The sequence below is a fragment of the Oncorhynchus keta genome, chromosome 11 (genome assembly GCF_023373465.1).
Source record: "Oncorhynchus keta strain PuntledgeMale-10-30-2019 chromosome 11, Oket_V2, whole genome shotgun sequence".
Lineage (NCBI taxonomy): Eukaryota > Metazoa > Chordata > Actinopteri > Salmoniformes > Salmonidae > Oncorhynchus > Oncorhynchus keta.
In genome coordinates this window covers 36,429,143-36,543,579 of record NC_068431.1, presented here as the reverse complement: position 1 = coordinate 36,543,579, position 114,437 = coordinate 36,429,143, and the positions used below count along the sequence as shown (strand labels likewise).

Sequence of the window (114,437 nt, the reverse complement as noted above, 5' to 3'; positions counted from 1 at the left end):
AGAGAGTACGGTTTGGGTTATGGATGGAGAGAGAGAGAGTACGGTTTGGGTTATGGATGGAGAGAGAGAGAGAGTACGGTTTGGGTTATGGATGGAGAGAGAGAGAGAGTATGGTTTGGGTTATGGATGGAGAGAGAGAGAGTACGGTTTGGGTTATGGATGGAGAGAGAGAGAGAGTATGGTTTGGATTATGGATGGAGAGTGAGAGTACGGTTTGGTTATGGATGGAGAGAGAGAGTACGGTTTGGGTTATGGATGGAGAGAGAGAGTACGGTTTGGGTTATGGATGGAGAGAGAGAGAGTACGGTTTGGGTTATGGATGGAGAGAGAGAGAGAGTACGGTTTGGGTTATGGATGGAGAGAGAGAGAGAGAGTATGATTTTGGTTATGGATGGAGAGAGAGAGAGTATGGTTTGGGTTATGGACGGAGAGAGAGAGAGTGTGGTTTGGGTTATGGATTGAGAGAGAGAGTACGGTTTGGGTTATGGATTAAGAGAGAGAGAGTATGGTTTGGGTTATGGATGGAGAGAGAGAGAGTACGGTTTGGGTTATGGACGGAGAGAGAGAGAGTATGGTTTGGGTTATGGATGGAGAGAGAGAGTACGGTTTGGGTTATGGATGGAGAGAGAGAGAGAGAGTACGGTTTGGGTTATGGACGGAGAGAGAGAGAGAGTATGGTTTTGGTTATGGATGGAGAGAGAGAGAGAGAGAGTACAGTTTGGGTTATGGATGGAGAGAGAGTACGGTTTGGGTTATGGATGGAGAGAGAGAGAGTACGGTTTGGGTTATGGATGGAGAGAGAGAGTACGGTTTGGGTTATGGATGGAGAGAGAGAGAGAGTACGGTTTGGGTTATGGATGGAGAGAGAGAGAGAGTATGGTTTGGGTTATGGATGGAGAGAGAGAGAGTACGGTTTGGGTTATGGATGGAGAGAGAGAGAGAGTATGGTTTGGATTATGGATGGAGAGTGAGAGTACGGTTTGGTTATGGATGGAGAGAGAGAGAGAGAGTACGGTTTGGGTTATGGATGGAGAGAGAGAGAGAGTACGGTTTGGGTTATGGATGGAGAGAGAGAGAGTATGGTTTGGGTTATGGATGGAGAGAGAGAGAGAGTACGGTTTGGGTTATGGATGGAGAGAGAGAGAGTACAGTTTGGGTTATGGATGGAGAGAGAGAGAGAGTATGGTTTTGGTTATGGATGGAGAGAGAGAGTATGGTTTGGGTTATGGACGGAGAGAGAGAGAGTGTGGTTTGGGTTATGGATGGAGAGAGAGAGAGTACGGTTTGGGTTATGGATGGAGAGAGAGAGTATGGTTTGGGTTATGGATGGAGAGAGAGTACGGTTTGGGTTATGGCTGGAGAGAGAGAGAGTACGGTATGGTTACGGATGAAGAGCGAGAGAGGGTATGGTTTGGGTTATGGATTGAGAGAGAGAGTACGGTTTGGTCATGGATTAAGAGAGAGAGAGAGTATGGTTTGGGTTATGGATGGAGAGAGAGAGTACGGTTTTGGTTATGGATGGAGAGAGAGAGAGTACGGTTTGGGTTATGGACGGAGAGAGAGAGAGAGTATGGTTTGGGTTATGGATGGAGAGAGAGAGTACGGTTTGGGTTATGGATAGAGAGAGAGAGTACAGTTTGGGTTATGGACGGAGAGAGAGAGAGAGTACGGTTTGGGTTATGGATGGAGAGAGAGAGAGTACGGTTTGGGTTATGGACGGAGAGAGAGAGAGTATGGTTTGGGTTATGGATGGAGAGAGAGAGTACGGTTTGGGTTATGGATGGAGAGAGAGTGAGAGAGTACAGTTTGGGTTATGGATGGAGAGAGAGAGAGTACGGTTTAGGTTATGGATGGAGAGAGAGAGAGTACGGTTTGGGTTATGGATGGAGAGAGAGAGAGTGTACGGTTTGGGTTATGGATGGAGAGAGAGAGAGAGTACGGTTTGGGTTATGGATGGAGAGAGAGAGAGAGTACGGTTTGGGTTATGGACGGAGAGAGAGAGAGAGTATGGTTTTGGTTATGGATGGAGAGAGAGAGAGAGAGAGAGAGAGAGAGAGTACAGTTTGGGTTATGGATGGAGAGAGAGAGAGTACGGTTTAGGTTATGGATGGAGAGAGAGAGAGTACGGTTTGGGTTATGGATGGAGAGAGAGAGAGAGTACGGTTTGGGTTATGGATGGAGAGAGAGAGAGAGTACGGTTTGGGTTATGGATGGAGAGAGAGAGAGAGTATGGTTTGGGTTATGGATGGAGAGAGAGAGAGTACGGTTTGGGTTATGGATGGAGAGAGAGAGTACGGTTTGGTTATGGATGGAGAGAGAGAGTATGGTTTGGGTTATGGATGGAGAGAGAGAGTACGGTTTGGGTTATGGATGGAGAGAGAGAGTACGGTTTGGATTATGGATGGAGAGAGAGAGTATGGTTTGGGTTATGGATGGAGAGAGAGAGTACGGTTTGGGTTATGGATGGAGAGAGAGAGAGTACGGTTTGGGTTATGGACGGAGAGAGAGAGAGTATGGTTTGGGTTATGGATGGAGAGAGAGAGTACGGTTTGGGTTATGGATGGAGAGAGAGAGAGTACGGTTTGGGTTATGGATTGGAGAGAGAGAGACAGTATGGTTTTGGTCATGGATGGAGAGAGAGAGAGAGTACAGTTCGGGTTATGGACGGAGAGAGAGAGAGAGTATGGTTTGGGTTATGGATGGAGAGAGAGAGAGAGAGAGTATGGTTTGGGTTATGGACGGAGAGAGAGAGAGTATGGTTTGGGTTATGGATGGAGAGAGAGAGTACGGTTTGGGTTATGGATGGAGAGAGAGAGTACGGTTTGGGTTATGGATGGAGAGAGAGAGTATGGTTTGGGTTATGGATGGAGAGAGAGAGAGTACGGTTTGGGTTATGGACGGAGAGAGAGAGAGAGTATGGTTTTGGTTATGGATGGAGAGAGAGAGAGAGAGAGAGTACGGTTTGGGTTATGGATGGAGAGAGAGAGAGAGAGTACAGTTTGGGTTATGGATGGAGAGAGAGAGAGAGTATGGTTTTGGTTATGGATGGAGAGAGAGAGAGAGAGTATGGTTTGGGTTATGGACGGAGAGAGAGAGAGTGTGGTTTGGGTTATGGATGGAGAGAGAGAGAGTACGGTTTGGGTTATGGACGGAGAGAGAGAGAGAGTATGGTTTTGGTTATGGATGGAGAGAGAGAGAGAGAGAGAGTATGGTTTGGGTTATGGATGGAGAGAGAGAGAGAGAGTACAGTTTGGGTTATGGATGGAGAAAGAGAGAGAGTATGGTTTTGGTTATGGATGGAGAGAGAGAGAGAGTATGGTTTGGGTTATGGACGGAGAGAGAGAGTGTGGTTTGGGTTATGGATGGAGAGAGAGAGAGTACGGTTTGGGTTATGGATGGAGAGAGAGAGAGAGTACGGTTTGGGTTATGGATGGAGAGAGAGAGTACGGTTTGGGTTATGGATGGAGAGAGAGAGTACGGTTTGGGTTATGGATGGAGAGAGAGAGTACGGTTTGGGTTATGGATGGAGAGAGAGAGTACGGTTTGGGTTATGGATGGAGAGAGAGAGAGTACGGTTTGGGTTATGGATGAAGAGAGAGAGAGAGTACGGTTTGGGTTATGGATGGAGAGTGAGAGTACGGTTTGTGTTATGGATGGAGAGAGAGAGTATGGTTTGGGTTACGGATGGAGAGAGAGAGAGTACGGTTTGGGTTATGGATGGAGAGAGAGAGAGTACGGTATGGTTACGGATGAAGAGCGAGAGAGGGTATGGTTTGGGTTATGGATTGAGAGAGAGAGTACGGTTTGGGTTATGGATGGAGAGAGAGAGTACGGTTTGGGTTATGGATGGAGAGAGAGAGAGTACGGTTTGGGTTATGGATGAAGAGAGAGAGAGTATGGTTTGGGTTATGGATGGAGAGAGAGAGTACGGTTTGGGTTATGGATGGAGAGAGAGAGAGTACAGTTTGGGTTATGGATGGAGAGAGAGAGTACGGTTTGGGTTATGGGTGGAGAGAGAGAGAGTACGGTTTGGGTTATGGATGGAGAGAGAGAGTATGGTTTGGGTTATGGATGGAGAGAGAGAGAGTATGGTTTGGGTTATGGATGGAGAGAGAGAGAGAGTACGGTTTGGGTTATGGATGGAGAGAGCGAGAGAGAGTATGGTTTGGGTTATGGATGGAGAGAGAGAGTACGGTTCGGGTTATGGATGGAGAGAGAGAATACGGTTTGGGTTATGGATGGAGAGAGAGAGAGTATGGTTTGGGTTATGGATGGAGAGAGAGAGAGTATGGTTTGGGTTATGGATGGAGAGAGAGAGAGTACGGTTTGGGTTATGGACGGAGAGAGAGAGAGAGTATGGTTTGGGTTATGGATGGAGAGAGAGAGTACGGTTTGGGTTATGGATGGAGAGAGAGAGAGTATGGTTTCGGTTATGGATGGAGAGAGAGAGAGAGTACAGTTTGGGTTATGGATGGAGAGAGAGAGTGAAAAACAATGAAAATTAAAACTTCTAGATCTGAATGGGCACCTTCACATGTTTAGTTACAACAGAATTTAGGAACGCAAAGAACTCTGACTGACAAAGACTGATATTGTAAACTTACCAAAAACAATTCAAACTTGAAAACCCCCTGTGAGTTCAGAGACACACACAAACAGTTATGTGCTAGTACTATACAAATACACACACAATCATTCACTTCACACTGTATGTTCTCTCAAATACAGACAGACAGACAGACAGACAGACAGACAGACAGACAGACAGACAGACAGACAGACAGACAGACAGACAGACAGACAGACAGACAGACAGACAGACAGACAGACAGACAGAGAGGTAGTCTGTAAACCCAATAGCCTCTTTAGCCCCAGGGGCTTAGAGTGCACAGGCAGTGCAGGAAGAGATAGACTGCATTATCCACATCAAAGCCCTGAGTTATCAGCCATAATCAATTCTTCCCCATTATCCCCCCACTCTCACATCCCTCACTGCCTCCCCCAACCAATCTCACACACAGTTGTCCACGCATCAGTCATTTGCAGAGCTACAGTAGGCCAGTAGGAAAGGATGGAGAGAGGGGAAGGGAAGTTGGTAGCAATGGAGAGAAAGAGAGAGAAATTAGGGAGGGAGAGGGGAAGGGAAGGAAAGTTGGTTGCGATGGAGAGAAAGAGAGAGAAATGAGGGAGGGAGAGGAGAAGGGAATGGAAGTTGGTAGTGATGGAGAGACAGAGAGAGAAAGGAGGGAGAGAGGGGAAGGGAAGTTGGTAGCGATGGAGAGACAGAGAGAGAAAGGAGGGAGATGGGAAGGGAAGTTGGTAGCAATGGAGAGAAAGAGAGAGAAAGGAGGGAGAGAGGGGAATGGAAGTTGGTAGCAATGGAGAGAAAGAGAGAGAAAGGAGGGAGAGAGGGGAAGGGAAGTTGGTAGCGATGGAGAGACAGAGAGAGAAAGGAGGGAGAGGGGAAGGGAAGTTGGTAGTGATGGAGAGAAAGAGAGAAATGAGGGAGAGAGGGGAAGGGAAGTTGGTAGCGATGGAGAGAAAGAGAGAAAGGAGCGGGAGGTGAAGGGAAGTTGGTAGCAATGGAGAGAAAGAGAGAGAAAGGAGGGAGAGAGGGGAAGGGAAGTTGGTAGTGATGGAGAGAAAGAGAGAAAGGAGGGAAAGAGGGGAGGGGAAGTTGGTAGCAATGGAGAGACAGAGAGAGAAAGGAGGGAGAGAGGGGAGGGGAAGTTGGTAGCGATGGAGAGAAAGAGAGAAAGGAGGGAGAGAGGGGAGGGGAAGTTGGTAGTGATGGAGAGAAAGAGAGAAAGGAGGGAGAGAGGGGAGGGGAAGTTGGTAGCGATGGAGAGAAAGAGAGAAAGGAGGGAGAGAGGGGAGGGGAAGTTGGTAGCGATGGAGAGAAAGAGAGAAAGGAGGGACAGAGGGGAAGGGAAGTTGGTAGTGATGGAGAGACAGAGAGAGAAACGAGGGGGAGAGGAGAAGGGAAGTTGGTAGTGATGGAGAGACAGAGAGAGAAAGGAGGGAGAGGGGAAGGGAAGTTGATAGTGATGGAGAGACAGAGAGAGAAAGGAGAGACAGAGAGAGAAAGGAGGGAGAGTGAGAGGGGAAGGGAAGTTGGTAGTGATGGAGAGACAGAGAGAGAAAGGAGGGAGAGAGGGGAAGGGAAGTTGGTAGCGATGGAGAGAAAGAGAGAAAGGAGGGAGAGAGGGGAGGGGAAGTTGGTAGCGATGCAGAGAAAGAGAGAAAGGAGGGAGAGAGGGGAGGGGCAGTTGGTAGCGATGGAGAGAAAGAGAGAAAGGAGGGAGAGAGGGGAAGCTTCCCTCGCAATCTCATTCTCCTGGAGGGAGCAGTGGAGGACATACCAGAGACCAGCAGCACTCATCAGTAATTCATGAAGCATGCATAGAAGGGGATATGGATCAATTTAGTAAAGAAATGTGGGTCAAAATAATTAGAGAACATCAGAAGTGAATTTGATGAAGCGTCTCTCACAGATTTATCTGACAATAGCCTAACTGTCACACCATGACCATAGTTTGCTTTGTATGTTTCTATGTTTTGTTTGGTCAGGGTGTGATCTGAGTGGGCATTCTATGTTGTGTGTCTAGTTTGTCTGTTTCTGTGTTTGGCCTGATATGGTTCTCAATCAGAGGCAGGTGTTAGTCATTGTCTCTGATTGGGAACCATATTTAGGTAGCCTGTTTGGTGTTGGGGTTTGTGGGTGATTGTTCCTGTCTCTGTGTTTGCACCCGATAGGGCTGTTTTGGTTTTTCACATTTCTTGGTTTTGTTAGTCTATTCATGTATAGTTTCTTTATTAAAGAACCATGAATAATAACCACGCTGCGTTTTGGTCCACCTCTCCTTCGACACAAGAAAACCGTTACACTAACACAATAATTGTGAAACTAGCACAACAATTAATACTTATTTGACTGTTAATACTACTGATCGCATTGCAATGACTAACCACTAAACTACTAGGACCACTACTATATTACTACCATTACCAATAATAGATAGATTTACTGATCATCACAAGGTATGTATGTATTGTCAGTCAGGCCAGTGAATGGGACAGTCAAATGGTTGACATTCTGCCCGAACCAAGCCCTACAGAGATATCATGACATCATTCACTGAGGGCAGAGGAAGGCTGCTTCCTATCACTCCCTGTCATTGAGGCACAACTGGAGGCTGCTGGCCCCCGCAGAGAGGTACTGATGGATGAAGACAGAAATACAGAATTCAGAAAAAAAGAAACAGCAGAAAGGTGGACTGAGATTGAGAGAGCGAAAGAGTGAGGGAAAGTGAAGTGTGATGGAAAAGATGGGATTGTAAGTGACTATTTGAAAGAGATGGAGAGAATCAGAAAGAGAGAAATATGAATAAAGAGAAGGGAGGGGAGTTTAGAGCTAGAGATGGAGACAGTCCGTAATTACATCATATGGAGGAAAGTTGAGCCTAGTCATCTCTTCCATGGGAGAACAGAGTGTGTGAAGGGGCGAGGACACTGCCTGCCAGAGGGAAACAGATTGGAGGGGCGAGGGCTCTGCCTGCCAGAGGGAAACAGATTGGGGGGCGAGGACACTGTCTGCCAGAGGGAAACAGGTTGGAGGGGCGAGGGCTCTGCCTGCCAGATTGAAACAGATTGGAGGGGCGAGGACACTGCCTGCCAGAGGGAAACAGAAAGGAGGGGCGAGGGCTCTGCCTGACAGAGGGAAACAGATTGGAGGGGCGAGGGCTCTGCCTGCCAGATTGAAACAGATTGGAGGGGCGAGGACACTGCCTGCCAGAGGGAAACAGATTGGAGGGGCGAGGGCTCTGCCTGCCAGAGGGAAACAGTATGGAGGGGCGAGGGCTCTGCCTGCCAGAGGGAAATAGTATGGAGGGGCGAGGGCTCTGCCTGCCAGAGGGAAACAGTATGGAGGGGCGAGGGCTCTGCCTGCCAGAGGGAAACAGAGTGGAGGGGCGAGGGCTCTTCCTGACAGAGGGAAACAGAGTGGAGGGGCGAGGGCTCTTCCTGCCAGAGGGAAACAGAGTGGAGGGGCGAGGGCTCTTCCTGCCAGAGGGAAACAGAGCGGAGGGGCGAGGTTCTCTGCCTGCCAGAGGGAAACATGGTGGCGGGCGAGGGCTGTGCCTGACAGATTGAAAAAGAGTGGCAGGACGAGGGCAGGACGAATATGAAGCGAGGGCCAGCCAACGAGAGCATACAGGTTGCAGTGGTGGGAAGTATATGGGGCTTTGGTGACAAAACGGATGGCACTGTGATAGACTGCATCCAATTTGCTGAGTAGAGTGTTGGAGGCTATTTTGTAAATGACATCGCCGAAGTCAAGGATCGGTAGAACAGTCAGTTCATACGAGGGTATGTTTGGCAGCATGAGTGAAGGATGATTTGCTGCGAAATAGAACGCCAATTTAGATTTAATTTTGGATCGGAGATACTTAACGTGAGTCTGGAAGGAGAGTTTACAGTTTAACCAGATACCTAGTTATTTGTAGTTGTCCACAAATTCTAGTAGTGATGCTGGACGGGCGGGCAGGTGCAGGCAGCAATCGGTTGAAGAGCATGCATTTAGTTTTACTTGTATTTAAGAGCAGTTGGAGGCCACGGAAGGAGAGTTGTATGGCATTGAAGTTCGTTTGGAGGTTAGTTATCACAGTGTCCAAAGAAGGGGCAAAAGCATACAGAATGTTGTCATCTGCGTAGAGGTGGATCAGAATCACCAGCAGCAAGAGCGACATCATGGATGTATAGAGAGAAAAGAGTCGGCCCGAGAATTGAACCCTGTGGCACCCCCTTAGACTGCCATAGGTCCAGACAACAAGCACTCCGATTTGACACACTAAACTCTGTCTGAGAAGTAGTTGGTGAACCAGCAAGGCAGTCATTTGAGAAACCAAGGCTCTTGAGTCTGCCGATAAGAATGTGGTGATTGACAGAGTCGAAAGCCTTGGCCAGGTCCATGAATACAGCTGCACAGTATTGTCTCTAATTGATGGTGGTTATGATATCTTTTAGGACCTTGAGCGTGGCTGAGGTGCACCCATGACCAGCTCGGAAACCAGATTGCATAGCGGAGAAGGTAAGGTGTGTATTCTGCCCTTGAGTTGCGTTCCCATGCAAAACTAGACAGATGGCTAACAACTAAGTCTTCAATAAAACTCCCAAGGCGTGACTTTTCTTGAATGAATATATTGTAAACGTTTATGTTGTGAAACTGCAAAATACAGAAAATAATATACTTTAGTGTTCAATTCACACCGACATACTGTAGCTGTACATTAAACATTTGAAGTTGCATAAATACAAAGCACGCGCTAAGGTACCATGCATCTGGCATGATGCCAAACCATATAGCTAATTGTTAACCATATGGTAATTGGCTCCTTTCATTACTCTAATAATGTATAACCATCTATGTAGAATAACAAAGCATATTACACTAGAAACAGTAACAAAACTACAGTATTGTATATTTTACAATTCGTTTGCATGACGCATGAGCAAAGTAATACAGCTAACGACATACATTAAAGGCATTGCAATTTGTGAGTAAATGCAACCAACATTGATATGTAAGCAACTCTATCAATAACAAGATTATCATCATTAGCTAAATGCTTGAATCGAACTTACAAACAAATATTTTTCGAAGGCTGAAGCGTGACAAGAAATAACTACATTGAAAGACCTGCACCTGTAGCTGTTTCTATGGTGCAAAACAAATTCTGTACTTCCTGTTTGCGTCGTCTTTCTAAGTACCAGAAAGCGCCACTAGGGGGCAGATAACACCATTGAACACAATGAAACTCCAATTTAACCATTGTAATAAAATAATCTGTTACCTTCTAACAGGATGGCAGCACAGTGTGATTCAAAATTGTCGGTGATCAGTTTGTTAACTTGGCTTTCAAAGACCTTAGAAAGGCAGGGTAGGATAGATATAGGTCTGTAGCAGTTTGGGTCTAGAGTGTCTCCCCCTTTTAAGAGGGGGGTGACCGCGGCAGAGGTCCAATCATTGGGGATCTCAGACGATACAAAAGAGAGGTTGAACAGGCTTGTATTAGGGGTTGCAACAATTTCGGCGGATAATGTTAGAAAGAGAGGGTCCAGATTGTCGAGCCTGGCTGATTTGTAGCGGTCCAGATTTTGCAGCTCTTTCAAAACATCAGCAATCTGGCTTTGTAGGAGAAATGGGAAAGGCTTGGGCAAGTTGCTGTGGGGGGGGCAGGAATGTTGACCGGGGTAGGGGTGGAAAGCATGGCCAGCTGTAGAAAAATGCTTATTAAAATTCTCAATTATAGTGGATTTATCAGTGGTCAAATCAAATTAAATCAAATTTATTTATATAGCCCTTCATACATCAGCTGATATCTCAAAGTGCTGTACAGAAACACAGCCTAAAACCCACAACAGCAAGCAATGCAGGTGTAGAAGCACGGTGGTTAGGAAAAACTCCCTAGAAAGGCCAAAACCTATGAAGAAACCTAGAGAGGAACCAGGTTATGTGGGGTGGCCAGTCCTCTTCTGGTTGTGCCGGGTGGAGATTATAACAGAACATGGCCAAGATGTTCAAATGTTCATAAATGACCAGCATGGTCAAATAATAATAATCACAGGCAGAACAGTTGAAACTGGAGCAGCAGCACGGCCAGGTGGACTGGGGAGAGCAAGGAGTCATCATGCCAGGTAGTCCTGAGGCATGGTCCTAGGGCTCAGGTCCTCCGAGAGAGAGAAAGAAAGAGAGAAAGAGAGAATTAGAGAGAGCATACTTAAATTCACACAGGACACCGGAAAGGACAGGAGAAGTACTCCAGATATAACAAACTGACCCTAGACCCCCGACACAAACGACTGCAGCATAAATACTGGAGGCGGAGACAGGAGGTGTCAGGGGACACTGTGGCCCCATCCGATGATACCCCCTGACAGGGCCAAACAGGAAGGATATAACCCCACCCACTTTGCCAAAGCACAGCCCCCACACCACTAGAGGGATATCTTCAACCACCAACTTACCATCCTGAGACAAGGCAGAGTATAGCCCACAAAGATCTAACCCACGGCACAACCCAAGAGGGGCGCCAACCCAGACAGGAAGATCACATCAGTGACTCAACCCACTCAAGTGACGCACCCCTCCTAGGGACGGTATGAAAACCGGCACTTTTACTGAAACGTTGATTAATGTGTTAGAGCATTGCAGTCTTGGCGGTTGAAAATCACTGTCCCTGTAAAAATAAAATAAACTAAACTAAACTAAACTAATCTAGAAGTAACAAAAGCATGGATTAATTTTTCTGCAACATTTTTGGACAGAAAGTTTCTGATTTTTGCAATGTTAAGTAGATGGAAAAAAAACCTGTCCTTGAAACAGTCTTGATATGTTCGTCAAAAGAGAGATCAGGGTCCAGAGTAACGCCGAGGTCCTTCACAGTTTTATTTGAGACGACTGTACAACCATTAAGATTAATTGTCAGATTCAACAGAAGATCTCTTTGTTTCTTGGGACCTAGAACAAGCATCTCTGTTTTGTCTGAGTTTAAAAGTAGAAAGTTGGCAGCCATCCACTTCCTTATGTCTGAAACACAGGCTTCCAGTAATCAGTGTATCATCCGGTGCGGCAGGGTAGCCTAGTGGTTAGAGTGTTGGATTAGTAACCGGGAGGTTGCAAGTTCAAATCCCAGAGCTGACAAGGTACAAATCTGTCATTCTGCCCCTGAACAGGCAGTTAACCCACTGTTCCTAGGCCATCATTGAAAATAAGAATTTGTTCTTAACTGACTTGCCTCGTTAAAAAAAAATAGCAGTTAAAGTTAACATTTTGTTTTCGAATGACATCCCCAAGAGGTAGAATATATAGTGAAAACAATAGTGCTCCTAAAACGGAACCTTGAGGAACACCGAAATTTACAGTTGATTTGTCAGAGGACAAACCATTCACAGAGACAAAATGATATCTTTCCGACAGATAAGATCTAAACCAAGCCAGAACTTGTCCGTGTAGACCAATTTGGGTTTCCAATCTCTCCAAAAGAATTTGGTGATCGATGTTATCAAAAGCAGCACTAAGGTCTAGGAGCAAGAGGACAGATGCAGAGACTCAGCCTTTTCTAACATTTTTAAGAGGAATGGAAGATTCAATATAGGCCGATAGTTTTTTATATTTTCTGGGTCAAGGTTTGACTTTTTCAAGAGAGGCTTTATTACTGCCAGTTTGGTACACATCCGGTGGATAGAGAGCCGTTTATTATGTTCAACATAGGAGGGCCAAGCAGAGAAAGCAGCTCTTTCAGTAGTTTAGTTGGAATAGGGTCCAGTATGCAGCTTGAAGGTTTATTTTCATCATTGTGTCAAGAGATATAGTACTAAAACACTTGAGTGTCTCTCTTGATCCTATGTCCTGGCAGAGTTGTGCAGCCTCAGGACAACTGAGCTTTAAAGGAATACGCAGATTTAAAGAGGTGTCCGTAATTTGCTTTCTAATAATCATGATCTTTTCCTCAAAGAAGTTCATGAATTTATTACTGCTGAAGTGAAAGCCATCCTCTCTTGGGGAATGCTGCTTTTTAGTTAGCTTTGCGACAGTATCAAAAAGGAATTTCGGATTGTTCTTATTTTCCTCAATTAAGTTGGAAAAATAGGATGATCGAGCAGCAGTGAGGGCTCTTCGATACTGCACGGTACTGTCTTTCCAAGCTTGTCAGAAGATTTCCAGTTTGGTGTGGCGCCATTTCCGTTCCAATTTTCTGGAAGCTTGCTTCAGAGCTCGGGTATTTTCTGTATACCAGGGAGCTAGTTTCTTATGATACATGTTTTAGTTTTTAGGGGTGCAACTGCATCTAGGGTATTGAGCAAGGTTAAATTGAGTTCCTCAGTTAGGTGGTTAACTGATTTTGTCCTCTGACGTCCTTGGGTAGACAGAGGGAATCTGGAAGTACATCAAGGAATCTTTGTGTTGTCTGTGAATTTATAGCACGACTTTTGATGCTCCTTGGTTGGGGTCTGAGCAGATTATTTGTTGCAATTGCAAACGTAATAAAATGGTGGTGCGATAGTCCAGGATTATGAGGAAAAACATTAAGATCCACAACATTTATTCCATGGGACAAAACTAGGTCCAGAGTATGACTGTGACACTGAGTCGATGATGGCTCCGAAAGCCTTTTGGAGTGGGTCTGTGGACTTTTCCATGTGAATATTAAAGTCACCAAAAATGTGAATATTATCTGCTATGACTACAAGGTCCGATAGGAATTCAGGGAACTCAATGAGGAACGCTGTATATGGCCCAGGAGGCCTGTAAACAGTAGCTATAAAAAGTGATTGAGTAGGCTGCATAGATTTCATGACTAGAAGCTCAAAAGACGAAAATGTATTTGTTTTTGCAAGTTTAAATTTGCTATCGTAAATGTTAGCAACACCTCCACCTTTGCGGGATGCACGGGGGATATGGTCACTAGTGTAGCCAGGAGGTGAGGCCTCATTTAACACAGGAAATTCATCAGGCTTAAGCCATGTTTCAGTCAGGCCAATCACATCATGATTATGATCAGTGATTAGTTCATTGACTATAATTGCCTTTGAAGTAAGGGATCTAACATTAAGTAGCCCTATTTTGAGATGTGAGGTATCACAATCTCTTTCAATAATGACAGGAATGGAGGAGGTCTTTATCCTAGTGAGATTGCTAAGGCGAACACCACCATGTTTAGTTTTGCCCAACCTAGGTTGAGGCACAGTCACGGTCTTAATGGGGATAGCTGAGCTGACTACACTGACTGTGCTAGTGGCAGACTCCACTATGCTGGCAGGCTGGCTAACAGCCTGCTGCCTGGCCTGCACCCTATTTCATTGTGGAGATAGAGGAGTTAGTGCCCTGTCTATGTTGGTAGATAAGATGAGAGCACCCCTCGGCAGGTCAGGCTTGGTCCTGTTTGTGGGTGAGTCCCAAAAAGAGGGCCAATTATCTACAAATTGTATCTTTTGGGAGGGGCAGAAAACAGTTTTCAACCAGCGACTGAGTAGTGAGACTCTGCTGGAGAGCTCATCACTCCCCCTAACTGGGAGGGGGCCAGAGACAATTAATTGATGCCGACATCTTTCTAGCTGATTTACACGCTGAAGCTATGTTGCGCTTGGTGATCTCTGACTGTTTCATCCTAACATCGTTGGTGCCGACGTAGATAACAATATCTCTATACTCTCTACACTCGCCAGTTTTAGCCTTAGCCAGCACCATCTTCAGATTAGCCTTAACGTCGGTAGCCCTGCCCCCTGGTAAACAGTGTATGATCGCTGGATGATTCGTTTTAAGTCGAATTCTGCGGGTAATGGAGTCGCCAATGATTAGAGTTTTCAATTTGTCAGAGCTAATGGTGGGAAGCTTCGGCGTCTCAGACCCCGTAACGGGAGGAGTAGAGACAAGAGAAGGCTCGTTGCTTAATGGGGAAAACCGGTTAAAAGTTTCTGTCGGCTGAATGAGCGACACTGGTTGAGCATTTCTACAGCATTTCCTTCCAGAAAACGTGAGAATGTTGCCCGTGTTATGCAGGTGAATGAGGACCCAAAAGCGACTTGGCGAAAACAGAGTCTTTATTCCAGTAAAGGATAAAAGCAATACTCCTGGACAATCAGAGCAGAAAACAAAACATAAAAACTTAAATCCACTCGTAGTGACGAGGACAGACTGGAGACTCGACCATAAACTGTAGGTTGCCTCGGGAAGGCACCGACCGTAGCGGACTCAGACACCTGCTCACACGCAGCATCTGAAGGAGACAAGACACGACAGGGCGAGACAAAGACACAGCACAGCGAACATCATACAAGGATCCGACAAGGACAGAAGCGGAAAACAAGGGGAGAAATAGGGCTCTAATCAGAGGGCAAAAATAGGGGACAGGTGTGAAAAGAGTAAATGAGTGAGTTAGGAGAATGAGGAACAGCTGGGAGCAGGAACGGAACGATAGAGAGAAGAGAAAGAGGGAGGGGGAGAGAGAGGGATAGAAAAAGGAACGAACCTAATAAGACCAGCAGGGGGAAACGAACAGAAGGGAAAGCAAAGAGACAAGACATGATAACCAATGATAAAACATGACAGTACCCCCCCACTCACCGAGCGCCTCCTGGCGCACTCGAGGAGGAACCCTGGCGGCAACGGAGGAAATCATCAATCAACGAACGGTCCAGCACGTCCCGAGATGGAACCCAACTCCTCTCCTCAGGACCGTAACCCTCCCAATCCACTAAGTACTGGTGACCACGTCCCCGAGAACGCATGTCCATGATCTTCCGTACCTTGTAAATAGGTGCGCCCTCGACAAGGACGGGGGGGGGGACGGGGGGGGGAGACGAACGGGGGCGCGAAGAAAGGGCTTGACACAGGAGACATGGAAGACAGGGTGGACGCGACGAAGATGTCGCGGAAGAAGCAGTCGCACAGCGACAGGATTGACGACCTGGGAGACACGGAACGGACCAATGAACCGCGGAGTCAACTTGCGGGAAGCTGTCGTAAGGGGAAGGTTACGAGTGGAAAGCCACACTCTCTGGCCGCGACAATACCTAGGACTCTTAATCCTACGTTTATTGGCGGCTCTCACAGTCTGCGCCCTGTAACGGCAAAGTGCAGACCTGACCCTCCTCCAGGTGCGCTCACAACGTTGGACAAACGCCTGAGCGGAGGGAACGCTGGACTCGGCGAGCTGGGACGAGAACAGAGGAGGCTGGTACCCCAGACTACTCTGAAACGGAGATAGCCCGGTAGCAGACGAAGGAAGCGAGTTGTGAGCGTACTCTGCCCAGGGGAGCTGTTCTGCCCAAGACGCAGGGTTTCTAAAAGAAAGGCTGCGTAATATGCGACCAATCGTCTGATTGGCCCTTTCTGCTTGACCGTTAGACTGGGGATGAAAACCGGAAGAGAGACTGACGGAAGCACCAATCAAACGACAGAACTCCCTCCAAAACTGTGACGTGAATTGCGGACCTCTGTCTGAAACGGCGTCTAACGGGAGGCCATGAATTCTGAACACATTCTCAATGATGATTTGTGCCGTCTCCTTAGCGGAAGGAAGCTTAGCGAGGGGAATGAAATGTGCCGCCTTAGAGAACCTATCGACAACCGTAAGAATCACAGTCTTCCCCGCAGACGAAGGCAGACCGGTAATGAAGTCTAAGGCGATGTGAGACCATGGTCGAGAAGGAATGGGAAGCGGTCTGAGACGACCGGCAGGAGGAGAGTTACCTGACTTAGTCTGCGCGCAGTCCGAACAAGCAGCCACAAAACGGCGCGTGTCACGCTCCTGAGTAGGCCACCAAAACCGCTGGCGAATAGAAGCAAGCGTACCCCGAACGCCGGGGTGGCCAGCTAACTTGGCAGAGTGAGCCCACTGAAGAACAGCCAGACGAGTAGAAACAGGAACGAAAAGAAGGTTACTAGGACAAGCGCGCGGAGACGCAGTGTGAGTGAGTGCTTGCTTAACCTGTCTCTCAATTCCCCAGACAGTCAACCCGACAACACGCCCATCAGGAAGAATCCCCTCGGGTCGGTAGAAGCCACAGAAGAACTAAAGAGACGGGATAAGGCATCAGGCTTGGTGTTCTTATTACCCGGGCGATAAGAAATCACGAACTCGAAACGAGCGAAAAACAACGCCCAACGAGCTTGACGTGCATTAAGTCGTTTGGCAGAACGGATGTACTCAAGGTTCTTATGGTCAGTCCAAACGACAAAAGGAACGGTCGCCCCCTCCAACCACTGTCGCCATTCGCCTAGGGCTAAGCGGATGGCGAGCAGTTCGCGGTTACCCACATCATAGTTGCGTTCCGATGGCGACAGGCGATGAGAAAAATAAGCGCAAGGATGGACCTTATCGTCAGACTGGAAGCGCTGAGATAGAATGGCTCCCACGCCCACCTCAGAAGCGTCAACCTCGACAATGAATTGTTTAGTGACGTCAGGAGTAACAAGGATAGGAGCGGATGTAAAACGCTTCTTGAGGAGATCAAAAGCTCCCTGGGCGGAACCGGACCACTTAAAGCACGTCTTGACAGAAGTAAGAGCTGTGAGAGGGGCAGCAACTTGACCGAAATTACGAATGAAACGCCGATAGAAATTAGCGAAACCTAGAAAGCGCTGCAACTCGACACGTGACCTTGGAACGGGCCAATCACTGACAGCCTGGACCTTAGCGGGATCCATCTGAATGCCTTCAGCGGAAATAACAGAACCGAGAAATGTGACAGAGGAGACATGAAAGGCGCACTTCTCAGCCTTCACGTAGAGACAATTCTCTAAAAGGCGTTGGAGTACACGTCGAACGTGCTGAACATGAATCTCGAGTGACGGTGAAAAAATCAGGATATCGTCAAGGTAGACAAAAACAAAGATGTTCAGCATGTCTCTCAGTACATCATTAACTAATGCCTGAAAAACAGCTGGAGCATTAGCGAGACCGAACGGCAGAACCCGGTACTCAAAATGCCCTAACGGAGTGTTAAACGCCGTTTTCCACTCGTCCCCCTCTCTGATGCGCACGAGATGGTAAGCGTTACGAAGGTCCAACTTAGTAAAGAACCTGGCTCCCTGCAGAATTTCGAAGGCTGACGACATAAGGGGAAGCGGATAACGATTCTTAACCGTTATGTCATTCAGCCTCGATAATCCACGCAGGGGCGCAGAGTACCGTCCTTCTTCTTAACAAAAAAAACCCCGCTCCGGCGGGAGAGGAAGAAGGCACCACGGTACCGGCGTCGAGAGAAACAGACAAATAATCCTCGAGAGCCTTACGTTCGGGAGCCGACAGAGAGTATAGTCTACCCCGAGGGGGAGTGGTCCCCGGAAGGAGATCAATACTACAATCATACGACCGGTGTGGAGGAAGGGAGTTGGCTCTGGACCGACTGAAGACCGTGCGCAGATCATGATATTCCTCCGGCACTCCTGTCAAATCACCAGGTTCCTCCTGAGAAGAGGGGACAGAAGAAACAGGAGGGATAGCAGACATTAAACACTTCACATGACAAGAAACGTTCCAGGATAGGATAGAATTACTAGACCAATTAATAGAAGGATTATGACATACTAGCCAGGGATGACCCAAAACAACAGGTGTAAAAGGTGAACGAAAAATCAAAAAGAAATGGTCTCACTGTGGTTACCAGATACTGTGAGGGTTAAAGGTAGTGTCTCACATCTGATACTGGGGAGAAGACTACCATCTAAGGCGAACATGGGCGTGGGCTTCCCTAACTGTCTGAGAGGAATGTCATGTTTCCGAGCCCATGCTTCGTCCATAAAACAACCCTCAGCCCCAGAGTCTATCAAGGCACTGCAGGAAGCAGCCGAACCGGTCCAGCGTAAATGGACCGACAAGGTAGTACAGGATCTAGATGGAGAGACCTGAGTAGTAGCGCTCACCAGTAGCCCTCCGCTTACTGATGAGCTCTGGCCTTTTACTGGACATGAACTGACAAAATGTCCAGCAGAACCGCAATAGAGGCAAAGGCGGTTGGTGATCCTCCGTTCCCTCTCCTTAGTCGAGATGCGAATACCTCCCAGCTGCATGGGCTCAGTCTCAGAGCCGGAGGGAGGCGATGGTTGAGATGCGGAGAGGGGGAACACCGTTAACGCGAGCTCTCTTCCACGAGCTCGGTGACGAAGATCTACCCGTCGTTCTATGCGGATGGCGAGTGCAATCAAAGAGTCCACGCTGGAAGGAACCTCCCGGGAGAGAATCTCATCTTTAACCTCAGCGTGGAGTCCCTCCAGAAAACGAGCGAGCAACGCCGGCTCGTTCCAGTCACTGGAGGCAGCAAGAGTGCGAAACTCTATAGAGTAATCCGTTATGGATCGATCACCTTGACATAGAGAAGCCAGGGCCCTGGAAGCCTCCTTACCAAAAACTGAACGATCAAAAACCCGTATCATCTCCTCTTTAAAGTTAAGATAATTGTTAGAACACTCAGCTCTTGCCTCCCAGATAGCTGTGCCCCACTCCCGAGCCCGACCAGTAAGGAGTGAAATGACGTAAGCAATCCGAGCTCTCTCTCCAGAGTATGTGTTGGGTTGAGAGAGAACACAATATCACACTGGGTGAGAAAGGAGCGGCACTCAGTGGGCTGCCCAGAGTAACATGGCGGGTTATTAACCCTAGGTTCCGGAGACTCGGAAGACCAGGAAGTAGCTGGTGGCACGAGACGAAGACTCCGAAACTGTCCTGAGAGGTCGGAAACCTGGCCGGCCAGGGTCTCAACGGCATGACGAGCAGCAGACAATTCCTGCTCGTGTCTGCCGAGCATAGCTCCCTGGATCTCGACGGCAGTGTTGCGAGAATCCGTAGTCGCTGGGTCCATTCTTGGTCGGATCCTTCTGTTATGCAGGTGAATGAGGACCCAAAAGCGACTTGGCGAAAACAGAGTCTTTATTCCAGTAAAGGATAAAAGCAATACTCCTGGACAATCAGAGCAGAAAACAAAACATAAAAACTTAAATCCACTCGTAGTGACGAGGACAGACTGGAGACTCGACCATAAACTGTAGGTTGCCTCGGGAAGGCACCGACCGTAGCGGACTCAGACACCTGCTCACACGCAGCATCTGAAGGAGACAAGACACGACAGGGCGAGACAAAGACACAGCACAGCGAACATCATACAAGGATCCGACAAGGACAGAAGCGGAAAACAAGGGGAGAAATAGGGCTCTAATCAGAGGGCAAAAATAGGGGACAGGTGTGAAAAGAGTAAATGAGTGAGTTAGGAGAATGAGGAACAGCTGGGAGCAGGAACGGAACGATAGAGAGAAGAGAGAGAGGGAGGGGGAGAGAGAGGGATAGAAAAAGGGAACGAACCTAATAAGACCAGCAGGGGGAAACGAACAGAAGGGAAAGCAAAGAGACAAGACATTATAACCAATGATAAAACATGACAGTACCCCCACTCACCGAGCGCCTCCTGGCGCACTCGAGGAGGAACCCTGGCGGCAACGGAGGAAATCATCAATCAACGAACGGTCCAGCACGTCCCGAGATGGAACCCAACTCCTCTCCTCAGGACCGTAACCCTCCCAATCCACTAAGTACTGGTGACCACGTCCCCGAGAACGCATGTCCATGATCTTCCGTACCTTGTAAATAGGTGCGCCTCGACAAGGACGGGGGGAGGGAAGACGAACGGGGCGCGAAGAAAGGGCTTGACACAGGAGACATGGAAGACAGGGTGGACGCGATGAAGATGTCGCGGAAGAAGCAGTCGCACAGCGACAGGATTGACGACCTGGGAGACACGGAACGGACCAATGAACCGCGGAGTCAACTTGCGAGAAGCTGTCGTAAGGGGAAGGTTACGAGTGGAAAGCCACACTCTCTGGCCGCGACAATACCTAGGACTCTTAATCCTACGTTTATTGGCGGCTCTCACAGTCTGCGCCCTGTAACGGAAAAGTGCAGACCTGACCCTCCTCCAGGTGCGCTCACAACGTTGGACAAACGCCTGAGCGGAGGGAACGCTGGACTCGGCGAGCTGGGACGAGAACAGAGGAGGCTGGTACCCCAGACTACTCTGAAACGGAGATAGCCCGGTAGCAGACGAAGGAAGCGAGTTGTGAGCGTACTCTGCCCAGGGGAGCTGTTCTGCCCAAGACGCAGGGTTTCTAAAAGAAAGGCTGCGTAATATGCGACCAATCGTCTGATTGGCCCTTTCTGCTTGACCGTTAGACTGGGGATGAAAACCGGAAGAGAGACTGACGGAAGCACCAATCAAACGACAGAACTCCCTCCAAAACTGTGACGTGAATTGCGGACCTCTGTCTGAAACGGCGTCTAACGGGAGGCCATGAATTCTGAACACATTCTCAATGATGATTTGTGCCGTCTCCTTAGCGGAAGGAAGCTTAGCGAGGGGAATGAAATGTGCCGCCTTAGAGAACCTATCGACAACCGTAAGAATCACAGTCTTCCCCGCAGACGAAGGCAGACCGGTAATGAAGTCTAAGGCGATGTGAGACCATGGTCGAGAAGGAATGGGAAGCGGTCTGAGACGACCGGCAGGAGGAGAGTTACCTGACTTAGTCTGCGCGCAGTCCGAACAAGCAGCCACAAAACGGCGCGTGTCACGCTCCTGAGTAGGCCACCAAAACCGCTGGCGAATAGAAGCAAGCGTACCCCGAACGCCGGGTGGCCAGCTAACTTGGCAGAGTGAGCCCACTGAAGAACAGCCAGACGAGTAGAAACAGGAACGAAAAGAAGGTTACTAGGACAAGCGCGCGGAGACGCAGTGTGAGTGAGTGCTTGCTTAACCTGTCTCTCAATTCCCCAGACAGTCAACCCGACAACACGCCCATCAGGAAGAATCCCCTCGGGGTCGGTAGAAGCCACAGAAGAACTAAAGAGACGGGATAAGGCATCAGGCTTGGTGTTCTTATTACCCGGGCGATAAGAAATCACGAACTCGAAACGAGCGAAAAACAACGCCCAACGAGCTTGACGTGCATTAAGTCGTTTGGCAGAACGGATGTACTCAAGGTTCTTATGGTCAGTCCAAACGACAAAAGGAACGGTCGCCCCCTCCAACCACTGTCGCCATTCGCCTAGGGCTAAGCGGATGGCGAGCAGTTCGCGGTTACCCACATCATAGTTGCGTTCCGATGGCGACAGGCGATGAGAAAAATAAGCGCAAGGATGGACCTTATCGTCAGACTGGAAGCGCTGAGATAGAATGGCTCCCACGCCCACCTCAGAAGCGTCAACCTCGACAATGAATTGTTTAGTGACGTCAGGAGTAACAAGGATAGGAGCGGATGTAAAACGCTTCTTGAGGAGATCAAAAGCTCCCTGGGCGGAACCGGACCACTTAAAGCACGTCTTGACAGAAGTAAGAGCTGTGAGAGGGGCAGCAACTTGACCGAAATTACGAATGAAACGCCGATAGAAATTAGCGAAACCTAGAAAGCGCTGCAACTCGACACGTGACCTTGGAACGGGCCAATCACTGACAGCCTGGACCTTAGCGGGATCCATCTGAATGCCTTCAGCGGAAATAACAGAACCGAGAAATGTGACAGAGGAGACATGAAAGGCGCACTTCTCAGCCTTCACGTAGAGACAATTCTCTAAAAGGCGTTGGAGTACACGTCGAACGTGCTGAACATGAATCTCGAGTGACGGTGAAAAAATCAGGATATCGTCAAGGTAGACAAAAACAAAGATGTTCAGCATGTCTCTCAGTACATCATTAACTAATGCCTGAAAAACAGCTGGAGCATTAGCGAGACCGAACGGCAGAACCCGGTACTCAAAATGCCCTAACGGAGTGTTAAACGCCGTTTTCCACTCGTCCCCCTCTCTGATGCGCACGAGATGGTAAGCGTTACGAAGGTCCAACTTAGTAAAGAACCTGGCTCCCTGCAGAATTTCGAAGGCTGACGACATAAGGGGAAGCGGATAACGATTCTTAACCGTTATGTCATTCAGCCCTCGATAATCCACGCAGGGGCGCAGAGTACCGTCCTTCTTCTTAACAAAAAAACCCGCTCCGGCGGGAGAGGAAGAAGGCACCACGGTACCGGCGTCGAGAGAAACAGACAAATAATCCTCGAGAGCCTTACGTTCGGGAGCCGACAGAGAGTATAGTCTACCCCGAGGGGGAGTGGTCCCCGGAAGGAGATCAATACTACAATCATACGACCGGTGTGGAGGAAGGGAGTTGGCTCTGGACCGACTGAAGACCGTGCGCAGATCATGATATTCCTCCGGCACTCCTGTCAAATCACCAGGTTCCTCCTGAGAAGAGGGGACAGAAGAAACAGGAGGGATAGCAGACATTAAACACTTCACATGACAAGAAACGTTCCAGGATAGGATAGAATTACTAGACCAATTAATAGAAGGATTATGACATACTAGCCAGGGATGACCCAAAACAACAGGTGTAAAAGGTGAACGAAAAATCAAAAAAGAAATGGTCTCACTGTGGTTACCAGATACTGTGAGGGTTAAAGGTAGTGTCTCACATCTGATACTGGGGAGAAGACTACCATCTAAGGCGAACATGGGCGTGGGCTTCCCTAACTGTCTGAGAGGAATGTCATGTTTCCGAGCCCATGCTTCGTCCATAAAACAACCCTCAGCCCCAGAGTCTATCAAGGCACTGCAGGAAGCAGCCGAACCGGTCCAGCGTAAATGGACCGACAAGGTAGTACAGGATCTAGATGGAGAGACCTGAGTAGTAGCGCTCACCAGTAGCCCTCCGCTTACTGATGAGCTCTGGCCTTTTACTGGACATGAACTGACAAAATGTCCAGCAGAACCGCAATAGAGGCAAAGGCGGTTGGTGATCCTCCGTTCCCTCTCCTTAGTCGAGATGCGAATACCTCCCAGCTGCATGGGCTCAGTCTCAGAGCCGGAGGGAGGCGATGGTTGAGATGCGGAGAGGGGGAACACCGTTAACGCGAGCTCTCTTCCACGAGCTCGGTGACGAAGATCTACCCGTCGTTCTATGCGGATGGCGAGTGCAATCAAAGAGTCCACGCTGGAAGGAACCTCCCGGGAGAGAATCTCATCTTTAACCTCAGCGTGGAGTCCTCCAGAAAACGAGCGAGCAACGCCGGCTCGTTCCAGTCACTGGAGGCAGCAAGAGTGCGAAACTCTATAGAGTAATCCGTTATGGATCGATCACCTTGACATAGAGAAGCCAGGGCCCTGGAAGCCTCCTTACCAAAAACTGAACGATCAAAAACCCGTATCATCTCCTCTTTAAAGTTAAGATAATTGTTAGAACACTCAGCTCTTGCCTCCCAGATAGCTGTGCCCCACTCCCGAGCCCGACCAGTAAGGAGTGAAATGACGTAAGCAATCCGAGCTCTCTCTCCAGAGTATGTGTTGGGTTGGAGAGAGAACACAATATCACACTGGGTGAGAAAGGAGCGGCACTCAGTGGGCTGCCCAGAGTAACATGGCGGGTTATTAACCCTAGGTTCCGGAGACTCGGAAGACCAGGAAGTAGCTGGTGGCACGAGACGAAGACTCCGAAACTGTCCTGAGAGGTCGGAAACCTGGCCGGCCAGGGTCTCAACGGCATGACGAGCAGCAGACAATTCCTGCTCGTGTCTGCCGAGCATAGCTCCCTGGATCTCGACGGCAGTGTTACGAGAATCCGTAGTCGCTGGGTCCATTCTTGGTCGGATCCTTCTGTTATGCAGGTGAATGAGGACCCAAAAGCGACTTGGCGAAAACAGAGTCTTTATTCCAGTAAAGGATAAAAGCAATACTCCTGGACAATCAGAGCAGAAAACAAAACATAAAAAACTTAAATCCACTCGTAGTGACGAGGACAGACTGGAGACTCGACCATAAACTGTAGGTTGCCTCGGGAAGGCACCGACCGTAGCGGACTCAGACACCTGCTCACACGCAGCATCTGAAGGAGACAAGACACGACAGGGCGAGACAAAGACACAGCACAGCGAACATCATACAAGGATCCGACAAGGACAGAAGCGGAAAACAAGGGGAGAAATAGGGCTCTAATCAGAGGGCAAAAATAGGGGACAGGTGTGAAAAGAGTAAATGAGTGAGTTAGGAGAATGAGGAACAGCTGGGAGCAGGAACGGAACGATAGAGAGAAGAGAGAGAGGGAGGGGGAGAGAGAGGGATAGAAAAAGGGAACAAACCTAATAAGACCAGCAGGGGGAAACGAACAGAAGGGAAAGCAAAGAGACAAGACATGATAACCAATGATAAAACATGACAGCCCGGCTGTGGGGACCGTGTGAGGGGATTTATACTAACATTATTATCTGCACTTACTGGTGGCACAGACGCTGTTTCATCCTTTCCTACACTGAAATTACCCTTGCCTAACGATTGCGTCTGAAGCTGGGCTTGTAGCAGAAGGCATCATGTTAATGTTACTACTTTGCTTCGGCTGTTGGAGGTCCTGACGAACCATATCCAGATAAAGCGTCCGGAGTGAAAAAGTTGAATGAAAAACAGGTTGAGGGAGTGGTGACAGTGTTTCCTAGCCTCAGTGCAGTGGGCAGGCAGCTGGGAGAAGGTGCTCTTATTCTCCATGGACTTTACAATGTCACAGAACTTTTTGGAGTTTGTGCTACAGGATGCAAATTTCTGTTTGAAAAATCTAGACTTAGCTTTCCTAACTGCCTGTGTATATTGGTTCCTAACTTCCCTGAAAAGTTGCATATCGTGGGGGCTATTCGATGCTAATGCAGTACACCACAGGATGTTTTTGTGCTGGTCAAGGGCAGTCAGGTCTGGAGAGAACCAAGGGCTATATCTGTTCCTGGTTCTACATTTTTTGAATGGGGCATGCTTATTTAAGATGGTGAGGAAAGCACTTTTAAAGAATAACCAGGCATCCTCTACTGAGGAATGAGGTCAATATCCTTCCAGGATACCCCAGCCAGGTCGATTAGAAATGCCTGCTCGCTGAAGTGTTTTAGGGAGCGCTTGACAGTGATGAGGGGTGGTCGTTTGACCGCAGACCCATTACGGACGCAGGCAATGAGGTAGTGATCACTGAGATCCTGGTTGAAGACAGCAGAGGTGTATTTGGAGGGCAGGTTGGTTAGGATGATATCTATGAGGGTGCCCGTGTTTACGGATTTGGGGTTGTACCTGGTAGGTTCATTGATAATTTGTGTAAGATTGAGGGCATCAAGCTTAGATTGTAGGATGGCCGGGGTGTTAAGCATTTCCCAGTGTAGGTCACCTAACAGCACGAGCTCTGAAGATAAATGGGGGGCAATCAATTCACATATGGTGTCCAGGGCACAGCTGGGGGCAAAATGTGGTCTATAGCATGTGGCAACGGTGAGAGACTTGTTTTTGGAAAGGGGGATTTTTAAAATTAGAACCTTAAATTGTTTGGGCATAGACCTGGATAGTAAGACAGAATTCTGCAGGCTATCTCTGCAGTAGATTGCAACTCCACCCCCTGTGGCAGTTCTATCTTGTCGGAAAATGTTATAGTTAGGGATGGAAATTTCAGGGTTTTTGGAGGTCTTCCTAAGCCAGGATTCATACATGGCAAGGACATCTGGGTTGGCAGAGTGTGCTAAAGCAGTGAATAAAACAAACTTAGGGAGGAGGCTTCTAATGTTAACATGCATGAAACCAAGGCTTTTACGGTTACAGAAGTCAAATGGGGAATGGGAGTGGAGCTAAGCACGGCAGGGCCTGGATTAACCTCTACATCACCAGAGGAACAGAAGAGGAGTAGGATAAGGGTACGGCTAAAGGCTATAAGAACTGGTCATCTAGTACGTTCGGAACAGAGAGTAAAAGGAGCAGGTTTCTGGGCATGGTAGAATAGATTCAGGGCATAATGTACAGACAAAGGTATGGTAGGATGTGGGTACAGTGGAGGTAAACCTAGGTATTGAATGATGATGAGAGAGATTTTGTCTCTAGAAACAACATTTAAACCAGGTGAGGTCACCGCATATGTGGGAGGTGGAACTAAAGGGTTAGCTAAGGCGTATTGAGCGGGGCTAGAGGCTCTATAGTGAAATAAGGCAATAATCACTAACCAAAACAGCAATGGACAAGGTATGTTAACATTAGGGAGAGGCATACGTAGCCGATTGATCATAGGGGGGTCCAGTGATAGGTATAATAAAAAATAGGTATAGTGGCCAAAGATATGCTCTAGACAGCTAGCGGGCCCCGGCTAGCAGGCTAGCAGATGGGCATTCAGGGACGTCGCGAGATGTTCCTCCAACTTGGAGTCCACATGTGGGAAATTCAATTAATTGGACATTACTTGGAGAGGCACACAACTATCTATAAAAGGTCCCACAGTTGACAGTGCATGTCACTGAAACAAGCCATGAGGTCGAAGGAATTGTCCGTAGAGCTTCGAGACAGGATTGTGTTGAGCCACAGTTCTGGGGAAGGGTACCAAAAGAGTTTGGAACCACCAAGACTCTTCCTAGAGCTGGCCGCTCGGCCGAAATGAGCAGTCAGGGAAGAAGGGCCTTGGTCAGGGAGGTGACCAATAACCCGATGGTCACTCGTACAGAGCTCTAGAGTTCCTCTGTGGAAATGTGAGAACTTTCCAGAAGGACAACCATCTCTGCAGCACTCCACCAATCAGTCATCTATGCTAGAGTGGCCACTCCTCAGTAAAAGGCACATGACAGCCCGCTTGGAGTTTGCCAAAAGGCACCTAAAGACTCCCAGACCATGAGAAACAAGATTCTCTGGTCTGATGAAACCAAGATTGAACTATTTGGCCTGAATGCCAAGCGTCACATCTGGAGCAAACCTGGCACTATCCCTACAGTGAAGCATGGTGGTGGCAGCAGCATGCTGTGGGTATGGTTTTCAGCAGCAGGGACTGGGAGACTAGTCAGTGTATTGGCATGGCTCTGAGTGATGGTTTTCTTTGCTGTTGTGCTGGACAAGAGTGCATAGATGAACGGGAGCAAAGTACAGAGAGCTTTTTAATGAAAACCTGCTCCAGAGCAGGTTTTAGCTGTGCAGCAACGCTCCCCATCCAACCTGACAGAGCTTGAGGGGATCTGCAGAGAAGAATGGGAGAAACTCCCCAAATACTGGTGTGCCAAGCTTATACCCAAGAAGACTCAAGGCTGTAATCGCTGCTAATGGTGCTTCAACAAAGTACCGAGTAAAGGGTCTGAATGATTATGTAAATGGAGTCCAGGTGAGTGATGAAGCGCACGTGGCCGTAACGATGGTGACAGGTGTGCGCCATCACGAGCAGCCTGGTGACCTAGAGGCCGGAGAGGGAGCACACGTGACATACTGTAGGTGACCCCTTCACCTTGACAGGCTCAATTTCATTGAGATACACAATGAGGTGTGCAGGGTTGCAGAATCCAATTAATGGCCTACGTCCTACCACACAATCTTCATTTTGATTGTGCATCAAATAGTTACCATAATACAGTATATAGTGCTGTACCTGAACATACTCGGCCCGCAGTTGTTTCACCAAGCCGTTGTGTCTCTCAAAAGGCACCAGTTAAAAGTGTTTCATACAGTAAATACCTGGTGCCTCGTCAAAAGGCGGGCGATTGTTGGTAGGCTGACACTGGCAAAGGTGTCATTGTTCTCCTCAATAGCCTGCTTCATTTCAGACAGCCGTATGTCATCCCTGGCCCTCACCATTTCCACAACCGCTGGTTGGTCAGCACATGGCCACCACCATTGGGTCTTCTGTCAATTCTGAAGGTAGAACAGAGTATGCTGTCAATAGATCAAGAATACTGCAACATGTTTTGTGAATTTACATGCATTACAATATGTCATTTAATGTAAATGTAATGGTAAAGCATAGTCCATATCCTGCAGACTTACTGGTTTTCTTGGGGAAATGTTCTCATGGAAAAAATAAAAATAAAAATAATCGAATTGACTGATCTTCTCAGATTAGGGTTGAACTAATCTGCCAACCTCTGCCATGGTAAAGCCGGGACATCTGCCTCCCTCTAGCTCTCTGATGCCCACCTCTTTGACAGGCTAGTTCCTACCTCTTTAATGGGGCCTGTCATGCCAAATAGTGTCCACCTCTACATTACAATGGGGTTTCATGACCTAAGGATTAGAATTTTGGAGATTACAGCCTAAATTACGTTATTTTCATCATCGTTCTTGCAAAGATGGCTGATTTCCGCAAAAATGTTGCTGTTTTATTTAAGTAATAAAATTAAAACATTACTTCAAACTACTTTTGGGTACCTTGTTAACATTACAAATCAAATCTAATTTTATTTGTCACATACACATGCTTAGCAGATGTTAATGCGAGTGTAGCGAAAAGCTTGTGCTTCTAGTTCCGACAATGGAGTAATAACCAACGAGTAATCTAACTAACAATTCCAAAACTACTACCTTATACACACAAGTGTAAAGGGATAAAGAATATGAACATAAAGACATATGAGTGAGTGATGGTACAGAGCAGCATAGGCAAGATGCAGTAGATGGTATCGAATACAGTATATACATATGAGATGAGTAATGTAGGGTATGTAAACAAAGTGGCATAGTTTAAAGTGACTAGTGATACATATATTACATAAAGATGCAGTTGATGATATAGAGTACAGTATATATATATACATATGAGATGAGTAATGTAGGGTATGTAAACATTATATTAAGTAGCATTGTTTAAAGTGGCTAGTGATGTATTTTTCCATCAATTTCCATCAATTTCCATTATTAAAGTGGCTGGAGTTTAGTCAGTGTGTTGGCAGCAGCCACTCAATGTTAGTGGTGGCTGTTTAACAGTCTGATGGCCTTGAGATAGAAGCTGTTTTTCAGTCTCTCGGTCCCTGCTTTAATGCACCTGTACTGACCTCGCCTTCTGGATGATAGCGGGGTGAACAAGCAGTGGCTCGGGTGGTTGTTGTCCTTGATGATCTTTATGGCCTTCCCGTGACATCGGGTGGTGTAGGTGTCCTGGAGGGCAGGTAGTTTGCCCCCGGTGATACGTTGTGCAGACCTCACTACCCTCTGGAGAGCCTTACGGTTGTGGGCGGAGCAGTTGCCGTACCAGGCGGTGATACAGCCCAACAGGATGCTCTCGATTGTGTATCTGTAGAAGTTTGTGAATGCTTGGGCCAGATGAGCAGGGACCCTGGGCATCTTTCTTTTGGTGTTTTTCAGAGTCAGTAGAAAGGCCTCTTTAGTGTCCTAAGTTTTCAGAACTGTGACCTTAATTGGATACCGTCTGTAAGCTGTTAGTGTCTTAACGACTGTTCTACAGGTGCCTGTTCATTGAGTGTTTATGGTTCATTGAACAAGCATGGGAAACAGTGTTTAATAAACCCTTTACAATGAAGATAGGTTCATTTATTTGGTTTTTACAAATGATCTTTGAAAGACAGGGTCCTGAAAAAGGGATGTTTCTTTTTTTTGCTGAGTTTATATCAGTGGAGGCTGCTTAGGCAAGGACGGCTCATAATACTGGCTGGAATGGAGTCAATTGAATGTATCAAACGTGTTTGATACCATTCCATTTACTAAGTTTCAGATATTATGACAGTCCACCATGTCCACCTCTCTGATGGGCCCCTTGTCCACCTCTCTGAAGGGCCCCCTGTCCACCTCTCTGACGGGCCCCTTGTCTACCTCTCTGACGGGCCCCTTGTCCACCTCTCTGACAGGCCCTTTGTCCACCTCTCTGACGGGCCCTTTGTCCACCTCTCTGACGGGCTCCTTGTCCACCTCTCTGACGGGCCCCTTGTCCACCTCTCTGACGGGCCCCTTGTCCACCTCTCTGACGGGCCCCTTGTCCACCTCTCTGACGGGCCCCTTGTCCACCTCTCCGACGGGCCCCTTGTCCACCTCTCTGACGGGCCCCTTGTCCACCTCTTTGACGGGCCCCTTGTCCACAAGCTCTTTGATTTCCTCCTCTCCCTTGCTGTCTATCCTGCTCCATGTTGAAAGAAATTGCAAGTGTTCACACACACCCTTTTATATGGTGACCAATTGTGGTTACCACTATGTGAAATCAATTAGCAACAACGACTAGTCATTATGTATGGTTATCAGGTATCATACATGTAATTTAGATGTTTATACATTACAAACACACATTTTACTTCTGTAGTTCTCAAAATCCATATATAGTAGACAAACCCGTGTAAAATCTATATGTTTTCCAAATGGTTCAGTGATTACCCATCGAGCGTAGTTGGATTAGGTGATGGTCAAGTGTATTTAAACAAATGAGAAGAGAATCATATGAAAATGATTGTGAGCATTGCATTGTGAAAGGAAAATACTTTATTTAGGAAGGTATTTGTACATGAAAGACTGATTAGGTTTGGAGAAAAAGTTACTGAATGATTTGTGTGTTGTACTTAGTCAATTAAAAATGTGCTTGAAGTATTGAAAAAACAGCTTTATTGATCATCTGTTTTGAGTTTTGTACTAAGAGTTTTAACACATATTTTAACACATACTTGTGAAAATAGTACCAAAATGATAGAAAAAACTGGAATACTACTGATAGCTGCAATGACTAACCAGTAAACTATTAGGTCCACTACTAGCGTACTACCATTACCAAGAATACAGTTGAAGTTGGACGTTTACATACACTTAGGTTGGAGTCATTAAAACTAGTTTTTCAACAACTCCACTAATTTCTGGTCAACAAACTATAGTTTTAGCAAGTCGGTTAGGACATCTACTTTGTGCATGACACAAGTTATTTTTCCAACAATTGTTTACAGACAGATTATTTTACTGTATCACAATTCCAGGTGGTAAGAAGTTTACATACACTAAGTTGACTGTGCCTTTAAACAGCTTGGAAAATTCCAGAAAATGATGTCATGGCTTTAGAAGCTTCTGAAAGGCTAATTGACATAATTTGAGTCAATTGGAGGTGTACCTGTGGAAGTAGTTCAAGGCCTACCTTCAAACTCAGTGCCTCTTTGCTTGACATAATGGGAAAATCAAAAGAAATCATGTGCGAGCAAGGAGGCCTACAAACCTGACTCAGTTACACCAGCTCTGTCAGGAGGAATGGGCCAAAATTCACCCATGTTATTGTGGGATCCTTGTGGAAGGCTACCAGAAACGTTTGACCCAAGTTAAACAATTTAAAGGCAATTCTACCAAATACTAATTGAGTGTATGTAAACTTCTGACTCACTGGGAATATGATGAAAGAAATGAAAGCTGAAATAACTAATTCTCTCTACTATTATTCTGACATTTCACATTCTTAAAATAAAGTGGTGATCCTAACTGACCTAAGACAGGGAATTTTACTAGGATTAAATGTCAGGAATTGTGAAAAACTGAGTTTAAATGTATTTGGCTAAGGTGTATGTAAACTTCCGACTTCAACTATAGATAGAGTTACTGATCATCCATCGTCAGTCAGTCAGACCAGTGAATGGGACAGTGAAATGGTTGAAATTCTGCCTGAGCCAAGACCTACAGAGATACATTATATATACAAAAGTATGTGGACACCCCTTCAAATAAGCGGATTCTGCTTTTCCAGCCACACCGTTGCCGACAGGTGTATAAAACTGAGCACACAGCCTTGCAATCTCCATAGACAATCACTGGCAGTAGAATGGCCTAACTGAAGAGATCAGTGACTTTCAACGTGGCACCGTCATAGGATGCCACCTTTCCAACAAGTCAGTTTGTCAAATTTCTGCCCTGCTAGAGCTGCCCTGGTTAATTGTAAGTGCTGTTAGTGCTATTATTGTGAAGTGCAAATGTCTAGGAGCAACATCGGCTCAGCTGCGAAGAGGTAGGCCACTTAAGCTCACAGAATGGGAACACCGAGTGCTGAAGTGCAAAACGCTTTCGTCAGGAGCTTCATGAAATGGGTTTCCATGGCCGAGCAGCCGCACACAAGCCTAAGATCACCATGCACAATGTCAAGCGTCAGCTGGAGTGGTGTGAAGCTTGCTGCTATTGGTCTCTTGAGCAGTGGAAACGCGTTCTCTGGAGTGATTAATCACACTTCCCCCTCTAGCAGTCCAACGGACTAATCTGGGTTTGACGGATGCCTGGAGAACACTACTTGCCCGAATGCATAGTGCCAACCGTAAAGTTTGGTGGAGGAGGAATAATGGTCTGGGGCTGTGTTACGTTCCCCAGTTTATGTGTTGTATTTTGTGTATTTGCATGTGTTTATTTCAGGAAATGGCTTCCTGAAATCCCTCAAGCAGCTGATTGGTCGACTCCATGGCTAATTGGAGAGCTGACCCCGCCCCCTCGTCAAGACGCAGCTGTCTCCAGTTACACATTCATTCTGAAGCTATATAAAAGCCAGTGTTCTGTTCAGGAGGGAGAGCCATTGCTAGGAGGTCATTGCAGAGAGATTGAATGTGAGGGAGATCATTGCAGAGATCATTGCAGAGAGATTGAATGTGAGGGAGATCATTGCAGAGAGATTGAATGTGAGGGAGGTCATTGTTGAGAGAGGAGGCTGATGGCTGTGGATAATTTACTATGTTAGTTGTTGGTAGCAGTTGGTATGTTCTGTGAGTTTGTTGCTCAGATAGAGCTTATTTGATGTCCTTTGTTTCTTGGTTTGTTTGAGAAATTATTTGTTCTCCTGTTTCATTTGTTCCCAGTGGGGGAAGGGGAAGGCACCTAGGGAGTGCTGAGGCAAGAGGCCCGCGGGCATACATATACCTGTAGTATATTCACTGTCTAGGCACACTAGGTAAGACCTGGGTGGACTACCCCCTGTATTTTGGTTAGGGCACCAGGTGGTGCTAAATTAGGTAAGTAGTGGGTAGGCAGATAAGATAGGAGAGGGGGGGCTTTGAGATTTACTTTCTTTGCTTTGGTTCCGTCCAGCCCCTTTTCCCCATATTACCGTGTAAAGGAATAAAGTCCTTGTAAACGGTACCATATTCTGCCTGTTGTCATCCTTACTCACGCCTTGAGTTGAGTTGTAGCAGGGTATTGCGTTCCCTCTTCATAGAGACGTGCGTAACAGGCTGTTTTTTATGGTTCAGACTAGGCCCCTTAGTTCCAATGAAGGGAAATCTTCATGCTACAGCATAGAGACATTCTAGACAATTATGTGCTTCCAACTTTGTGGCAACAGTTTGAGGAAGGCCCTTTCCTGTTTCAGCATGACAAAGCCCCCGTGCACAAAGCGAGGTCCATACAGAAATGGTTTGTCAAGATCAGTGTGGAAGAACTTAACTGGCCTGCACAGAGCCCTGACTTCAACCCCATCGAACACCTTTGGGATGAATTGGAACGCCGACTGCGAGTCAGGCCTAATCGCCCAACATCATTGCCCAACCTCACTAATGCTTTTGTGGCTGAATGGAAGTGAGTTACTGCAGCAATGTTCCAACATTTAGTGGAAAGCCTTCCCAGAAGAGTGGAGGCTGTTATAGCAGCAAAGGGGGGGACAACTCCATATTAATGCTAAAAATGTTGAAATGAGATGTTCGACGAAGGCTCTTTCCTATCGCTCACTCCCTGTCACTCTGAGGCACAACTGTAGGCTGCTGGCCCTCTCTGCTGACGAGAGAAGGTAACTGCTCCCTGCAGATGGTGCCCTACTGGAGTAGGATATAGTTGCCCCTAGGCCTTATTGTGGTTTCACATGTCGGAAGAAAATACAAACAAAAACTAAAGACAAGTGCACCAGTGTTACATTCCAAAAAGCAGAGGGTTAATGCCTAAATGGAAAAGACCAGGAGAATTTTACATGGGCGAGCACAGCCAAGAGAACTTCAGGGCCATTCTTGAATTATGGTGGCATTTGGGCAAGGCATTTAGGGGAAAAAAAATCAATAATTCTATTGAAATGTGTTTTGGTACATCTTCCCATTCTAAATCAACAAATATGATAGCTCAATGACTTTAAATATTTGTTTATGATTCAGATAGCACTGTGCCACCAGTTGGAGTAGTAACACCAATGAGACATTCTAGGTTAATTAGGATTTTCTGAAATGGAGGCCACAAATGCTCATATCTAAGGTCATCAATCCTTTATATATAATTTACTAAAGTGATAAGATGAATAATTTTGCTCACAATGTTACATCCCTTCATTTAAATCGACTAACACCAAGTGATACTGGATAGACGCACCAAATAAGCAATGGAATCCTCAAATTTATGACATACTAAAAGGGTGTGATTAGCCAATAATTGTATTTAATATAAACCCTTCCCCTGATAAGTTTGCCACCGGAGAGAATGCTCAAGGTTCTTGTATATCAGTGATTTTCAAGGCGGTAACACCAATGACATAAAACTGAGGGACACACATTATACTAGTAAAAAAATGTATGATTTTAATAGCCTTTTGTTTTTATTGATCTATACAATAAATTAAATACTTTTGTTCACTGTCTAGAATTCAAAATACTAGATCGATCTCTAAATCCCCAAAACACTACACCTCTACACATAACCCTGGGAACAAGCCAGTTGTCTAGCCCCCAGTAGTTTGTACAATGCACACTAATAGATTTGTTGCAGTATAAAGGACTTACATAAACTCAGCAAGAAAAGAAACGTCCTCTCACTGTCAAATGCGTTTATTTTCAGCGAACTTAACGTGTAAATATTTGTATGAACATAACAAGATTCAACAACTGAGACATAAACTGAACGTTCCACAGACATGTGACAAACGGAAATGGAATAATGTGTCCCTGAACAAAATGGAGGTCAAAATCAAAAGTAAAAGTCAGTATCTGGGGTGGCCACCAGCTGCATTAAGTACTGCAGTGCATCTCCTCATTGTGGACTGCACCAGATTTGCCCATTCTAGCTGTGAGATGTTACCCCACTCTTCCACCAAGGCACCTGCAAGTTCATAGACATTTCTGGGGGGAATGGACCTATCCCGCACCCTCCGATCCAACAGGTCCCAGATGCGCTCAATGGGATTGAGATCCGGGCTCTTCGCTGGCTATGGCAGAACACTGACATTCCTGTCTTGCAGGAAATCACGCACAGAACGAGCAGTATGGCTTGTGGCATTGTCATGCTGGAGGGTCATGTCAGGATGAGCCTGCAGGAAGTACATTGAAAGTACCACATGAGGAAGGAGGATGTCTTCTCTGTAACGCACAGCGTTGAGATTGCCTGCAATGACAACAAGCTCAGTCCGATGATGCTGTGACACATTGCCCCAGACCATGATGGACCCTCCACCTCCAAATCGATCCCGCTCCAGAGTACAGGCCTCGGTGTAATGTCATGCCTCCGTTGATAAACACGAATCCGACCATCACCCCTGGTGAGACAAAACCGTGACTCGTCATGGAAGAGCACTTTTTGCCAGTCCTGTCTGGTCCAGTGACGGTGGGTTTGTGCCCATAGGCGATGTCGTTGCCAGTGATGTCTGGTGAGGGCCTGCCTTATAACAGGCCTACAAGCCATCAGTACAGCCTCTCTCAGCCTATTGCGGACAGTCTGAGCACTGATGGAGGGATTGTGCATTCCTAGTCTAACTCGGGCAGTTGTTGTTGCCACCCTGTACCTGTCCCGCAGGTGTGATGTTCAGATGTACCGATCATGTGCAGGTGTTGTTACACGTGGTCTGCCACTGTGAGGCTGATCAGCTGTCCGTCCTGTCTCCCTGTAGTGCTGTCTTAGGCGTCTCACAGTACGGACATTGCAATTTATTGCTCTGGCCACATCTGCAATCCTTATGCCTCCTTGAGCATGCCTAAAACACGTTCACACAGATGAGCACGGACCCTGGGCATCTTTCATTTGGTGTTTTTCATACTCAGTAGAAAGGCCTCTTTAGTCTTCATAACTGTGACCTTAGTTGCCTATCGTCTGTAAGCTGTTAGTGTCTTAACGGCCGTTCTATAGGTGCATGTTCATTAATTGTTTATGGTTCATTGAACAAGCATGGGAAACAGTGTATAAACTCTTTACAATGAAGATCTGTGAAGTTATTTAGATTTTTACGAATTATCTTTGAAAGACAGGGTCCTGAAAAATGGACGTTTATTTTTTTTTGCTGAGTTTGTTTTCTTATTAAATAATAGTTACATAAAATGGAAAACGTTTTTGTCATTTGAAAGTGTATTTATATGGTTTCAAAGGGACAGCATTTACCACCGCAATGAAATAATGACCCTTCAGCAGATAACAATCCAAAGGAAAAACATGCTACTTCATACATTGTTCATTTTACTTTTCAAATGTTCAGTTCATCCACCATTTTATATCATCCATAGAACCATGCCCCCAGGCCATGTCCAACCCAGTCACTGATATTCTAATACACCCCACTCCAACCCCCCTCCCCAACCCCAAGCGCAGCGTTCCATTCAATAACAACAAAACATACCCTTGCACCTCTTAAGGTATAAACATGAAACAAAATGCAGCTGAAACATAACACAACTATGTACCTTGCCACAAAATAAAAGCAAAAGACCAGAACAGAGGCAGAACAAAGCAAATTTGACCATACAGTCTCTTTAATTAGTGCATAATTAAAGCATATTTAGCTTCCTTATTTATATGCATAGTAACCATACTATCACTATAGCACATTTAGAGGAGATGTCCTAAAGACTAGCAGGGAGGACAGACACACTAGTGAGCTGCATACTAAGCCCCAGCCCCCTCTTCCTGTCCACTCTCAGCCCTCCTGGCTGTAGCATAAGCATTTTACATTTTAATCATTTAGCAGACGCTCTTATCCAGAGTGACTTACTGGAGATATTCGGGTTAAGTGCCTTACTCAAGGGCACAGACAGAGTTTTCACCTAGTCGGCTCAGGGATTTCGAACCAGCAACCTTTTCGGTTACCGGCCTAGTACTCTTAACCGCTAAGCTTCTATTATAACATATTTGGTTGTTGAGTATTTGATGCCCCCCATCCCAGCCAAAGTGAAGCCTCCTGTCCAAGCAAACCCCATTTGGTCAAAACCACCCATCCGATATATAGGGGTGCTGAACCCCTGCCACCACCACCCTGGGAGCCCCGAGGACGAGGGACGGGGAGAGGGAAGCATGCTGGGGGGGGGGTCAAGGTCTTCTTGTCGTTCATTCCTGTGCCGAGCAGAGAGAAGCAGTGTCTTTAAGGGGTTGTAATGATTTCCTGTTTCGAGATGAACAGAACATGGATACGGTCATTATGGCGTGAAGGGTTAATCCATCAGCTGTAATTACAAAAGATGTGTTTCTTGCTGTTTACCACTCACTGTTATCTGCCATACTACTCTTTCATTCAGCATTGGAAAGACAACAAGCTTGATCTCTTCTAGTCCTATGATTGACTTGATGTCATAAGAGTGCTGAGACTGACAGTGGATCAACTAGGGCTGCACGATATGGGCAAAAAATACAAATCTAAAAAGCATCGTTCTTGTTTGGAACACTATTTTGGCTGCATCTGACGTAAAGGAACAGCATACAAATGTATAGGGAATCTAACAGTGAGGAGGAAATGCTCTGCTGAGTGACAGGCGCATGGTGTGTGTGGGAAGGCCACAAAAGGAGAGAGACAGAGTAAACTATAAAAACAGACGTTACACCCAGTTAAGAAGTGTTTCAAAATATTGCACGCCATATGGATCTCTTGCGATATGGATATTGCACATGTCAATATTGTGATCTCTGTGAATTGACTTAATTGTGCAGCCCTACTCAAATCCCTTGAAACGTCTGTGCTGTCACCCTAAATCCATTCCAAACTTTCTCACAACCCCATGCATGACTCTCACAAACAACAAGGGTGCCTGTCCAATTAAGCATCCACAACCCCAATATGGAATTTAGTAGAGTCGGGAGAAAATGAATTAATTTTATTACTAACAGAAAAAGGCAGAATTTAACATGCTCTCTCCATGCCATCAGGTCCTGGTCCTGAGTCAACTTCCATCCATCATCCTCTCATCACAGGCTCTCCTCACACGACGGACCCTTGCCCAGCTTCTGACAGGGCCAAATAGTAACAGCCCAGTGAGGGACCCGAGCTCTCCCTCCTGGGCAGTACACACATGGTTAATGCTATTTGGCCATGCCTGAATGGACAGATGAATAGCCCTTCCTAATCACTAATTATCATTTTCCTTTTAACCACTAACCCTAACCTTAATCGTTACCCTAATGTTACCCCTCACTTCAAACTCTAAACTGAGAACAATAGCTGATGTACTTACTCATCAGTATAGCTATACAGTAGTTTGTCCTTTCTAGCATGGCCATCAAGTTTCTACTTCCTCCCTGCTCTACCTGTTTGATCATCTCCCCCGTCCGGCTCTCGATTACGATGGTCTTGGTATCCTTGACAGGCGATGTGGAATTGTAGTCATCAGTTAGCAGGCCCAGGAGGGGGTACTGGTTCCTGTACCTACACATCAGTTATACACAGTAAGGACCGCATACTGGTTGGTTAAGTACCTACTGTACACCAGTACAAAATCCTGTTTTGGGAAATACCACACTAGGCATCCGAAATTACATTAACCCATTTTAGAGGAGCTACTGCCCCAAATATTCCCCATATACAATAGGCTCATGGTATTGTTGGGCTGACCTTTTGGTGATAGTGGTCGTGGTGACGTTCTTGGAGCTGTCTCTCTTCTCCTGCTGCAACAGCCGGATGTCCTGGAGGTTAAAGATCAGAGATGGGAGGTCAAAGGTGAATAGGGAGGGAGGAGGAGGAATGAGGCCTGTGCCGTAATATAGGTGTTAATGATGGAGCTAAAGGTGCACAACGTGTCAGGTAAATACATTCCTGAAGTGACATTAAAGGATCCTTTGGAGCAAAATTAACACAACAACTGTGAGATAATATAGTCAGACTGGCCTAAACAAAACCAATCACTTAATTATAGAAACAAGTTAGGCAACAAACCCAATAAGCGGGGTAAGAACAAACCCTAGAAGCAGGGTAAGAACAAATCTAGAAGCAGGGTGAGGACAGACCCTAGAAGCAGGGTGAGGACAGACCCTAGAAGCAGGGTGAAAAAAGACCCTAGAAGCAGGGTGAGGACAGACCCTAGAAGCAGGGTGAGGACAGACCCTAGAAGCAGGGTGAGGACAGACCCTAGAAGCAGGGTGAGGACAGACCCTAGAAGCAGGGTGAGGACAGACCCTAGAAGCAGGGTGAGGACAGACCCTAGAAGCAGGGTGAGGACAGACTCTAGAAGCAGGCTGTTTTTCTAATCCAAAATTGTTGGGTTAGTTTGGTTCTAGATTTGTCCAATTACAGGAGTAGACATTTCCTAGATCTGTATGTATCTAAGGGGCCGGGCTGACCAGTAGCTATGACCCCTGACCTCTTCCTGACGTTTGATGACGACCTCCCGCTGCTCCAGTGTTGTCAGCAGCTGTGTGATGCGGAGATGCAGGCTCTTGTCACCTGACCTCTCCGTGGTGTACTCTGTGGTGATCCGCGTCAGCTGGGACTGGACATACCGACAGATAGTCAGAGACACTCACAGTCAGTATAACCACTAGCTACCCATATTTCTTCTCACAAGCACAGTCAGTACTGCTACAGTACTTCCAACAGAGCAGGAAGGCCCCATCCTTGTATCCATGCATCCCTGTAGGCATCTTACCCTGAGGCTCTGCAGTTCCTTGTCCTTCTCCTGGCGCAGGGCAGCTAGCTGCTCTGAGTACTGACGTGACAGCTCCTCTGTATTCATCTGAATGGTGCTACTGCTACACTGGCCAGCCAACTGGATGAAGATGGATACAGAGGGAGACAAGTTAGTTAACAAGTTCGATCTATGAGAATAATTCTACAGTCGGATACTACAGTCATCATGAGTAAAAGGAATTGCTAACATGAGTAAAAGGAATTGCTAAGAGCTTATTCTCTGAAGTGAGATGGGTTAGAGCCAGAGATGGAGGAGGGTAGCGTTAGAGTACCTTCTGTTTGAGCATCTCGTTCTCCTTCTCCAGGGCTCGGTAGCTCCCCTCCAGTTCTTTGATGCGGAAGTCCCTGTTTGAGTCTGTAGTGCGGCTGCTCAGGAGCTGAGTCTCCAGGGTCCGCTGGCTGGAGCTGGTCTCCTTCAGAGAAATCTATATGGATGGATGGATAGAGTTACCCACACACAGTCATACACCCATTGCACTAACATACAGGGCAGAGATACTCTCTTTCAAAAACACCTACAGAAGAGGTGTACACACAGGCAAACACAAACAAGCAACACACAGTGGAAGAAACACACATACACACACTCTCACAAATTCTCACACACACACACCTACCTGTAGCTGTCTGTTGTTCTCTCGTATGGCCTCTAGGAGGCGGTCATACTGCTCAGCCTGGTCAGCCTTGAAGCTCAGGTCTCTCTCCAGGGACTCCTTCTCACTCTCCAGATGCTGGGAGAACAGAGACAGAGGCAGTAAGACTCTGTAAGACAGCCTGCCTGCATGTATATCTCAATGAGACATTTAAGAGCATAAGAGTGACCCAGGGCCCAGATCTTACCCTCAGATCCTCTGACATGTGGATCATCTCCTCCCTCAGGCTGCTGAAGGTAGTCAGAAGGAGACTCATGGTCTTGTCTGCTGTCATACGGGTCTGAGAGGGTGGGAGCGAGGGAGTGAGGGAGAGAGAGCGAGAGAGTTGAAAAATAAAGGAGAGATATTGATGAAAGAGAGGTTAGGTGAGGTTTAATGAGCCCGTTTCAGGCATAGTGGAGCAACCAAAGGAATATATTTTCCATAGGCGGATTGTCCGTCGAAATGAACAAAAAATTATATAAATATTATATATTTTTTAATATAATGGACACGACTTTTAGCCCAGCTTTTAGCCCAGCTTGGTAGGGGGACACGACTATTTTTCATAGCAATCTATAGTATTTGGCTGACCAGTGTGCAACGGCCGGCCCCCCTACCAAGCTGGGCTGGCCCGGTGGCGCAAATTCACAAGTCAAACGCACATCATCAGAGAGTGAGACCCCCCCCGAATCTGTCAGTCACTCAGTCAAAACAGAAAAACGGAAAGGTGGTGCCAAAAAAGGGCTCTTGAGGCCGACGCATTTTCTAAAAGTTGTGGTTCTGTTGGTCCGAGTGTTGTGTCTGTGAGAAATGACAGATCAGCTGCAGTGGTGCAGGCAAGGAAGGAAGAAAACAGAGAAATACACACTCCTACACACTGACACAGATCATGATGCCTACTGCTGCCAGTTAGACTTTATATTTTGGCTGTATATTGTACTATGAAATATATTTAATGTCGACTATAGTAGGCTAATTAGGGAAGGGAGATTTTGGGCAGCATTTAGACACTTGTCTATTTGCAATATACCTGAACAAGTTGTTAGATAGGCTTTTATAACACATAGCGAAGGCAATAGGTATCTACTAGACATGTACTCTGCATATACCTCTTTTAACTAAACACAAGCCAAATGAAGGCACATTTGGGGACTGTGTATTTTAATTGCTTTATCAAAGATTATTCACTTCTGCATCTCAGTCTCTTCAGCCCAGCGAGTGAGTTATTGAGCTGTAGTAACAAGTGACTAACAAGTGTCAGATAACATTACATAGCCACCGCACTTAAGGCTGGAAAGTCCCGCCAATCTCTAGCATATTTCATTTGTTGAAAGGCCAGTCACTTCTTGGCAGAAAAATACGCATATGCACGCAGCACTGTCAAATGAAGCACAATGCTGGAAATCAATCTGCATCCATATACACTATTCCCAGCATCATTCTTGACAAACATAGAATGTCATATATTGAATTCAATAGAAGAAAACAGAGAGGGAGAGAGAGAGACTGCCAGTTCCTTAATATAGTCATTGGCTGTATTATACAGACAAAACATTAAGGAACTGGCAGTCTTTATCTCTACTGCTCTCTCTCTGCTGTCTTCTATTGAATTATATGTAGCCTAATATCTAAGGGGGGTGGGGGGGGGCACTTGACATGCACTAATTTGAAATATGTATACTGACCAGAAATATAAACGCAACATTCAACAAACATATTTTACTGAGTAACAGTTCATATAAGGAAATCAGTCAATTGAAAAACATTCATTAGGCCCTAATCTATGGATTTCCCATGACATGACAGAGGTGCAGCCTGGGTGGGCCTGAGACGGCATAGACCCACCCACCTGGCTGCCAGGCTGACCCAGTGGGGACCCAGTACTCCTTGTTCAGTATAGTTATGCTGTTATAATGTATAATATAAGCCAATGGTCATCTATAAGGCATTTATTCAGTGATTTTCTTCTTTCTTTAATATATGTGTTTATTCATTCACAACTAGAATGGGTAACACTTTATTTGCAGGGTCAGTAATAAATCATTTATAAGGCATTTATAAGTTCTGTGTTCACCATTTTTTTTATCATCACTCCCACATTAATAATCTATTTACTAATCATGATTAAGTATTTTTGCAGACCCTAATCTAAAGTGAGGGCTATTTATAAATATTATGAGTGACCAGTGTAATACGGGGTGTTGTAGTAGCTGACAGCCCCACCGGTTTGTGTCAAGTACTGTTGGGTTTTTCACACTCAACAGGTTTCCGTGTGTATCAAGAATGGTCCACCACCCAAAGGACATTCAGCCAACTTGACACAACTGTGGGAAGCATTAGAGTTAACATGGGCCAGCATCCCTGTGAAATGCTTTCAACACCTTGTAGAGTCCATGCCCTGATGAATTGAGGCTGTTGTGAGGGCAAAGGGGAATATTAGGAAGGTGTGTAAATAACTAGCGTACTAACATTTACAAATGTGGGCGTAATGATCAATAAATGGTGAGCAAAAGGTTTGCTCATAATGCCTTATAAATGGTTTATTATGGACCCTTAAAATAAAGTGTTACCCTGGTCGTCGGGTCCCAGTGATGCTAGTCTTATAAGCACAGACATCTAGCTGCTGCTGCAGCAGTCAAGTGTAGTGGTTGTAGGGAGAAAACAGTGGTTGTACGGAGAAAACAGTGGTTGTAGGGAGAAAACAGTGGATGTAGGGAGAAAACAGTGGTTGTAGGGAGAAAACAGTGGTTGTAGGGAGAAAACAGTGGATGTAGGGAGAAAACAGTGGTTGTAGGGAGAAAACAGTGGTTGTAGGGAGAAAACAGTGGATGGAGGGAGAAAACAGTGGATGGAGGGAGAAAACAGTGGATGGAGGGAGAAAACAGTGGATGGAGGGAGAAAACAGTGGATGTGGGGAGAAAACAGTGGATGTAGGGAGAAAACAGTGGATGGAGGGAGAAAACAGTGGATGTAGGGAGAAAACAGTGAATGTAGGGAGAAAACAGTGGATGGAGGGAGAAAACAGTGGATGGTGGGAGAAAACAGTGGATGTAGGGAGAAAACAGTGGATGTAGGGAGAAAACAGTGGATGGAGGGAGAAAACAGTGGATGGAGGGAGAAAACAGTGGATGGAGGGAGAAAACAGTGGTTGGAGGGAGAAAACAGTGGATGGAGGGAGAAAACAGTGGATGGAGGGAGAAAACAGTGGATGTAGGGAGAAAACAGTGGATGTAGGGAGAAAACAGTGGATGTAGGGAGAAAACAGTGGATGTAGGGAGAAAACAGTGGATGGAGGGAGAAAACAATGGATGGAGGGAGAAAACAGTGGATGGAGGGAGAAAACAGTGGATGGAGGGAGAAAACAGTGGATGGAGGGAGAAAACAGTGGTTGTAGGGAGAAAACAGTGGATGGAGGGAGAAAACAGTGGATGGATGGAGAAAACAGTCGTTGTAGGGAGAAAACAGTGGATGTAGGGAGAACAGTGGATGTAGGGAGAAAACAGTGGATGGAGGGAGAAAACAATGGATGTAGGGAGAAAACAGTGGATGGAGGGAGAAAACAGTAAATGTAGGGAGAAAACAGTGGATGGAGGGAGAAAACAATGGATGTAGGGAGAAAACAATGGATGGAGGGAGAAAACAATGGATGGAGGGAGAAAACAGTGGATGGAGGGAGAAAACAGTGGATGGAGGGAGAAAACAGTGGATGGAGGGAGAACAGTGGATGGAGGGAGAAAACAGTGGATGGAGGGAGAAAACAGTGGATGTGGGGAGAAAACAGTGGTTGTAGGGAGAAAACAGTGGTTGGAGGGAGAAAACAGTGGTTGTAGGGAGAAAACAGTGGATGGAGGGAGAAAACAGTGGATGGATGGAGAAAACAGTCGTTGTAGGGAGAAAACAGTGGATGTAGGGAGAAAACAGTGGATGTAGGGAGAAAACAGTGGATGTAGGGAGAAAACAGTGGATGGAGGGAGAAAACAGTGGATGGATGGAGAAAACAGTCGTTGTAGGGAGAAAACAGTGGATGTAGGGAGAAAACAGTGGATGGAGGGAGAAAACAGTGGATGGAGGGAGAAAACAGTGGATGTAGGGAGAAAACAGTGGATGGAGGGAGAAAACAATGGATGTAGGGAGAAAACAGTGGATGGAGGGAGAAAACAGTGGATGGAGGGAGAAAACAGTGGATGGAGGGAGAAAACAATGGATGTAGGGAGAAAACAATGGATGGAGGGAGAAAACAATGGATGGAGGGAGAAAACAGTGGATGGAGGGAGAAAACAGTGGATGGAGGGAGAAAACAGTCGTTGTAGGGCGAAAACAGTGGTTGTAGGGAGAAAACAGTGGATGTAGGGAGAAAAGTGGTTGTAGGGAGAAAACAGTCGTTGTAGGGAGAAAACAGTGGTTGTAGGGAGAAAACAGTGGATGTAGGGAGAAAACAGTGGATGTAGGGAGAAAACAGTGGTTGTAGGGAGAAAACAGTGGATGTAGGGAGAAAAGTGGTTGTAGGGAGAAAACAGTGGATGTGGGGAGAAAACAGTGGTTGTAGGGAGAAAATAGTGGATGTTGGGAGAAAACAGTGGATGGAGGGAGAAAACAGTGGATGGAGGGAGAAAACAGTGGATGGAGGGAGAAAACAGTGGATGGAGGGAGAAAACAGTGGATGTTATTTTCCGGAGTTCTAAATTGAGCAGCTGCTGAAAAATGAGCTCCTGTATATATTGAGATTTAAATGGTTTTTTAGAGTGAAGTACATCGAAAAAATCAAGAGAAAACTGCATGACTCAATAGAAGACAAAACAAGGAACAAACCAAAAAAGACAGGCTTTTGAAAAATTAACTATTTTTCATAAAATTGTACAGTTATCTTAGCTAGCTGAATTGCTAGCAGAATTGTTTACTTGTTGCTAAGCAGTTGCTAGGGACTCTCCTGGAAGAAGCTAGCTAGCTTACAAAGAATAACAACAAAAAATATCTAGTTAACAGAAGGAAGACAAAATAAGGACAAAAGAAGGACAGAAGAAAAAGGAAAAGAAAGAGGACAACAAAGTGAAACAGTCAGCACTTCTATTGCAACTTCGTATTTCGTCGTCCTAACGTAGTCTACACTGCTATCTGCCCAGCAGCTAGCCAGCTAGCAAACGTCCACCGTCTACCGAATAGCAGCACTGTAGAAACTATTACACTCAACTGAACGACTTGATTAGTGTAGTGTTAGCTAGCTACATAGTTGTCTTTGCTGTCTTCGTATCCAAGATAATTGTGTAGTTTAGAGCGTGTAGTCTTAGAGTGATTATCTTAATTTACCGAGGTTAGCAAGCCAGCTATTTGTCGTCCTTAACGTAGGAGACACTGCTAGCTAGCCAACAGCTAGCCAACGTCTACTGAATAGAACTTCCGCACTCAACAACCCGGTCGCATTCCGCTTCGCTCCACAGGTAGTATCACATTTTCATTTCATTTCATTACAGCACAACGGTTTGATTTGTTTGATCGTAGCTAGCTACATAGCCGTCTGTGTATCAAAGATAATTGTGTAGTCTAGAGCGATTTTCTAGGTCAGCTAGCCAGCTATTGTCGTTCTTTTAACGCAACGTAACGTAATCAACACTGCTAGCTAGCCAGCTAGCCCCGAATAGCAGCACTGTAGAAACTATTACACTCAACGGAACGACTTGATTCGTGTAGTGTCAACAACGCAGCCACTGCCAGCTAGCCTACAAAGTCAACAACGCAGCCACTGCCAGCTAGCCTACTTCAGCAGTACTGTATCATTTTTAATCATTTTAGTCAATAAGATTCTTGCTACGTAAGCTTAACTTTCTGAACATTCGAGACGTGTAGTCCACTTGTCATTCCAATCTCCTTGCATTAGCGTAGCCTCTTCTGTAGCCTGTCAACTATGTGTCTGTCTATCCCTGTTCTCTCCTCTCTGCACAGACCATACAAACGCTCCACACCGCGTGGCCGCGGCCACCCTAATCTGGTGGTCCCAGCGCGCACGACCCACGTGGAGTTCCAGGTCTCCGGTAGCCTCTGGAACTGCCGATCTGCGGCCAACAAGGCAGAGTTCATCTCAGCCTATGCCTCCCTCCAGTCCCTCGACTTCTTGGCACTGACAGAAACATGGATCACCACAGATAACACTGCTACTCCTACTGCTCTCTCTTCGTCCGCCCACGTGTTCTCGCACACCACGAGAGCTTCTGGTCAGCGGGGTGGTGGCACCGGGATCCTCATCTCTCCCAAGTGGTCATTCTCTCTTTCTCCCCTTACCCATCTGTCTATCGCATCCTTTGAATTTCATGCTGTCACAGTTACCAGCCCTTTCAAGCTTAACATCCTTATCATTTATTGCCCTCCAGGTCCCCTCGGAGAGTTCATCAATGAGCTTGATGTCTTGATAAGCTCCTTTCCTGAGGACGGCTCACCTCTCACAGTTCTGGGCGACTTTAACCTCCCCACGTCTACCTTTGACTCATTCCTCTCTGCCTCCTTCTTTCCACTCCTCTCCTCTTTTGACCTCACCCTCTCACCTTCCCCCTACTCACAAGGCAGGCAATACGCTCGACCTCATCTTTACTAGATGCTGTTCTTCCACTAACCTCATTGCAACTCCCCTCCAAGTCTCCGACCACTACCTTGTATCCTTTTCCCTCTCGCTCTCATCCAACACTTCCCACACTGCCCCTACTCGGATGGTATCGCGCCGTCCCAACCTTCGCTCTCTCTCCCCCGCTACTCTCTCCTCTTCCATCCTATCATCTCTTCCCTCTGCTCAAACCTTCTCCAACCTATCTCCTGATTCTGCCTCCTCAACCCTCCTCTCCTCCCTTTCTGCATCCTTTGACTCTCTATGCCCCCTATCTTCCAGGCCGGCTCGGTCCTCCCCTCCCGCTCCGTGGCTCGACGACTCATTGCGAGCTCACAGAACAGGGCTCCGGGCAGCCGAGCGGAAATGGAGTAAAACTCGCCTCCCTGCGGACCTGGCATCCTTTCACTCCCTCCTCTCTACATTTTCCTCCTCTGTCTCTGCTGCTAAAGCCACTTTCTACCACTCTAAATTCCAAGCATCTGCCTCTAACCCTAGGAAGCTCTTTGCCACCTTCTCCTCCCTCCTGAATCCTCCTCCCCCCTCCTCCCTCTCTGCAGATGACTTCGTCAACCATTTTGAAAAGAAGGTCGACGACATCCGATCCTCGTTTGCTAAGTCAAACGACACCGCTGGTTCTGCTCACACTGCCCTACCCTGTGCTCTGACCTCTTTCTCCCTCTCTCTCCAGATGAAATCTCGCGTCTTGTGACGGCCGGCCGCCCAACAACCTGCCCGCTCGACCCTATCCCCTCCTCTCTTCTCCAGACCATTTCCGGAGACCTTCTCCCTTACCTCACCTCGCTCATCAACTCATCCCTGACCGCTGGCTACGTCCCTTCCGTCTTCAAGAGAGCGAGAGTTGCACCCCTTCTGAAAAAACCTACACTCGATCCCTCCGATGTCAACAACTACACACCAGTATCCCTTCTTTCTTTTCTCTCCAAAACTCTTGAACGTGCCGTCCTTGGTCAGCTCTCCCGCTATCTCTCTCAGAATGACCTTCTTGATCCAAATCAGTCAGGTTTCAAGACTAGTCATTCAACTGAGACTGCTCTTCTCTGTATCACGGAGGCGCTCCGCACTGCTAAAGCTAACTCTCTCTCCTCTGCTCTCATCCTTCTAGACCTATCGTCTGCCTTCGATACTGTGAACCATCAGATCCTCCTCTCCACCCTCTCCGAGTTGGGCATCTCCGGCGCGGCCCACGCTTGGATTGCGTCCTACCTGACAGGTCGCTCCTACCAGGTGGCGTGGCGAGAATGTCTCCTCACCACGCGCTCTCACCACTGGTGTCCCCCAGGGCTCTGTTCTAGGCCCTCTCCTATTCTCGCTATACACCAAGTCACTTGGCTCTGTCATAACCTCACATGGTCTCTCCTATCATTGCTATGCAGACGACACACAATTAATCTTCTCCTTTCCCCCTTCTGATGACCAGGTGGCGAATCGCATCTCTGCATGTCTGGCAGACATATCAGTGTGGATGACGGATCACCACCTCAAGCTGAACCTCGGCAAGACGGAGCTGCTCTTCCTCCCGGGGAAGGACTGCCCGTTCCATGATCTCGCCATCACGGTTGACAACTCCATTGTGTCCTCCTCCCAGAGCGCTAAGAACCTTGGCGTGATCCTGGACAACACCCTGTTGTTCTCAACTAACATCAAGGTGATGGCCCGTTCCTGTAGGTTCATGCTCTACAACATCCGCAGAGTACGACCCTGCCTCACACAGGAAGCGGCGCAGGTCCTAATCCAGGCACTTGTCATCTCCCGTCTGGATTACTGCAACTCGCTGTTGGCTGGGCTCCCTGCCTGTGCCATTAAACCCCTACAACTCATCCAGAACGCCGCAGCCCGTCTGGTGTTCAACCTTCCCAAGTTCTCTCACGTCACCCCGCTCCTCCGCTCTCTCCACTGGCTTCCAGTTGAAGCTCGCATCCGCTACAAGACCATGGTGCTTGCCTACGGAGCTGTGAGGGGAACGGCACCTCAGTACCTCCAGGCTCTGATCAGGCCCTACACCCAAACAAGGGCACTGCGTTCATCCACCTCTGGCCTGCTCACCTCCCTACCACTGAGGAAGTACAGTTCCCGCTCAGCCCAGTCAAAACTGTTCGCTGCTCTGGCTCCCCAATGGTGGAACACACTCCCTCACGACGCCAGGACAGCGGAGTCAATCACCACCTTCCGGAGACACCTGAAACCCCACCTCTTTAAGGAATACCTAGGATAGGATAAAGTAATCCTTCTCACCCCCCCCCCTTAAAAGATTTAGATGCACTATTGTAAAGTGGCTGTTCCACTGGATGTAATAAGGTGAATGCACCAATTTGTAAGTCGCTCTGGATAAGAGCGTCTGCTAAATGACTTAAATGTAAATGTAATGGATGTAGGGAGAAAACAGTGGATGGAGGGAGAAAACAGTGGATGTTGGGAGAAAACAGTGGATGGAGGGAGAAAACAGTGGATGGAGGGAGAAAACAGTGGATGGAGGGAGAAAACAGTGGATGGAGGGAGAAAACAGTGGATGGAGGGAGAAAACAGTGGATGGAGGGAGAAAACAGTGGATGGATGGAGAAAACAGTGGTTGTAGGGAGAAAACAGTGGATGGAGGGAGAAAACAGTGGATGGATGGAGAAAACAGTGGTTGTAGGGAGAAAACAGTGGTTGTAGGGAGAAAACAGTGGTTGTAGGGAGAAAACAGTGGATGTAGGGAGAAAACAGTGGTTGTAGGGAGAAAACAGTGGTTGTAGGGAGAAAACAGTGGTTGTAGGGAGAAAACAGTGAATGTAGGGAGAAAACAGTGGATGTAGGGAGAAAACAGTGAATGGAGGAAGAAAACAGAAAGACACACACAAACGGACACGTGTACTGCCAGTTTATTGATATTTTGCCTCTATATTATATATGTAAGAGTAATTAACCTTTAGGATTGGGGGGACATGTATTGCAATGTAAGTAGTTAGCCTTTCATAAGGTATTATGAGCCAATGGTCATCTATTAGGCATTTATTCAGTAATCTTTCTTCCTTCTGCAGAGAGACAGCACAACAGGGAGGCAACAGAGGCACAGTTAAAGTGGTAAGTTGTATCTCCAGTGGTGATTTACATGTTATATTTGTCTTAAACATGAGCTGGTTAAAAAGGAGGAGGACCATGTTTCAAGGGTCACTGATACAGTAAATGGTGAGAAACGCTGTACTATAGTTGTCTATGTTATGTGTCAGTAGAATTACTGCCTGTGTGTGTAAGTAGCAGGTGCGGTGATGTGGGCTGGTGTGGCTGAAATGCCAGGGCTGAATTTTTGTCCCAGTCCGACCTTGGTGTTACCTGCAGCAGGTAGCGGAGCTGCTGTTTGGTCAGCTCAGATGCTCGTTTGGGGATCAGGGCCTCAATGTCCTCTCTCTTTACCTGCATACACAACAATGGTTACTTTCATTTAATACTTTCACTTCCAGCATATATAAATAGCTACTGTACAGCAATTTAAACAATACAAGACTAATATGATGTTATGTAAAACCATCGGTCGCTCCTCCCTGCTGTACCTTGTAGTCATTACTGGGATCTAAGAGGTGTTTCCTGGGAAAGAGATGGAAAGGTAAACACATTACAGGGCATGACAAACACACAATTAGACTAAATAAACCATCTTTGTCTCCAGTCTACACATGTTATGATGGAGTTAGCAGCAGGGATGTGTTTGTTCAGTGAATCACAGGTAGTATGAGTAAACAGAGAGTCTAGAGAAATGAAAGAAGTCAGGTCTGACTGACGGTTGTAATGTCTAGTGACTAATTACAGGATTTACGGTGATGGATGACACTGCAGGTGTATTTAGGACGTGTATTTAACCTGTGAGATTATATTAGAGTTTCACATGAAATTCCTGTGAATTTTACATTATTACATTGTGCACCTTTATTTATATATATATATATATATATATATATATATATATATATATATATATATATATATATATATATATACAGTGCCTTCAGAAAGTATTCATACCCCTTGACTTATTCCACATTTTGTTGTGTTACACGCAAGACATTTCAGCTTTTCTTTTTTATTTAATTGTGTGACAAATCATCTCAATTTAATCCATTTTAAATTCATGCTGTAAAACAACATGTGGAAAAAGTCAAGGGGTGTGAATACTTTCTGAAGGCACTGCATGTATTATATTCAGTTATAGAGCCTCTCAGTTAGAATACTAGCCCACAGCCTGCCTCACACCTTGACGGTATTTTATGGCCCAACCTGGCAAGTTAAGAGAGGTATAGGGACTGTGCCAAAGTCACAGAATGGCACTTGATCCAGACAGAGACAGCCAGGTATGCATTAATGAATCAATTATACTATCATACAATCAATTTATTTTTACCAATCTAACTACATAACAACATAATAGTAATCATTCATTGAAATGGTAAATCTCTATTGATAAACTGGGTAAATCAAGATGTAAGCTAGGCCTATTCCCAATACGGTTGAATGCATATTCAATAGGAGTGTGTGCATCTACAGTATTGAGTTATTGAGATGGTTTTGGCTGATGTCATTGGGCTACAGATGATTAACAATCTGTCTCCTTTCCATTTGGAACTTATTTTATTGTGCTGATCAACAACATTTGTATAGAAAAAGCAATCGGTTATTTGATAAAAGTGTGCCCTGTCTCTAAGACCTAATGACGTCATTCACACACACAGTGAGAGAGAGGAGAGACGTGACTGAGGCGAAGAAGACTAAGTTAATTAATAAAGTTCTTGGCAATGACTGTATGATTTTTGGTGACAGCTTTGAAATCCTCATATTTTGTGTTATGGTTCTAGGGTAGTGAATTGATGGTAGTACTAGGGTAGTAAATTGATGTTAGCTTCAGCTGTAAACTAGTAAGGAAAGTTAGCTTACAAAACTGGAAGCTACTGGTATCTTCTTGCCTAGACATTGTTTTGCAAACAGCAATGAACAGTTGCAACATTTCTACATGCCGTGTTGCGTTATTCAAGCGTGTTAGCTTCTGTGTAGCGTGAGTGGGGAGCTAACATGATGCAGCCTAGCTAAGGATTGTACCGGAAATAATGTGATATAACCTAAGATTTTTGGTGTCCATTACTGGACGTTACAGGAAGGCCCCATACAAACTGCCGCCATAGATCATTCAACTAACCTGTTCTTGGCTATACTTCTTTGTTATCAATTCAGTGAAAAAAGTATTTCAGAAATGTCAGTTTCCAGTTGCAGGTGTTTTTTTTGCCAATGGGCAGAGTGAAAAATGGGGAGTTTTATCTCTAATCTCGTGCTATTTCACACATTTTCCCATGAGGTTGAAAGAAAATATTGATGTTTTAGAGGTCAGGTATTCTTGAAAGACCGAAAAATCAACAAAAAAAATCAACAAATATTTGTCCTAATATTAACAAAATTTGAAATATATATTTTGATAGACCAAAGTATCAGCTATCACACCATGTTAAGGAACAACCTCATTTTTTTCATAAATCATTTTTACAATTATTGTAATTATTATAATTATTGTCAATTATTTAAACAAGTGTTTGAAGTCCATGATTGACCTATTAAGGATCGGACCCTTTTTTCAATTTCCACCCAAAATGACATACCCAAATCTAACTGCCTGTAGCTCAGGACCTGAATGCATATTCTTGATACCATTTGAAAGGAAAACTTAGTTAAATGTACACTGAACAAAAATGTAAACACAACATGCCACAATTTCAAAGATTTTCCTGAGTTACAGTTCATATCAGGAAATCAGTTAATTGAAATAATCCAATAGGCCCTAATCTATGGATTTCACATGACTGGGAATACAGATATGCATCTGTTGATCAAAGATACTTTTAAAAAAAAGGTATGGGCAAGGATCAGAAAACCAGTCAGTATCTGCTGTGACCATAATTTGCCATCATCCAGCACATCCAGCACGACACATCTCCTTTGTATAGAGTTGATCAGGCTCTTGATTGTAGCCTGTGGAATGTTGTCCCACCCCTCTACAATGGCTGTGTGAAGTTGCTGGATATTGGTGGGAACTGGATCATGCTGTCGTACAGTACACATCGATCCATAGCATTCCCAAACATGCTCAATGGGTGACATGTCTGGTGAGTATTAGAATTGTGTACAGATCCTTGCGACATGGGGCCATGCAGTATCATGCTGAAACATGTGGTGATAAGTGTGGATGAATGGCATGACAATTGGCCTCAGGATCACGGTATCTCTGACCATTCAAATTGCCATTGATAAAATCCAATGGTGCTTGTTGTCTGTAGCTTATGCCTGCCCATACCATAACCCCACCGACCACCATAGGGCACAACGTTGACATCAGCCAACCGCTCGCCCACACGACACCATCTATCTGCCCGGTACAGTTGAAACTGGGATTCATCAAGAGCACACATCCCCAAAATGCCATTGGCTGTGAACGATGAGCATTTTCCCACTGAAGTCGCTTACAACACAGAACTGCAGTCAGGTCAAAACCCTGGTAAGGATAACGAGCACACAGATTAGCTTCCCTGTGATGGTTTAGGGCAGTTTGTGCAGAAATTCTTTGGTTGTACAAACCCACAGTTTCATCAGCTGTCTGGGTGGCTGGTCTCAGACAATCGCAGGTGAAGAATCTGGATGGGGAAGTCCTGGGCTGGCGCGGTTACAGGTCTGCGGTTGTGAGACCAGTTGGACACACTGGCAAATTCTCTATAACGACATTGCTTATGGTAGAGAAATTTAAATTAAATTCTCTGGCATCAGCTCTGGTTGTCACGCCTTGGTCATAGTGTTTTGTGTTTTCGTTATATATTTGGTCAGGCCAGGGTGTGACATGGGTTTAAATGTTGTGTTTCGTATTGGGGTTGTGTAGGCATTGGGATTGCGGCTGAGTAGGGGTGTAGCGTAGGTTGGCTGCCTGAGGCGGTTCTCAATCAGAGTCAGGTGATTCTTGTTGTCTCTGATTGGGAACCGTATTTAGGTAGCCTGGGTTTCACTGTGTATTTTGTGGGTGATTGTTCCTGTCTCTGTGTAGTTTCACCAGATAGGCTGTAATTAGGTTTCATGTTCCGTTTGTTGTTTTTGTATTTTGTATAGTTATTTCATGTATCGTCATTCTCTTCATTAAAGACCTGAGTAACCACCACGCTGCATTTCGGTCCAACTCTCTTTCGACAAACGAAGAACGCCGTTACAGAATCACACATGGACCGAGTGGCGTGGTAACAGGCAGCGACAGCATGAGCAGCAAAAGGAGGATGAATTATTCGGAGAATGGACATGGGAAGACGTTATGGACAGCAGAGGTATGGAGTATACGACGTGGGAAGAAATAGACAGGTGGGCGGTCGACCCAGAGAGAGTGCCGGAGCCCGCCTGGGATTCGCTGGAGCAGTGCGAAGAGGGCTATAGGAGAATGGAGTCGAAGAGAAAGACACGGCGGCGCAGAAAAAAACCCGAAAGTCACCCCAAAAAATGTATTGGGGGAGGGCTCAGGGAGAGAGTGGCAGAGTCAGGAGTCAGACCTGAGCCAACTCTCCCTGTTAATTGTGAGGAGCAGCGATCAAAGGACTTCTGGACTTGGGAGGAGATATTAGACGGAAAAGGATCCTGGGCTCAGCCTGGAGAATATCGCCGTCCAAAGGAAGAACTGGAGGCGGCAAAAGCGTAGAGGCGCTGGTATGAGGAGGCAGCACGACGACGCGGATGGAAGCCCGAAAAGCAGCCCAAAAAAATTATTGGGGGGAGGCTTACAGGGAGTATGGCTATGTCAGGTAGGAGACCTGCGCAAACTCCCTGTGCTTACCGGGGGGCTAGAGAGACCGGGCAGGCACCGTGTTATGCTATGGAGCGCACGGTGTTTCCAGTGCGGGTGCATAGCCCGGTGCGGTTCATACCAGCCCTTCGTATTGGCCGGGCTAGAGTGGGCTACGAGCCAGGTAAGGTTGGGCAGGCTCGGTGCTCAAGAGCTCCAGTGCGCCTGCACGGTCCGGTCTATCCAGAGCCACCTCCACACACCAGTCCTCCGGTAGCAGCTCCCTGCACCAGGCTTCCTGTGCGTGTCCTCGCTCCAGTATCACCAGTGCCAGCACCACGCACCAGGCCTTAAGTGCGCCTCACCTGTTCAGCACAGCCAGAGCCTTCCTTCCCTCCTGCGCTGTCGGAGTCTCCCGCCTGTTCAGCGCTATCAGAGCCTTCCTCCTCTACAGCGCTGCTGGAGTCTCCTGTCTGTTCAGCGCTATCAGAGCCTTCCTTCCCTCCTGGGCTGCTGGAGTCTCCTGTCTGTTCAGCGCTATCAGAGCCTTCCTTCCCTCCTGCGCTGTCGGAGTCTCCCGCCTGTTCAGCGCTATCAGAGCCTTCCTCCTCTACAGCGCTGCCGGAGCCTCCTGCCTGTTCGGAGCAGCCTGAGCTGTCAGTCTGCATGAAGCAGCCAGAGCTGCCAGTCTGCAAGGAGCTGCTAGTCTGCAAAGAGCTGCCAGCCTGCATGGAGCAGTCAGAGCTGTCAGTCTGTATGAAGCAGCTAGAGATGTCAGTCTGCATGAAGCAGCCAGAGCTGTCAGTCTGCATGAAGCAGCCAGCGCTGTCAGTCTGTATGAAGCAGTCAGAGCTGTCAGTCGGCATGAAGCAGCCAGAGCTGTCAGTCTGCAAGGAGCTGTCAGTCTGCATGGAGCAGCCAGAGCTGTCAGTCGGCATAGAGCAGCTAGATCCGCCAGTCAGCCATGATCTTCTAGATCTGCCAGTCAACCAGTCTCTTCCAGATCTACCAGTCAACCAGTCTCTTCCAGATCTGCCAGTCAACCAGAATCTTCCAGATCCGCCAGCCAGCCAGGATCTACCGGAGCCGGCTACCTACCTGAGCTTCATCTCAGTACTGGGCTTTCTCTCAGTACTGGGCTTCCCCTCAGTTCCGGGCTGCCTCTCAGTTCCGGGCTGCCTCTCAGTTCCGGGCTGCCCCTCAGTTCCGGGTTGCCCCTCAGTTCCGGGCTGCCTCTCAGTTCCGGGCTGCCCCTCAGTCCCGAGCTGCCCCTCGGTCCCGAGCTGCCCCTCGGTCCCGAGCTGCCCCTCGGTCCCGAGCTGCTCCTCAGTTCTGTGGGGTTCTGGGTGAGGACTATTAGGCCATGGTCGGCGGCGAGGGTGGATTATCCCAGGACGCGAAGGGGAGGAACTAGGACATTAATGGAGTGGGGTCCACGTCCCGAACCGGAGCCGCCACCATGGACAGACGCCCACCCGGACCCTCCCTATGGTTGTGAGGTGCGTCCGGGAGTCCGCACCTTAGGGGGGGGGGGGGGTTCTGTCACGCCTTGGTCATAGTGTTTTGTGTTTTCATAATATATTTGGTCAGGCCAGGGTGTGACATGGGTTTAAATGTTGTGTTTCGCATTGGGGTTGTGTAGGCATTGGGATTGCGGATGAGTAGGGGTGTAGCATAGTGTAGAAAAGGCCCATGGAGTTGGTGGAATACTCCTTTAATTCATTGCCATTTACTCAGCTGGGCCAGGGGCGCTTTAATTAGGTCAGGTGGAAATGTCCTACAGATCTCAACTCCATAAAAGGAGGAAATGGCCATCGCCTGATCTCGCTGCTTTCTCTTCCCTAACTCCATCTGATCCAGAAGTTCTGTGCGTCCATGAATCCACAGACTACTCAGTAAATATACCACTTTATGGTTAAAGGAATTCCTGCCTCAGTCTCATACATTCCTCTGTCACCTGACACGTGACCACCTGTTCACCTTCACTGTCAGTCATCCTACCTGTCCAGCAACCCACACAGATTCCACTAATCTTTCACATAGGTTGGCTGCCTGAGGCGGTTCTCAATCAGAGTCAGGTGATTCTTGTTGTCTCTGATTGGGAACCGTATTTAGGTAGCCTGGGTTTCACTGTGTATTTTGTGGGTGATTGTTCCTGTCTCTGTGTTGTTTCACCAGATAGGCTGTAATTAGGTTTCACATTCCGTTTGTTGTTTTTGTATTTTGTATAGTTATTTCATGTATCGTCATTCTCTTCATTAAAGACATGAGTAACCACCACGCTGCATTTCGGTCCGACTCTCTTTCGACAAACGAAGAACGCCGTTACACTGGTGGACATTCTTGAAGTCAGCATGCCAATTGCACGCTCCCTAAAAACTTGAGACATCTGTGGCATTGTGTTGTGCACACAGGTACATATTGTCCCCAGCACAAGGTGTACCTGTGTAGTGATCATGCTCTTTAATCAGCTTCTTGATATGCCAAACCTGTCAGGTGGACGGATTATTTTGGCAAAGGAGAAATGCTCACTAACAGGGATGTAAACAAATTTGTGCACAAAATTAGAGAGAAATAAGCTTTTAGTGCATGTGGAAAATTTCTGGGATCTTTTATTTCACCTCATGAAACTTAGGCCCAACACTTTTCTACATGACATGAATAAGGGGTGCTTATGGTATAGCTCACCCTGCTCATTCCAAGTCAATCTGAGTTGACCAAATCTCTGGACACATCTTTTAGGAATCACAGTTTTGAGAGAAATATTCTTTCAATTCACAGAGGGGTATTGCAAGAAACTACATAAGATCATGTTTCAGTTAATATCCATTATTGCATTTAATTAAAAATGTTAACACTTTTTTAGAGTTTGAAATTTGTTCCGGACAAGGGCATTTCCAGGCATAGAGCCAACATGGAAATGTATAATATTTAAAGTATTTAGAAAATTCTAAAAACAAATATTTTCCATATAAAATTCCCATAAATGTAAATTTGAAACTAAAATAATGCAACAAAATTAAAGAAATTAAAAAAAAGTTCCCCTGCAGGACAAGGATTGTCCTGACTTTTAAGATTCCTGAGCTAATTTCCTGCTATTCAAAAATTAATATTCCATGAGGCTGAGAGAAAATGTTGCAATTTTAAAGCACATTTCCTGTAATATATATATATATATATTATTGCTTAGGACTTCTTAATATCTGGGGGGGGGCAACCTCTGGGGGGCCCTCGGGCCTTGCGAGGGCTGAGGGGGTGTGTGCCACGCCACTGTATTTCATACTGTAGCCTAGTCTGGACAGTTCAGTAGGATCTAGATTTGCCCTCTCCCTTGGGTTTCTGTCTTGTTTCTTTCTTATTGATTCTGTTATGTGTTGTGCTGGGGGGGAAAGCTATATATATAAATATGGCTATATGTTGAGAAAATCAAAACACACCTTCCACGTATCTTGGCCACATGTTCTGAGATGCAGGTGTGGATGTCACAGTTCTTCCTGTAAACCTCCGCCAGCAGCTCTCCGAAGAAACGTGTGTCCATCTTCACCACGGGCACTACCTCCCTCACCTCACTCTTTATCCCCACCTGAGACACGCTCTCTATCACCCTCTTCACCACATTCTCCTTAACGATGTTCACCATCTCCTCTTTAACCTCCTCCACCTCCTGGGAAAAAGAGAGGGAACGAGTTGAATCTTAGACATCAATCTGTCACAAGCAAAAGAGAGAGACATACCCACCATCATCATGGCATGTAAGAGCAATATGGCATCTATACTTATTGAATTAATCACCCTACAGTGGGTTTACTATAATACAAGACATGCAACTGTTCTAGGTCATGTCTATCATATATGGCTGTCAACAGTCATGGTTGCCAGGATGTAGGAATGGTTCAAATGACTGACAATGACTCTGGCTCTATATTGCTCTTGAACAATCAGACGGAGACCAATAAATCTTGTCAGATCCATGGCCTCCATTATTTGTTACAATTTTAAGATGTTCTGTTGTTTTTCAGCAGTATTTCAAAATTGTGACAGGTTGGCAGTTCTTAGAATTGATACAGGTTCCAGATGTTTTGCTGGCGGAGGGGGACAGAGAATCTGTTGGGAAGTTGTCTCAACTCAACTCAAATCAAATTGTATTTGTCACATGAATACAACAGTGAAATGCTTACTTACAAGCCCTTAACAGTGAAATGCTTAGTTACAAGCCCTTAACAGTGAAATGCTTAGTTGCAAGCCCTTAACAGTGAAATGCTTAGTTGCAAGCCCTTAACAGTGAAATGCTTACTTACAAGCCCTTAACAGTGAAATGCTTAGTTACAAGCCCTTAACAGTGAAATGCTTACTTACAAGCCCTTAACAGTGAAATGCTTAGTTACAAGCCCTTAACAGTGAAATGCTTAGTTACAAGCCCTTAACAGTGAAATGCTTACTTACAAGCCCTTAACAGTGAAATGCTTAGTTGCAAGCCCTTAACAGTGAAATGCTTAGTTACAAGCCCTTAACAGTGAAATGCTTAGTTGCAAGCCCTTAACAGTGAAATGCTTAGTTGCAAGCCCTTAGCAGTGAAATGCTTAGTTGCAAGCCCTTAACAGTGAAATGCTTAGTTACAAGCCCTTAGCAGTGAAATGCTTAGTTGCAAGCCCTTAGCAGTGAAATGCTTAGTTGCAAGCCCTTAACAGTGAAATGCTTAGTTACAAGCCCTTAGCAGTGAAATGCTTAGTTGCAAGCCCTTAACAGTGAAATGCTTAGTTACAAGCCCTTAGCAGTGAAATGCTTAGTTGCAAGCCCTTAACAGTGAAATGCTTAGTTACAAGCCCTTAGCAGTGAAATGCTTAGTTGCAAGCCCTTAACAGTGAAATGCTTAGTTACAAGCCCTTAGCAGTGAAATGCTTAGTTGCAAGCCCTTAACAGTGAAATGCTTAGTTACAAGCCCTTAGCAGTGAAATGCTTAGTTGCAAGCCCTTAACAGTGAAATGCTTAGTTGCAAGCCCTTAGCAGTGAAATGCTTAGTTGCAAGCCCTTAACAGTGAAATGCTTAGTTGCAAGCCCTTAGCAGTGAAATGCTTAGTTGCAAGCCCTTAACAGTGAAATGCTTAGTTACAAGCCCTTAGCAGTGAAATGCTTAGTTGCAAGCCCTTAACAGTGAAATGCTTAGTTGCAAGCCCTTAACAGTGAAATGCTTAGTTGCAAGCCCTTAACAGTGAAATGCTTAGTTGCAAGCCCTTAGCAGTGAAATGCTTAGTTGCAAGCCCTTAACAGTGAAATGCTTAGTTACAAGCCCTTAGCAGTGAAATGCTTAGTTGCAAGCCCTTAACAGTGAAATGCTTAGTTACAAGCCCTTAACAGTGAAATGCTTAGTTGCAAGCCCTTAACAGTGAAATGCTTAGTTGCAAGCCCTTAACAGTGAAATGCTTAGTTGCAAGCCCTTAACAGTGAAATGCTTAGTTGCAAGCCCTTAGCAGTGAAATGCTTAGTTGCAAGCCCTTAACAGTGAAATGCTTAGTTGCAAGCCCTTAACAGTGAAATGCTTAGTTGCAAGCCCTTAGCAGTGAAATGCTTAGTTGCAAGCCCTTGACCAACAATGCAGTTTTAAGAAGAAGAAGAAAATAATAGAAATATAACAAATAATTAAGTCTAAATATTAAGAGGTAGACAGAGAGAGAGATAGTGTTCCCTGTCGGATCTATCAAAGTGGAGGAGCCACACAACAGTCAGGCCAGAGTCAGAAGTGATAGTGTTCCCTGTCGGATCTACAATAAAAGTAACAGACACCATTAAATCATGGATGGAGGCTACATACAGGGGTACTGGTACAGAGTCAATGTGGAGGCTACAGTTATACAGGGGTTTAACTGGTACAGAGTCAATGTTGGAGAATGTTATTTTATCATTCACATGTTGAGGTGGGGTACTGGTATCTCAGAGTCAGCACCTTTTGTTTGCACAATGGTGCACTGGTAATTGAGATAATATGTACATGTAGGTGTAGGTAAAGTGACTATGCATAGATAATAACCAGAGAGTAGCAGCAGCGTAAAAATGAGGGGGGGACAATGCAAATAGTCCGGGTAGCCATTTGATCAACTTTTCAAGAGTCTTTTGGCTTGGGGTAGAAGCTGTTAAGAAGTCTTTTTGACCAAGACTTGGCACTTCCGTACCACTTGCCGTGCGGTAGTAGAGAGAACAGTCTATGACTAGGTGGCTGGAGTCCTTGGCAATCTTCTGGGCCATCCTCTGACACCACCTGGTAGAGGTCCTGGATGTCAGGAAGCTTGGCCCAGTGATGTACTGAGTCGTACGCGCTACCCTGTGTAGTACCTTACGGTCGGAGGCAGAGCAGTTGCCAGGATGCTCTCGATGGTGCAGCTGTAGAACCTTTTGAGGATCTGAGGACCCATGCCAAATCTTTTCAGTCTCCTGACGGGGAATAGGCGTTGTCGTGCCCTCTTCACGACACCAAGGATCTTGATGCTCTCAATCTGCTGCACTACAGCCCCGTCGATGAGAAAGGGGGCGTGCTCAGTCCTCCTTTTTCTGTAGTCCACAATCATCTCCTTTGTCTTGATCACTTTGAGGGAGAGGTTGTTATCCAGGCACCACACACCACACTCACCAATGACTTATGTTTTTATTATCTAATTGCTAAAACTGCACCTGTAGCTAGTTGGTTTGAATTGGTTCAAAGGGTATTTTGCCACTGAAGATTTCATCCATCCTGAATAGCTTTCACAAAGTCAACAGGCCAACCATGTGGCCTTGACTTTGTGCACATGGCCATGTCGTGTCTACATTCCAAGTCATAAAGTTAACCAACCCTTGTGTAACCCTTATGCAATATTAAGACAAGCAACTCTTGTGCGTGTTCTTCACATGGATTGTTCCTTGTCGCTCTAGAAACACCTAGAAACACCACTCATATGCATTGCTTACCAAAACATGGAGGGGGTTTGGGGGAGTTGTATTATCAAACCAATGCCAAGTCACTCTGACTATAGTCTCTATGGTTTCCTAACAACAATAACATATGTATGGCTCAAAACACTACAGTCTAAATATTAAGAGGTAGACAGAGAGAGAGTGATAGTGTTCCCTGTCGGATCTATCAAAGTGGAGGAGCCACACAACAGCCAGTCAGGCCAGAGTCCTGCAAGTGCCCTCTGACACCATTAAATCATGGATGGAGCATCTTCGTCTTGACAACCATATCTCATGTCAAGGACATGACGCTGCATTTTTTGGGGATCAACGATCAATACCTTGAGTCTGCCCCCCGTCTCAACCCAAAAACTGAATGCGTGTACTAAAGACAGTTATACAGATGTTGGTGTTTAACATGTTTTTCGATATTGCTTTTTTCTCTTATTCACAAGTTATGTTGCTGGGTATTTAGAATGTTATTTTATCATTCACATGTTGAGGTGGTGGATAATTTACTGCTTTGCCTTTGTCGGGTTTGTTGTATTGTATCTCTTATTTCCCCTGAGCACAACATTCCTAAAGCACCTTTTGTTTGGCACAATGGTCTTCTTATTTGCACCCTGTGTTTTACATTGCACAATTTTCCTCTGTTATATATTTTTCATTTAAATAAATACATTTCTAGCAAAAGGTCTGCAAATGTCGTTGTCTGGTTATTTATAATTGTGTCGGAAAATGTCTGTCCTCTGAAACAGTAACTCAGTAAGCTTGTCGTGATTTGTAAACTTAGCAAAAAAAGAAATGTCCTCTCACTGTCAACTCCGTTTTTATTTTCAGCAAACTTAACATGTGTAGATACTTGTATGAACATAACAAGATTAAACAACTGAGACATAAACTGAACAAGTTCCACAGACATGTTGTCACGTTCTGACCTTTATTTCCTTTGTTTTGTATTTATTTTAGTATGGTCAGGGCGTGAGTTGGGTGGGCAGTCTATGTTTGTTTTTCTATGTTTTGGGGTATTTCTATGTTTCGGCCTAGTATGGTTCTCAATCAGAGGCAGGTGTCATTAGTTGTCTCTGATTGAGAATCATACTTAGGTAGCCTGGGTTTCACTGTGTGTTTGTGGGTGATTGTTCCTGTCGCTGTGTTTTGCACCAGATAGGACTGTTTTAGGTTTTCGCACGTTTGATGTTTTATTAGTTTATTCGTGTACAGTTTCTTTATTAAAGTACAATGAATAACAACCACGCTGCATTTTGGTCCGCCCTCTACTTCACCTAAAGAAAACCGTTACACATGTGACAAACAGAAATTGAATAATGTGTCCCTGAACAAAGGGAGGGGGGCAAAATCAAACGTAACAGTCAGTATCTGGTGTGGCCAAAAGCTGCATTAAGTACTGCAGTGCATCTCCTCATCGTGGACTGCACCAGATTTGCCAGGTCTTGCTATGAGATGTTACCCCACTCTTCCACCAAGGCACCTGCAGGTTCCAGGATATTTCTGGGGGGAATTGGCCCTAGCCCTCACCCTCCGATCCAACAGGTCCCAGACGTGCTCAATGGGATTGAGATCCGGGGTCTTCACTGGCCATGGCAGAACACTGACATTTCTGTCTTGCAGGAAATTATGCACAGAATGAGCAGTTTGGCTGGTGGCATTGTCATGCTGGAGGGTCATGTTAGGATGAGCCTGCAGGAAGGGTACCACATGAGGGAGGAGGATGTTTTCTCTGTAATGCACAGCGTTGAGATTGCCTGCAATGGCAACAAGCTCAGTCCGATGATGCTGTGACACACCGGCCCAGACCATGACGAACCCTCCACCTCCTAATTGATCCCTCTCCAGAGTGCAGGCCTTGGTGTAACGCTCATTCCTTCGACGATAAACGCAAATCCGACCATCACCCCTGGTGAGACATAACCGCGATTCGTCAGTGAAAAGCACTTTTTGCCAGTCCTGACTGGTCCAGCGGCAGTGGGTTTGTGCCCATGTTGCTGGTGATGTCTGGTGACCTGCCTTACAACAGGCCTACAAGCCCTCAGTCCAGCCTCTCTCAGCCTATTGCGGACAGTCTGAGCACTGATGGAGGGATTGTAAGTTCCTGGTGTGACTCGTGCAGTTGTTGTTGCCATCCTGTACCTGCCCAACAGGTGTGATGTTCAGATGTACCAATCCTGTGCAGGTGTTGTTACACGTAGTCTGCCACTGCGAGGATGATCAACTGTCCATCCTGTCTCCCTGTAGCGCTGTCTTAGGCATCTCACAGTACAGACATGGCAATTTATTACCCTGGCCACATCTGCAGTCCTCATGCCTCCTTGCTGCATGCCTAAGGCACGTTCACGCAGATTAGCAGGGACCCTGGGCATCTTTCTTTTGGTGTTTTTCAGAGTCAGTAGAAAGGTGACAATGCCACCAGCCAAACTGCTCGTTCATAACTGTGACCTTAATTGCCTACCGTCTGGCAGCTGTTAATGTCTTAATGACTGTTCCACAGGTGCATGTTCATTAATTGTTTATGGTTCATTGAACAAACATGGGAAACAGTGTTTAAACCCTTTACAATGAAGATCTGAAGTTTATTTAGATTTTGACTAATTATCTTTGAAAGACAGGGTCCTGAAAAAGGGACGTTTCTTTTTTGGCTGAGTTTATGTAGATAGGGTATGTTCTTACTGTCTACAGCTAGAAAGCCATTCTCACCCAAGTGTCATAGCAGGAAGGTCCTCATTGAAATGGTTTAAAGGCCACTTACACGTAGCACAAGGTCGTACATGGCCATTTAGATGAGGGTAATGTCTTGGGGGGGTCAAGCCTTAATGTTGGACAGTCATTCTGTTGTTACATGTTACAGAACCATGCTAAGCCCTGTAGTCTGTACTAGCCTTCAAAAAATATATGACAAACAAAACCAACATGAGAATGAAGTGTCTGTCTTTATTGTGATTTAAAAAGTTTGAATAAGAAAACCAGCAAAACTCAAACAACAAAAATAACACGTATACAAAAACTGAGTAGCTCACAACACAAGCTACTTTTGAAAGGGGATCCTACTATGACACAGTCATCACCCAGAGGAAGAAAACATACAGTGCATTCGGAAAGTATTCAGACCGGTTGACTTTTTCCACATTTTGTAACGTTATAGGCTTGTTCTAAAATTGATTAAATAAACAACGTTCCTCACCAATCTACACACAATATCCAATAATGACCAAGCAAAAACTGGGTTTTTAGAAATTATTGCAGGAATACCTTATTTACATAAGTATTCAGACCCTTTGATATGAGACTGGAAATAGAGCTCAGGTGCATCCTGTTCCAATTGATCATCCTTGAGATGTTTTTCAACTTGATTGGAGTCCACCTGTGGTAAATCAAATGATTGGAAAGGTCCATACCTGTCTATATAAGCTCCCACAGTTGATAGTGCATGTCAGAGCAAAAACCAAGCCATCAGGTCAAAGGAATTGTCTGTAGAGCTCCAAGGCACAGATCTGGGGAAGGGTAACAAAAATGTACGCAGCTTTGAAGGTCCCCAGGAACACAGTGGCATCCATCATTCTTAAATGGAAGAAGTTTGGAACTACCGAGACTCTTCCTAGAGCCGGCCATCCGGCAAACCTGAGCAATTGGTGGAAAGGGGCCTTGGTTAGGGAGGTGACCAAGAACCCGATGGTCACTCTGACAGAGCTCCAGAGTTCCGATGTGGAGACGGGAGAACTTTCCAGAAGGAAAATCATCTCTGCAGCACTCCACCAATCAGGCCGTTATGGTAGAGTGGCCAGACGGAAGCCACTCCTCAGTAAAATGCACATGACAGCCCGCTTGGAGTTTGGCAAAAGGCACCTAAAGGACTTTCGGACCATAAGAAACAAGATTCTCTGGTCCGGGGAATGCCAAGCGTCACCTCAGGAGGAAACCTGGCGCCATCCCTATGGTGCAGCATGGTGGTGTCAGCATCATGCTAGGGGATGACTGGGGCGATGGTTCACCTTCCAACAGGACAACGACCCTAAGCACACAGCCAAGACAGCACAGAAGTGGCTTGGGAATGTCCTTGAGTGGCCCAGCCAGAGCCCGGACTTGAACCCGATCGAACATCTCTGGAGAGACCTGGAAATAGCTGTGCAGTGACGCTCCCCATCCAACCTGACAGAGCTTGAGAGGATCTGCAGAGAAGAATGGGAGAAACTCCCCAAATACAAGTGTGACGAGCTTATAGCATCATATCAAAGAAGACTCAAGGCTGTAATCACTGCCAAAGGTGCTTCAACAAGGTACTGAGTAAAGGGTCTGAATACCTATGTAACGTTATATTTCAGTTTTTTTTTTGTTTACCTGTTTTTGCTTTGTCATTATGGGATATTGAGTGTAGATTGATTAGGGGGGCAAAAATTCATGCAATTTTTTAATCAGGCTGTAACGTAACAAAATGTGCAAAACGTCAAGGGTCTGAAAACTTTCAGAATGCAAAGTACATGTATGTGCACAGGTTTTCCAAATCACACTGCAACATTTACTGAAGGGTGCCACGCTTGATAGCAGCATCCTTGAGGTGCGTTGGTAAAATTACTGTGGAAACCAGGCCCCCGCCTTGAGACCATAATATATAGGCCGGATAGCAACCTCTGTCCAGTGAAGATCTCAAAGCATATTGTATGTTCCGTAACAGACAGTAGTAACGTAGTAACATGACCTACAGCATGGTGAAGCAAGTCAACGTTTCCAGTATTTTTGGCTCACTAAACAACTATTGATTTAGAACCACAGAGTTACCGCAAGTCACAAAGAAAACAGGAGCTGCCTCCACTATTCCAGCACCATTTCAACTTCAACATTTCAACATCAAATCACCTCTGCTTAGTCTAATACAGTGACAACTAAAAGATACCAAAAACAATTTAGTCCAATCAATGTAAGCTAAATATGATATGGCTTGTCATGGTTCTGATTTATGTGTGTGTGTGCGTGCAAGTAGAACAACTTGTTGACTCAACCTACTGTGACAACCCTCCAACTCTGTCTGCCGTATTCTCTCTTTGTTCTTGTTTCCTTATTAGGATGCCGGTGGGCGGAGTTGGGAGGGTCGCCAGCTACATGGGAAACACCTGGGCCCGGTGTGTCCCAGGATAAATACACCACTTCCCCATTCATGGAGGAGACTCTCTCCATGCAGACACACCTGGGCCCGGTGTCTCCCAGGATAAATACACCACTTCCCCATTCATGGAGGAGACTCTCTCCATGCAGACACACCTGGGCCCGGTGTCTCCCAGGATAAATACACCACTTCCCCATTCATGGAGGAGACTCTCTCCATGCAGACACACCTGGGCCCGGTGTCTCCCAGGATAAATACACCACTTCCCCATTCATGGAGGAGACTCTCTCCATGCAGACACACCTGGGCCCGGTGTCTCCCAGGATAAATACACCACTTCCCCATTCATGGAGGAGACTCTCTCCATGCAGACACACCTGGGCCCGGTGTCTCCCAGGATAAATACACCACTTCCCCATTCATGGAGGAGACTCTCTCCATGCAGACACACCTGGGCTCGGTGTCTCCCAGGATAAATACACCACTTCCCCATTCATGGAGGAGACTCTCTCCATGCAGACACACCTGGGCCCGGTGTCTCCCAGGATAAATACACCACTTCCCCATTCATGAAGGAGACTCTCTCCATGCAGACACCTTTATGGATTTTGTTGTGTTTCTTGGTGGTTTTTTGGTTGTTTGCTTTGGCATCTTTCAACACCCTGCATTATCACATTCATGCATGCAAAACACTCACTTACACTACTGATTACTGATTATACACACCATTGTATATTGTACTGAGTTTACTTTATTTAATAAATATATGTTTTGTTACTCCTTATCTACAAGTTGTCTCCCTTTTGTTACGGGCTTTGAGCCGGTTCGTGACACTACTTGTAGAGAAACGCCAATGCAAGTTTCCTCTCTTGAATGTTGACAAAATGGTCTATCACTCTGTCATACAGTTTACGCGTACATTTTTTCTTGTCCTAGGTTACCTGGCTAAAATGCTTGCTTGCTAGCCTTACTTACAGCTAGTTAAATACTTAAAGTTGTCATACCCTGATCTGTTTCAACTGTCTCCACTCTGGCTCCACTCTGTCTCAACTGTCTCCACTCCCCCCAGGTGTTGCTTATTTTCCCTGGTGTATTTACCCCTGTGTTTCCTGTCTCTCTGTGCCAGTTCGTCTTGTATGTTCAAGTCAACCAGCTTGTTTTTCCCATGCTTCTACTTTTCTATTATCTTCTACTAGTCCTCCCGGTTTTGACCTTTGCCTGTTTTCTGGACTCCATTCCCACCTGCCTGACCATTCTGCCTGCCTGCCATTCTGTACCTCTGGATCTCTGAACTGGTCTTGACTTTTTGCCTGTCCACGACCATTCTCATGCCTACCCCTTTTTGTTTGTTAATAAACATCTTGGACTCTAACCATCTGCCTCCTGTGTCTGCATCTGGGACTCACCTTGTGCTCTTATAAAAGTAGTGTTGAAAGCATAGAACACCAGACATGTAGCTAGCTAGCATTTGTAAACAGGCATATAACACCGGATCCGGAATTTCAAATATCGTCGCTAGGTAGAGTAAAAAAAGAGTACCTCAGCCCCTCTTGCTTGGTAAGTACCCCAAGCCCCCTAGTACATTTACATTTAAGTCATATAGCAGACGCTCTTATCCAGAGCGACTTACAAATTGGTGCATTCACCTTATGACATCCAGTGGAACAGCCACTTTACAATAGTGCATCTAAATCTTTTAAGGGGGGTTACTTTATCCTATCCTAGGTATTCCTTAAAGAGGTGGGGTTTCAGGTGTCTCCGGAAGGTGGTGATTGACTCCGCTGTCCTGGCGTCGTGAGGGAGTTTAATAGTAGTTATACACTACACAAGGTGGACTTACACTCTGGATGGAACACAAAGAAAAGTATCCACTGCCCCCCCAAAAACGACTCCACCTACGAACATGCACATAGATCTACGCATAAAATAAATAAAATAAAAAATGGGTGGTATGGGTGGTCCTTCTGTAGCTCAGTTGGTAGAGCATGGCGCTTGTAACGCCAGGGTAGTGGGTTCGATTCCCGGGACCACCCATACGTAGAATGTATGCACACATGACTGTAAGTCGCTTTGGATAAAAGCGTCTGCTAAATGGCATATTATTTTATTTATTATTTTTATCTACGCATGTAAACAGTGTTGTGGCTTTAATGTGTCTGTATCTATATAATTGTACACCGAGTGTACAGAACATTAGGAACACCCTCCTAATATTGAGTTGCACCCCCCCTCCCCCAGCCTCAATTCGTCGGGGCATGAACTCTACAAGGTGTCGAAAGCGTTACACGACCACAGGGTTCAATTCTCGGGCCAACTTTTTTTCTCTGTATATATCAATGATGTTGCTCTTGCTGCGGGCGATTCCCTGATCCACCTCTACGCAGACGACACCATTCTGTATCCTTGGACACTGTGCTATCTAACCTCCAAATGAACTTCAATGTCATACAACACTCCTTCCGTGGCCTCCAACTGCTCTTAAACGCTAGTAAAACCAAATGCATGCTTTTCAACCGTTCGCTGCCTGCACCCGCACGCCCGACTAGCATCACCACCCTGGATGGTTCCAACCTAGAATATGTGGACATCTATAAGTACCTAGGTGTCTGGTTAGACTTTATCAAACATCTCCAATCCAAAAACAAATCTAGAATCGGCTTTCTATTTCGCAACAAAGCCTCCTTCACTCACGCCGCCAAACTTACCCTAGTAAAACTGATCCTACCGATCCTCCACTTCGGCGATGTCATCTACAAAATAGCTTCCAATACTCTACTCAGCAAACTCGATGCAGTTTATCACAGTGCCATCCGTTTTGTTACTGAAGCACCTTATACAACCCACCACTGCGACCTGTATGCTCTAGTCGGTTGGCCCTCGCTACATATTCTTCGCCAGACTCACTGGCTCCAGGTCATCTACAAGTCCATGCTAGGTAAAGCTCTAAAACACCCACCCGTAGCACGCGCTCCAGCAGGTGTATGTCACTGATCATCCCTAAAGCCAACACCTCATTTGGCCGCCTTTCCTTCCAGTTCTCTGCTGCCTGTGACTGGAACGAATTGCAAAAATCGTTGAAGTTGGAGACTTTTATCTCCCTCACCAACTTTAAACATCTGCTATCTGAGCAGCTAACCAATCACTGCAGCTGTACATAGTCCATCGGTAAATAGCCCACCAAATGTACCTACCTCATCCCCATACTGTTTTTATTTATTTAACTTTCTGCTCTTTTGTACACCAGTATCTCTACACTGATAATTTATCACTCCAGTGTTAATCTGCTAAATTGTAATTATTCGCCTACCTCCTCATGCCTTTTGCACAAAATGTATATAGACTCTTTTTTTTCTTTCTTTTTTTTCTACTGTGTTATTGACTTGTTTATTGTTTACTCCCATAAACAATTCATTAAAAATCCTACAATGTGAATTTCTGGATTTTCTTTTCTCATTTTGTCTGTCATAGTTGAAGTGTACCTATGATGACAATTACAGGCCTCTCTCATCTTTTTAAGTGGGAGAACTTGCACAATTGGTGGCTGACTAAATACTTTTTTGCCGCACTGTATCTCTTAACAGCATACATATTGGATTTCTATTTGCCATATATTTTTCCACTGTGCTGTGATGTTTCACAAAAGTTCTGAACCTTTCTATTGTCATTGTTTGTACAGATTGTACATTTAAAATATATTTTTTTGCTAAAAGTATTATTATATTATTGATCGATTGACTATGATGTTTCAGATCACCCAGTAGCGCTATCTGCAAGGTTAGCTCCAGGTAAATGTTGTAATTCTTGTATCCCCCATATAAATACATGTAACAGGGTTATTATATTGGTGATTCCCCTTGCCACTTTATTGTTAAGCCAATGGGTTTTTGGTTTGAGTTTGTCTTGCCTTCACCTACTCAACATGGCATCTTATTGGCTGGTTTGCGTAGCTTGCTTACGAGGGGGGATGTTCCAGTTAGAATCGTCCCAGTGAACAAGCACCAAACCAGCGTGCGTGAGTGCAGAGTTGGATGGTGAGACGGGCATTGCATGACGTGCAGTCTTGTGTCGTTCTTATCAGAATAAAGCTACATGATTGGTGCTACATATTGGAGTTCCGTGTCGATGACTGATGTACACAACGCCAGAAGAGTACTGTTACAGTGGTGCCGTGACTGTTCTTCTGGATCGGATCATCCTTCGTTGGATTTCCATCCCAGAACTTCGCCGTGGTTGCTGTTGAAGAATCAGATAAGACGTTGCTGGTGCAGTTTGGCGATATCGCATTTCGCCACAAGATGGCGCCACTAGAACGTTTTATTATTGCAATTGATAATTTCTCTGTCTGAGGCTCTTCACAGACAAAGGATAACTTTTGTGTTACTTGTTTATTTGCAATTCTGATGTATATCTGATATAAGTAGGGTGAGTTTTACCAGTGTACTAGATATAGGTGAGATTTAGGTGATATATTTATACATGTTTTGCTGTTTACATTTTCATTAGGGTGTTGATTTCCCATTGTTAAAATGGAAGGTGTTGGGAGAGGTAGGGGTTTCCTGTCATTTAATCTGTCACCATCTGTGGGTAGGGGTTCAGCCAAAATTCCAGTTACTTCTACACCTATGCCCAAACTGGAGGGTTTTGATGATAGTTTATCCATGGACACGCCCAAGGATGTGTATGAAAGAGGTTTGCCAAATACAGGGAGTGGGGAGGTCTCCATGGATTTCATAGCAGACATACAGCAGATTGGTCATTCCATTGGGGAGAACATTGCCTCCTGTTTGGAGTCAAAGGCAATTGCTGGACATGTTGGGGACAATGTTATGGGGAGTGTATGCAGCTCGAGGGGTATGGATGTGTCAGGCCTGAACCTGGTATTGAAGTCTGATATCAGGGAACCGGTGTATTTTCGGGGGGATGGCTCTGAAAAGTGCACAGTGCATGAGTGGGAGGATATGGTCATGGTTTACATGCGTAAGAGGGGTGTGTCTGTGATGGACCAAGCAGTTGAAGAGACATGCTGACCTTTATGACAGAAGAGTCAGAGGAGCACCAGTGGAGATTGGGGATCGTGTATTGCTGGCTAACAAGGGGGAGCGGGGAAAGCGGAAGCTCGCTGACCGTTGGGAGGATACTGTCTACCTTGTCACTGGATTGAATGCTGACAGTCACACTTTTAAGATTCAGAACAGCTCCACTGGACGGGAGAAGACGGTACATCGCAATCTGATAATGCCAGTCAACTTTCTTCCTCTTCCCCATGCTGCTGTTGAGGAGGGAACAGACATGTCTGGATTAACAGAGTCTGAGGACATGAATGACAGCCTAGTGGTCTCAGCTGCCATGGACACTGCAGTGGATGATGGTGCTGAGTACAGAACCAGAGTGTGGGTGTCAGAGTTGTCTTCTGAAGGAACAGGTGACACAAGCCTGGAGGGTGATGTGCGATCCTTGGATGCTCAGGATATTCCACCTTTGGTTTCCGTGGATGATATACTGCAGCTGGAAGGTCTGCCTCGATCAGAGAGTCTTCAAGAATCTGACCGAGACTGTAACAGTGTAGTGAGTGAGCTAATTGACCAGTCTGCTTACGATATCCGTACTGACCTACCAAACGCGGACCATTCCTTACCTGATCAGTTAAGTACTGACTGTGTTGACGGACACACTATTGCAACAGTGCACAACACTGTTACCCCTTATGCAGTTGAAGGTAGTCGGGGTCATATTAGGTCAAGGGCAGGAAGGCTATTTAAACCAGTGTCAAGACTGATTGAGATTATGAATCAGCAGAAAGTTAGCTCTTGAAGGTAAAATATGTGAATAGAGGGTCAATGGTATTGACATCTTTTATTTGTTTTGCTTTTACATCATTGTGACCATAATTAGAGGTTGCAGGATGGTAATGTGACATATGATAAAGTCTCTTATGGTGGTTTATTTTATTACTTGGATGTTTGAAAGTCACCGAGTGTACTTAACATGTGACAGGGCATGTTTACCTATGAGGGCTAAGGGGTTTGATCAACCGCTTTTCACTCTAATTCTCAAGGAGAATAGTCTAAGGACTGGAATATTTAGTGACTGATTTAAAGCAGGGTCTGCATCCTTGATATACACAGCCTTACCTTTTAGTTCTCTATTAGGTAGTACATTTTTTTTCTCTGGATTATTCTGTACATATGTTGAGTGTCTCTGTATCTGGTATGTTTGCACAGTGCCGTTTTGTATTTTGTTATTTTTCTTGGCAAGTGGAATTCAGTAGGGGGGAGTGTAACAGGGTTATATTGGTGATTCCCCTTGCCACTTTATTGTTAAGCCAATGGGTTTTTGGTTTGAGTTTGTCTTGCCTTCACCTACTCAACATGGCATCTTATGGCTGGTTTGCGTAGCTTGCTTACGAGGGGGGATGTTCCAGTTAGAATCGTCCCAGTGAACAAGCACCAAACCAGCGTGCGTGAGTGCAGAGTTGGATGGTGAGACGGGCATTGCATGACGTGCAGTCTTGTGTCGTTCTTATCAGAATAAAGCTACATGATTGGTGCTACATATTGGAGTTCCGTGTCGATGACTGATGTACACAACGCCAGAAGAGTACTGTTACATAAAGTTATATTGGTTGCAAGAATTTAGCATAATCATTTAAATTGAAAAAATATTTGAATCCGGCATCGTTTTGCGTATCAGTTCATAAAACCATGTGCTATGGAATCGGTACGTGAAAAATCTGTCCCCAACTATTTTGCAATCTATATGGCACAGCTGTGAATTTTAGGGTCCTCAATTGAAATTGGTATATTTTTTTATTTATCACAATTTTCTTTAACCAATTAAGGTATTTAATGCAAGGCCGACAGACAAGTTCCTTACTTTTCCCCCTTCCACTTTTCTCTTCTGTTTTTGTGGTGATACTACAATTAGTTGGTTGTAATTTTGGGTAGAGCAGACATTTGTTAGAAGCATGTGTGACATAACTCCACCAGTCTTATTTATTTATTTATGATATAATTTATGAAGAATATATCTTTTTTTTTAAATAAAAATATTTATGTTTTTTTTAATACATTTGAATATTTGAGTTTAACCACAATATTTGTTGTATTATTTGTTCTGTCTTTTCTGGTGGATTAAATAAAAAAATGCACCCAACTTTCTATGGCTTGTTTTAAAAATAGCGATATTTGGGAGATGATTTCCTTTTCAAATAAGTGAAAATGAGAGGTTGTAATCGGAATAAAAGGAAACAGGTCATTCTTGAACATGGGGTGAGACATTCTTACAAATTTGCTAGAGAACCAGTTTGGATTTAAGTATAACTTTTGTATGACTGAAGCCTTTAATGAGAGGTCTAATGCTTTAATATTTAATAATTTCTGCCCTCAGAATTCATATTTATTAAATAAATAGGCCCATTTAATTCTGTCTGGCTTGCCCTTCCAAATAAATATATTTTTTCTCAAATAATTGTAAAAAACTGTTCGCTAGGTGTAGGCAAGACCATAAGCAAATAGGTAAACTAGGATATGACTAAAGAGTTAATCAGGGTGATTTTTCTACAAATATACATGTATTTACCTTTCCATGTTAGCAGGATCTTGTCTATTTTGCTAACTTTCTATTAAAATGTATCGGAGTGAGATCATTGATACCATACACGATTTTAACGCATTTTATAAGAGATTCTCCAAAATTGAAATGTTCCAGGCATTTAGATAAATGAACTCCAGTCGTACATATCAAAAGCCTATTCAAAGTCAGCTATGAAAAACACCACTGGTTTTCCAGATGTTTCATAGTGATTAGAATGAATAATGTCCGACAATACCCTTTTAATTCTATGCGTTATACATTTTGCTGGCCTTCTAGGCAGAGTTGCTAAGAAAAAGCCATATCTCAGACTGACCAATAAAATATAAGATTAAGATGGGCAAAAGAACACAGACACTGGACAGAGGAACTCTATGTTTGGGGTAGGGTTAGGTTTAGGGTTTGGGAAAATAGTATGGTCAAACATTTTTACTTCCCAAAAAGTCCTGAAATGTCATGAAAATGTGCATGTGTGTAGGTTCGGTCTAACCGGGGATGTCTTTTTAGCCACTGCCTAGAAGGCCAGCATCCCGGAGTCGCCTTTTCACTGTTGACATTGAGACTGGTGTTTTGCGGGTACTATTTAATGAAGCTACCAGTTGAGGACTTGTGAGGTGTCTGTTTCTCAAACTAGACACTAATGTACTTGTCCTCTTGCTCAGTTGTGCAGCGGGGCCTCCCACTCCTCTTTCTATTCTGGTTAGAGTCCGTTTGTGCTGTTCTGTGAAGGGAGTAGTACACCGCGTTGTACGAGATTTTCAGTCTCTTGGCAATTTCTTGCATCAGCCGTTTCCAGCTACAATAGTCATTTACAACATTAACAATGTCTACACTGTATTTCTGATCAATTTTATGTTATTTTAATGGACAAAAATGTGTTTTTCTTTCAAAAACAAGACATTTCTAAGTGACCCCAAACTTTTGAAAGGTATTGTATATGTTGTTGTTTTTACTGACAAATAAAATAAAATCAATCAATCCAAACTGTGCAGCAGCCATTTTATGAATGTAAAGAATCTGATATAAACACCACGTTTGTGTAATGACATTTGGAGATTGTCAAGCCTTCTACAAGGTTAGGGAGGGATGTATTTTCTGTTTGGCGAAACTGGCAGTCTATTTATTGTGGTGTTGAAAATGCAAAACATGATATTGAAGCACCCAAAGTCGGTATGCTTTGTTTATTGGTTGTGTGGTGCATTGGCACAGAAACCTGTGGGTGGAAAATGTATGGAAATAGCATGTACAGTTGAAGTCAGAAGTTTTTATACAATTAGGTTGGAGTCATGAAAACACATTTTTCAACCATTCTACAAATTTCTTGTTAACAAACTATAGTTTTGGCAAGTCGGTTAGGTCATCTACTTTGTGCATGACACAGGTAATTTTTCCAACAATTGTTTACAGACAGATTATTTCACTTATAACTCACTGTATCACAATTCCGGTGGGTCATACACTGAGTTGACTGTGGCTTTAAACAGCTTGAAAAATCGTTCTGTCGTTCTGTCTCCTACAGATTAACGTATTTTGGTGCGAAAAGTGCAAATCAATCCCAGAACAACAGCAAAGGACCTTGTGAAGATGCTGGAGGAAACAGGTACAAAAGTATCTATATCCACAGTAAAACGAGTCCTCTATCGACATGGAAGGCTGAAAGGCTGCTCAGCAAGAAGTAAGCCACTGCTCCAAAACCGCCATAAAATAGCCAGACTACGGTTTGCAACTGCACATGAAGACAAAGATCGTACTTTTTGGAGAAATGCCCTCTGGTCCGATGAAACAAAAATATAACTTTTTGGCCATAATGACCATCGTTATGTTTGGAGGAAAAAGGAGGAGGCTTGCAAGCCGAAGAACACCATCCCAACCGTGAAGCAAGGGGGTGGCAGTGGGGGTGCTTTGCTGCAGGAGGGACTGGTGCACTTCACAAAATAGATGGCTTCATGAGAAATCAAAATTATGTGGATATATTGAAGCAACATCTCAAGACATCAGTCAGGAAGCTAAAGCTTGGTCACAAATGGGTCTTCCAAATGGACAATGACCCCATACTTCCAAAGTTGTGGCAAAATGGCTTAAGGACAACAAAGTTAAGGTATTGGAGTGGCCATCACATAGCCCTGACCTCAATCCTATAGAATATTTGTGGGCAGAACTGAAAAAGCGGGTGCGAGCAAGGAGGCCTTACTCACCTGACTCAGTTACACCAGCTCTGTCAGGAGGAATGGGCCACAATTCACCCAATTCATTGTGAGAAGCTTGTGGAAGGCTACCCGAAACCTTTGACCCAAGTTACGCAATTTATAGGCAATGTTACCAAATACGAATTGAGTGTATGTAAACTTCTGACCCACGGAGAATGTGATGAAAGAAATAAAAGCTGAAATAAATGATTATCTCTACTGTTATTGTGACATTTCACATTCTTAAAATAAAGTGGTGATCCAAACTGACTTAAGACAGGTATTTTTACTAGGATTAAATGTCAGTAATTGTGAAAAACTGAGTTTAAATGTATTTGGCTAAGGTGTATGTAAACTTCCGACTTAAACTGTATATAATGCATGTATATAATGTTTCGTATACTCAGTGTATTTTATATCATTATAAATATAGCATAAAAATGTTGAAAATCTGATTTCCCCCTAGTTGATCACTGTCTGCAGCTGGCTCTGATCGTAGTGTAGGCCTAATGAAATATGCAGGGAGAGTGAGCTCGTCCGGGGCCGTCAGTGAACCCTCAATCTGAGTGGCATCGACTGCACCACAAAAGCATGCTGAAGTGGCAAAGTCGATATCCACATAAAAAAAATACAAGGTCACTAGAGTTCTTGTTATTTGTGGTCATAAACGTGATTTTGAGTTCATTCTAGGAGTCGGGATGGTTGTGCACAAAACGTTACAGTACAAGGGGAGGGTCATGTGAACTTAGTTTTTCCCTTGGGTGGGGTACATCTATTTTTTTATGACATCTTGAGTTGGGCTGGGTCCAAGCTGGGTGTGTCTGACAGAACCATTCCAGTGATTTCTCCAGTAAAAGGAAGGTGGTAGATAGAGGCTGTGGTGACAGGCCTGGATTAACTGGCCCTGATGCTTGGTGCAATTTAACCGGTTTGGAGAGCAGAGCAACACCTGAGGCTAAAAGGAACAGACTCTGTAAACATTTACTGCTGCTGCCCATGCAGAGCAGTCAAACCTATCTCTCCTCACCTACTTAGACCTACAATATATGGATACAACTGAACTGAACAAACATAACTAGGCAGTAAGGTCAAGTGCAGTGGCGTGGATGGCTATACCCCAAATGAAGCTTTTCTGTCTCTATAAAAATACACATACAGTGGGGCAAAAAAGTATTTAGTCAGCCACTAATTGTGCAAGTTCTCCCACTTAAAAAAGATGAGAGGCCTGTAATTTTCATCATAGGTACACTTCAACTATGACAGACAAAACGAGGGAAAAAAATCCAGAAAATCACATTGTAGGATTGCACTACATGCACTATATGCACTACATATTATTTACTATATCGACTGTAAAATTACTAAATGCAGACTACTTTGATCCTATAGTCATTGATCAGGCCTAAGTAAAACACAACACTCTCACAACACTCCCTTACAAACCCAGACAAATCAAAGTTTATTTGTCACATGCGCCAAATTCAACAAGTGTAGACCTTACAGTGAAAGGCTAGCCTACACTAAATAACAGTGCAATTTTTAAGTTAAAAAAAAGGTATTAGGTGAACAATAGATAAGTAAAGAAATAAAAAAACTGTAAAAAAGACAGTGTAAAATAACAGTAGCGAGGCTATACAGTAGCGAGGCTATAACAGTAGAGAGGCTATACAGTAGCGAGGCTATAACAGTAGAGAGGCTATAACAGTAGAGAGGCTATATACAGGCATCGGTTAGTCGGGCTGATTGAGGTAGTATGTACATGTAGGTATGGTTAAAGTGACTATGCATATATGATGAACAGAGAGTGGCAGTAGCGTAAAAGAGGGGTTGGCGGGTAGCGGGACACAATGCAGATAGTCTGGGTAGCTAATGTGCGAGGGCACCGGTTAGTCTGGCTGATTGAGGTAGTATGTACATGTAGGTATGGTTAAAGTGACTATGCATGTATGATAAACAGAGAGTAGCAGCAGCATAAAAGAGGGGTTGGGGGGAACAATGCAAATAGTCTGGGTAGCAATTTCTATTACCTGTTCAGGAGTGTTATGGCTTGGGGGTAAAAACTGTTGAGAAGCATTTTGGTCCTAGACTTGGTGCTCCAGTACCGCTTGCCGTGCGGTAGTAGAGAGAACAGTCTATGACTGGGGTGGCTGGGGTCTTTGACAATTTGTAGGTCCTTCCTCTGACACGCCTGGTGTAGAGGTCCTGGATGGCAGACAGATTAGCCCCTGTGATGTACTGGGCCGTATGCACTACCCTCTCTAGTGCCTTGCGGTTGGAGGCAGAGCAGTTGCCATACCAGGCGGTGATGCAACCAGTCAGGATGCTCTCGATGTTGCAGGTGTAGAACCTTTCGAGGATCTGAGGACCAATGCCAAATCTTTTTACTTTCCTGAGGGGGAATAGGCTTTGTCGTGTCCTCTTCATGACCGTCTTGGTGTGTTTGGACCATTCCAGTTTGTTGGTGATGTGGACATCAAGGAACTTGACGTTCTCAACCTGCTCCACTACAGCCCCGTCGATGAGAATGGGGGTGTGCTCGGTCCTCCTTTTCCTGTAGTCCACAATCATATCCTTAGTCTTGGTTACGTTGAGGGATAGGTTGTTATTCTGGCACCACCCGGCCAGGTCTCTGACCTCCTCCCTATAGGCTGTCCCGTCGTTGTCGGTGATCAGGCCTACAGTACCTTGCAAAAGTATTCACCCCCCTTGGTGATTTTCCTATTTTGTTGCATTACAACCTGTAATTTAAGTAATGGACATACACAAAATAGTCCAAATTGGTGAAGTTTCAAAAAATGTAAATAAACTGTGTACGGAAAAGTGGTGCGAGCATATGTATTCACCCCCTTTGCTATGAAGCTCCTAAATAAGATCTGGTGCAACCAATTACCTCCAGAAGTCAAATAATTAGTTAAATAAAGTCCACCTGTGTGCAATCTAAGTGTCACATGATCTGTCACATGATCTCACCTGTTCTGAAAGGCCCCAGAGTCTGCAACACCACCAAGCAAGTGGCACCATGAAGAGCTCTCCAAACAGGTCAGGGACAAAGTTGTGGAGAAGTACAGGTCAGGGTTGGGTTATAGAAAAATATCAGAAACTTTGAACATCCCACGGAGCACCATTAAATCCATTATTAAAAAATGGAAAGAATATGGCACCACAACAAACCTGCCAAGAGAGGGCCGCCCACCAAAACTCACAGACCAGGCAAGAAGGGTATTAATCAACAAAGAGACCAAAGATAACCCTGAAGGAGCTGCAAAGCTCCACAGCAGAGATTGAGGTTTCTGTCCATAGAACCACTTTAAGCTGTACACTCCACAGAGCTGAGCTTTACGGAAGAGTGGCCAGAAAGAGCCATTGCTCAAAAAAAAAAAAAAGAAAACACGTTTGGTGTGTACTCTGGTCAGATGAGACTAAAGTTGAGCTTTTTGGCCATCAAGGAAAATGCTATGTCTGGCACAAACCCAACACCTCTCATCACCCCGAGAATAACATCCCCATGGTGGTGGCAGCATCATCCTGTGGGGATATTTTTAATCTGCAGGGACTGGGAAACTGGTCAGAATTTAAGGAATGGTGGATGACGCTAAATACCGGGAATTTCTTGAGGGAATCCTGTTTCAGTCTTCCAGAGATTTGAAACTTGGATGTAGGTTCACCTTCCATCAGGACAATGACCCTAAGCATACTGCTAAAGCAACACTCAAGAGGTTTAAGGGGAAACATTTAAATGTCTTGGAATGGCCTAGTCAAAGCCCAGACCTCAATCCAATTGAGAATCTGTGGTATGACTTAAAGATTGCTGTACACCAGCAGGAACCCATCCAACTTGAAGGAGCTGGAGAAGTTTTGCCTTGAAGAATGGGCAAAAATCCCAGTGGCTAGATGTGCCAAGCTTATAGAGACATATCCCAAGAGGCTTGCAGCTGTAATTGCTGCAAAAGATGGCTGTGCAAAAGATGGATCTACAAAGTATTGACTTTGGGCGGGTGAATAGTTATGCACACCGTTTTTTTGGTCTCATTTCTTGTTTGTTTCACAATAAAAATATATTTTGCATCTTCAAAGTGGTAGGCATTTTGTGTAAATGAAATGACACAACCCCCCCAAAATATAAATTATTCCAGGTTGGAAAAATGCAAAGGGGTGTGAATACTTTCGCAAAGGCACTGTACCACTGTTGTGTCATCGGCAAACTTAATGGTGTTGGAGTCGTGCCTGGCCACACAGTTGTGGGTGAACAGGGAGTACAGGAAGGGACTGAGCGTGCATGCTCGAGGGGCTCCAGTGTTGAGGATCAGTGTGGCAGATGTGTTGCTACCTATCCTCACCACCTGGGGGAGGCCCTTCAGGAAGTCCAGGATCCAGTTGCAGAGGGAGGTGTTTAGTCCCAGGATCCTTAGCTTAGTGATGAGCTTTGAGGGCACTATGGTGTTGAACGCTGAGCTGTAGTCAATGAATAGCATTCTCACATTGGTGTTATTTTTGTCCAGGTGGGAAAGGGCAGTGTCGAGTGCACTAGATATTGCACCATCTGTGGATCTGTTTGGGTGGTATACAAATTGGAGTGGGTCTAGGGTTTCTGGGATAATGGTGTTGATGTGAGCCATTACCAGCCTTTCAAAGCACTTCATGGCTACGGACATGAGTGCTACGGTTCTGGAGTCATTTAGGCAGGCTGCCTTAGTGTTCTTGGGCACAGGGTCTATAGTGGTCTGCTTGAAACATGTTGGTATTACAGACTCAATCAGGGACATGTTGAAAATGTCAGTGAAGACACCTGCCAGGTGATCAGCACATGCCCAGAGCACACGTCCTGGTAATCCTTCTGTCCACGCAGCCTTGTGAATGTTGACCTGTTCAAAGTTCTTACTCATGTCGGCTACGGAGAGTGTGATTATACAGTATTCCGGGACAGCTGATGCTCTCATGCATGCCTCAGTGTTGCTTGCCTCGAAGCAAGCATAGAAGTTATTTAGCTCGTCTGTTAGGCTCGTGTCATTGGACAGCTCGCGACTGTGCTTCCCTTTGTAGTCTGTAATAGTTTGCAAGCTCTGCCACATCCGACGAGCGTCGGAGCCGGTGTAGAATGATTCAGTCTTAGTCCTGTATTGACACTTTGCCTGTTTGATGGTTTGTCGGAGGGCATAGCGGGATTTCTTGTAAGCTTCCGGGTTAGAGTCCCACACCTTGAAAGCGGCAGCTCTACCCTTTAGCTTAGTGCGAATGTTGCCTGTAATTCATGGATTCTGGTTGGGGTATGTACGTACAGTCACTGTGGGGACGACGTCCTCGGTGCACTTAGTGATAAAGCCAGTGACTGATGTGGTGTACTCCTCAATGCCATCGGAAGAATCCCGGAACATGTTCCAGCCTGTGATAGCAAAACAGTCCTGTAGTTTAGCATCTGCTTCATGTGACCACTTATAGACCGAATCACTGGTGCTTCCTACTTTAATTTTAGCTTGTAAGCAGGAATCAGGAGGATAGAGTTGTGGTCGGATTTACCCAATGGAGGGTGAGGAAGGGCTTTGTACGCGTATCTGTGTGTGGAGAACAGGTGATCTAGAATTATTTTCCCTCTGGTTGCACATTTAACATGTTGATGGAAATTTGGTAGTACTGATTTAAGTTTCCCTGCATTAAAGTCTCCGGCCACTAGGAGCACCGCCGCTGGGCGAGTGGTTTCCTGTTTGCTTAATTCCTTATACAGCTGACTGAGTGCGGTCTAAGTGCCAGCATCTGTCTGTGGTGGTAAATTAACAGCCACGAAATGTATAGATGGAAACTCTCTTCGCAAATAGTGTGGTCTGCAGTTTATTATAAGTTACCTTCCTTCAGGCGAGCAAAATCTAGAGACTTCCCTAGATTTTGTGTACCAGCTGTTGTTTACAAATATGCACAGACCCCCTTGTCTTACCGGAGTGTGCTGTTCTATCTAGCCGGTGCAGCGTGTATCCCGCTAGCTGAATATCCATGTCATCATTCAGCCACAATTCCATGAAACATAAGATGTTACAGTTTTTGATGTCCCGTTGGTAGGATATTCGTGAACATACCTCAACTGTTCATCTCGTGAAAATCTCCCTTGTATCTGGTTTTTATCACATACAATTTGATCCGCATAAATACCCCTTCGAACAAATCAATCTTGTTATAGAATCTGAGACAGTGTTCCCGTTTAACCATCAATCCATCTGCAATCTAATACGTACAGGCAATGCATTACCATGGCAACACATGGAAGTGTGTCAGGTCCTTTTAGACTACAGTGTATTATCTAAAACGGCCCTGTGTGTCCGTGTGAACACTGATGTAAGTCAAGTGTGCCAACCAGGGCCTAGGGCATCTGTAATAATAGAGCCATGTTATTGTCAACCTGCCTGTGTAGTGGGAGGAAGGAGTGTCAGCTTTCTGCCCTTGTGACACTCACAAGAATGAAGAATTTGAGGGTACAAGGTAAACAGGACACGGATAAATGCAAATAAAAAATATTTATATAAAAAATATATTATGAGTCCAGTTTTGTCCTACACACACACACACACACACACACACACACACACACACACACACACACACACACACACACACACACACACACACACACACACACACACACACACACCTCTAAACAGTTCTCGAGCGATCAACTGAAATTAGAGGTAAGAATTACAGCCCCCCTCTAGGTTATAGTCCCATCTTCATCATCAAGGGCAGCAGAGGGACAATAAAATGCCACGCCCAGTCATTCTCATGGCTGGGCTAGCTGCAGATGAATGGCAGTTAGTCTAGCGTGGGAACACACGCCAGAGACTGAAAGAAGCTGTCTAGATCCAAATGACAATTACACTGGCTGCTGCCAATATGCAAAACCCAAGTTTGCCATAGAAACATTCTTCAGGCAATATCAGCATGCCACTACAAAGGCTGCTTAGCTAAATGATTTGATGTTATACTGATGTTACCTCAGGCAGGTTGCCTAAAGACAAATAGTGATAAAATTTGAAGGCATTCCAGATTGTGTTTTTATAAAAGAGTAGACTACATGTTTGTACCTGACAAGACATGTTTAGTAACTATCTGCCAGGTATTCAGATCCAACTCTGCTGTTAGCAAAAACAGAAACAGATCTATCGAACCAGATAACTAACTACTGAAATGCTCCATCTAACTCAGCAAAAAATTACTAATTTGTTTAACATTCGCGCGAAACTGAAAGCGCAAACCACTGCTTTTAACCAGGGCAAGGTGACTGGAAACAGGACCGAATACAAACAGTGTAGCTATTCCCTCCGCAAGGCAATCAAACAAGCTAAGTCTTAGTATAGAAACAAAGTAGAGTCGCAATTCAACGGCTCAGACACGAGAAGTATGTGGCAGGGTCTACAGTCAATCACGGATTACAAAAAGAAAACCAGCCCCGTCGCGGACCAGGATGTATTGCTCCCAGACAGACTAAATAACTTCTTCGCTCACTTTGAGGACAATTACAGTGCCACTGACACGGTCCGCTACCAAAACCTGCGGATTCTCCTTCACTGCAGCCGATGTGAGTAAAACATTTAAACGTGTTAACCCTCGCAAGGCTGCAGGCCCAGACGTTATCCCTAGCCGCGTCCTCAGAGCATGCGCAGACCAGCTGGCTGGTGTGTTTACAGATATATTCAATCAATCCTTATCCCAGTCTGCTCTTCCCACATGCTTCAAGATGGCCACCATTGTTCCTGTTCCCAAGAAAGCTAAGGTACGTAACGGAGCTAAACGACTACCGCCCCGTAGCACTCACTTCCGTCATCATGAAGTGCTTTGAGAGACTAGTCAAGGACCATATCACCTCCACCCTACCTGACACCCTAAACCCACTCCAATTTGCTTACCGCCCAAATAGGTCCACAGACAACGCAATCGCAACCACATTGCACACTGCCCTAACCCATCTGGACAAGAGGAATACCTATGTGAGAATACAGTTCATTGACTACAGCTCAGCATTTAACACCATAGTACCCTCCAAACTCGTCATCAAGCTGGGTCTCGACTCCGCTCTGTGCAACTGGGTAGTGGACTTCCTGACGGGCTGCCCCCAGGTGGTGAGGGTAGGTAACAACATCTCCACCCCGCTGATCCTCAACACTGGGGCCCCACAAGGGTGCGTTCTGAGCCCTCTCCTGTACTCCCTGTTCACCCACGACTCCAACTCAATCATCAAGTTTGAGGACGACACTACAGTGGTAGGCTTGATTACCAACAACGACGAGACGGCCTACAGGGAGGAGGTGAGGGCCCTTGGAGTGTGGTGTCAGGAAAATAACCTCACACTCATGATTGTGGACTTCAACCTCAGGAGGCTGAAGAAATTCGGCTTGTCACCAAAAGCACTTACAAACTTCTACAGATGCACAATCGAGAGCATCCTGTCGGGCTGTATCACCGCCTGGTACGGCAACTGCTCCGCCCACAACCGTAAGGCTCTCCCGAGGATAGTGAGGTCTGCACAACGCATCACCGGGGGCAAACTACCTGCCCTCTAGGACACCTACACCACCCGATGTCACATGAAGGCCATAAAGATCATCAAGGACAACAACCAACCGAGCCACTGCCTGTTCACCCCGCTATCATCCAGAAGGCGAGGTCAGTACAGGTGCATCAAAGCAGGGACCGAGAGACTGAAAAACAGCTTCTGTCTCAAGGCCATCAGACTGTTAAATAGCCACCACTAACATTGAGTGGCTGCTGCCAACATACTGACCCAACTCCAGCAACTTTAATAATGGAAATTGATGTAAAAAAATGTATCACTAGCCACTTTAAACTATGCCACTTTTATGTTTACAGTGGGGCAAAAAAGTATTTAGTCAGCCATCAATTGTGCAAGTTCTCCCACTTAAAAAGATGAGAGAGGCCTGTAATTTTCATCATAGGTACACTTCAACTATGACAGACAAAATGAGAAAAAAATCCAGAAAATCACATTGTAGGATTTTTTATGAATTTATTGGCACACACACTTTGACTTGACCCAAGTATGCTGTGATGATTATTTAACAACAACAATACTGAACAGCAATGAAAGGCAGTCAATGTTTCCAACAGCAAGCTAACATCAACAACTATAATCATCATGACATCTCTGACATCTCTGGCCCAATCAAAGAGTGCTGCTGCCTTCCGACCACAATAAATGCTGCTGGATAACAGGGTGGTGTGAGGCATAGCGTTGCATATGACCAGGGACAGCGCAGGTGAACAAAGTTCAACTGCAATATACTGTACTATACTTTATTCTACTCTATACTCTATAATTTATGTTATACCCCTGATGTTACCTCAGGCAGGTTGTATTAAGAGAGATTAACATAAAACCAAATTAATGTTGAAGGCTAAGTTTTAGCTATAGGGTCTGGTCTGTGGGTGTGTCTCAGAGCAAGCCTTAGTATAAATCGAATCATATGGATCTGAAATGTGCTCCAAGCCACCACTAGGTTAGCTAGGCCAAGCTTAAGTGCAATATAAAATAGCTGTAATTACAATATGTAAGTGTGTTTGTTCATGTGTAATTAGATTCTTGCATGTGCACTACATAACTGTGCATGTACGCAGGTGCATGTGTGTGTGTCTGTGTGAGATAGTGATACACAAGTAAATGCCATGTACAGGTGTGAAAGTCTCTCTCACCCCCTCCTCCTCCTCCTCCTCCTCCTCTTCAACACTAGGCTCAGGGCTCTTGATGGAGCTAGACATCTGGCTGAATACAGAAGGGGTTTTCCCATCGACGTTCTGAAGGAGGCAAAACAAAAACAGGCAAAATGTCATTACAGTAAATATATTTACATAGCACTAGAGGTAGTACTTACTATGTAATAAGTGGTGTGTCCAGAGGGTGCCCAGGTCACCTCTGAATATAGTGATACATTTGACAAAGACGCACACTGACAGGAAGACTCATCAATCTCACCGGAGAAAGCATCAGAGTGAGCAAAACAGCGCCCTCTGACTTAGCTTTGACCAATAAACTTTCATTTGATTTGTATGTGTAGCACATGTTTCTGATGCCATCTGGCCAAAAAAAGAGTATGACATGTCATGTTATCTGTAGCCCATGTAGCTGATGCTAAGACAGAGGACCACTGTTTCCCTCGCTCGGATGCTTTCTCTGGTTAAATAGTTGCAGCCTCTTGCGAATTGAAGGAAAATTATGAATGGAAATTATGAAACACGGGTAGACAAGAATGAGAAATAATTGTATAGGTTTGTTTATTTTTTATTTGGGGGGGGGGGGCTGGCTTCCCTTGGCAGCCATGAACACACGCCACCTGATAGGCTGAATGTCATTACACGTATTGTGTTTGTAATAGATGTCCCGTTCCATTCAAATGGTGGGTGCACAATGCACTGTACACATGCTGGACTTATTCTAGGGTTGACAAATGTGCGCAAGTAACCTACTTAACCTACTTTTTGAAGTGATTCGTTTGACAATCGGATGAAAACATCCTGACTGTTTGTGTTCCTGACTGTAACGGTTTTCCTCCTCTTGGATCGGACCAATATGCAGCGTGGAAAGTGTTCGTCATTTTATTAAACTGAACACTAAAATACAAAGTAACAAAAAGAATAACCGAAACAGTTCCGTCTGGTAACTAAAACAAAGACAGAAAACAACTACCCACAAATCATATTGGGAAAACAGGCAGCCTAAGTATGGTTCTCAATCAGAGACAACGATAAACAGCTGCCTCTGATTGGGAAACATACCAGGCCAAACACAGAAATACAAAAACATAGAACAACACCTAGAATCCCCACCCCAATTCACGCCCTGAACAAACTAAAATAGAGACATAAAAAAGGAACTAAGGTCAGGACGTGACACTGACACATTAAAAGCTAATACAGTTAAATGACATGCCTTTACTATAAAGCCCATAAAAAATTCCCATGCACACAAACATACACTGGTTCCTCAATTAAAAGTTTCAAGCTTATGCTGCTGTAACAGTATAACTTTAGACCGTCCCCTCACCCATACCCGGGCGCGAACCAGGGACCCTCTGCACACATCAACAACAGTCACCCACGAAGCATCGTTACCCATCGCTCCACAAAAGCCACGGCCCTTGCAGAGCAAGGGGAACTACTACTTCAAGGTCTCAGAGCAAGTGACGTCACCGATTGAAACACTATTTAGCGCGCGCCACCGCAAACTAAGCTAGCCATTTCACATCCGTTACACTCACCCCCCTTTTGACCTCCTCCTTTTCCGCAGCAACCAGTGATCCGGGTCAACAGCATCAATGTAACAGTATAACTTTAGACCGTCCCCTCGCCCATATCCGGGCGCGAACCAGGGACCCTTTGCACACATCAACAACAGTCACCCACGAAGCATCGTTACCCATCGCTCCACAAAAGCCGCGGCCCTTGCAGAGCAATATGTCAATAATGTCAATATGCCTTGTCCATTGCTGTTCTGGTTAGTGTTTATTGGCTTATTCCACTGTAGAGCCTCTAGCCCTGCTCATTTTACCTTATCCAACCTTTCAGTTCCACTACCCACACATGCGATGACATCACCAGGTTTCAATGATGTTTCTAGAGACAATATCTCTCTCATCACTCAATACCTAGGTTTACCTCCACTGTATTCACATCCTACCATACCTTTGTCTGTACATTATACCTTGAAGCTATTTTATCACCCCCAGAAACCTCCTTTTACTCTCTGTTCCGGACGTTCTAAACGACCAATTCTCATAGCTTTTAGCCGTACCCTTATCCTACTCCTCCTCTGTTCCTCTGGTGATATAGAGGTGAATCCAGGCCCTGCAGTGCCTAGCTCCACTCCTGTTCCCGAGGCGCTCTCTTTTGATGACTTCTGTAACCGTAATAGCCTTGGTTTCATGCATGTTGACATTAGAAGCCTCCTCCCTAAGCTTGTTTTATTCACTGCTTTAGCACACTCTGCCAACCCGGATGTTCTAGCCGTGTCTGAATCCTGGCTTAGGAAGACCACCAAAAATTCTGAAATCTCCATTCCGAACTACAACATTTTCAGACAAGATAGAACGGCCAAAGGGGGCGGTGTAGCAATCTACTGCAGAGATAGCCTGCAGAGTTCTGTCCTACTATCCAGATCTGTACCTAAACAATTTGAACTTCTACTTTTAAAAATCCACCTCTCTAAAAACAAGTCTCTCACTGTTGCCACCTGCTATAGATCACCCTCTGCCCCCAGCTGTGCTCTGGCCACCATATGTGAACTGATTGCCCCCCATTTATCTTCAGAGCTCGTGCTGCTAGGCGACCTAAACTGGAACATGCTTAACACCCCAGCCATGCTACAATCTAAGCTTGATGCCCTCAATCTCACACAAATTATCAATGAACCTACCAGGTACCACCCCAAAGCCGTAAACACGTGGCACCCTCATAGATATCACCCTAACCAATTTGCCCTCTAAATACACCTCTGCTGTTTTCAACCAAGATCTCAGCGATCACTGCCTCATTGCCTGCATCCGTAATGGGTCAGCGGTTAAACAACCTCCACTCATCACTGTCAAACGGTCCCTGAAACACTTCAGCAAGCAGTCCTTTCTAATCGACTTGGCCAGGGTATCCTGGAAGGACATTGACCTCAACCCGTCAGTAGAGGATGCCTGGTTATTTTTTTTAAATGCCTTCCTCACCATCTTAAATAAGCATGCCCCATTCAAGAAATTTAGAACCAGGAACAGGTATAGCCCCTGGTTCTCTCCAGATCTGACTGCCCTTAACCAACACAAAAACATCCTATGGCGTTCTGCATTAGCATCAAACAGCCCCCGTGATGTGCAACTTTTCAGGGAAGCTAGAAACCAATACACACAGGCAGTTAGAAAAGCCAAGGCTAGCTTTTTCAAGCAGAAATTTGCTTCCTGCAACACAAACTCAAAAAAGTTATGTGACACTGTAAAGTCCTTGGAGAATAAGAACACCTCCTCCCAGCTGCCCACTGCACTGAGGATAGGAAACACTGTCACTACCGATAAATCCACTATAATTGAGAATTTCAATAAGCATTTTTCTACGGCTGGCCATGCTTTCCACCTGGCTACCCCTACCCCGGTCAACAGCACTGCACCCCCCACAGCAACTCGCCCAAGCCTTCCCCATTTCTCCTTTTCCCAAATCCAGTCAGCTGATGTTCTGAAAGAGCTGCAAAATCTGGACCCCTACAAATCAGCCCGGGCTAGACAATCTGGACCCTTTCTTTCTAAAATTATCTGCCAAAATTGTTGCAACCCCTATTACTAGCCTGTTCAACGTCTCTTTCGTGTCGTCTGAGATTCCCAAAGATTGGAAAGCAGCTGCGGTCATCCCCCTCTTCAAAGGGGGGGACACTCTTGACCCAAACTGCTACAGACCTACAGTATATCTATCCTACCCTGCCTTTCTAAGGTCTTCTAAAGCCAAGTCAACAAACAGATTACCGACCATTTCGAATCCCACCATACCTTCTCCGCTATGCAATCTGGTTTCAGACGAGCTTCAATGCCTTACAACACTCCTTCCGTGGTCTCCAATTGCTCTTAAATACAAGTAAAACTAAATGCATGCTCTTCAACCGATCGCTGCCTGCACCTGCCCGCCCGTCCAACATCACTACTCTGGACGGTTCTGTCTTAGGTGTCTGGTTAGACTGTAAACTCTCCTTCCAGACTCACATCAAACATCTCAAATCCAAAGTTAAATCTAGAATTGGCTTCCTATTTTGCAACAAAGCCTCCTTCACTCATGCTGCCAAACATCCTCTTGTAAAACTGACCATCCTACCGATCCTCGACTTCGGCGACGTCATTTACAAAATAGCCTCAAATACCCTACTCAATAAATTGGATGCAGTCTATCACAGTGCCATCCGTTTTGTCCCCAAAGCCCCATATACTACCCACCACTGCGACCTGTAAGCTCTCGTTGGCTGGCCCTCGCTTCATACTCGTCGCCAAACCCACTGGCTCCAGGTCATCTACGAGACCCTGCTAGGTAAAGTCCCCCCTTATCTCACCTCGCTGGTCACCATAGCAGCACCCACTTGTAGCACGCGCTCCAGCAGGTATATCTCTCTGGTCACCCCCAAAAACAATTCTTACTTTGGCCGCCTCGCCTTCCAGTTCTCTGCTGCCAATGACTGGAACGAACGGCAAAAATCTCTGAAACTGGAAACACTTATCCCCCTCACTAGCTTTAAGCACCAGCTGTCAGAGCAGCTCACAGATTACTGCACCTGTACATAGCCCATCTATAATTTAGCCCAAACAACTACCTCTCCCCCTACTGTATTTATTTATTTTGCTCCTTTGCACCCCCATTATTTCTATCTCTACTTTGCACATTCTTCCACTGCAAATATACCATTCCAGTGTTTATTTTATTTATTATAATATTTTTTTTACTTGCTATATTGTATTTACTTTGCCACCATGGCCTTTTTTGCATTTATCTCCCTTATCTCACCTCATTTGCTCACATTGTATATAGACTCATTTTTCTACTGTATTATTGACTGTATGTTTGTTTTACTCCATGTGTAACTCTGTGTTGTTGTTCGTGTAGAACTGCTTTGCTTTATCTTGACCAGGTCGCAATTGTAAATGAGAACTTGTTCTCAACTTGCCTACCTGGTTAAATAAAGGTGAAATAAATAAATAAATAAATGAAACTTTTTATGAATTAAAAACAACTATTGAAAACCTTTTGCTCCTGAATGTCATGTTTAAGACTGCCGGGATTTAAAATCTTGCAATATTCAAATAATATTTAGTGCAATTGTACATAATGGAGTATATGGAAAATGAACATCAAAGAAAGAATAAAGAAAATGAATATGCAGGTGCAGGTGAGTTAAAAAGAGCGACTTTACATCAAATCTCCTTATAGTGTGGATATTAATTTATTAATTGCGACATGTACAACACCATTTCCCCCATGTTTTATTTAAATAATTAAAAAAATAAACTAGACTTTTAAGTATCACTTTTTTATGTCAGCAATTAGACATGGTTCTTAGCTAGTAACCCCCTTCCACCCTATTCTTTCACAATAGCTGACCTTATGTTATCCGCAGTTTTGAGTTGCTCTGTCCAACTCCGTGGTGGATAACACCCACTCTTCGTTCATGTAATGGGCTGTAAGGCACAAGTATCCTGTCAAGTGTAATTGGGCCATTGTATTTACCAAAGTTCGGAACCACCCGCCTGCTGATTTTTTTGCCCAATGCAGGACTAGTGCGAGAGAGAGCCTCGGACAGAAATATTCACAACCCCATTCATTTACAAAAGGATAGTTTAATAGCTTAGTTAGGTGTGAAAAATCCCAAAATGTGTGCCAGTTTAGACTACCCATAGACGCTGCGGTCAGTCAGAGTTGATTCCTATCAGCACTATGCTTCTGTTCCTGCTTCTGTTGCCTATTTATGAGTTTGTTTAATATCATACTGCAACCGAAAAATGTGGGATAAAGCAATTTCACAAATCCGTCTGTTTTTAAATGTTGCTATGCTGTAATAAAGCATTAGAACAGACTCTGGTATTACTTTATTTAGTGTTGTTTACACTGTTCCAAACAGGCAGAAAAATTATATAGTAATATAACAGGTTCCTGTTTGTCATGTAACAGTATCTCTTGTGCTTTTGACAATGACGAAATACCCTTTTCTGCAACTCTACGCCCTTACATCCCTCCCTTTCCTCACCCTTGTGCACACGAACCAACCACGTAGAAAATCCCGTTTAAAAAATAGAGACACCCCGAATGACACGGTATGATTCGCACTTTAGACGGCACTTCCAAGTTCATTTACTGCTGCATGCTAATAGCCTTATTTTAATTCCTGACCATGAATGCAAAAACAGTACCAACACTTTTGGAATTGATTTATGATGGATTTGAAAAGGGAAATGTACCAAACCTATGCTGAGTCTTTTAATTCGTTGAACCATCATAATTATATTGAAAAAAATCCACTTTGCATCGATGAAGGTTCAAAATGACATGGCCCCTCTAAACTGGGTGTGCCCCACCTTGGCCACACCATTCAAAACGTTTTGGACATGCTACTGTTATTAGTTACATGTTACACATTCAATCTCAAAGAAGAAAAAAAACACTTGAATTTCTGTAAAACTTCAGAAGATGAACATCAGAAGATGTTCAAAGAGAAACACAGCTGCAGATAGAGTGATGACAGGGCTGTTGATTCAGAGGGGCGTAAGAAGTTGCTGTAATGTGTGTTTGTGTTACAGACTGTATGTGTCACGCCCTGGCCTTAGTTATCTGTTTTATTTATTATTTTGGTTAGGGCAGGGTATGACATGGGTGATGACATTTGTCTCATCTAGGGTGTTTGTACTGTCTAGGGTTTTTTGTAGATTTATGTAGTTGGGTTCATTCTAGGTGTTTATATAAGTCTATGGTTGCCTAGATTGGTTCTCAATCAGAGGCAGGTGTTTATCGTTGTCTCTGATTGGGAACCATATTTAGGCAGCCATGTTCTTTGGGTATTTTGTGGGTCATTGTTTCCTGTGTCAGTGCCACATGGGACTGGGTCGTTGCCAGTTCACTATTATTTTGTATATGTGTTCATGTTCAGTTTTTTCTTATTAAAAACCATGGGCACCTACCACGCTGCATATTGGTCCGATCCTTGTTTCACCTCTTCAGAGGAAGAGGAGGAAATCTGCAGTAACAGTATGTTTGTTTGTGTAACTCTGTTGTTGTCGCACTGCTTTGCTTTTTCTTGACCAGGTCCCAGTTGTAAATGAGAACTTGTTCTCAACTGGCCTACCTGGTTAAATAAAAAATGTAAACATTTTTATAAAAGGTTGCTTTATTATAAGGTGTGGCAGCTGGTTTGAACTTGACTAGGATTGGCTCGCTCCATAACATAAGTACCCTGTGGGACCCAAGACAATCATTCAGTAAATTATGCTTCATTCATATTTTTCATTTTCTCTGGTGTAGGGTTATACTGGAGCAAATGGTTGCTCCATTACTACCAAATCACTATCACAAAAAAGCATGTGGCTTTTCTTGTACATGATTATCAAATGAATAATGAATGGTTAGGGACAATTACACAGTGGGCAGATTATGATAGACCTGTCATGTGGACCTGCACTGACATGCTGTTCTCTTTACTTGCTCATAGATGGTGGATTCTCCGATGGTCCCTATGTGACAAGTAGCCTAATAGATGATGCCTAATAGATGAACAGTTCTCTACATACTTAAGATACATTTTATAATATTATTGAATGTTAAATTGTTATACTCTTACAGGCACTAAGTCTATTTATTCACAAAATAAATATTCATCATATTGTATTGTAATAAACTCACCTCTACAATTTGTTCTCGGTAGATGTCTGATTCTTCCAAACTATTTACACGGACCCTCTGGATATTCTGCAAATATACAGGTGACACCATCTGCTGCATAACCTGGGGGGGCTGGTTGACCAGCACATACTGCATCTGCTGCTGCTGACTCGCCTGCTGAACTGGCATTAGGTAGCGCACGGTATCGTAGCCATTGCCGATGCCATACTGTACCGGAGCAGACGAAACACTCATAGTTCTGTAACCGTCGATGTATTGGCCCGGCGATAGAACTGTGGTGGCTGGGTCCGACGAGACGCTGACGGTCCTGTATGACGTGGAGGTATTCTGAATAGACATCTTGCTGCGAGGGCGAAGAATAAATTCCACCCAGGTTGAAACTTTGGCTGGATAATGAGTGCGCGCGTGCGAACGTCTATCACTAAAATATTGTAGCAGAGTAAACTAACTAGGTCCAGTCTCTGAAATACTGAACTTTGAGAACTGTGAAGGTGTTTTGTGTTGTACTACTACGCAACGAAAGCATTGGGGGCGGAGATCTATGCAAATGTCCTTCTGTCATACCTTGTTGTTCTCAAATCACAGGGAATGTAGCCTACCTGAAATCTAGGCAAATGTACGTTCAGTTCGCCTCAACGTTTACTACGTTTCATGACGGTTTGTAGGCCTACCTAACGACGTTTTCCCAAAACGGTGTACACCATTCTTCAACATCCTTGAATACATTCTCCCCCGTTTGGTGGGTGTGCTGAGGAGTCACCAGCCAAAATGACAAACTCGTGCAGCACACTATATGGTAAGCTAAATAACTGCCTTCTGGGCCACCATAATCACGTTTTTCCAACTGGTCGTTCAGTAGTTTTCGTTGAATTAACGATGCACACAGTTGTTGTTTCTGAAAGCAAACCAAGCCACTTAGATACACTATAAAATGAATTGGTCAACTGTATAATAGTACTCTAACATTAATTCATACACATACTAGTTTTGACCAACACAATAAATAGGTCACTGTATGGATATTAATATGATTTATTCCAGCTCGTTCCAGGTATTAACCTGTATGCTACTGCCGCCTATTTTTGGAAATCTGTCTCTCTATAGAATATAATGCATATGTCAATCAATACTTTGAGCTGCGATAGGGTTTGACCATTGTTTTTGTGCACATTCTAATAAAGATGTAATTTCCTTCTCACTTGATTACACAACTGTCCACCCTGGTGTTGGGTGCTTAAAAATAAATACAATTCATTTTATTTGGGAATGTACATTTAATCAAGTTATTTATACAAAGACAAATCAAATCTTTCACTGAAAATAATTTACACAATTCACCAACTAAACACTCAATTGACTAAACAAACAAAATATTTGATTGCAAATACAGTTTTAAAATCAACAGACATTTGACCAAAGTGCAAATGACCAGGTAATGACAGGCTGAAATATTTGATAGAGACCAAACAGTGTTTCAGCCAGCTGAGTCACACAGCAGTAGAGAATACAACCATGAAAAACAGAAATAAATAAGATAGTCGTCAAAATATAACCATACAGAAAGGCAAGTCTAAGCAGTCAAAATGGTAACAACATTGTACTGTCATTGTCAATTCTCAAATTCCAATATAATGATAGAAAGAAATCATTATTTGAAAATGGATTCTAATCTTGAATTAGATGTTCAAATCACTCCCCGAATTGACTCGACTGAAAATTATCACCCAAGCATGTATTAATATATTCCAAAGTAATAATCCATTTTTTGGTTGACAGCAAAATGCAGCTGGAGCCAATGAAAACAATAATTGTCCAATAAATCATAAAAAACAGCAAGCAATGTTGTTCCTAAGCTAGACATGCTCACATACTGTAAGTAAAAGCATGCAGTAAGCCCTGCCAAGTGTTTAAACAGGAATGAGAGAAAAAGTACATAATATACTCTGCATTGCTGAGTAAAGGGGCAACCGGTTCAAGACTTCAAGAATGTGTTTTGTTAAGTTCATATGGGAAAACATGATCATGCAATAAATAAATAAAAATCTAAAATAGATAATGCTTTGGAAAGAAATTCAATAAAAAAGTTACTCGTAAAGTACTTTCGGATTCTCTGTGGGGAAAAAAAGTGTGTTACATCATTGTAAAGACACAGATAAAAGCTAAAAAGCTTGACTGCTCAGTAATGGATGACTGCTGAAACAACATATTAAGCAACAAAACTAGTAATTCTAATAAAAATCAACATGGACAGAGGTGCAGAATCAGGCATCATATAAATTAGAAACATGATCATGAAAGTAAAGTATAAGGCCTGAGTAAGAATGTAACAGTACAGTTATCCTGATACTTTGGCAACTGAGCTACTCAGACGGCGCTTTGCAACAGTGGTTCAATAAAGTACAGAACATGCACACTTTGGCACAACAGCCCCCATATCCTAGTCCATTCAGGACTTTACTCAAAGCTCAAAATAAAAATTCAAAGCAGATTCTCTAAAGTAATTATGTACAAGTTAGACATGCCTGTCAAAATACAGTATCCAACTTTACATGTGTTTATCTCACTGTACATACATTTACATAATGTACACTGAACAAAAATATAAACGCAACATGTAACGTGTTGGTCCCATGTTTCATGAGCTGAAATAAAAGATCCCAGAAATGTTCCATATGCACAAAAAGCTTATTTCCCTCATATTTTGTACACACATTTGTTTACATCCCTGTTAGTGAGCATGTTATCCTATGTCAAGATAATCCATCCACCTGACAGGTGTGGCATATCAAGATGCTGATTAAACAGCATTATCATTATACATTATTGTGCTGGGGCCAATAAAATGTGCAATTGTGTCACACACCACAATGCTACAGATGTCTCAAGTTGAGGGAGCGTGCAATTGGCATGCTGGCATCAGGAATATCCATGAGAGCTGTTGCCAGATAATTTAATATTAATTTCTCTACCATAAGCCTCCTCCGTCTCGTTAGAGACTCATTCTGATTGGCTGGGCCTGGCTCCCCAGTAAGTTGCCCTGGCTCCCATGTGGGTGGGCCTATGCCCTCCCAGGCCCACCCATGGCTGCGCCCCTGCCCAGTCATGTGAAATCCATATATTAGGGCAATAATTTATTTATTTTAATTGACTGATTTCCATACAGTTGAAGTCAGAAGTTTACATACACCTTAGCCAAATACATTTAAACTCAGTTTTTACAATTCCTGACATTTAATCCTAGTAATTATTCCGTTTTAGGTCAGTTAGGATCACCACTTTATTTAGAAGAATGTCAAATGTCAGAATAATAGTAGAGAGAATGATTTATTTCAGCTTTTATTTCTTTCATCACATTCCCATTGGGTCAGAAGTTTACATGCACTCAATTAGTATTTGGTAGCATCACCTTTAAATTGTTTAACTCCCCACAATTTGTTGGGTGAATTTTGGCCATTCCTCCTGACAGAGCTGGTGTAACTGAGTAAGGTTTGTAGGCCTCCTAACTCACACACGCTTTCTCACTTCTGCCCACAAATTTTCTAAAGGATTGAGGTCAGGGCTTTGTCATGGCCACTCCAATACCTTGACTTTGTTGTCCTCAAGTCATTTTGCCACAACTTTGGAAGTATGCTTGGGGTCTTTTGTCTGTGTGGAAGACCCATTTGCGACCAAGCTTTAACTTTAGAAATTGCTTGCAAGGATGAACCAAACTTGGAGGTCTACAATTATTTTTCTGAGGTTTTGGCTGATTTCTTTTGATTTTCCTATGATGTCAAGCAAAGAGGCAGCGTTTGAAGGTAGGCCTTGAAAGACATCCACAGGTACACCTCCAATTGACTCAAATTATGTCAATTAGCCTATCAGAAGCTTCTAAAGCCACGACATCATTTTCTGGAATTTTCCAAGTTGTTTAAAGGCACACTCAACTTAGTGTATGTAAACTTCTGACCCACTGGAATTGTGATAGTGAATTATAAAGTGAAATAATCTGTCTAAACAATTGTTGGAAATATGACTTGTGTCATGCACAAAGTAGATGTCCTAACCGACTTGCCAAAACTATAGTTTGTTAACAAGAAATTTGTGGAGTGTATCCAACCTGAGTGTATTTACTTCCAACTTCAACTGTATATGAACTGTACTTCAGCAAAATCCTTGAAATTGTTGCATGTTGTGTTAATATTTTTGTTCAGTATACTTTCATGGGAATCACCATGACAACCAAGCAGGTCCCAGAAAGTGTTTCCATTCCTGTGCATGTTTAGTGTTCCAGACAACAGCAGACACCTCTACTTCACACAAAAGGGTTGTGGTGAAATGTACAGAAAGCAAAGTCACTCTCCCATTACCCAATAGTGGCTTTGTTTCAACATTGGACTAAATTCCCATCGCATCTTACTAAACATACATATAGTCTCCCCACATAAAAAAAATACTAGTTTACTATGGAATACTGCAGTACTTACTATAGAATTCTGTAGTACACTATAGTATACGATACTACACTGCAGTGTACCTTAATCATTTGTAATACTTAATATAGAATATTTTAGTATAATGTAAAATACTATAGTAAATACTACAGTATACTATAGACCACAAAAACACTGCACTAAATATTACAGTAATGTCAGCAAAACTACAGTAAAGGCAGCAAAAACACTACAATGTATTTTAACCATAGTATAGTATTTTTTCATGTGGGTCACCGTTGTCCTGAGTTCCTCTAACAGACTAAACAGCACCTACTGTGACCTTTACTTACCCAGGTAAGTCATTGAGAATAAATAGTCTGACAATAACAACCCGGTTAACATGCCATGCATCGCATCCTCTTCTAGCTAGCCCTGCCCAAAACATTGAAGACATTATTTAAATGTCAGATCAGACAGGCAAAACCCCAATCCTATACATTTAACAGCCATGGTCTTTTCTTGCACATCCCATGCAGTATAGAGATGTGTTTAAAAAACTAGTCAGACACAATCAGAGGCCTATTCCACATCCCTAAAAAAGCTCAAGTAGATCTCCAGTTACCGTTCCGCCTAGGATATAGTCCTCCTCCTTTTCCCACAAGCTCACTTTAAAATGGTAACAAGCTGGCAGTCAGCGTACCTACCTTATGGTCCAAACAGGCTTCCGTCCTCAGCTACAATCCTAAGCTTTAGCTGCCAGGAGTGGCATCAAGGATGGTTGATGAGTATGAGGAAGTGTTAAAAAAATTAAATAAATAAAAATAACATTAAAAGTTGTATAAAAAAATTATAAATATTATTATATTTAACTTAGATGAGCATGCACATACAGATTGTGTGACGAGGGAGGGATTGTGAATGAAATGAAGACAAAGGGCTGGGGTGTTTCCCGCGCTCTGATACACTCTGGTCCGACGGAGTGTCCACTCCCTGTTCAACTATAAGGGGAGTTTCTTCAGCTGCTCAAACGTGATGAAGAACTAAAGAGCTCTAGTTAAGGACAATACATGGCGGCAGCCCTGAAACACAATCATGACATTGTCTATGCCCATACAAAAATCACAAATACTTATAAGACTTAACTAAATAAAATGTACGTTTTGTATGGTATTATACAATATCACTGTAAATATAACAAGGTTCCTCCTTGCATATTTTGCTTCACTGTAAGAATTTGGCACCCTCTACTGGTAGCCAAGGAGAAAGGGGACAGGAGTGCCATAACACAAGCTGTACACCTGACAACAGTTCTCCGTTCCACTCTGCTGTTCTCTCTGAACCTCTGAGCAACAATAGGGTGATAGAATTAGAACATTCTCCAGTTCCCAAAGGGAGAGTAGCTCAAAATCAAACTGACAACTTGTCCTGCAATACTGAAGTCCACCTACGTTCACCAGGCATGGTTCTTGGATGTCTAAAATAATCCATATGAACTGATGCAAAACTGAACTGACCTAATAGAATGCAGAGAGACAGAGTTCAGATGACTGCGTTATTTGGATCATAGTGCTGATCACAGTGGGTTTGAACTTTGATTCCAGTGATGGAAAGGATACAATGATATTCCATGGCCCCAGACGCAGCCAGTTGGGCCAGAAGCCCTTGTAGAGGGCAAAGAATCCTTCGTTCTTCCAGGTCTGCATCAATCCGTCCAGCGTGCCTTTATACATGGGGTTCCCAGACAGCACTCGCTGGTTCATCATACGCGTCCGCACCACATCCACTGGGTTGGAGGCTAGAGCCCCCGCCAGGCCACACGTAAAACTGGAACTGCAGGCAGAGAGACCGATGTGGGGGAAGCCAGAGGTTCAGGTGTATAATATACACACTCACGGTTAGGTTTTCGATTATCTTTCTCAGAGAATATGACGGTACATTAGGAATAACAAAAATTATATATTTATATGCATTTTACAATATTAATGTCTAAACTCACATGAAGTGTGTGAGTATGGTGTCTCCCATAGTGCCAGACTTGATGAGGTGCTTCTTAGTGATGTCATAGACAGGAAGCTCCACTCCCACTACGATGGCTGCCCGCTGAGCTGTAGGGATGACGCCCTGAGGATGACAACAGTATAAATACAACAACCCGAGAGTACCAGTCACTCAACGGTCTTCAGACAGCCAAAAATAAATAAACTCACTGGTCACAATCTTACAAAACAACAAAGCTCTTCCATGAAAATAAAAAACACAAAAAAATCTTGATGACAGATCAGAGCCACTGTTTGATAGTTTGTGACCGAGGGGGCACCACTCACCCTCCACAGGCCACGGGTTCCCTCTGTCTGGTAGATGTTTATGAAGTTGGACATCATGCTGCCTTGTAAAAGACTGCCCTGGGCCTGCATGCGGATCTGAACACAATATAGAAAATCAGGGCCTGCGTTCAGCAGGGCAAAATGTTGTGAGACATTCAGATTATGAGATGCCTCAAACATGCCTCTCTGACACAAAAAGGAGTCACGTCAGTTCTATTCATGACATTACTATCTGCAATGTCCAGTATCTAGATCTTTCTGCTATCTACACATTTTCACCTTGACAACATCAGTGGGGTTGGCCAGAGAGGAGGACAGGACTCCAGACACCACTCCACAGAACACATTGATCACCATAGTCTCATCTGTCAGGGAAAAGAACGGACAGCCGGTTACTCCTCCACATCAAACACACACAAAGACAGAGAGAAATTCTAGAAGTCGGTGCAACGTAAAACAAGTGGCTATAATACTGAACAAGAGACTTTCAAATTATCATTTAGAGGGGAACATGAAATCTAAAAGGTCGACAAACATGCAGTAATCAACTCCAGACAGAAAGTCATGAGAATTAGAAAGCATACAGAGAGCCATTAACCTATTCATTACAGCATAATAAGTCAAAGAATAACTACTAACTAGAACCCTCTGCAATTTGGATTTGTCACCATTCAAAACATACTACTGTAATATTGTTATTGTATTGAAATTGCACCCTGCCCCTCTTACAGCACACAGTTTGAAATGGAATGGGGATTATGATTTATTTATTAGTGATTATGACAGTTTGGGTTAAGACAAGAAACAATTATCATTATAAGTCACCAGGTAAACAAAACAAATCTACAGTGGAAGTAAGAGAGACAGAGGAGAAGGAAAGAAATGATGGATTAAGTTTAGATCAATAGTTACAGTGAAACCTTGATCAATGTGACCAAGAGTTAGTGTGGTCCTGGTGCCGTTCATTATGGCAGGAGAACGGGCACTGGATCCCCCCGCCCAACCACCACACCAGGCAAACCACAGCCTGTACCAAAAATAAGCATTCAAAACACATTCGCACAACCTGGCAGAGTGAGGCATACAGAGTGAAGAAGCACAACCTGGCAGAGTGAGGCATACAGAGTGAAGAAGCACAACCTGGCAGAGTGAGGCATACAGAGTGAAGAAGCACAACCTGGCAGAGGGAGGCATACAGAGTGAAGAAGCACAACCTGGCAGAGGGAGGCATACAGAGTGAAGAAGCACAACCTGGCAGAGGGAGGCATACAGAGTGAAGAAGCACAACCTGGCAGAGTGAGGCATACAGAGTGAAGAAGCACAACCTGGCAGAGTGAGGCATACAGAGTGAAGAAGCACAACCTGGCAGAGTGAGGCATACAGAGTGAAGAAGCACAACCTGGCAGAGTGAGGCATACAGAGTGAAGAAGCACAACCTGGCAGAGTGAGGCATACAGAGTGAAGAAGCACAACCTGGCAGAGGGAGCACACCTGGCAGAGTGAAGAAGCACAACCTGGCAGAGGGAGGCATACAGAGTGAAGAAGCACAACCTGGCAGAGGGAGGCATACAGAGTGAAGAAGCACAACCTGGCAGAGTGAGGCATACAGAGTGAAGAAGCACAACCTGGCAGAGGGAGGCATACAGAGTGAAGAAGCACAACCTGGCAGAGTGAGGCATACAGAGTGAAGAAGCACAACCTGGCAGAGTGAGGCATACAGAGTGAAGAAGCACAACCTGGCAGAGGGAGGCATACAGAGTGAAGAAGCACAACAGCAGCAGAGGAGAGGTCTTCTCTTCACAACACAATCAAGATAACGCAGTCCCCATTCCAGTGATTAATTTGAGCCGGATCCTGGCACCTCTCCGTTTTAGACTATTTCTTTCCAGAACTTATTTGGCCGGATCCAGTACCTCTCGTGGCATGAAAAATTGTCACTTTTTGCAATATAAAAATTCAAATAAAAACGTTCAAAGAATAACTGCTGTCTGTTCAGAAAGAAATGAAATAATTCATAATAGCCTACTATACAATGAGAAGCCCTATAATTTTGCCACATAGGACCAATAGCTTATTTAAAAAATATTGCCTAGCTGTCTGTCGATTGTGTGTAGCCTAATAACAAGGCATAGCCTGATGAGGAACGCACTGCAAATCTGACAGTGAATAGCATGCATACAAATAAGGGCTTTCCAAAAACATTTCATATACAATTGCGTAATAACACAGTTTGGAAAGTAAATGGCTCCTGCTGAACAGAGAATACTAATCTGTCTGCTGTAGACTACCAAAACATCTGATCAACTTCCAAATAGTGTTTTACAAAGTAGTATAACAGACACTGGGTTTAGGCTTTTGGCACGAACACATTGGCCATCACCGGCAAGTGAGCTGCACATCATTGGGTGAGCATGGAAAATCCTTAAGTCTCAGATAAATCAGTGTGTCAACCCCTCTACTAACTAGGTAATCTCTTCTCAAACTCCATTTGGTTCCATTTCTCTTGTCTACTGCAGGTTCAAATAATCCTGTAATTGTTTGTGCAGTAAATACTCAGTCTCTCAGTAGAGATTGCTTCCTGTGATATGGGAATACATGTTGGCGCCGGTTAATGTAATGCAAACCTATTAATAGACAACTGATGAGATTTGTTCCCTGTTGCAATGGAGGCTCCCAGTCTCCTGTTTATATTGGGCATTAGTGACGGCAGTTAGGCACTCTCGGTCTGTGTTTTCAGACATCTGCGTCGATGCAGGTTGTCCAGACAGGTATTTAACATGTTTTCCCAAACTGTTATTTTAGCTGATGACAGTATGAGAAAACGCCCTATAAGCTCTATTGGAAAGCCTAGAGACATAACAAAAACACTGATCTTCAGAAGAAGCAACGCAATGGCCCATTTCAAAATTACAGGCTTTATTTAAACCCCTGTTGATTGTTTGTGTGTGCAAATTAACAGTATGTTGAAGTCACAAGTACTGACTGCTGTCCCCTCTACCCTTTCAGGTTGGCCAGCTAACCTCTTCCCTCCAAACCCATGGCTGTAAAAGGGTGACTTTATTGTCCTGCCCTGGTATGACTGTTGTTAAGGTCAGTCCGTTACATGAATTTTGGCTGGGACATGCAGTTCAGTACTCATACAAAAGGGTCGCCAGATTTCATGTGCATGTCGGAGATCCTTGACATTATAAACAACTGAAGTTAAATAATTCTGAGGGCAAAAGTAGATGCCACAAGATACGACCAAACCTCACGTGTGACCCACAACCACCACCCCACACAGTCACTCTCTAATTACTACTGACTTCTTGTCATTGATGATGCTTCCAGATTTATGCCCGGTTTTTATACAACATGCTAAAAGTCTATACAGTTGTAGAAGGCACCAGGCAAACAGAAGAGAGTACCTTATTACAAAATAATGCCATTGCCTATGACAGCAATGTATGCAATGCATTGTTGCTTACATCAGCTGTCAGGTGTCATAGATGGATGTTTAGGGCAAAAATAATCATTTAAAAAAATGAAAGAGCAAACAGAGAAAATAATGCGAGATAGAAAGCAGTGGGGAGTCATTGAAACCCACCTTCCGGATGGGTCACAAATAACCTCTTGAGTGTGTTGTAGGTCCCGATCTTGATGGTCCCGTAGGAGGCTTGCCTCAGGAGAGCTGGGGAGATCCTGCACAGAGAAAGACAGGAGTCATTTCAGGGAGTGTCAATTTTATGAACAAGTGAAGAGCTTTTTTCCTAACGTTCACACCCCATTACTTTTCCATCAGGACTGTCAAGACATTGGCAGACATTTGTATTTTGCCTGGGAAGGTTGGTTCCCTGCAACTCTCTTGTAAATTGAGTTAACGACTATTGCTGTCATCACATTGGTCACTCCGATCTCAGATTGTTTCTAGACTAACAGGTATTTCAAAGGCTGTCCCCTGATCAAAACCACAGCCAAGAAGAGGGTTTCCCCCCCAGGGAAAGCACCTGCCCACTTTCCCTGTAAAAAGTCACACTCTCACATACAAGACCAGACTCCATTTCAGTAGCTCAGAGGTCAATAGTTGAGAATGAGAGAAGGTTCTATTAGAGTGGCTTGAGGTTAATGGATAGTGGAGCAGGTTTATATGATAATGATCTAACTAAGAAGAAAAATATTCTGTTCAATTGCGTGTTCTACAATGGTAGAAATGAGTCTCTTGGACACAGTGTATGCTTGCAAATTAAACATATGTTGAAAAGTGCACCCGTTAGATTTAGATTTTCATATCGTCATACCGTCCTTCTCTCATACCGGGATATACGGTATTACCAGCTTAGTACACAAGGGGGCATTAGGAAATGTAGCTGGCTATATTCTTTCTATTATAAACATTAGAAATATGATTGCCATGCATTGTTTACTGCAAAAAAATACATTGCCTTTTTACTGTAAGCTAATTTAGGCATATGTACGAGGCTGCCAGCCAAATAGCCCTTCTGTTGTCATCTGATGAAAACTAAGCTATTTTCTGCCGAATGTGTTACACTAATACGTCTTCCGTGAAGAAAAACTACATTTGCACATCCCTGATCATGCTACTGTTTTTTTTTTTTTAAAACATGAACTTTCAATAAAAAACACGCCCCGTCAATACACAGCTGGACTCACCAGCTCCCGCTTTCTCACGTTATGCTATTTACATACAAACACGTGACTGTCAACTGTTCTGGGGAACCACGTCAAGCTTCATAATGTAAAATAATGTGACAGGTATAATGAAGATTGCGATTTGATTTATGCCCTAAAGTACTGCTCAAGTTGATTGCAGGTATTTACTTAAAACGAAGCTACAAATATTAAATCTATTGAAAAAATTTGCCCCGGGCAAAAGGGAAACCCTTCATGTCAATCCCTGCCCAAACGGGAATATGTTCTACCATAGCACACCATATCAAATACTGTAATATGTTCTACCATAGCACACCATATCAAATACTGTAATATGTTCTACCATAGCACACCATATCAAATACTGTAATATGTTCTACCATAGCACACCATATCAAATACTGTAATATGTTCTACCATAGCACACCATATCAAATACTGTAATATGTTCTACCATAGCACACCATATCAAATACTGTAATATGTTCTACCATAGCACACCATATCAAATACTGTAATATGTTCTACCATAGCACACCATATCAAATACTGTAATATGTTCTACCATAGCACACCATATCAAATACTGTAATATGTTCTACCATAGCACACCATATCAAATACTGTAATATGTTCTACCATAGCACACCATATCAAATACTGTAATATGTTCTACCATAGCACACCATATCAAATACTGTAATATGTTCTACCATAGCACACCATATCAAATACTGTAATATGTTCTACCATAGCACACCATATCAAATACTGTAATATGTTCTACCATAGCACACCATATCAAATACTGTAATATGTTCTACCATAGCACACCATATCAAATACTGTAATATGTTCTACCATAGCACACCATATCAAATACTGTAATATGTTCTTCTATCCATAGCACACCATATCAAATACTGTAATATGTTCTACCATAGCACACCATATCAAATACTGTAATATGTTCTACCATAGCACACCATATCAAATACTGTAATATGTTCTACCATAGCACACCATATCAAATACTGTAATATGTTCTACCATAGCACACCATATCAAATACTGTAATATGTTCTACCATAGCACACCATATCAAATACTGTAATATGTTCTACCATAGCACACCATATCAAATACTGTAATATGTTCTACCATAGCACACCATATCAAATACTGTAATATGTTCTACCATAGCACACCATATCAAATACTGTAATATGTTCTACCATAGCACACCATATCAAATACTGTAATATGTTCTACCATAGCACACCATATCAAATACTGTAATATGTTCTACCATAGCACACCATATCAAATACTGTAATATGTTCTACCATAGCACACCATATCAAATACTGTAATATGTTCTACCATAGCACACCATATCAAATACTGTAATATGTTCTACCATAGCACACCATATCAAATACTGTAATATGTTCTACCATAGCACACCATATCAAATACTGTAATATGTTCTACCATAGCACACCATATCAAAAACTGTAATATGTTCTACCATAGCACACCATATCAAATACTGTAATATGTTCTACCATAGCACACCATATCAAAACTGTAATATGTTCTACCATAGCACACCATATCAAATACTGTAATATGTTCTACCATAGCACACCATATCAAAACTGTAATATGTTCTACCATAGCACACCATATCAAATACTGTAATATGTTCTACCATAGCACACCATATCAAATACTGTAATATGTTCTACCATAGCACACCATATCAAATACTGTAATATGTTCTACCATAGCACACCATATCAAATACTGTAATATGTTCTACCATAGCACACCATATCAAAAACTGTAATATGTTCTACCATAGCACACCATATCAAAAACTGTAATATGTTCTACCATAGCACACCATATCAAAAACTGTAATATGTTCTACCATAGCACACCATATCAAATACTGTAATATGTTCTACCATAGCACACCATATCAAAAACTGTAATATGTTCTACCATAGCACACCATATCAAAAACTGTAATATGTTCTACCATAGCACACCATATCAAAAACTGTAATATGTTCTACCATAGCACACCATATCAAATACTGTAATATGTTCTACCATAGCACACCATATCAAAAACTGTAATATGTTCTACCATAGCACACCATATCAAATACTGTAATATGTTCTACCATAGCACACCATATCAAAAACTGTAATATGTTCTACCATAGCACACCATATCAAATACTGTAATATGTTCTACCATAGCACACCATATCAAATACTGTAATATGTTCTACCATAGCACACCATATCAAAAACTGTAATATGTTCTACCATAGCACACCATATCAAATACTGTAATATGTTCTACCATAGCACACCATATCAAATACTGTAATATGTTCTACCATAGCACACCATATCAAAAACTGTAATATGTTCTACCATAGCACACCATATCAAATACTGTAATATGTTCTACCATAGCACACCATATCAAATACTGTAATATGTTCTACCATAGCACACCATATCAAAAACTGTAATATGTTCTACCATAGCACACCATATCAAATACTGTAATATGTTCTACCATAGCACACCATATCAAAACTGTAATATGTTCTACCAAAACTGTAATATGTTCTAGCACACCATATCAAAAACTGTAATATGTTCTACCATAGCACACCATATCAAAACTGTAATATGTTCTACCATAGCACACCATATCAAAAACTGTAATATGTTCTACCATAGCACACCATATCAAATACTGTAATATGTTCTACCATAGCACACCATATCAAATACTGTAATATGTTCTACCATAGCACACCATATCAAATACTGTAATATGTTCTACCATAGCACACCATATCAAAAACTGTAATATGTTCTACCATAGCACACCATATCAAATACTGTAATATGTTCTACCATAGCACACCATATCAAATACTGTAATATGTTCTACCATAGCACACCATATCAAATACTGTAATATGTTCTACCATAGCACACCATATCAAATACTGTAATATGTTCTACCATAGCACACCATATCAAATACTGTAATATGTTCTACCATAGCACACCATATCAAAAACTGTAATATGTTCTACCATAGCACACCATATCAAATACTGTAATATGTTCTACCATAGCACACCATATCAAATACTGTAATATGTTCTACCATAGCACACCATATCAAAACTGTAATATGTTCTACCATAGCACACCATATCAAATACTGTAATATGTTCTACCATAGCACACCATATCAAATACTGTAATATGTTCTACCATAGCACACCATATCAAATACTGTAATATGTTCTACCATAGCACACCATATCAAATACTGTAATATGTTCTACCATAGCACACCATATCAAATACTGTAATATGTTCTACCATAGCACACCATATCAAAAACTGTAATATGTTCTACCATAGCACACCATATCAAATACTGTAATATGTTCTACCATAACACACCATATCAAAAACTGTAATATGTTCTACCATAGCACACCATATCAAATACTGTAATATGTTCTACCATAGCACACCATATCAAATACTGTAATATGTTCTACCATAGCACACCATATCAAATACTGTAATATGTTCTACCATAGCACACCATATCAAAAACTGTAATATGTTCTACCATAACACATCATATCAAATACTGTAATATGTTCTACCATAGCACACCATATCAAATACTGTAATATGTTCTACCATAGCACACCATATCAAATACTGTAATATGTTCTACCATAGCACACCATATCAAATACTGTAATATGTTCTACCATAGCACACCATATCAAAACTGTAATATGTTCTACCTATAGCACACCATATCAAAACTGTAATATGTTCTACCATAGCACACCATATCAAATACTGTAATATGTTCTACCATAGCACACCATATCAAATACTGTAATATGTTCTACCATAGCACACCATATCAAAACTGTAATATGTTCTACCATAGCACACCATATCAAAAACTGTAATATGTTCTACCATAGCACACCATATCAAAAACTGTAATATGTTCTACCATAGCACACCATATCAAATACTGTAATATGTTCTACCATAGCACACCATATCAAATACTGTAATATGTTCTACCATAACACACCATATCAAAAACTGTAATATGTTCTACCATAGCACACCATATCAAATACTGTAATATGTTCTACCATAGCACACCATATCAATTACTGTAATATGTTCTACCATAGCACACCATATCAAATACTGTAATATGTTGTCCCCCCCATGTGTATAGGCTAACATGTGTAAACCATATTATTTTTGGTCACCCAGAGTACAGTGCCTTGATGCCCTCCTCCTTGCCGATCTTAAACAGGGCGTGGAACATGCCCCGGTAGCGCACCTCCATGTACTGGGACTGGCCCTGCACCTGCAGCCGCGTCTTAGTCAGGTCTATGGGGAACGTACCTGGGGGGAGAACAACCAACAACATCATGACAACATTGTTTAGTTCAGAGATCACTGGTAGTATTTAAATGAAATGACAAAGTGACCCCTCAGTAACTAAGATCAGGTAATAGTATCTCATCGCAATGAGGTGGACTAACAATGCAGTGAATGCAATGCAAAGCAATGTGATTGCTTTCAGCAAGTAGGTGTTGCATTGTTTAGCTTTTTTCTAAGGAGGTGTAATATAATGTATGTTAGTTTATCTAAGAGGTTACACAAGTAAATATAGAATTGCTTGGGGTTGCACACAATTGCGTCTCTGTAGATCTACTCCAATGAAGCACCATCATTAATAATTGTATGTAGCATCCATAATACAGGGCCATCGCCATCAGTCAAGAAGAAAGACTGCTGCAAATCTCTGAGTGCTTCTCAATGCAGCTAAACATGAGTCTTAAATGTGTGTGGGAATAGAATAATGGAAAAAAATGCATGATTAAAATAAATTAGTCTGAACATGTTTTGGTGCATCACGTACCGAATTCTGCGACAATCGAAGCCATCCCTCCGTAGATGAACGGTTTCCAGTTCAGGTTGGCCATTTCGGTGGTGGCCGCTTCTACCTGATCGAGCCCCGCTAAAAACAACAGGCCGCCGAGATACAAATAAATAAATTGTTGTAATCGTACATCATTTAACATTGTGCTACCTTATCTAATTACTATACGAGATCTCATAAAATCAGCGTCACAGAATATTGCACCGGAAAGGATACCCTCTTGTCAAATATTCATGAAAGAGCCATCGCAAATGTTGGGAATTTCTATTGGCTGCAATTTAAGTCAATCGAATTTTATAGCATTTCAATTGGCTTTAGTTGCTACATTCCCCGCCCGCACCACTGTGTGTAATGTTAACGTGAGTGACAGCAATGTCGTTCAGTATTTTCACCCCAAGATGACCCAATGTCATGTTATTATCTGATTATTACGCTAGCACCAGTTAACACTTAAAAATATATAGAGGTGAGTCCCCGTCATCTGAAATGTCAGTCAACTCAACGGAATTTTGTGAACCTGTTGGCCTGAGCCTGCCGGCAGCGCCGCATGTTAGCATTATTCAAACAAACAACCAGCTAGCTAGCTAACGTTAACAGTTCTATACATAACTAGAAACCCCTCAACAAAGCGCAGAACCATATAATGACACCTACCTGTAATGTGAATAAAAGTCGTGCTCTGTTATTTTATTTTGGATCTCATATCTTCGAAGTCAAGTGGGTTAACTCAATAAAAATAAAAACATCACAAAAGTTATCTGGCTACGTAGCTTTCCATTTCTTGTGCACTTGCGCCGAAACAGGAACTGAGGCACCGGAAGTTTCTTCTTTTCGGTGGGGGTTATCGGCAGTTGGCATCTAACGTTACGGTGCATTCCCGCCGCTTACTGTATTGGAGTGTGAGCCAGAGACAGGGAGAAACTAAATCCTACCTGCCAGCCCCGTTTCTCTTAAAATAGGATCACAACTACAGGAGGTTGGTGACACCTTTAATTTGGGAGAACAGGCTCGTGGTAATGACTGGAGTAGAATTAGTGGAATTCCAAATGCTCCTTTCCAGCCATTATTATGAGTTGTCTTCCTCTGCAGCCTCCACTGAATCTACTCAATATACTATTTAAACTAATTTACTGTATCCCCTTCTCCCTCATACAAGATCTCAGCCAATATATTTCCCTCTCATATTGCCCACACTGTATACATGCTCCACTGCCTTTGTTTCCTGGCAATAATCACACTTTCCTGTTGGATGCTTTCCTATCACATTCAAAGTCTTATTCAACCGGCTGTGTCCCATACTTAATCTTGTAACAAAAGCCTCCTCTCTTCTGCCCCTTCCTGATTTTCCTCTGTAATTGAAATAAATGCCTGCCCTTAGTATCTCTAGTTCACTGCTCCTGCCATCTCTGCACCATCACTGTCCATATCAAGCTTGTTGCCTCTGCCTTGCTCATTGAAACTACAACATCAACATCCCCACTACTAAGTGCTTGTTTAGTCAGTACATCAACTTGCCACACCACATTCCTGCATTACAAATGCTGACCCAGTACGTCCTGCCCTTGGATCTTTTGACCTGTGTAAATTATCTGTGTAAATGGCCACAAAATCCTGATACACAGTATCCAGACGTCTATTAAACAAACCAGACGGATCAACACCCTCCCTATCTTTCCGTACAACTACTGGAGGCGGGAGTAGCCATGGTGGATTTACCAGAATAGCTACCGTTGGACTAAACTCCCTTCCTTACAGTCTCATCTCCCTCGCCTGGGTACTACCCACCCACCCAAAGCTTGTGTTCTGTCCTCTCTCATGTTCCCAACATGCCTATAAAGGATGAGACACCCCATGTCACTGTAGGTTGACCCAATAATTAATTGCCAGTTACTGTATCATAATCTGCAAAGGCAAATCCCCCATCTCAACATGTAGTGCAGACACTGGGGAGATCCAAAACACCCCACTACATATTCTGGGTCCTTTCCCCTGTATGACATCTAGCCTTTTCAATGAGGCCCGGGCTGCTGAACAATACACTATACTGCCATAGTCTATTACAGACAGTGATGGGAAAAGTACCCGATTATCATACTTGAGTCAAAGTAAAGAAACCTTAATAGAACCTCTTAGGGATTCCTTCACCCCCATTCCCGCTCAGATCCCGTGGATTGATTTGACAACATCCAGTGAAATTGCAGCACGCCAAATTCAAAAACAGAAATACTCATAATGAGATTTCATTAAACATACAAGTGTTATACATCAAAATACAGCTTAATTTCTTGTTAATCCAGCCACAGTGTAAGATTTCAAAAAGGCTTTACGGCGAAAGCAGACCATGCGATTATCTGAGGACAGCACCCCGCATACAAACACATGAAAATCAGATTTCAACCAGGCAGGTGCTACACAAAAATCAGAAATAACGATATAATTCATGCCTTACCTTTGAATATCTTCTTCTGTTGGCACTCCAAAATGTCCCAGAAACATCACAAGTGGTCCTTTTGTTCGATAAATTCCTTCATTATATCCGCAAAATGTAAATTTATTTGGTGCGTTTGATTCAGAAATACACCGGTTCCAACTCGCCTACAAAGTATCTAATAAGTTACCTGTAAACTTGGTCCAAACATTTCAAATAACGTTCCTAATCCAAACTTATGAATCCTAAAACGTAAATAATCGATACAATTTAAGACAGGCAATACTGTGCTTAATATCGGACGAAAACAAAGTGAAGAGCGTTCCAGGTCGTGCGCTAAGAAGACTTGAGTCCCTTTGTGTGACACATGGAAAGAACAGGGCTACTTCTTCATTTCTCAAAGGAAAATCATCAACCAATGTCTAAAGACTGTTGACATCTGGTGGAAGCCATTGGAACTGCAAGCATATTTCTATTAAAAAGAGATCCCCATAGAAAACTAATGGAAAACACATTGAGCTCAAAATCTTTTTTCCCCTGGATGGATTGTGCTCGGGGTTTCGCCTGCCAAATGTTATACTCACAGACATCATGCAAACAGTTTTAGTGTTTTCTATCCAAATCTACTAATAATATGCATATCCTAGGTTCTGGGCCTGAGTAGAAGGTAGTTTACTTTGGGCACGCTTTTCATCAGGACGTGAAAATACTGCCCCTAGCCCAAAGAGGGTTTAATAGAAAATTACTCAAGTAAAAGTGAAAGTCACCCAGTAAAATACTATTTGAGTAGAAATATGAAAAGTAAATGTAATTGCTAAAATATACTTACAGTTGAAGTCAGAAGTTTACATACACTTAGGTTGGCGTCATTAAAACTCATTTTTCAACCACTCAACAAATTTCTTGTTAACAAACTATAGTTTTGGCAAGTCGGTTAGGACATCTACTTCATCATCTGAGTCAATTGGAGGTGTACCTGTGGATGTCGTTCAAAGCCTACCTTCAAATTCAGTGCCTCTTTGGTTGACATCATGTGAAAATCCAAATAAATCAGCCAAGACCTCAGAAAAAAAATTGTAGACCTCCACAAGTCTGGTTCATAGCTTGGGAGCAATATTCAAACGCCTGAAGGTACCACGTTCGTCTGTACAAACAATAGTACGCAACTATAAACACCATGGGACCACGCAGCCGTCATACCGCTCAGGAAGGAGATGCGTTTTGTCTCCTAGAGAGAAAAGTGCAAATCAATCCTGAACAACAG

At 44.2% G+C, this 114,437-nt stretch overlaps 2 protein-coding genes and 1 long non-coding RNA gene across 5 annotated transcripts; all 3 read right to left on the bottom strand.

The window, feature by feature from the left end:
* Positions 1–35,031: 35,031 nt before the first annotated feature.
* LOC118390139 (protein POF1B-like) lies at positions 35,032–95,053 on the bottom strand. 2 transcript variants are annotated; one of them, XM_035780404.2, is made up of 12 exons: positions 94,313–95,053; positions 58,543–58,769; positions 50,868–50,901; positions 50,650–50,730; positions 40,933–41,025; positions 40,710–40,823; positions 40,365–40,517; positions 40,052–40,171; positions 39,767–39,895; positions 39,022–39,092; positions 38,718–38,835; positions 35,032–37,581 (listed from the first exon to the last, which is right to left on the bottom strand). In XM_035780404.2, exons 1-12 carry the CDS (start codon positions 94,649–94,651, stop codon positions 37,561–37,563), a joined length of 1,500 nt encoding a protein of 499 aa, XP_035636297.1. In that variant the 5' UTR covers positions 94,652–95,053; the 3' UTR covers positions 35,032–37,560. The 2 variants fall into 2 exon arrangements, with proteins under 2 accessions (XP_035636297.1, XP_035636298.1); XM_035780405.2 differs by having other exon boundaries at positions 35,032–37,532.
* Positions 95,054–95,562: 509 nt separating this feature from the next.
* slc25a14 (solute carrier family 25 member 14) lies at positions 95,563–111,627 on the bottom strand. The gene is made up of 9 exons (XM_035780414.2): positions 111,400–111,627; positions 110,725–110,823; positions 110,066–110,204; positions 104,638–104,732; positions 101,331–101,416; positions 101,052–101,147; positions 100,724–100,848; positions 100,344–100,557; positions 95,563–99,767 (listed from the first exon to the last, which is right to left on the bottom strand). The coding sequence occupies exons 2-9, from the start codon at positions 110,786–110,788 to the stop codon at positions 99,726–99,728; spliced, it is 861 nt and encodes a 286-aa protein (XP_035636307.1). The 5' UTR covers positions 110,789–110,823; positions 111,400–111,627; the 3' UTR covers positions 95,563–99,725.
* LOC127906170 (uncharacterized) lies at positions 101,423–104,623 on the bottom strand. Of its 2 annotated transcripts, none has more exons than XR_008060538.1 (3): positions 102,566–104,623; positions 102,340–102,524; positions 101,423–102,302 (listed from the first exon to the last, which is right to left on the bottom strand). It is a non-coding gene; the product is annotated as an uncharacterized LOC127906170 (long non-coding RNA). The 2 variants fall into 2 exon arrangements; XR_008060537.1 differs by having other exon boundaries at positions 101,423–102,228.
* Positions 111,628–114,437: the final 2,810 nt, after the last annotated feature.

Bases quoted from the DNA above. Each gene is read 5' to 3' on its own strand.
- LOC118390139 (XM_035780404.2), bottom strand. From the start codon at position 94,651: ATGTCTATTCAGAATACCTCCACGTCATACAGGACCGTCAGCGTCTCG. The intron at 40,824-40,932 runs GTAAGATCTGGG...CTGTTCTCCCAG, and splicing joins ACATGTCAGAGGATCTGAGG to CATCTGGAGAGTGAGAAGGA. The intron at 38,836-39,021 runs GTCAGCCCAACA...ACTGATGTGTAG, and splicing joins ACGACCACTATCACCAAAAG to GTACAGGAACCAGTACCCCC.
- slc25a14 (XM_035780414.2), bottom strand. From the start codon at position 110,788: ATGGCCAACCTGAACTGGAAACCGTTCATCTACGGAGGGATGGCTTCG. The intron at 110,205-110,724 runs GTACGTGATGCA...TTCTCCCCCCAG, and splicing joins TTCGATTGTCGCAGAATTCG to GTACGTTCCCCATAGACCTG. The intron at 100,849-101,051 runs GTGAGTGGTGCC...TGTCATCCTCAG, and splicing joins GAACCCGTGGCCTGTGGAGG to GGCGTCATCCCTACAGCTCA.